Source organism: Apium graveolens, chromosome 7 (genome assembly GCF_009905375.1).
Source record: "Apium graveolens cultivar Ventura chromosome 7, ASM990537v1, whole genome shotgun sequence".
Taxonomy (NCBI): domain Eukaryota; kingdom Viridiplantae; phylum Streptophyta; class Magnoliopsida; order Apiales; family Apiaceae; genus Apium; species Apium graveolens.
Genome location: NC_133653.1, coordinates 255990935 through 256135113, shown reverse-complemented (window position 1 = coordinate 256135113; position 144179 = coordinate 255990935). Strand labels below are relative to the sequence as shown.

Genomic DNA, 144179 nt, shown 5'->3' with positions numbered 1-144179 from the left:
ATGGTTAGATTAAGACAAAACAAATGAGTATAAAACTCAGCAAGTAACCATATAGCAGTTCTGCAATATCAAATCACAATATGCTTTAACAAACTAGGGCATTCTACTTTATTCAATCTAGGTGGCAGATTTCCATCTATTTGGGTTAAGGAAAGGTTTCTGAAGAATAGTATGGGGCTTTCAAGGAACAAGGCTCAATGCAGGACGAAAGCCGACATTCATCACAAATCATTAAAGGATCAGAATAGATCTTTCGATAGAGGAAAGCAACAGTATTTCAAGATATAGAATCAATCATATGATCAACAATTTCAAGAATCAGGGTTCTCGAGCTTTAAGCTCCACAATAACATAATCAACTCTTTTCAAGGCAATATAAACCATTTTCATTTTCAAAATCAATTTACTGAACAAAAGTTCCAGTTCCCTTTTAAATAATCAATTAGAACCCTTTATTGGATCACTTTATCTTTCCATTTTATTATATACGGGTGATCAGCCCGTATCGACCTCCATTCCGGTCTTTAAGGTACCATTCGGCATAATTTCAGCCTTAAGTTGGACTAGCCCCGCTAGCCTCTTACCATGACTGGACTAGTCCCACTAGCCTCTTACGTCCCAATCCAATCCATCAGGAATTCATTTGGAAAACCTTGAGTTGGAAAAATAAGTAGGTTTTCAAAAAAATCCATTTTTATCATTACCAAGCATTTGAAATCATTCGGACTCTTTCAAGTCGAAACTCATTTTTAGTTCAGATTTCAAGGAAACAAAGTTCAGGGAGTGATCCAAAGATACGCAAGGAACAATTCAAAAGAATTCTGTATGAGGGATAACAAAGCACTAAATTAGAAGGATTAACATTGGTTTAAGGATCAATAGGGTGATCAAGAGAAATAGGATATCATTAAACAGGGTTAACAAAGATAATTAAAAGGTTCAATATAATTCATGGCTTAATAGGTAACTTGAACAGAAAAGACAGATTATCAAAGGGTGAAATAAATAGGCTTATCAATAACAGGTTATCAAGAATAAGGGTACTTCAAATCAATATCAGGGTTTCATAAAACGAGGGTTTCATACTTAAAAAGTTCAATACTCTACATGGTATGAACAACATTCTCTTTATAACCATTTACATAAGTAATCAGAGTTACTTGCCTGAATTTGCTTTCCTGAAGGTTGAACTACTGCCACCTAGTAAATCCTTTCCTTTCCTAGCCTGAATGCCCTCACGCTCCGAATCTACAATAAAACCAAAATCTTAATCAGATTCTCAACTCTCGTTCCCGGAATGATCACTCTAAAGAATAACTCGATTATATCTTTGACTCGAGTATACGAATATAGCTTATACATATAAGCACATAGCACATAGCATATAGCATATCCCTTTCTCATAGCTTTTATACCCTTATATACTTAACAATCAAAGCGTACTCGCTTAACCTTGGCTATTTCTCAAATCACACTAATATAACTCGTACGAGTACAAGATTTATTCACAACCAAACATTTACGTCCATAACTATCACTTATATCTTTTAAAATCATTCAACTTAGTTCCCTTTTTCCTTTGTTCCTTAATTCGAACCACATACTACAATTAAGCAAACAGATTCATAGATATTCATTTATACACTTTCAATCATCCTTGTGATCATCAAGATCAAGTTTTTTTGACTCTTAATCCCTATGGCCTATTCGGCCTTATCACACAAAATCAATCAAATACATACTTTAAATCATATAACCACATTACTCATTCAAAAACCATTAAAGAATCATTCCCCTTTCTTTTAATCATAAAAATTCGAACCATAATTATATATATATACAATCAAATTTCTCAAAATTACACCATGCATCCTTAATCATAGCATAATCCAACAATTAAACTAACATCTCATTTTATCAACAATAGTTCGAACCAAATCATACATACATGCTTGCATGCAATTCAATTTCAACTCATCATTATATCAAACACTTCATTTCATCAAGTACACCAACTAAATTCCTTAACACAATCGAATTTCACCTAAATCACAACATGCTTCCACTTATTCATCAAATTAACCCCTTTTTAACTCAATTCCCATTCGGCAAAAACTCAAATTTAAATCTCAAGGACAAATCAATGACATGCATATCTTGATCTTCTTTAAAACTAACATGCAGTCACTTTTATGCCATATAAACTTAGTATTTACCAAGATTATCTTACAAAAATCAAATTCCTCTTCTTAATTAGCAAAAAGCCGAAATAAAAATCCACATGCAAACCCTAATTTTTTATTTTCTAAGCAACAATCATTTGCACACATTCATTTACTTCCTAACACAATCAATAGAATCATTTTATCAAGCACACACTCGATTTTCATCAAAGAAACAAAACCCTTTTTCAAATCTTCAAGAAATCATAACATGCAAAGCTAAAATCAAATGATCACACCATGGAAAATCCACCAGCTCTCCTTTGGATCATGGCCGGTGGTGGTCGAACTTGAGAGAGCCCACAACGGGTCTCTTCTCGAGTTTATGACCTCCAAATATGCTTGAATTCACTCTCATGGTTATGCATCAAGAAATGGTTTTTCTTGAACACTACCATAGTGATTAACCAACAAAACTTTTATAATTACTTACATGCAAATAGGAATCGAAGTGTATATCGAAAATAACAACTAAAGGTAGCAATATCTTTGTGTTTGAGTATGTTTTGATGGTTGCATGCAAGTGAGAGAGGTGAGAGATGAGAGAGCCGAGAGAGAGTGAGAGAGAGTGTTCGAAAGAGAGAGGAAAGAAAAGAGAAGAGAGGAAAGAGTGAGTGCACGGGAAAGAAAAAGAGAATAGGGGAGGGAGGGGTGATTTTATACTCCACCAAAGCAAGGGCAAAATGGTAATCTATTAATTCCTTTTTGGCTCACACATTCTTTCTCTTTTTACTCAAATGCAACAAAATTCAAATATAAAATATATCTCTCTCGGAAAGTCGAGAATTATCGAAAATGACAATTTTAACACGTAGGTCTCAAAATTAGCTTTTTATCCATTACTCATAATAAGAATTTGAGCGAACGGTTGATTTTATATGAATTTCGCAAACTTGCTTTAATAAATACATTTTTCACATAAAATCAATTTAAAAAAAATGCAAAGATCAACTATCAAATTCATTCATCATTTTTAAAAAGTCTCTAGGACCACTACGAAGATAACAAAACAAATCCCATGTTTTTATCTTACTCGAATGATTTTATAAAAATGCACGAAGGTTAATTAAACCTTTATTTAAATCACGTAATTCCTTTAAAATTCACAAAATTGACACAAAACACATAGTGATGTACTCAGTCAAGCAATCACACATATACAGTCACATAACGACTCAACTCTGATCATAGAATCTATCCCTTTTTAATCTTTATCCTCTTTTACGCGTACCGGGTCACGTTCAGCCTGACGGCCCGATCCTCAGCGTTTCGATTACGCTTCTCATCGTCTTTACCAATCAACACGTCACTTAGGACGAAATACTTTATATACTCATTCATTTTATTCAATCACACATAATTCACATTTTATATTCTTTAACTCCATATTAGGGCGGATTCCGTTCTACCTGACGGCCCGACACCACAGCTTATCTTTTAAGCTGACTCTTTAAATTGGAACGTTTTTTATCCACGCTCCTAAACTCTAGTATACAGATAAGACAAATAATCATCACTTAGTCACATAATTATAATCACATCACATAACACATACTTTATGTTGGGTTCCGAAGGCATAAAACGCAGCGGATAAACGTAAATAAAACAAAAAATTCGAAACCCAAAAACAGGATCCATGTATAATTATGGGCAGATTATGGAGATAACGAATCATACCTTTCAAGAGATTAACTTTTACGAACTCAACGGAGATCCTAGCTATCACGCTTTGTGTCTACCTCTCGGAGAAACACCTCTATGGTATCCACACGAGCACCTTCAAGAACGTCTCACGAACTTGACTACGGAATGGATGTACTAGCCTCCTTCTTGACGATCTGAATTGCCTCTGCCTCTCTTTGCTGCTAGGGTTTTCTTAAAAAACGTTCAAGCCTCTTTAACCTCTCATTATCTATTTATAATGACTGATTAAAAAGGCCCATAATAGCAAAGCCCAACCCTAGTAGGTATTGGATTAAATAATAAAAACGAATTTCTATTATTTAATTAATAACTAAGTCATACTTAATTATTATGGGCAAAAACATTCCTTTTAATTCGAATTTATATTATCTCAATTAAGTCTTACTTAATTATAATAAAATTCAAATAATCATCAATTAATTTAAATCCATAATTTAAATTAACTATTCCATTAAGTGCTCTATTTGTGCGACCCTATAGGCTATTATTTAATTGGCAATAATTTTATTCTCTAATAAAATTATAAACAATGAGCGGTATCTAGTAATACATCATTGTTACCCAATTAAATAATAATTAAATCGTGATTAGATAAAACCTTTCGTGATTAATGTTTTTTCGTGTAATATAATCCCTTTAACCATACATATTATAGATTAAACTCGAGGCATGTATTTAGTCATCCTCTTCAACATTTAATCTGGGTTTACTTGATGCATGAGTAGATTATTGAAACAAATCATTATTTGAGCATGGCCATGCTTTTATAATCTCACTCAATCAAGAGGCCAATAATATCTCTCCTAATTATAGGAGGGTTAAATCCTTTATCTATCATTCATATTTCTCATACGACTCATGATATACCCGATGTCCACTTTTATCATCACCCGATCAAAAGTAACTTTTAATGTAGTCAAAGTATATTAATCCTCGTATAGAAATATAATGATTTCAAGTCAAAGGATCGTTACACCATTATCACTGTGAGTCTTTCTTATGACTTTATTAAACATGAAGAATCTCACTGTGGGTCTGTCCAGTACCATGTACTCTCACATGTACCTATGTATTGACTTCAGTATCCCCATACTTATAACCAATGAGATGTGGTTATCTTGTCAAACAACATACTAGTCTATCTATGTATTATTATTGTCCTATATAATAATACTCGACTAGGGACCTTTAAGAATATGATATATTATATAATCTCAAGTTCAAGTCATGTACTTAAACTATACAATTTGTATCATGATTCTAAGGACATTTATTATGCTAACAAAATATCGCAGTAATTAAGGTCATAATAAATAAATTTATTGAATGATCAACTGACATAAAGATAAAAGAATAATGTATTGCCTCTAGGGCACCTACACTAACAATCTCCCACTTGCACTAGAGCCAATCACCCATATATCTAATACCCATGGAACTAGTGTGACCATCGTGCTTCTGCTGCGACAAGCCTTTGGTCAGTGGGTCTGCAATGTTATCATTTGTGTGCACTTTACATATGTGTATATCACCCCTTTCATTAATCTCTCGAATAAGGTGAAATCTCCTGAGTATATGTTTAGCCCGGGAGTGTGATCTAGGTTCTTTAGCCTGTGCAATGGCTCCATTATTATCGCAGTATAGATCAATGGGATCTGCGATCGATGGAACCACTCCCAAAACAGAAATGAACTTTCGAATCCAAACGGCCTCCTTAGCTGCTTCACAAGCTGCAATGTACTCAGCCTCCATTGTAGAATCAGCTACTGTTTCTTGCTTTGAACTCTTCCAGCTTACAGCACCTCCGTTTAGACAAAACACAAAACCAGACTGTGATACAGTATCATCTCTGTCTGTTTGGAAACTTGCATCGGTGTAACCTTTTACAACGAGTTTCTCTTCTCCTCCATACACCAAGAATGAATCTTTAGTTCTTTTCAGGTACTTAAGAATATTCTTAACTGCCGTCCAGTGACCTTCACCCGGATTAGACTGGTATCTGCTCGTCATGCTCAAAGCATACGAGACATCTGGGCGAGTACATACCATTGCATACATGATAGATCCAATTGCTGAAGCATATGGAACTTTATTCATGTGGTCCTTCTCATCCAATGATTTCGGACATTGGTCCTTAGAGATCGTTATCCCTTGAGACACAGGGACATATCCCCTTTTTGCATTTTGCATTCCAAAACGATGCAAAACCTTATCAATGTATGTGCTCTGACTTAGACCGATCATCCTTCTAGATCTTTCTCTATAGATCCTCATTCCTAGAATGTAGGATGCCTCTCCTAAGTCTTTAATGGAGAAATTGCTCCCTAACCACGTCTTAACAGCCTTTAGAGAAGGTATGTCATTCCCCATTAGTAGTATATCATCAACATATAGTACTATGAATGCCACATAGCTCCCATTAACCTTCTTGTAAACACACGGTTCATCTTCGTTTTGAACAAAGCCATACTCTATGACTATTTCATCAAAACGGATATTCCATCTCCTAGAGGATTGCTTCAATCCATAAATGGATCGACGCAATTTACATACCTTGCCAGCATTCCTTGGATCGACAAAACCCTCAGGTTGTGTCATGTACACATCCTCTTCAAGGCTTCCATTAAGGAAGGCTGTTTTGACATCCATTTGCCAGATTTCATAATCATGGAATGCTGCAATGGCAAGTAAAATCCTTATAGACTTGACCATAGCCACTGGTGAGAAAGTTTCATCATAGTCAATACCATGAATTTGTTTGAAACCTTTTGCAACCAGCCTAGCTTTATAGGTCTGAACATTTCCATCCATGCCCTTTTTCTTCTTAAAAACCCATTTGCACCCTATGGGTTTTACCCCTTCAGGTGGATCAACCAAAGTCCATACTTGGTTTTCGTACATGGAATCTATCTCGGATTTCATGGCTTCAAGCCATCTCTTAGAGTCTGGACTGTTCATAGCATCTTGGTATGTGAGAGGCTCATCTTCATCTATGAGCATCAAATCACCACACTGAGTCATGAGAAATCCATATCTCTCTGGCTCATGGCGAAATCTACCAGATCTACGAACAACCTGTGTTTGTTGAGCATTATCATTATTCTGCTCTTGTTCCACTTCAGGTTCAATGCTATTTTGCGGTTCTCGATCTTCATCGAGATCTATAGTTCTCCCACTGTTTCTTTTGGAAACAAAATCTCTTTCCATGAAGACAGCATCTCGAGCAATAAACACTTTCTGCTCAGAAGGACTATAAAAATAATACGCCTTTGTTTCATTAGGGTATCCTACAAAAATGCACTCTTCGGATTTAGGTCCAAGCTTGTCAGATTCTTGACGTTTCACAAATGCCTTACATCCCCAAACTTTCATAAAGTTCATGCCTGACCGTTTCTCTTTCCATATCTCATATGGAGTCTTTTGAACCTTCTTAGTAGGAACACGGTTAAGTGTGAAAGCCGCTGTTTCTAGAGCGTAACCCCAGAAACTAATTGGAAGATCTGCATGACTCATCATCGATCGCACCATGTCCAACAAGGTGCGATTTCTCCTCTCTGAAACTCCATTCCATTGAGGTGTTCCTGGCGGAGTGAGTTGCGATACAATACCACACTCTTTCAAATACTCTCTAAATTCGGTGCTTAAGTATTCACCCCCACGATCGGATCGTAAGATCTTAATACTTGCATCTCCGCCAATTTGCTTCTCTACTTCAACCTTGTATTCTTTAAATTTTTCAAAAGAATCGGATTTGTTCTTCATAAGATATACATATCCATATCTACTGAAATCATCAGTAAATGTTATGAAGTAGTAGTAGCCTCCTCTAGCCATTACACGCATTGGGCCACATACATCACTATGTATTAGCTCCAGACGTTTAGTGGCCCTGCTGAGAGTACCAGTCACGCGGCACTATCTTGCATGGATCAACACCCACAAAATGAGCAATCCTCAGCTTACTATGGGTCCTATACCAGTACATATACTGGTCAATGCTCACGTATTGCCCCTCTCCAACGGGCTCTATCTGACCATCAAGATAAGCATACCACTCATCCCGATACTGTCTCAGAGTAGTCATATGCTGGTCCCTCTACCAACGAGATAACATGTCCCTCCGCAGAGCAGACATATCAATAGGATCATCATGAATATACTGCAGCATACCGAACTATCTCAAGACTTTGTCCGGTATGACATACTCGACAATCTCGAAGCAAATAAGTGGAATACGTCCGAGACTCATATACGAAGCATCCATCAGCTCGACATCATACTGCTCCTCAGAATAGTCCACCGCATCAAAGAATAACCGATAAGGCTCCCATGTCAGCCAACTCATCTCAAATCGGTCAAAATCCCCTCGGTACTGACCTATAAGCAAAACAATAAGGGAACATATGAAACTGGATAGTTCAAAAGCATGCAAATGTTTGGTCGAAGGAGAGTTCAAATAGTAAATATGCAAAAATGAACAGTACCTGTATGGTGGTGAGGGTTCTCCCTCCGATCAGGGTTCGGCTCAGCCCATGCCAAAGCCCTCGGCCAAACAAGCTCCACCCCAGGTGCAATCTTAGGAGCACCAGGAAATAACCTCTCGTGTGCCCACAACATTAGTAGCATTGTGCATCCATTAAGTGTTGTTGCACTCTTATGAGCAGCCTTGGTCAAACCTCTAAATAAATAGCTCAATACAGCAGCTCCCCATGCATACGATTTAATCTGAGGTGAATCCTGGATGAGCTGTAAGTACCTGCGATAAAGGAAATATAGAGCAAGTAAGAATACAGGGCAAAATATGGGCATGATATGCAAAAACAATGCGACATTAATGTCAAATTAGAACTAAGATGCTATAAACTATAATTTAAGAACTAAAATGCACCAATTACAAGAATTATAGTGTCAAATTGAAAATAAATGAGAATACAGGGCTTCATATGCAAAATCAACAAAAAAGGACAAGTGAAGGACTAAGATGATATAAACTACAATTTAAAAACTGAAACAATACAAGTAAATACCTCGGATGCATGGTATATCGACTCGATGAAGGAAACAATATGCCCCCAATGATTTATAAAAGATAAGCTCGTGTGTAAACCACAAGATCCTGTTCTAGCCCCCCCCCCTCTGGTAGCTCCGCATATCGTTCCCTTAATTTGTAAAGCTTGAACCCGTCCCTATACATATCTTTGCGCCCCACCTCATCCAATCTTGCATCCTGCCATACCCTCATCTAATACGCCTTCGGAGCGTCAAGCTCCCTATGAGTAACTGGACGACCCTTAACAGGGAGGCCCATAATCATGTATACATCCTCGAGGGTGATGGTCAACTCACCAAATGGAAAGTGAAAGGTGTTAGTCTCTCGCCTCCACCTGCAATTGCATTCATACACAAACATCACAAACATTGCCAATGACGATTCAAATAAATGAGAAAATTGATTACAAATTAGTACCTTTCTACTAAGGCCGTTATCAAACGAATATCATTCTGAGGAACTGAACGATTGTTCGTGAAAGTCGAGAAACCCCATTGGCTCAGCAACTCACGCTGGGGATCTGAAACTATCCACTGCTGATGATTAGTTGTGTACTGCCGTACATCCAGCTTATCCCGCACACCTGCCGCCCATATGGCAGTACTAATATGATCATCCTGCATCGTCAGGAGTTATCTAACAATAGGCCCACACTCATTCTCCATAGTAACTGCAAAGTGCACAATAAAAAATACTATATAATCCCAACTTAAACACGAAACATTTATAGAACCGTTATTTTCTATTTTAAGTCCTATCGAAAATTCGGCATGACTCATTCGTTTATAAGCTAGCCACAACCAATCAATCAATCAACAAGCATTCCATCCACTGTCTAATCACAACAACATATCTCAACTTACTATGCCAAACTATTACTAGTACATTTCGAACCATTAGTTAGCACAAACGAGTCAAATTACTACTAACCATTAAAACTTTAAAAAACTAAAACAAAGAATACCATCTCCGAACCATTAATTAGCACAATATACCAATTAGTATATAATTTAATGAATTATCAAAACAGCTGATTTTAATTGATATATAAACAGCTGATTTTTTGGGAAAAATTAAAAAATAAGGCTGGACCTAATCATCGAGTAATCATTTAACTAGTTATATGTCTTTCAAATTTTCCACCATATTAAATATGTGTTTATAAGATAACATAACTATTACAATATTTCAACAAAATTTTCCATTTTATTTTTAGATGAATGACAGGGAAGATTCTATATATCTATTATATATATATATAATGGCACCATGGTCTTTTCATGCCATTCAGAGAATCAGATGGTTTTAAATGTCTTTTCATGTCATTTAAAAATTACCCATTTATCCCTAAAATAATGAAATATATTAAAGATGTTAATCGTGAGTGAAATCGAACCCATTTTATTATCATTTTAATTTTAAACCTCATTCACTACATTCTCAATTGACTATCACACCATAAAACTCTTTTTGGAAAAAAACTAGAATTAATAAAATCCGAAAAAATTGAAAATTCTCTCTTTTGAATAATTGTAATTGTATGTTTATTTAAATGATTAGGATACAAAATAAGTTATTTATGATATTTAGATTGAGTCTTTAACTAAATAAAAAATGTGTCCATGTATTTACGTTGTTAAAATATTAAAATTTAAAGGGGTCGAGCTTATGATCTTTATGAGTTCACATTTATAAATACTAACAAAATACTATTTTTCTTATATTTCTTAAAATCGTTAACTCACTTGCTATATTTATATCACGGTTTAGTTAATATAAAGATTTTTACAGTATGTTTGTATATATTAGTAATCAAATAATTTATAATATATCTAAGTACGATATTTACCGATTACGATTCGATTTGTACGAAAAAATGATAGCATATATTTAGTTAACATTTAAATTATGCATAAATAATTTTAATCGACTATTTAAATTGGTATGTTAAAATATATAACTTGAATATAAAAATCAATTTAAAAGGACTCCAGAATAAATGTTATAAAACTCTATATTATTTTTGAATTATATATTAATATAAAAAGCCATTTGTATTGTCAACATATCCACCATCACCATTATAACCACTAACATTTTACGAATATCATTAATTATGAAGAGTTTTAGAAATACAAATCGATGAGGGATTGATAGAGATAAAATCAGATTTGGTCGAATAGAGAAAAGATGAGCATATCAGTTGTTGAAAATAAAAAATAAGTAATCAGAAAATGATTATAATGCATGTTTGATGTGAACTAAGACAGGAGAATTGGTCGAATAGAGGTCATGAGAAGATCAAAAAGTGGTCGCAAGCGGCCTTAAACTCAGGTGACCAGTTATAAGTAGGGCTGTGCATCCGGCTCAGTTAACCGAAAACCGAACCGAATAACCGATATTTAATCAGTTCAGTTAACCAAAATATTAAATTCGGTTCGGTTTTCGATAATAATTTTTTAAAAGTTCGATTTTTTGGTTTTTAACCGCGGTTAACCGAAAATCGTTTAAATTTACCGAACTTATTTATATGGTATAAAATATTGATTATTAATATTATTACATTTGTACTACTATACTTAATCTTACATTTCTACTATACTTTCTAGTTTCTTTACAGACCGACTGGCGACTGCCGACCTCCTCCACAGTTCACAGCCTACATTGTCGGCGTCGACCTCCACAGACCGACTTTAACTCTTCGATTCTCTGACTCTCTGAGCAATTTATTCAATTTGTAACTCTGAAGTAAGTTACTCTGATTATCAATTTATTCAATTTGTTGTTCGATTTGGGGTTTAGGGGTTTCAATTCAATTGCTTTGTTTTCATGGTTTAGCCTTCAATATCCTTTTCCCCATTTTTATACACGACGACTGCTTTGTTTACGATTTTTATTCGGTCTCGGATTCACGGTCGAATCATATTAGCTTTTAATTTGTATTAGTATTTTAAACAACAGAACCATATTTGCTTTTTATTTTTACTGGTGCTGATTTTAGTGTTAATTGGTTACTCATGTAATCTATTTTAGATGGAAGACGAGCATGATTATCAAGAAGAATTAGAAACTCGGACCGAAATTGTTGCTTCGAATCTGAGAAAGAGAAAGGCAATGGAATCTCGAAGTTATGTTTGGGAACATTACGAGAAAATTAAAGATGCAAATGGAGTAATTGTTAAAGGTAAGTGTAAGTATTGTGCTAAAGATTTAAGTGCAAATACTTAAAGAAATGGTACTAGTAGTTTGCGTAATCATTTAAAGTCTTGCAAGTCATACAATGTTGAAGGTCGTCAAACGAAATTAGCTTTTCAAACTAATAAAGATGGGGGAAACACTACATTGGGTAGTTGGATTTTTGACAAAGATTTGGCTAGAGAGAAATATATAAAGATGATTATTGTTGATGAGTTACCATTTAGGTTCGGGGAGGGTTTGGGCTTTAAAAAATTTATGGCTACCGTGCAACCAATGTTTCAAATTCCATCTAGATGGACGGTTGCACGTAATTTTTATGGGATGTATTCTCTTAGAAGAAATGAGTTAAAAAAATCATTGCTTGAATCAACCCAACGCCTTTGCCGAACTACGGACACATGGACTTCTAATCAAAGGATTAATTATATGTGTTTAACCGCATATTTTATTGACAAAGATTGGAAGTTGCATGAGAGAATACTAAACTTTTGTCCAATTGTTAGTCATAAAGGTAAGGCAATTTCAATGGCAATTGAGGAGTATTTGGTGGAGTGGGAAATTACTAGGGTGTTATCCATCACGGTAGATAATGCAAGTTCTAATGATGTAGCTTTGATAAAATTAAAAGAGAGAATTGATAATTGGGATACTAGTGTCTTGAATGGGGAAAATTTGCATTTAAGGTGTGTTGCTCACATTTTAAATCTATTTGTTAAAGATGGATTGGGTTTATTTGACGGATCAATTAGTAAGGTGAGAAATGCCGTTAAGTATGTTAGACAATCACCCGCGAGAGAATATGAGAGAGCATTTAGTAGGTATGATACTCAAGATCCTAGGTATAAAAAACATCTCAAGGTGGGTAATGTTGATGGAAGGCCTACTTGTGAAGATTGGGTAACCGTGAGAAAATTTGCATCATTCTTGAGAATTTTTTATGATCTAACTTTGAAGATTTCGGGCACTTCTTATGTCACTTCTAACATTTTCTTGCATGAGATATATGTCGTTCATTCTACCTTGAATGATTGGACATATGGTGCTAATGTTGAAATGCATGCTATTGGAAAGGAGATGTTGGAAAAGTTTGAAAAGTATTGGGAAAGTCCGGCTAAAATGAACAATCTTTTATTTATTACGGTGGTGCTTGATCCAAGGCACAAGTTGCAATTTATGGTGTATATGTTAAGGCACATATACGGGGAAGATGTTGGGGGTTGATGGGAAAGTCTTTAGAAGAAACATTGTATAAAATGTTCAATGAATACAAATCTAAAATTGTAAAGAACAAATAAAGAGATGATGTTAGAGAGAAAAATAGAGAAGAAAATGTTGGTCAAGTGCATCCATCTCAGATATTGAGGATGCAATTTGAGAAAGATATTGGAAAGATTTCAAGTGATGGTAGTGCATCGGATTTGGAAGAGTATTTGAGTGAGAAAGCAAAAACATTAGGACTTCCGAGAGGGTTGACATATTAGAGTGGTGGAAAATTAATTCGATGAGATTTCCCGTTTTATCTCAAATGGCACGGGATATTTTAACTTTTCCAATATCCACTGTAGCTTCGGAAATAGCACGGGAGGTAGAGTTCTCAATAATTTTAGGAGTTCTTTAACACCTAAAACGGTTGAAGCACTTATATGTGCTCGAGATTGGATGAGACGAACCACAAAAGCTATAAGTGTTGAAGAGGATCCGGATGATATGAAACAACTTGATGAAGGTATGCTACCCTTTACAATAATTTCTAGGTTTTTAAATTTAATTTGTGAGAAATATATTTATGAAGATTACTTAATTGCTTAATTGTTAGGTCTGGAGGGCGTATTGTACAAGGGTCAAACAATATGGAAAATTTTAATTTAAAAATCACACGAGCACCGCAAAGTTTTAAATTTTTAGATATTAAATTGTCTATTTGTCTGTAGCCTGTAGGCTGTAGGTACTAGTATTCTGGTTTTTTAGTTTTGAGCTTGTACATTTCCATCTTCTTGGTTACTTCCTCGGCAGCACAACTAGAGTGAAAATATCACTTATTATTTTCATTTGTTTGATTTATTTCATTTTTTCTTAGGTTGTGTTTTTACTTACTTCATTTATATCATGGCTTTAATGATCGTAGCAATGTTTTGGATGATTTTGTTGCATAGCATTCTGCATACTATACTCTGACCAGTGACCAGTGACCAGGCCCAAAACCTAAGAGGTGGTCCATTAAATCTTTAGCTTGTGCATAACAAGTATTTTGGTTGAGTTACAATGAGCTGAAAACTGTATTTTTGACTTCAAATGAAAGATAGAGGCATTTCTTGTTCTGAGATCCAAGTTAATGCGTGGTCGTGGTGTTAGTCTGACTGAATAAAGGTTTTTATTTTTTGATTAAGAAAGTGACGTGATATGAATATCTAGCTATTGGTTATTCAGAGTTTATTTGTAGCAAGTTACTTAAATCAATATGGGTATTATAGAGAAAGTGCTTATAGACGATTTACAAATGACCATGGTATTTTTTATAAACAATGCCATTATGATCTTTTAAACTACAGAGTGATGGGATCCAATATTGTCTCTGCTGGATTAAAAAATTAGTGTAAGTTGTAATGGTATTAACTTGTTTTTTATGTGACAAATAACATGCAGACTTTGTAAACATAGGTCCTTCAGCCTTTAGGTACACCTTGTTGTAGAAGCGATAGACATAACTGACCACTGACCAAAGAGGTAAAGACCAGTAGACCCTCTTGTTATCTTCTCTCTTTAAGTTGAAATACTTCTGTATAAATGAAAGTAATTAAGTGTTAATATGGAACTCAAAGTATTGCTAATAATTTTGTCATTTCCATAAATAATTAAAATATACAACATGAATAATATTCATGCACTGCACCTCTAATTGTATTCATGGGTAATGCGTTTAACAAAAAAAAGGTAAGTGAACAGCTCGGCTCGCCCCGGCACGGCACGGGCTCGCCAGCTGTCACCCTGAACCGTCAAACTCACGTAATTTGTGGGTTGTTCACGAGTTGCCGTTTTCTCTAATCAGCACGATTCGACACGGTTCGTCAGCTTTCACGGGCCGTTCACGATTTTAATGGTGATCAAACCGGCCCGCCAAAAATTCGGCCCGGCACGCTCGGCCCGTTCGTTTGGCCACCTCTAGTCACAGGACATGCGCACATTTTTATTAATTTGCATCTTGCTAGATTGATATTAGTTTAGACTATTAGCAATTAACATTAATATGGTACCTACAACAATTATGTTAGTGAAAACAATCTCTATTGCTCTCTCCATGTTTGTCTTATCCTGAGGTTGTTCTTGTTTTCCTTGTCCCAAGTGAGGACAAGCTCATTGCGTCATCTTGAGCGAGGATAAGCCTTTTTGCCTTATCCCGAGCGAAGACAAGCCCGTTGCACTGTCCTAAGCGAGGACATGCCCGGAGCGAGGATAAGCCCTTTGCCTTGTCTTGAGGGAGGATAAAACCGGAGCAAGGACAAGCCCGAAGCGAGGACAAGCCCGGAGCGAGGACAAGCACAGAGCGAGGACAAGCACTTTATCTTGTCCTAAGCGAGGACAAATCCGTTCATCCAAACAAGACATGTAGTGTATTCCACTTGACTAGGGCGCGCCTTACCCCTAGGACGCGTCCACTGCGGTTCTGTTGTAGCTTAAACCCAAACATAGTCCATATATTGTATTTCATGCGTTGCGGCCTAAAACCTAATCCTTCATCCTTTTGCCCCAATTTGATTCCAATTGACCCGTTCTTTACCCGAAATAATCCATTACCGAATTTTGGCTATAACAACTACCCCCGAATTCCATATGAAGTTGAAAACAAAATTGGAATTCTAATATCTAAATCCAAACAAAAAATTATGTCATCCTTCAATTCCATGAGTGTACGTCTTCCGCATCTTCCTCTATGAAGGCGCGTTCTCAACCAAAAGAGGTTTACCACTTATGCACCACATCTCTCAGCTTATATGAGTTAACTCAGCATAAGAAACAAGAGATATTATACAAAAGTGTTCACCTTCCATAAGGCATTTCGTACTTCAAAGTGTAATCTTACGAAAATATTATGGGGATTATCCTCAGGTATTTCATCCCATAATAGCCTTTTTTTAGCACACCTAAAATCAATGACGGGACCTCAATCAAAAATTCCATTAATGGAATAAGAACAATAATAAGCATATTAGGCATTCCTGAGAACAACATTATATATAGAAGAGTGCACTTTGAGGGAGAGGCGTGACCAGAACTTAAGGCTACCATTTTGATCTTATAAGGAAGTATCTTCTCGAAGGGATTTTCTTGAAGTTGATTGTATCCTCGAATTTGGTCATTTCCCTAATTTTGAGGAAAATGCGTCCATCTTACGCCTGGGGCACTATGTGATGCCATAAAAACAATCATAGGCATCTTACCCCCTAGTGTGCATCCTCTATAAGAGAAACATCTACTTGGATAAGGTATTCATCCTTGAGAACGCGTCCTTTATAAGAGGAGTGACTTACCTCGACAAGGAAAATAATCCTTGGAGGGCACATCCTCCTTATGAGAAGTGAGTTACCTTGACAAGGGTTTTTATTCTTGGAGGACGCGTCCTTATAATGAGGAGCGTCCACCTCGACAAGGTCTCCATCTTGGAGGGCGCGTCCTCTCTAAAAGGAGCTTCTACCTCGACAAGGATCTTCATCCTTGCGGGGCACATCCTCTATAAGAGGAGTGAGTTACCTCGATAAGGGTTTTCATCCTTGGAGGGCGCGTCCTCTCTAAGAGAAGCGACTTATCTCAACAAGGGTTTTCATCCTTGGAGGGCGCGTCCTCACAAAGAAGAGCGTCTTACCTCGACAAAGGGTTTTCATCATTGGAGGGAGCGTTCTCACAACGAGGAACGTCTACCTCGACAAGGATCTTCATCCTTACAGGGTGCATCCCCTCTAAGAGGAGCGAGTTACCTTGACAAGGGTTTTCATCCTTAGAGGGTGCATCTCTCTAAGAGGAGTGTCTGCCTCGACAAGGTCTCCATCCTTGGAGGGCGCATCCTCTATAAGAGGATCTTCTACCTCGACAAGGATCTTCATCCTTGCAGGGCGTGTCCTCTCTAAGAGGAGCGTCTGCCTGGACAAGGTCTCTATTCTTGGAGGACGCGTCCTCTCTAAGAGGAGTTTCTACCTCGACAAGGATCTTCATCCTTACAGGGCGCGTCCTCTCTAAAAAGCGTCTACCTCGACAGGGTCTCCATCCTTGGAGGGTGCCTCCTCTCTAAGAGGAGCTTCTAACTCGACAATGATCTTCATCCTTATAGGGAGTGTCCTCTCTAAGAGGAGCGAGTTACCTGGACAAGGATTTTCATCCTTGGAGGGAGCGTCTCTCTAAGAGGAGCGTCTGCCTCGACAAGGTCTCTATCCTCGAAGGGTGCGTCCTCTCTAAGAGGAGCTTCTACCTCGACAAGGATCTTCATCCTTGTCAGGCGCGTCCTCTCTAAGAGGAGCGAGTTATCTCGATAAGGGTTTTCTACAAAAGCTTCAAGTATCATAATGAATTACAAGACCAATATTTTTGGAAGGTTTCTAGAGCCTCTTCAATAAAACTTCATAAAATATCTTCAAGGTCAATATTTTGGAGGAATTCTTGAATCTAGATCAAACTCAAAATCCCAAGGATCTTCTATCATCATCTTTTCACTTGAGGGCACGTCCTCATTAATGCGAGCATCTACCTCAGGATAAGGAAAAACTTCAGCCATTGTAGAGCTTGAAGGCGCGTCCTCCCTTGGAGGAGCATCAACCTCAGGACAAGGCAAAGCTTCAACCATTGTAGAGTCTGGAGGCGCGTCCTCCCTTGAAGGAGCATCAACCTCATGACAAGGCAATGCTTCCAACATTGCACATCATGAGGGCGCGTCCTCCTTTGGAGGAGCATCAACCTCCCATGAATTTTTCAGCATTTCATTCCTTGAGGGAGCATCCTTCTTTAGAGGAGCATCAACCTCAAGAGGATTATTCAAAATTTGAAAGGATTCACTCCTTCCTTCCAACCTTTCTCCATTAACTTCTCGTTGTACCACATCTCCTTCACGCTCCACCATAGCCTCCTCAATAACTTTGATCCCTAAACCATTTTCCAATATTAAAAGTTCAACTGTGGGCTTCATTCTCTTCGTGAGCTGGTAGCATTGGCCCTATTAGGACTGCGAGTGTTACGTTGATATTTTGGACTTACCGACCTATCCCTTCTCTTAGCTCGCCCCTTGGGATTGCTCACACCATCATTCATTTTAGTTTCATCCAACGATTGTTCAATTTCCTTGAAGGATTCATCTTGCGCGAGTACGTCAGCTAACGACACATGGTCTTTCCCTTGCAAGTGTTTCCAAAAATCTGTTCCCACGTGCATACCGGCTATAAGAAGTATTTTCAGTGTCTCGTCCGTTGCACCCCTCACCAAGGTAGACTCTGCATTGAGCCTCTTGAAGTATGAAGTCAAGCTTTCTCCTCTTTCTGTTTCACATTTGCCAAGGTGGTAACATGTGTAGTATACTTCATGACAGCTTGAAACTGAGTAAGAAACAATGTTTTTATTTATTCCCACGTCGTGATAATTCTTGGACCAAGTTTCTAAAACTACTGTTGAGCGCCTTCTCTAAAAGTGGCTGCCAAAAGATGGCACTGTGCTAATTCAGGTACTTGATATACATTTATTTCAATGTTGAAACGTCCCAGGAATTCCACAAGGTCAGAGTTTCCATGAAAATGTAAGTTATTGGTCGTGTTCCTGTATCCAGCGGGTAACTGCTCTTTTCTTGCAATAACAGAGAAGGGGATGGAGCTTGCACAGTTATTGTAACCCTTCCTCCTTCAAGATAATTGAGCAACCTCCTAAGATCATCCACATTGAATGTCCCAACTCCAGGGACAGTTTGAACATTGGGTTCTTGGGGTTGCTGTTGTTCCCCCTGGTTACCCCCCGGGTGTACCGGTGGATCTTGCCGCCCCTCGCCCTGAGGCTGCGGCTGCGGTACATTATCATCTTGATTTGAACCTCCCCTTGTACATGAGGTATCTCTTGGTCGCGTCTTTGAGCCTCACCGTTGTTTTGCAACCTCTCTTGAATTCGGACGCCATCTCCATCATGAGGATGCCTCCTCGATCCCTTGCTCGTAGCACTGTGGGAAGCTATAGGGACAATGACGGGAGCTTCTCTAGATGAGGGCGCGCCCTCACGTCTTTCGTAAAATGGCGCCCTTCTCTACTAATATCCAATCCTTCCCCGTCCATTCCCTTGATAGCTCCGACCATTATTTCCAAGTCTTCCGCGTGGAGGGGCACGCTCATGTTCGTGGTGCCACACCCTATCATCCCTTGAGTATGTAGAGGGCAAACGCATTGTATCACGGGGCCTCGCTTCTCCATTGCTACCTTCCTTTTACCATTCCAATAGCAACACTCTCAAATCATCATCTTCCAACCTTATGCCAAGTCTTCTCTTTAGAGTTGAAAAATCTATTCTTTCCTCATCTTGATTCTAGATATTCTTGGCAACCTGATTGTTGATACGAGACCTCTCTCTCCCATCAGTGTCCTCGTCAACAAGTTCCACAATAGGCTCGACATCGTCAGAATACTGCAAGCACCGTGGAATGAGTCGAGGATTTACTCCATTAGCTTGGCCACGAACATCGTGGATGTTTTCTTCAACCATGGGGGCTTTCTCCGCAACATGACCATGGCAGGGGAAATGACAGCCTCTCCTTGTCTTGCGACACTCCACCGTGTTCAACCTTGAATTAAACTTGTCCAGAGTATCTCCCATGTGATACAGTTGATCCAAGATATCAGCGTTGCTAATGAGAACTGGTGGTGTTCCTCCCACATCCGGAGCTCGTGGAGGATCCACTACGTTTCTGGGCACATAGGGTTTATGCTGAGTGTAGCCTCCCTCACCATCTCCTTCAGATCTGCTATCACTTACATCATAAGAACTTTCATCACGATTGTAAGACATTTTTTACTCCTAAGATTATGATCTTGATTAGCCCCCTCCTTCTAGCGCCAATTTGTTGACGGAGGAATTTGGTATCAACAAAGTTTGAGGTTCTTCGTCGGAATCAAGATCTACGATGGTGGTTCTTTATAGAAAAAGTGAGCGGAATGTGGTGGTTGTGATAAATTGGGGGCTGAGTTTGATTAGGGTTAGTGGTGGCTCCTTTTTAGCTCTCAACTTCCCACCCCTCTCAATGTGCCTACGTACCCTTTATATAGGGATCAAGCCTGACGTAGTTCTTGGGGAACAAAGAAATCTAATGGACTTAGACTTCTCATTCTGAGGCCCGGTAAAAATCCCTCCTGAATCCATCTTCCGCTAGCTTTAGGAATGTCCAACTATGAGGCCCAACCGCGAAGGCCCAAGGCTCGTCTGTAATCGTAGGACTACACAGATAGTGCATCTCCCTGTGCAAGGATAATACTCCGCTATAGCTATCTCCCTTGATTTACGAATGCAGGTATAGCCACGATTCACCTCAGATGCCAGACGCGTCCATGTCCCCCGAATGAGGATGATACGCCGGATAGCAGGACAGGTGATCCCAAGCTCTTGGGTGCAAAGTGCAGGATGACTCCAAAGTTCTCCAACGAGGACACCCATTGAATACAAGAATAGAGATCCCAAAATACACACCAATGGTAACCCCGCATCCCCAACGAGAACACCTGTTGAATACAGGAGGAGGCCTTCAATCATCAGGCATACCCCTGGAGGCCTTCAAGCTTTTCACGGACATCCCCCTCCTTGACCGACTCAGGGAGGGAATTCTTCAAAGACTACCTACAACAAATATGTTAGTGAAAACAATCTCCATTTCTCTTTCCATGTTTGCCTTATCCTGTGGTTGTTCTTATTTTCCTTGTACCAGGTGAGGACAAGCTCATTGCATCGTCTTGAGCGAGGACATGCCCTTTTGCCTTGTCCCGAGCGAGAACAAGCCCGTTGCGCCATCCTGAGCGAGGACAAGCCCGGAGCGAGGACAAGCCCTTTGCCTTGTCCTAAGCGAAAACAAGCCCGGAGCGAGGACAAACCCGGAGCGAGGACAAGCCCTTTACCTTGTCTTGAGTGAGGATACGTCCGGAGCGAGGACAAGCCCGGAGCGAGGACAAGCACTTTACCTTGTCCTGAGCGAGGAAAAATCCGTTCATCCAAATAAGCCATGTAGTGTATTCCACTTGACTAGGGCGCGCCCAACCCGTAGGACACGTTCACTTCTGTTGTGTTGTAGCTTAAACCCAAACATAGTCCATATCTTACATTTCATTAAACGTGGGCGCGTCCTAGCCCTAGGGCGCGTCCTCCCCTCATGCATTGCGGCCTAAAACCTAATCCTTCATCCTTTTGCCCCAATTTGATTCCAATTGACCCGTTCTTGACCCGAAATGATCTATTACCGAATTTTGGCTATAACAACTACCCCCGAATTCCATATGAAGTTGAAAACAAAATTGGAATTCTAATATCTAATCCAAGAAAAAAATTATGTCATCCTTCAATCTCATGAGTGTACGTCCTCCGCATCTTCCTTTATGAAGGCGCGTTCTCAACCAAGAGAGGTTTACCACTTATGCACCACATCTCTAAACTTACATGAGTTAACTTGGCATAAGAAACACCAGATATTATAAAAAAGTGTGCATCTCTCACGAGGCATTCTGTACTTCAAAGATTACAATAATATTATGAAGATTATCCTCAGGTACTTCATCTCATATATCCTTTTTTTGCGAACACTTTTAATAGTGGTGGAACTCCCTGCATTCACAACAATTAAATCAATTAAAACACTCCAAATTTATAAAATTTAGTGCTTAGTATATGCCCAATCTTATTTAATTAGTTTTCTCTTTGTATCGAAATTGTGAATTTGAATTTGTGATTAGCTTTTGTTTGAATATTTCTCAATTTTACGGAACTATAACCACGTCGATTACTCGTTTTTGTGTGTTTTTGGATAGTTCTCGATAATGTAATTAGTTTGTAAGTTTTTGCTTTATGTTAGCACATTTTATTAATTAGTCTGTAAAAAATAAGAGTAGCAAAGTTATCTATAATGTAATCGTTGCTTTATGTTAGCACAATTTTATTATTTAGTCCGTAAATATGTTATTTCATTAAAATAAAATTAGAGATGATTCATCACTTTATATAATAGTGTCGTAAAATAAATAATTCAATATATGTTGTTAATCAAGGCTAAAATAATTTACACATATAATCTAAGATAAAACAAAATTAAAATCATAAAATGTTTAGACCAACTAAAATAAAATATTATATACTTTTATCGTAACTAAAATATAATTATATTATATATTCTGAGTTAAGAAATTAAATTAAAGTTGAATATAGTCAGTTTAATTGGGTCGATATAATGGATTGTAGATTTATACTAACTTATAAGATATTATAATAATAATAAAATAACTATTTAAATTAACCATACATCGCCCGAGTTTTAGGATAGTATCCTTTATAATTGTATAAATAGAGATTTTAACTCAATCCTGATTAATTTTTACCAACCGAATCCATTTCGTGAATGGATAATAGAAATATATAAATATAATTAACTTTAGTAACAATCATTGACGGCTTGTTTTTACTAGCCTAAAACCCGTGCGATGTACGGACTGGACAGATTTTTTTTTAATATTATATAATTTTAAAAAAATACTCGAATTCAATTCTTAATTTTGTTTATTTAAAATTTTAAATAATATGATTTCATGATAATTATATATGTAAACGTATATGTTCATAACTTTTTAGAACATTTAAATTTATTTAAAGTGATAGCATTGGTAAGGGAGGAAATATTATTATAATAAAATTATTATTTTATTGAGGGTAAAATTATAATGTCTCCATTATGTTGGTACCTTAAAAAATATTATTTTAGCATTATGATTACTTAATCAGTTAACTATAACTTTATAAAAGATATTTTAAAAAAGACAATATTATTGATCGAACGATATAGTTTTATTGATAATTCTATGTGTATTTTTGAAAAAAATAATATTTATGTCATAATTAAATTTGATTTTGTAGTTCACATCAATAGGATACGAAATATATATACTTAGTCTAATATTAATTTGATTTACCTCGGATCAGTGGTTCACATTATTTTATTTTATTCCGATGCCCAATACACCGACCAAATCAAACTAATTATTTTTAATTTATTTTAAATTTTTTTAAAGTCTGGATCAATAAGTTAATTTTGTTTTAGACTGAATAATTAATATATATAATTTTATTTTTGTTGGTCGAATTGTATTTTTATTTTAGTTTTGTATTAGTTTGAATCAATTGTATAATGTATTTTTTTATCCTGAATAAATAAAATATATTATTTTGTTTATCCTAGTTCATTAGTATAATTTTTTTAGGAGAATTGATAGCATTATTATTTTATCTTAGCCCGAGTCACTTTATATCAACAAAATCTTAATAATTATATTAGTTTGTTTAAATTTAATTTAGCCCAAAGTAGCAAATTAAAATAATATAGAATTCGATATGAATTAAAATTTAAATAGGTAGAAGAAGTTGAATTTAATATAAATTATAATGATATAGAATTCGATATAAAATAGAATTGAAATTGGTAAGGCAGCGGAAGAAGTTGACTTCAATATCAATTAGAATTATAATTGCTCGACCCAATAATTAGAATTAAAATAATTAGATAAGGGTAATTAAGTAATTTTAGCAAGTACCGACCGACCGACTACCAAACTTTTAATATTTCGTCTATATAAATATATATCCAGGAGTTTAGTAGCCCCGCTGAAGAAGTGAAAATGCTTGCCTAATCGGTCGCTGCACATGAATTAATCAAATTGCAAATTTATTAAAATTCAACGATTATATAAGTAGCAGACTATCTATTAGCAAGGGTGTACGTGATTAAATTTGGTATTGTTAAAAGGTGAAAATGGCACCAAATCATTGATAGCGGTTTTATGAAATCTCCAAACTCAATCGCGTATGCGGTTGTCATTAATCATGATTTTTTTAACCGTAAATTTGCGGTTGATGCAGGTAACTTTGCCGTTCAACGACCTATTAAACTTGTATAAAAAATTATAGCAAAAAAACTCAAACTTGAAACAACATAAAAAATTATTAATACACAAATTAATTTGAACAAACCTTTTTGCAACAAAAGTAAAAAAGTTCTCCTAGATAACTTAGATAACGGTCTTTATATATCATAATTGTTTATAAACAAATTAGGCTAAACCAATTGAGCTAGAATAAAAGTTTAAAGTATAAAATCCCAATACTTTGTACATGTCATATATTATTTATTCATTTGTGTTTATAAAGTATATAATTTTAATTATTATATTTTTAATATATATTATATTGCGATTTGCGGTTGTGTTTGGATTTCTTCTTATTAAAATCTAAATTCGCATCCAATCCACGAATATGTGATTTTTGTAATTTCAATTCACAATCAATTCGCATATTGCGATTATCCGTTAAATGTGATTCAATTGTGAGCGATACGGGCGATTGGTGCGATTGAATGGATTATATATACGCCCCGGGCATAATAATAGAACGAAGAATATATCCGAAGAAAGTAAAAAAATGTAATGAAACTCTTTGATAAATTATCCTTTGATTCTCTTAATTTGTACCTCAACCATGGTCCCTAGATTTATTTTTTTATTAATTGAATTAAATTTTATAATAATTATCGTTCTCCAAATTTTTTAGAAAAAAATACTAATTTATGAGATATTTATCTATTACTTTACTATTATATAAAAGGCGAAACATTAAAAATTTTGGTATGCTATCTATTTTTTGGTACACCTTGAATTTACCTATTTACCCTTATAAATTTATATAAATTATTTTATAAAAGTTCCATTATAATGGAAAATAAATCATATGCTGTACACTCCTACTACCAGCATATATGTCTCTAATTTCAATTGCATGACCTGATTAAAAAAATCGATCAAACTTACAAACTCCTCCTATAAATCAAGTCATGTAAATCAAGTCGCATGGAGCTCCCTGAGCTCCTGCCACGAAATAAAAACTTTGTGTACCTCCTCCTCGTGTACATTGACAACCCATGAATTCTGATAATGATAATTATTAAAATCACAACATCCTTTCAGAGGCACAATCTAGAGATATTTGGGGTTTTTTTGGTAGAGAGTACAACATAAAGCCTAAAGGACATAATACTACCAAAAAAAAGGGATAAAAATGGAAGTAGATATGGTTTCATACAGATCCATAGTAAAGCACAAGCCATACACCTCACTAAAGATTTTAATGGGAAAATCTTCTTGAACAAGAGACTCCTCCTCAAACTAACCCCCGGAAAATCTTTAACCCACCAAAAACCACCATTATATTTTCCTCGCCCTCAACAAACCCGCACATATAGTGGCGATAAGGACCCCATTCAACCCCAGCCTTCTTTCAGAACTGTTAAGCTGCTTAATGATCCGTGTTATGTCCAAAATTTGGCACTGGATTGACTTGGGTCAAACGTGGGCTGGTTACAAGTCAAAATCGGTGTCACATTGAAGAGGACTAGGATGCGTCCAGCTAAATAGGACGCGCCTGTTTTGGGAAGGATATGTTAACAGGCAAGATGAGTGCATGGACAAGAAAGGACGCGCCCGGGAAATATGGACGCGTCGATATCTTTGAAAGTGCTTAGCAGATAAAGTCTTATGGCGATGGAAGCTTTAGGACACGTCTACTTTAACTATGACGCGTCATAGGGAGTGAGATGTTGTGCATGATGGTTTAGAGGAGACGGTGCAAATCTAATAAGGTTGAGGACGCGCCCTAATTTCTAGGACGTGTCCTGTGGTTTTGAATAATGTAAGGAACGATGAGTGAGGAAACAAGGTTGGATTTATGAAGGTGAGGACGCGCCCAATTGGTTAGGACGCGTCCTGTGTTTGGTCTATATACTTTTGATGTTGAGTTCAGGACAGAGCTTGCATGGGGAGGAGCAGTGGAAGTTATTTTTCACTAATGTATTTGTTGCAGGTACTCTTTGAAGAATTCCCTTCTTGAGACGGTCAAGGAGGGGGATGTCCGTGAAAAGCTAAAAGGCCTCCAGGGGTATGCCTGATGATTGAAGGCCTCCTCCTGTATTCAACGGGTGTCCTCGTTGGGGATGTGGGGTTAACTTTGGTGTGTGCTTTGGGAGCTCTGTTCTTGTATTCAACGGGTTGGAGTCATCCTGCACTTTGCACCCAAGAGCTTGGGATCACCTGTCCTGCTATCTGGTGGGTTATCCTCATTCGGGGGACAGGGATGCGTCTGGTACTTGGGGTGAACCGTGGCTATACCTGCGTTCATAAATTAAGGGAGATAGCTGTAGCGGAGTGTTATCCTTGCGCAGGGATATGCACTATCCGTGAAGTCCTGCGATTACGGACGAGCCTTGGGCCTTCGCGGTTGGGCCTCATAGTTGGACATTCCTAAAGCTAGCGGAAGACGGATATTGGATGGGCTTCTACTGGACTTAGGAATAAGAAGTCTAAACCCATCAGACTTCTTGTTCTGCGAGAACTACGTCAGGCTTGATCCATATATAAAGGGTACGTAGGCACATTGAGAGGGTAAGAAGTTGAGAGCTGATAAGAGAGCCACCACTTACTCTGATCAATCTCAGCCTAAAACAACCACAATCAACCACACACCGCTCAAGTTTCCGGCAAAGAACCACCGTCACAGATCTTAGTTCCGGCGAGAAACCTCAATCTTTGTTGTTACCAGATTCCTCCGTCAACAAATTGGCGCTAGAAGGAGGGGTGCTAATTAAGGTCGCAATCTTAGGAGGAAATGATGTCTTACAATCGTGATGGAAGTTCTTATGATGGAAGTGACAGCAGGTCTGAAGGAGAAGGCGGGGGGCGCTATACTCGCCATGAACCTTACGTTCCCAGAAATATAGCGGATCCACCAAGAGCTCCGGATGTGGGGGGGGGACACCTCCAGTTCTCATCAGCAACGCTGATATCTTGGAGCAATTGTATCGCATGGGGGATACCCTTAACAGTTTTAACTCAAGACTGAATACGGTGGAGCGTCGAAGGACGAGGAGAGGTCGTCGTTTTCCCCGTCACGGTCATGCCTTAGGAAAAGCCCCTGTAGTTGAAGGGGATACCCAGGGGAGTGGGGAAAACCCGCGAATCACTCCATGGCGCTTGGAGTACTCTGAAGATGTAGAGCCCATTGTGGAGCTTGCGGATGAGGACACTGATGGCAGAGAAAGGCCTCGCCTGGGTAACCAGGTAGTGCCACACCCACATAGGTCTGGGCGTACGATGGACGAGCGTCGTCATGCGGAGAACACTCAAAGCCAAGACGAAGAAGGAAGGGATCTCTCAGCCTTGAAAAGGAGGCTTGGCATAAGGTTGGAGGACGACGATTTGAGGATGTTGCTGGTAGGATGGCAAAAGGAAGGAAATGCCGAAGAAGCGAGGCCCCGTGACACGACGCGTGTGCCCCCTGCATTCCAAAGGGATGACGGGGCGCGGCACCGCGAGCACGAGCGTGCCCCTCCGCGAGGAAGGCCCGGGAATTGCTACCGGGGATATCAGAGGAATGGACGAGGAAGAATGGGATATCAATACGGAAGAGCCCCTTACAATGGTAGGAGAGGTGGAGCACACTCCGCTGGTGAAGCCCCCGCTGTTATTCCCGTAGCTTCCCACAGCGTTACTGGTAATGGGTCTGGAACGCGTCCTCATGACCAGGACGGCGGGTGAATTCAAGTACAGGAGAATATTCATAACCAAAATGGTAACATACCACCGCCGCAGCCTCAGGGCGAGGGGCGGCGAGATCCTCCGCCACACCCGGAGGGTAATCAAGGGGAATTTCAGCAAGTCACAGAGCAACCCCAACAGCCTAATGTTCAAACCATTCCTGGGGTAGGGACGTTTAATGTGAACGACCTCAAGAGGTTGCTCAACCATCTTGAGGGAGGAAGAGTAACGGCGACTGCGCAAGCTCCTTCTCCTTTTGCTGCAGTCGTGAGGGAGGCGCAATTGCCCGCAGGATACAGGAACACAACCAATGACTTGCGTTTCCACGGGAACTCTGATCCTGTGGAATTCCTGGGGTGTTTTAACATTGAAATGGACATATATCAAGTACCTGATTTGGCTCGATGCCGTCTCCTGGCAGCCACTTTCAGAGAGGGCGCTCAGCAATGGTTCCAAAAACTTGGTCCATGTGTGATTACATCCTGGGAATAGATGAAAACTTTGTTTTTGACACAAATCCAGGCCGCGGTAAAGTACACACCACCTGTTACCACGCTGGCTAATGTGAAGCAAAAAGAAGGGGAAAGTTTGACTTCGTATTTCAAAAGGTTTAATGCAGAATCCACTTTGGTGAGGGGTGCAACTGATGAAATACTGAAAATACTGCTTATAGCTGGGTTGCGTGTGGGGATGGATTTTTGGAAGCACTTGCAAGGGAAGGACCCAGTATCACTAGCTGATGTACTTACGCAGGCGGAGTCGTTCAAAGCAATCGAGCAGTCGCTTGCAGAAACAAAAAAGAATGACAATACCCATAACTCCAAGGGGCGATCCAAGAGAAGGGACAGATCCTTGAGCCCAGATTATCGGCGAAATGCCAGAAGCCCTAACAGGGTGAACACTGTGAGCTCGCGGAGAGAATGGAGCCCACCGTCGAACTACGAGAGAAGGGTAAGCAATTATACACCACTGGCGGCGTCCATTGATCATATCTTCAAGGTAAATAAGGATAGAGGGATCTTCAAGAAGCCCGACCGTCTAACTTCATGGCAGAACAGAGACAAAAAGAAGTATTGTGACTACCATGAGTCTACTGGCCATGACACCCATGAGTGTCGTCACCTGCGGGATGAGATTGAGGAATTGATCAAGGCTGGATACCTAGGAGAATGGATTGACAAGGTGAAGCGACGCAGGGGACTTGATGACAAGGGTAAGGATGAAAGACCGCCCCCGCGGGCGGAGGATGCAGAAAAAATAGCAGAGGTCAAGTTTCAGAGGGCTGGCAGTATCAGGGCAATTTTTGGAGGACACCCTTTAGTTGGTGATAGTAATCGAGCACTGGAGAGAAATGCGAGAGAAGCGCGACATCCACCGCTCACCAACATCCACAGCTTGGAAGATAGACCCCCGAAGGTCTTTAAGGGGGAGTCCGCTGATATTACGTTCATGGAAAAAGAATCTAGGTGGGTGCATCATCCTCACAACGATGCGCTGGTGATTACCATGCTTATTGGGGCAATGAACATACATTGAGTCTTCTTAGATAATGGGAGTTCTACAAACATCTTGTACTACAGCACCTACAAAAAGCTGGGTTTCCCAGATAGTGACATGTATTTCGAAGATGCGCACGTCTATGGCTTTACTGGGGAAGCAGTGAGAGTTATGGGTTCAGTCAGGCTTCCCGTCACGCTCGGGGAAGGGGCTTTGTCGGTTACTCAAATGATAGATTTCAAGGTGCTAGATCAGGATTCCGCGCATAACGTGCTGGTCGGCAGACCTTGGTTGCGAGCGTTCAGGGTGATAACCTCGATACACCACTTGATGATAAAATTCCCAACGCCAAACGGAGTTGGCAGTCTGAGAGGGTCACAGTATGAGTCACGCGACTGCTATCACAAGGCTATCAAGGAATTTCGTAGAAGAAGGTATGAAGGGAAAGGTCTCCCATTTGTAAATGTAGAAGATATTCATACAAAACCAAGTGGAGAGGTCCATGCCCACTATTTTGTTGAAAGTCCCGGAAAGGAAGAAACCAATGCCTCTGGGAACTCTTTTTTGACGCGAGGACGTGTTTCAAAGATCCGTAGCGTAGAAGAAGTGGTGGTGAGTCATACAGAGGAAATCATACAGAAAGAGGTTAACGGGGAAAAGTTGGAAGGGAGAAGTGAGATTTTGCAAGGTCTCGGGAATAACTTCAAGGTTGATGCTCCTCGAAAGAAGGACGCGCCCTTGAATGAAATTGAGGTTGATGCTCCTCCAAACAAGGACGCGCCCTCAGATGCAAAAGTGGAAGTCGAAGACCCCCGAGACTTTGATTTCGATTTGGATCCCAGGATCCCTATGCCCGCCGAAAAGACGGGACCGGCCGAAGACACAATATGTATTCCAGTTGATAAAAATGACCCGAGCAAGGTTTTGACAGTGGGATCCCAGTTGGATGATGAGATGAGAGGAAGTCTTACCCGCTTTCTAATTGCAAATCTTGATGTCTTCCCATGGAGTCATTCAGATATGATAGGAATCGACCCAGAAGTAACGTGTCACCGTTTGAATATCCTCCCGAATTGCAAGGGCATATGTCAGAAACGCCGCCCAGTAAGTGGAGAAAGGGTGATAGCATTAAAAGAAGAAGTAGACCGGTTGTTGGAGGTGGGGTTGATCAAAGAATCGTTCTACCCCGAATGGCTTGCAAATCCAGTACTGGTGAAGAAACCGAATGGGAAGTGGAGGACATGTGTGAATTTCACAGATCTCAATAAGGTATGTCCAAAGGACAGCTTCCCGCTGCCAAGAATCGATCAGTTGGTTGACGCAACGGCGGGGCATGCGTTGTTGAGTTTTATGGATGCATACTCCGGATACAATCAAATTCCGATGTATGGCCCCGATCAAGAACATACATCCTTCATTACTGACAGGGGGTTATATTGTTGTATAGGAATGCCGTTTGGTTTGATCAATGCTGGTGCAACATACCAGCGGTTGGTAAACATGATGTTCAAGGATCAAATCGGGAGAACTATGGTAGTGTATGTGGATGATATGCTGGTAAAGTCCGAGGTGGCAAGTGACCACATCAAGCACCTGATGGAGATGTTTAACATTCTAAGGAGGTTTCGTATGAAATTAAATCCGCAAAAGTGTGTGTTCGGTGTGGAGTCGGGCAAGTTTCTCGGGTTCATTGTCAACCACAGGGGAATTGAGGCCAACCCCGCAAAGATCAAGGCATTAATGGATATGAAGTCACCCCCCAATGTGAAATAGGTGCAGAGTTTGACTGGGAGGATTGCCGCGCTGAATCGATTTGTTTCCAAGTCGTCCGATAGATGCAAGGAATTTTTCAAGGCGATCAAATTAGCGGGGAAAGACTTTATATGGATGTCAGAATGTGAAGAGGCTTTCAAAAGAATCAAGGAGCAACTGGGAAACCCTCCCATGTTGTCAAAGCCGTTGGATGGGGAATCTCTAATATTGTACCTCGCAGTGTCTGAATATTCGATCAGTGCAGTTCTGGTAAGAGAGGAAAATGGGCAGCAATCACCAGTGTACTACGTGAGCAAGCGGTTACACGACGCTGAGACTCGCTACACAAGCATGGAGAAACTGGTCTACGCCTTGATTCTTGCATCAAGAAAATTACGGCCGTATTTTCAGGCCCATAGAATTAAAGTTCGTACAGCGTACCCGCTGCGACAGGTCTTGCATAAACCAGAGTCATCAGGCAGAATGCTGAAATGGGCTGTGGAGTTTGGACAGTTTGATTTGGAATATGTGCCCCGAACAGCGATAAAAGGGCAAGCCTTAGCCGATTGCTTGTTGGAATTTGATTCTGAAATTGATGATAAAGCTTTGGTAATGCTATATCCACCTCATGCCGAGGAGTCTTTGGAGGAGTTTCCGCATCCTTGGTGGATCTTGCATGTGGATGGGGCGGTTAACAATGGAGGAGCAGGTGCAGGTATAGTACTTGTGTCTCCGGAAGGCCACCATCTGATGAGTGTCATTCATTTTAAGTTTTATGCAACCAATAATGATGCGGAGTATGAGGCGCTGATTAATGGCCTGAAAATCGCTTTGGAAATGGGGGTGCGAAACTTAATTGCAAGAAGTGATTCAGAGTTGGTAGTGAATCAGGTGAACGGGGGATTTCAAGCGCGAGGCCCGCGAACAGAATTATACTTGAGATGTACACAGCGCCTGATTGGAATGTTCAAAGAAGTTAGATTGGAATGTGTTCCGTGGGAGAAGAACAGTAATGCGGATGCTCTGGCAAAAATAGGGTCGCAACAAGAGGCTGTGTTGTTAGGATCCATCCCTCTTCAAATCCACAAGATTCTTAGTATCCCAGAGATAGAAACTATGCAAGTGGATGAGGCTCCCAAGGAAATATGGATGATGCCCATTCTAGCTTACATTCGCAAGGGAATACTCCCCGAGGATAAGTTTAAGGCTCGTCGACTCCGCTATCAGGCTGCAAGATATGTGATATACGACGAAGTCCTATACAAGAGAGGGTTCAACCAACCTCTGCTTAGGTGTGTTGAAGAAGAAGAAGGAAATTACATCCTAAGAGAAGTACATGAAGGAATCTGTGGTAATCACTTGGGGGGTAGCTCGTTGGCAATGAAAGTTTTGCGCCAGGGATATTATTGGCCACGATGAAAGAAGATGCTACGAATTTTGTCAAGGCATGTGATCGCTGCCAGCGCTTTGCAAACTACTCATCTATGCCGGCAACACTCTTGACGCCTATGGCAAGCCCGTGGCCCTTCGCCATGTGGGGAATTGATCTTATCGGAGAATTGCCAAAAGCTAAAGGAGACGTCAAGTATGCAGTGGTTGCGGTCGATTACTTTACTAAATGGGCGGAAGCTATGCCATTGGCTACTATCACCGCAAAGAAAATCAGGGATTTTGTTTTCAACTCCATCGTATGTAGGTTCGGAATCCCTTACAAGCTTGTCTCCGACAATGGAAAGCAGTTTGATAGCAAGGAGTTGCGATAACTATATGAGGAGTTGAAAATCAAGAAGGAGTTTGCAGCGGTCTATCATCCTCAAAGCAATGGACAGACAGAAGTTGTTAACAAAATAATAAAGCATATCCTCAAAACCAAACTGGAGGAACGCAAAGGGAATTGGCCTGAAGAACTCCCGAAGGTCATGTGGTCATACAACACTACGCCACGATCTACTACGGGAGAAATGCCGTTTATGCTGACTTACGGCTACGAAGCTATGGTCTCCGTGGAAGTTGGATCAGGATCACTTCGCAGAGATTGTTACAGGAAAGAAGATGCCGAGGTTAATTAAAGGCTTCATCTAGATCTCTTAGAGGAGACGAGGGAAAATTCTCAGCTAAGGCTAGCGGCGTATCAGCAACGTGCCGCAAGGTATTATAACAAGAAGGTAAGAGGACAATTGCTGAAGGTGGGAGATTTGGTACTTAGGAAAGTGATGCCCAATACAAAGAACTCTCAACATGGAGTGTTTGGAGCTAATTGGGAAGGACCGTACAGAATAAAGTCCATCATGTGGAAGGGGACTTATCACCTTGAAGATATGGAAGGGAAGCTGGTTCCGCGAGCTTGGAATGCGGAACATCTCCGAAAGTATTACCAGTAAGGCGCGGCTTTTGGCCCCTTACGTACCTCTTTTATTATTTTGGGTTATGCCCGGATTATAGGCTAGAATTAAATAAATTCCTCCTAGCCTAGGGGGGGTAGTGCATGTACTACTTACCTTGGAACTAGTTGAAGGATCATTGTTTCGAATTTATTTCCCCACAGAGCATAGTAGTCGTGGGACTGGTGCATTTTTGACACCAGAGCGCATTATAAATAAAATCTTTGAAATTTTCAAAAAAGTTATTTGCTTTGTTTGCTTGGTTGTATGACGCGTCCTAGCTATAGGGCGCGCCCTGATTGATAGTTCTATGTGAATGTTAACTGAAGTAGTGGCTGCTAAAAGGAACAATAAAACTTGAGTAAAAATGGAACTAGGAAGTGTACTATTTCCAAGGACGCGCCCAAGGTATATTGGTTGATGCTCTTTCAGTTGAATGTTTCCTTAATTAAAAAAAAAAGCAAGTCCCTACCGAGGACGCGTCCTCCCTAAGAGAAAATATTTCTGAGAGATAACGTTAAGGCGTGTCAAACAGTTAGGACGCGCCCCATTGTGCCTTGTGCCTTGGTTAAACACATAAGTACAGCATAGTGCCGTGCTCATGCACTTTCCAAAACAAACAAAGACGCGTCCAACTAGAGAGGACGCGCCCATAATGGATATTTGCTTGACGGGAGTGAAAAATAATAACAATTAGTCAAAGGTGACGCGCCCTAAACACAAGGCGCGCCCATATAAATGACTACTTCAGGCAAGTTACATTTGCTGTGGAACCAGTCTCGCATTGCACGGAACCCACTACAACATTCGGGTGCATCAGTGTTTTAAGGGCATGGGAGTTGTTGAGAGTAAAAAAAAAATTGTAAGTGAATGAAGTTCAAAAATAGTCTTTACAACTTGCAAGGCTTCAAGGGGCCCGCGCCTTTAAAGATAGTTTAGGAAAAATACATGAAAAATATAAGACGCGTCCTAGGCAGGAGGCGCGTCCTGGGGCTTGTCTTGGTCATCTGCAGGGGGAGGTTGAGTTTGGAGCGGAGCAGGCTCAGGAGACGCGTCCTCTTCCTCTAAGCCCAAAAAAATCCTTTTGTTCTTGATGGACTCTGCGGCCCTGACCCTGAAATCATTTACCCACATCTGGGTATCTGCATCAAACTTTGAAAATGTATACTCTGGGTCGTTGACAATGAACCCAGAGCACCATTCTTCAAACCCAGCCTGAAAGCCGTGTTGGTAAACTAGCTTCTTCTCTCCTGTCCATCCATGCAGCCTATCATCATTTAGGGTGTCAAGCTCCAGCTGCATAGTGGAATTCAGCGCAATGACACTGTCCATTTGCTTTTCTATTGAGGAGACATTGCCTTCCAACACAGCTTTTTCTGTTTCTAGACGCGTCCTCTCCCCCTCCAGACGTTTGATCTCAGCATCTTTTTCTTGGACAAGCAGGGTAAGGTATTTCTCCAGAGATTTAACTTTATCTTCGGCTTGGCTCTTTGCAGTGTCTGTAGCAGCAAGACGCGCCCTAAGCCTGGCGGCCATATTAGCACTATGTCTGGCATGCAGGTGAAGCTCAGCTGCAGCCCTCACCATGGCCTCCTCTGTTTGCTGCTCTGTTCTAAAAGTCCAACCTCTGACTTCATCCTCTGTGAAATCCCCAACAGAGGACGCGCCCAGGTATCTGAGAACGAAAGACTGGTCATCAGGAACTACCTTTTGACGCTTCGAGGGCGCGTCCTCCACCTTCTCGGGAATGTCAAACACGGTTGTGTCGATTATCTTTGATGGAGGAGGAGGAGTTGCAACAGGAGGTGGGGTTTTTGCCTTTGGATCAACCTTTGTAGGAGCCTGTTTCCTTGTCCTTAGTTTTTTGGAGGCCCCAATTGCGAATCCTTTGGGGAGAGAGGCCATATCTGCGATATAAACATAAAAAGGGATTAGTTATGTACAAGAAGACGCGTCCTGAAAGTAAGACGCGCCCATATCATGATATAAAATTCTACGTGCATGACAGATATAGACGAATGTAAAGATGTATAAATGAGTGTGAGAATGACACGTCCTAAAGAAGTGACGCGTTTTACCTAAGACGTTTTTTGTAATAAAGAGACGCGCCCGGGGGAAGGGCGCGCCCAAGGTGATAGCGCATATGTAAAGTAACGTTTATAAATCAGGCTAAAATTAAAGGAAAAAGGTGAGCATAAATATGACGCGTCCTAAAGCCATGACGCGTCTTACGTATAATAATTTCTTACCTTGCTCTAAATCCACCTTTTTGTTAACGTCTGGCTGAATAATTTCTGTGGCTTGGAGCCCTTTGGATTTTTCGGAAGCGGTGAGGATGGGTTTCCCATTATGGAAATCTCGAAATTTGCAGAGAGAACCCACCCGTGGGGACAAAGCTCCTATTTTCTTTAAATTCTCTTCGGTAATCATGTCCTTGAGGTTGAAATGTTTTTCAGCATACTGTAAAACCTTCTCTGCTCTCTTCTTCTTCTTTCCTGCTAGCTCTTTCTGGGTCCTTTTGTCTAAGAGAAGGGAGAATAGGTTATAACAAGGAAAAAAAAAGAGAAAAGGTTATAAAAGAAAAGGCGCGCCCTAATAGAGAGGACGCGTCCAAAATGTTGAACTCACTTGGTTCCAAGTTGAAGCGAACGCGCGTCCTTTTGACGTCATAAATGTAGAAAAATGGCTCCTTCCAGTCTCTCTCGTGGTTGATTTTACCTTCATTAAATCCCTTGTTCAACCATTTGTTGACAACCAGAAAATGGTACCCGGGAATTGATTTCTTGATGCTGTAAAAGAAGCTGAATTCTTTCATTGAGGGCGCGCCCAGCCTCAAGTTATGGTACATAATGTACAAAGCCCAGGCTAGCTTGTATGAATTTGGTGATAGTTGGACTGGAGCCACGTCGTACCATTTCAAAATTCTCTTAATGTATGGTTGCAAAGGCGCGCCCACACCCAAGGAAATTAACTTTGGAGTAAGCACCATTCTTGGGATCCTTTGGTTCCCAACGTTGAAGATGTGCGGCCTCATGGTTCGAAGAGGGCGCGCCCAGATGCCCTCCATGTCATAGTATTTCATATGCCATTGGATTTCCCAGTCGGTTGCAGTCGAGTAAAGGGCTACGCAGGCTAGCTTACCTTCTTTCTTCCTTCTGGCATTTTTCTCTGTTTCAGTTAAGGTACCAAGCCTGGTCCAGTCACAATCTATTTCAACGTCTGAAGGTTCCCAATGTTCCAGGGGGAATCAGATTTTTGGGGAGACACAGGATATGTCTCGGGGTCGGGTGCCCTCTTTTCAAATTCGCTTACACTAAGAGGGGACGCGTCCTGAGAAGGAGCCGCGCCTTGGGAATCTGACGCGTCCTGGGAGAGGGACGCGTCCTCGTCTGAAACAGCTGCTCCTCGGGGCTTTTGGCTTGTGGTAGGAACAATTTCATCGTCTGTCCAATCTTCGATGGCGGCCCTGGTGTGGAGAACTGGGGTTCTTTGCCTTTTAACTCCCTTCTTTTGCATTCTTGAGCTTATGGGAACATGGTCCATGGAATCGGAGCTGGAGTCAGACATTATTGAGTTTTTTGATTTAAGGGAACCAAAGACGCGTCTTTCTGCTCTAAGGAAGAAATTCGTTCTGTGGATTTCGGGAAAGTCGGGTTTAAAAGAGATCAGGTGTGGGGAATACAATACGTTTGTTGAGAGCCTTAAACGGGTGAAATGGTGAGGAAGAAGACGCGTCCTCCAGCTGCAAAATAAGGAATAAATATTTGAGGACGCGTCCAAGAAAAAAAAAGAAGAAAAAAGAAGATGGTGGATGAAAGAACCATAAGAAAGATGCTAGTGATATTTGAGGACGCGTCCTAAGAACCTATCGTATGAAATTCACTATCAACACGTGTCCTAGTAAGGTGTTGCCCTTATATGACCTTTAGTTAAAACGGCTTAAACATATGCCTTTAACAAAGGAAAATAAGACGCGCCTTGACGGGAAGACGCGTCCTACGTGGTTATGATGCGGAGGAATATTAATCGACTGATAGCAATTTGGGGGAAATATGATGAAATCCTAGAAACATGTAGTTGGGAGATCAGGGAAGCTAAACATGTTATATTTGCCTATACATACATATATACATACAAACAAACATGAAAAGAGCGGTTGATATGAACATAAAGCATACGAACGGTTTTTTGCTCATGAAAACCAATATATGTAGCCAAATAAAGAAATAAGAGGAGATTTGTGTACCTTTTGAGTTGAGGAGTGGATTGAGCTAAAGAAATCAGGAAATGACCGGCTAAATCGTCGGGGTTTCGAGCTCAAAAGCTTTAGAGCGGCGGTTATGGTGGTTTCCGGAGAGAAAAATAATAAGGTGCAATTGTGGGTTTGAAGAAGGTATGCCCAAAATTTGGCACTGGATTGACTTAGGTCAAACGTGGGCTGGTTACAAGTCAAAATCGGTGTCACATTGAAGAGGACTAGGACGCGTCCAGCTAAATAGGACGCGCCTGTTTTGGGAAGGATATGTTACGAGGCAAGATGAGTGCATGGACAAGAAAGGACGCGCCCGGGAAATATGGACGCGTCGATGTCTTTGAAAGTGCTTAGCAGATAAAGTCTTATGGCGATGGAAGCTTTAGGACGCGTCTACTTTAACTACGACGTGTCATAGGGAGTGAGATGCTGTGTATGATGGTTTAGAGGAGACGGTGCAAATCTAATAAGGTTGAGGACGCGCCCTAATTTCTAGGACGTGTCCTGTGGTTTTGAATGCTGTAAGGAACGATGAGTGAGGAAACAGGGTTGGATTTATGAAGGTGAGGACGCGCCCAATTGGTTAGGACGCGTCCTGTGTTTGGTCTATATACTTTTGATGTTGAGTTCATGACAGAGCTTGCATGGGGAGGAGCAGTGGAAGTTATTTTTCACTAATGTATTTGTTGCAGGTACTCTTTGAAGAATTCCTTTCTTGAGACGGTCAAGGAGGGGGATGTCCGTGAAAAGCTAGAAGGCCTCCAGGGGTATGCCTGATGATTGAAGGCCTCCTCCTGTATTCAACGGGTGTCCTCGTTGGGGATGTGGGGTTAACTTTGGTGTGTGCTTTGGGAGCTCTGTTCTTGTATTCAACGGGTATCCTCGTTGGAGAACTTTGGAGTCATCCTGTACTTTGCACCCAAGAGCTTGGGATCACCTGTCCTGCTATCTGGTGGGTTATCCTCATTCGGGGGACAAGGAATCGTCTGGCACTTGGGGTGAACCGTGGCTATACCTGCGTTCATAAATTAAGGGAGATAGCTGTAGCAGAGTGTTATCCTTGCGTAGGGAGATGCACTATCCGTGAAGTCCTGCGATTACGGACGAGCCTTGGGCCTTCGCAGTTGGGCCTCATAGTTGGACATTCCTAAAACTAGCGTAAGACGGATATTGGATGGGCTTCTACTGGACTTAGGAATAAGAAGTCTAAACCCAGCAGACTTCTTGTTCTGTGAGAACTACGTCAGGCTTGATCCCTATATAAAGGGTACGTAGGCACATCGAGAGGGTAAGAAGTTGAGAGCTGATAAGAGAGCCACCACTTACTCTGATCAATCTCAGCCTAAAACAACCACAATCAACCACACACCGCTCAAGTTTTCGGCAAAGAACCACCGTCACAGATCTTAGTTCCGGCGAGAAACTTCAATCTTTGTTGTTACCAGATTCCTCCGTCAACAATCCGCAACAAGATTTAGATTTGGATGCCAGCTTAATCGGAATAACATAAAAAATGAATGGGCTGACATAATAGAGAATATGTATTCAAACATACTAAGTTAGGGACATTGAAGAAACACTAAAGGTGGAAATACAAGGAAAAATTTTCTGGGTGAAAATAACAAAGAGCAAGGTATGTTTTAATTATGATGATATGCTGCACACATCTTCCAGAGAACAGGCCTTGGATCAAAAAATTTCATATGCTAGCACAGACACAACATCAATTGACAACGACGACATAATTTCCACACCAAATAAGGCCCACAAAAATGATGCATCAGGGAAGCAGATGGAGGGGGTAATCCAAAAAGAGCCTCAGGAAATTGTTAGGAATGAGGTCAAAAAATTACCAGGCTCTTCTCCTAACCAAGATTGGAAGACAAACTCGTTGGAAATTATAGAAGGAGACCTAAGAATTGCTCATCCAGAGGCATTGACTACACTCAACATCTGGAACCTTAGAAAAGATCAAGATTGCCCCTCAGACAACAGAATCCAAAATAATTCGGAACAGGACTTGCAAGCCTCGGACTTGATTTCACTTGACACTATCGATGAAGCGTATGAAGAAGCGGATCTACAAGAAGGTCTCTCCATGTAGCAGGGAAACAAAGAAGGGATCAACGGGGCCATACAAAAGTTAAATTTGGGCAAGAAACTAGGCAGGCCTCGTAACAGACCACTCAGAAATCTCTTTTTCGATTACTCATGCAAGGCAAATAGAAAACAGAAAAAAGCCAAAAGGCACAATACAACAGCTAAACACAGCAAAATACCCAAGAAAATTCCACTCAAGTCTAAAGCAACCCAACCAGAAGGAGACTCATGCATCTCCACAAATTGATCCGGTGAATAGAGATTTGGCTACTGAAATCCTGGAAGCAGCAGAACTCATGGGTTTTTCCATAAACTTTGATAGAGACAGGGCCTTACAAATAATCATGGAAAATTTGGGTTTACAACAAGCTACTTGAAATGAACTCACCCATATATGCACAAGCTTCTCAACAAGGCAACTTCTCAATCATGTTTTGGAATATTAGAGGTATCAATAACACCATTGCAAGGCGCAATCTGAGAAAACTTATATATACAGCCAAACTTTCAATGGTTCTCATCCAAGAATCTAAATGCGCCATACTCACAGAGGCCATTAAAGAACAATTGGGAGAGTAATAACCATGAATGGGTGATATCTTCGGCAAGTGGACTATCAGGGGCATGTTGGATCAAGAGAATACAGCCCAAAGGAATTATAATTAGGACAATTAGGGAATATAATATAAAGCCCAAGAATGCCCATTTTGTAAGAAATAGCCCATTTGAGATTTGGTATAAATATAAGACAACCACCTCATTTGAAGGGGTTGAAAAATTAAGTAAAGAAAACACGTCCTCAAATTTAGTCTTAGTTATTAATAATAAACAGAGTTTTACTTTACAGATCCAACCGGAATATGATTGTTGAAGAGATTGATCCAGGAACGGCCGTACCAACTCAGGTAAAGGAGTTGACGGCAGAAATTGCCACCGGCCCCTCGACCCACGGTGGTCATGAACTGCCCAAGCAACCGGCATTAAAGCCGAAATATTTATTTCCTCCACCTAAGGGTCCTTCTGATGACCAACCGGGGAACTTAAAAGATACACATCAAAGAGACAAGAAGAGAAAGTCCACATCAGATCAACGTTTCAGAGTACAAACATCCAAAGGCAAGATGGTTCTCTCAAGCGACATACGACTCCATCTGGAAAAGAAAGAAAGGCTAAAGGCTCAAAACAAAGAAAACCTATAGAGCCACTTGACTCAGATGAAGAACTTGAGCTACTAGAACGTGAGACTCGAATGCTTCTGACCAAACTCGAGCGAAAATGTGAAATTTATCGTTTCCGTCGAGAGCTCCAACAAACATCAATACAGAACCAGGAACAAGATGATGAGCTTTATGATGAAGACGACGAAGCCAAATACGAATATGAACCATCGGCAGAGTCGGCATATTCCCAACAGCGCGAGCGTCGACAGCGAACAATATCATCTGTCGATGTTTCTCATCGAACCGAATCAACAGAGTCCATTTCCCACGAAGAATTTTATTCTATTGATTCTTCATTTTATTTGCTATGAAATTGTAAATTTCACTAATATCCAGAATCATTTCAAGGATTGGATTCTTCTTGCAGGTTCATGTTTGACATACAGTCTTGTTCCATTTTCCATTTCAAAGATTAATTTGTAATCCAATCTATGTATTCTATAATGCACACTTATTTTGAAGAAGTTTTGTGCTGGTGGAATCAAATTTTCTACCATGGATGAGAGAATAGAAGAAGAGGAGAAGAGTAAAAATTGTGATTAGCAGCTCTGGAGTGAGAGAGATTATAAAGGGAGTCAAATATAATTATAAAATTTCACTGTATAATTATTTTTTACTAACATGACTTATAAATCTAGTTATAGTTCTAGTTATGCACCTAATTATTTTACTTATTATATTAATCTAACATTTTTTCTTTTACTAATACGATTATTTAAAATAAATTTACGATTGGATGAATACTAACAAATAGAAATTAATGTGAAAACAACATACACAGATAGTAGTTGTCAATTCGTGTTAGTGGAGATTTAATTATATAGAATTCTAAAATAGTTATATAATTTTTCTAGTGATTACCACGATTTGGTAATTTTATGTTCTTATATAATATAACATGATTTCGCATATTACTACAAATAATTGACAACCCGTGCGAAGCGGATCAAAACATCAAATTAGTATTTGTAGTGCGAAACCCGAATCAAAATTAATATATTAATATAAAATATTAAATTGGCACTTGCAAAGAATAATTATATAGTTAAAAGGAATTGAATCACATTTGAAAATTTTCATAATAATTCTAGTTCTCCATTGTTTTACTTGTTATAGAAATCTAACATATTAGTTTTATTTTTGTGAAACGAATTGTATAATTCTCTTATGAATGAAATATTTGTTATTTTAGATAATTTAATATTAATTAATATTATTTGATAATTATCTTATATTTAGCTTTTTCAATAAAGTTTATTTAATATTGTTTAATTATTGATAAAAAAAAATATTTTTCAAATTAAAAGTAAATAGATGCTTGAATGAACACTAACTAATAGAAAATAAAGTTTAGACATAATAGAAGTCAATTTGTGTTAAGGTGGGTACCAATCTTTGATACTTTTGTACTTCTACGTGATTTCGCTTATTAGTAAACAATATAGATTATAATTATTTTATAAACTAAATATTTGTAATTTTAGATAATTTAATATTAATTAATATTATTTATAATTAGCTTTTTCAATATAATTTGTTTATTATTACTTAATTATTGATAAAAAAATAATTTTCAAATTAAAAGTAAATAAACGCTTGGATGAACACTAACTAATAAAAATAGAGTTTAAATTGAATAAAAGTCAATTTGCGTCGGGTAACTACCAAAATTTGGTAATTTAGTACTTCAGTACTACTGTGCACCAATAAAATATGGTTTCGCTTATTAAATAATACTAACTAATAAAAATAAAGTTTAGATAGAATAGAAGTAAATTTGTGTTTGGTAATTACCAAAATTTGATATTTCAGTACTTTTGTGTACCAATAAAATATAGTTTCGCTTATTAATAAAGAGTATAGATATTATGTTATTTTATAGTTAGCTTTTTAAATATAATTTATTAAATATTATTTAATTATTGTAAAAATTCTTCAAATTAAAAGTAAGTAGACATTTGGATAAATACTAACTAATAGAAATAAAATTTAGATAGAATAAAAGTCAATTTACGTTACCTAAATATTGAAATTTAAAATTTTGATACTTCGATACTTTTGTGCATAAATAAAATATATTTTTGATTATCAATAAAATATAATTTTGATTATCAATAAAGAGTATAAATTGTACAACAAATTAAAGGTGAGTCACTTTCTATAGTTGATAAGATGCACTAAATAATAAAATGAACATGTACTAACAATTCTATGCCTTCCCTTTTACCACGTATTCTTATATAAACAGTCTTGGTGGAGTCGCCTTGCATTCTCCTCCTCTTCCTAATTCTTCCATAATCCCATGTACAAAAGAAATCGTAAAACTTGCACTTGCACACACAATATGATCAGTCATTATTTCGACATTAGAATAGATATCTGCTAGAATATGCATTGGATCAGTATTTAGAGCCTATTTTCATTACTTTTCTGTAATCATCTAAAAATATTATATAAACTCTCTTGGTTAAAATCTAAACTTATGTTGTACTTCATATTCTCAAAATTATCTATTTATATTTTTTCTTTACGTTTATTATAATATTTCTTAATTCCGTTATTACAAATTGGTATGAAGAGCCAAGGCTAGTTCGCTAGGGTTTTAAAATCCTGCAAATCTAATCGACAAAAAGAAGTCTTCTTTTAACGTCAAGATTGATAAATTCGCTGGGAGAATTAGTTTCGGTCTATTGCAAATTAAGATGTGAGCCTGCTAAAGTAACGAGGACTGTGGACACTGCTGTCAGAAAAGTCTAAGCAACATGTAGATGATTGGTAATCGAATAGTCTCGAATAGTCTGGATGAGAAGGCTTATTCGATAAATATGCTATGGATGGCTGATGATGACATCACTGAGGATGTTGATGAAGAAACTGTCGTCCGTCTGTGGTTAAAACTCAAAAGTCTGTATATGACAAAGTCCTTAACCAATAAATTATTTCTCATGCAACGTATGTTCATTCTACGTATGCAGGAAGGTATGTCTCTTAGGGATCATCTTGACAGGTTAAATACTATTTTGTTAGATCTTTGAAATATTGATGTTAAAATAGAAGATGAGGATGCTGGCCTAATTCTCTCGGTATCATTGCCCTTGTCGTACGAGAATTTTGTTGATTCTTACATTGTTGGGAAAGATATCCTGTCTCTAGAAGAAGTAAGATATGCCCTTCATAATGGAGAGAGTTGTCATAAGGCAGTAGGTTCAAGTACCAAAAATAAGGAGTCTTGGTAGTTACAAGCAATAAGGGACAGAGAAATTCTGGTAAAAAAAGTTGAATTTTAATAATTCAAGTTTTAAAGCTCCTAGGTCTAATGATATATGTTTGTAATTACTGTAAGGAGTAATATGGGGCATTGAAAAAATGAATGCCCCAAAAAAAGTTCAAGAAAAGGGGTTGCCGATGTGACATAAACTGACACATATTCAGAAGAGGATATTGCCTTAGTAGTGACCAGGTAAAACATGATGATGCGTGAGTTCTTGATTCTGGGGACATCTTACAATATTTGTTCAAGCAGAGAGTGTTTTTTGACTTATGAGCAGATAGATGGAGGTAATGTTTAAATAGGCCAAATCAGGAACTGGAACAAACACCAAATCATTAATCGCAATGTCAATTAGTTTAACATCATTAATATTATTATTTACCTAAGAAAGGGTTAATGTAGTAGTTGAACTCTTGTTCCCTTGCGGAGGTCAAAAGGTCGACTCTTATGTGTGTGTAATTAATTAGCAAAAAAACATTATTCTCATTTAGTCTTCATCTTATAACATTAAACTATTGTAAGTTTTACTATATTTTAGTGTCAAAACTACACCATTCATAAAATCAACTATAACCCATTTACACTATACTTTACAATAAATATCTAAATAAGGATATGATAATCTTATTTTTTGTTATAGGAAAAATTTGGTATAACAATATTTTTGGAGGTTACTAGAATCACTGAACAAAATACGAATATTTTGCTAAGCACACGAAAAATACGGAATGATAATTGGGACTGATCTTGTTGATTGATTACTCAAATACTAGAGTAAACTGTTTCTCTACTTAAAACAAGAGGCCTATGTACCCTATTTATAGGGTTTCAAGCCATATGTAGTTTTTCGAGAACAAGCTACCTCTAAATGAGTTAGGGTTCTTTTAGCCCATCAAGATCCAAGCCCAGCAACCAAAGCTTGTTCCCAGTTGGCATCATAACCGTCAGGAACGTGGGATAGATTTGTTTTAGCTTTGTATATGCGATCCACAGGGACCTTGGCACGTGTAGTGACTCGATAGGCATGCACATGTGACCCCTCTTAGAGGAGTTTATGCTTATGAGCTTTCATTTCAATGCGCCCCCTTAAGAGCTTGGCTCGTTGATTTTCCATATTTGCGAGGCACCCTAATAATAGCTTTTCCTGCGAATCTCTACATTACTGGCACAGGAACAGTACGTCTGTGAAATAGGTTTGCTAATAGCGATAGTTGCGACCCACAATCTATGTTAGGGTTTAATGGCGTTAGGCCCTAAACCCTGGAAACCAAACTCTACTTTTACAACGGGTAAAAAGATATTATGGACATTTAGTACAACGGGTAAAAGATATTAGGAGAATCTGTTCAAAAACAATTGTATACGTGAAGAAGAAGAAGAAGAGGCCTTATATCCACAACTTTAATCGTGTACCCTAAATTTAACAATATTTATCCTTTAAGGTTCAATAGTTTCCTTTAGGTTTCAGAAATATTCAAATTTTTTTAATAAAAAGATGTATAAAAGGTACATAATTACATCAATTTAGGTTTTAAGATATAAGGTTTAGGGTCTTAGAGCCTAAACCCTAATTTATGCTAGGGTTTAGGACCCAAAACCCTAATTTATGCTAGGGTTTAGGACCCTAAACCCTAAAAACCAAACTCTACTTTAATCTTCGACCTTTAATGTTTATTTGTCAATATTATACTTACGATGTGTGTAATGATTTATGTAAAATCTATTATAATACGAATTATTGTGTTATATAGGTTGTGCGGTCCCAAGTCATTCGCTGATGTGAGTTCACATGTGGCGTGTGTACATCGACTATCTTTAAATTTTCTTGTACCCCCACACTTCAACTGGATACCATATACAGATGATGTACTTGACACCCTTGATGAGCATTGTAGGGATGACAGTGATGTATGGTGTTATAAGGGTCTCCTTATATGATTTTATATTGTGAAGTAACACCAGCCGGATAGATGTGTTCGTCAATTTGGTATGGTTCAAGATATCCCGTCACCTGCTGTTGTTTATTCTAAAGAGCTCCATAACATGAACTTAAAAGGAAATATGATGTTGATTGGGGGGAAAACACATGGAGCATATATCATATTGGGACAGCCGGTTAGACCATGTGCTTTTTGTTAATAATATTGGTGAAGGGGTCTCTGATGGCTATGATATCTAGTACAATGGTATTACCCATCCATATCATACTCGCATGGTTGTTGCGGGTTCATACATGGTAAAGTTAACTTGAGTATCATGTTTCAATTTCATAATCATTTGACTGTTAGGTACTTACTGTTTTCTTGTTTCTTATTTTACCGTAGATTGGTATTCTTGATCACATATCTTCTATAACCAGGGGTGATGTGTTAGGCGGGGGTTACAACCTCATAGTTTCACTTGCTACTCGTGGATGACGTGTATTAGATGTCGCGGCCTTTTTCAAGATTCCTCTATAGATGATCATCATGTTAGAAAAGAGAATTTAAGAGTAAAGCCAAAAAAGGTCGATCATAAAAGAGGCCGTGGAGGGAAAAATGCTCCAAAGAAATGCAAATTGGATATTGGAAATAAAGGTGGCAATCACGTGTATGAAGATGTTCATTTGGGTGATGAGGATCATATGGTGTTAGGAGGACTTCAACTATTTGTTGATTTCTTTGCCGGTGACACGTTGACATATTTTGTTAATGAGGCTGGGCAACATGATGATAAAAAAATTATAAATGTTGATCTCTCATCTACTGGCTTCGACTTGCAACCACCACATATACAACCACCAGTGGAAGAAGTTTTACAAATCACTAATATCCAATTTGTGAACAAATAAAATCACTAATACTTTTACATTTGGACCAATAATGCCAAACCCAAATAAAATCACTATGTGAAGCCATTCTTACCCAATAAAAATGTAGTTAGGGCTGTAGAAGTAAGATGAGTACCTTCATTTAGCCAACCAAATATGCAATCTTAATCTTCAAGATTAGAGCTTCACGTAAGAGAGCATCAACAATACATGTGTGTGTTTACATTATTTGGGAGAGATAAAGAAAATATAAAGACCTAGCTAAACCTTTTGTTAAATTTAGAATGGAGGCCGGTGTATATCCTTTGGCTATTACGCATTCCTGAGATACGTATTAGTTATTACCCAATACCAAAATGTATAATTGGGCCTACATACCCAGAACCAGAATGTGTATTAGTCATTACCCAAAAGAGGAATATGTAACAAAGTCATATATCCCTTTAGGAAATGCATAATTTGGCTGCCTACATTGAGAATTAATTTACTTAGTACGGAAATTTGTAACACAAAAACGAAAACAAAGAATACCCTTTTCAGCAATGCGTAATAATTTTTTAAAAAAAAATTAAAAATGGATCAGAATACCTAAAATGTGAATGCATATTAGAATATTTCAAAAAAAATATCTGAGTTGTTAAGAATCCATATTTTACCATAACACCCGAGTTTCATATACGTAATACGATCTACCTATTCCCTTAGTGATGGAATTTATCTTCAGTCATCCAAATTTGGTTGATGCTGATGTATTGAAGGCAGTAGTATACAATTAGGATAGTATGATTATGGAAGCGCTCCATCAAATCCATAGGGAAACTCTACTGAATAATGGTAAAAAGGAAGTTTTCAGAAGTAACAACGTGGTTTTTAATGTAGGCACAAAGGTGCCACCTAGTCTCAACAAATCTATTATGGATGTAGTTCTAACTAATAATAATGTGAAAGGAGTTCTAAAAGCACGAAAGTAGAGCTCAACAGTTGATAGTCAGAGTCACTCATCCCAAAGGAAACCATAATTTTTTTCCACTCAATTGGATGAGGGAACTACCAAAACAGAGGTTTGGAAATGCTTGAAACAAATTTGTCCCATTAAAGATATTAGTTTTTCAAGAAAAAAAGAAAAAAGAATTTGGTAATAGGTTTGGTTTCTTCAGAGTATGGAGGGGGCATATTTTGAGGTCACACCTCCATGATCACCTCTCGCATCAAGATAGCAAGGTGAAATTTATATTTGACTTCACCTTCACAATTAACCGCTTTCAAGAACATAGGACCATTCTCTGTAACGTCCATAAAATTAATTAATGGCCTTATTTGAATATCACTCAATCCATCGAAAACTATACTCACCCATTTCTCCTTCCAAGTAGTCTTGATTGGAACCAACAACCTGTCAATATTAGCTCTTTCTTTTTGCACAATGTGGTGCGTAAAATATTGTAAGTGGGAGGAACATAGCTTGAAAGGTTGAACTCGGAAGTCATTGTATATGACTTATTATAATGAGGATTACTAACAAAGTGAAATGGCAAGCCCCCGGAGTAGAATGCTCTTGCAATCTCGCTATGCAATTGTGCTCTCAAGTCCATATTATATGATTTTTGAATTGGATTATTGTTGTCACTTGTCTTCCATTTTAATCCTTCCATTTGCAACTTATTAGCTCCCCCTCCCGAAGCACTACTACATGATTGAGTTTGAGATGAAGTAGGTAGTGGAATGTCAATTGGTTTCATCCTCTCTTCCTCCTCCGCCAACTCCCTTTGTAACTCACAAAAGATTTGTGGAGTGATGTTGGCACAAATTTGAATTCCTTGACCTTTTATTCTCATCAAATGTGCTTTTACTCTTGAATATGAGCCCGTGAGTTCAAAATTACAAAAGTTGCATTTGCGCTCCTTCCACCCGATTTTGCAATTTTAGTCATGTGTTTCCATAAAAGATCAACACCTCCCGTCGTTGGTTAGCTTAGAGAAAACCCGATAGTCGCTGCTGAACTAGTTGATGATTGTTGTTCCTTGAAAGCGGTAGACTAATCTAAAAAACTTCATAATAAATAAATAATCTTAGAACTTATGCCAACAGAACAGATTTAAAATTCATTTCTTACTGGCCAAGTTAGTTCACAAGATTTTGTTCAAAAAGGAAAATCGTTCCAGGGATAAAAACCCATGTGATTCTTCTTGGTTACAGTGGAAAATTATATTTCACAGATATTTTTGTTTCAGTGATTCATACTTGCCCATTAACCCTCTTAATGCTTTAGAGCATGTCCAATGGTGTGCTAAATGGTGTGCTATATCTATAATATAGCACAAAACATGAATTTTGACAATCCAATGGTGGTGTAAACATTATCCTAAAATAGTCCTAAAATAGCACGGTTCTATAGTTTGTGCTCACTACACCATAGATGGCCTATTGCAATGGTTTAATCATGTGTGTTACAAAATTATGTTACCTTAGGTATGCTCATCTTAGCCTACCGCAACGTAGTATTTTTTATGTTACCATAATCTTTATAACATGTTACCATAGCTTCAAAGTGTTACATATCGGTAACATGTGGAAACTTATATTACAATAGGGTGGATAAAAATAATGTTTTACAAATAATTAAATATATATAATTATTTGACTTAAAAATTAATTAATTTTGATAATATAATTAAGCAATAATATTAATAATAGCTAAGATTAATAGAATAAGTTTTTTTAAAAACATTTTGTAAATTGTACTAATTAGTAACATATAATTTTTTATTAATAAAAAATTTAAACACTATGTTAAACTTAAAATTTTATTAAAAACTAATAAAAAAGGTGAAATTAGCTGGCAGATTTTTGGGCTCTCGATCAAACGGGCTAAAGTATGATCAAAATTTTTGGAGAAAGCGGCAGTTTTTTGTCAAAATTTTACTCTAAACATCTCTCTCCCTCTCTCAGTTTCTCTCTCACACTCTAAACATCTCTCTCTCTCTCTCGCAATCACTCCTCTCACACTCTCTCTCAACTTTCAATTGAACCGAATCATCCTACCTCACAGATCGTTGAATAGAATAGCTAGGGTTTTTAATTGGAGTCGGGGGTTTTTAATTGGAATTGGGGTCAAATCGGCCTGCAGTTCTACTTTAAGGTACTACCCCACATCTCTGTCTGATTTTGTGTGTAAATGTATATACTACCTCTCTCCCTCTCTCCCTCCCCCCTTTCTTTCTCGCTATCTCTCTCTCTCCCTCTAATTCTGTTAGTTTCTTCTCTAATTTAGTAAATCTAGAAGAAAGAATAATGAGAGTGTGTGTGTTTTTACAGGTTCCCATTACAAACGAATTGCAGTGAATTTTCAGGACGAGCAGTGGCATTTCGGTTTCGCAGAAGGTCGATATCAGACACGTACGAGAAGACAAGCGGGGAAGGATCTTCTCATCACCTCCTTGAGAGTTTTGTTACTTTAAATTTTCAGCACTTTGTTTCTGTTTGAGAGTTTGGGGTGTGCTAGGTACAATTTGCGTTTTGTTTTGTATGTAGATTTATGTATATAATGTGTAGTTCCCCTCTAGCATGGTTTAACAACAAGTATCTCCGTCATTTCCGATTACTAAGTGTAACTACAAGACTACTGCTTTATTATCCTCCTGTAAGATAACTTGTTTGCGTACATAGGTTCACTGTTTAAACATCTCTACACCTGTATAAGCTTATTTTCTATCCCAGTAGTCCACAAAGAAATTTATTCCATGATAATAGCATCATACCACAAATATAATGTGATTCAACATATGAAATTAGCATAAATAGTACAGTACAAATTAATAATGAATTATTCACTCACTATAGCATCATTATGGGTTTTCTCCATACTGGTTTCATGTTTTGTGTCTTTATGTTTAGGTTATAACCCTTTTTATGGGTCTTTTTGTTGCTGGAAGAAAATATCGTAGAGAATTTTAAGAGAGGCCAAAGGAGCTTATGTTCAGGTTATATAGATGTAGAGTTGTTCTTTGAGATGCACCTGGGTCTAATAAATGTGAAATTGGTTGTAGCTCAGTTGGTATGCAGCTTTGACTGAGAGCTACCTTTTGGCATGTCACCTACTGAGTTAGATATGGATGAAAAGTTCGGTGCAACCGTGCCAAGAGAAAAACATCTGCTTGTTGTACCAAGTCTTCGGTTCCCTTAAATTCCATTGTATTTTCAAATAAGTTTTCTTTAATTATCTGATAATTAGACTGTCAAACTATTTCAGAAACAAATTTAATTAAGAGAACATCTGGATTGAGTAAAGTATATGTGTACAACAGCTACATACTCCAGCTTCTCGTTATTATGAATTTATGACTAATACCTGGGAGAAGTGAGCTGAAGCTCTTTGAATGAAAAAGTACGAGAGGTTGTAGCCTCGTGTAAAATGAAAACAAAGTTGTAATATTATTATCAAATTCTATTGTTCGGTACTATATTTTAAAAATAAGTAATAGGTGTTACTGTGTTAAACTGTTAATAATTAAGCTTGTATATAGTATGGTGTAAACTCCATTAGGTTCCAACATAAACTCCTCTCCCTTATCCAAGTGTCCGTCTTTTTTAGCTCATGGCTTCACAGCGGATGCCTGTACCACCTCCATGGTATTGGACTTGCTCAAATCAAAAGGGAAGGACCCTGCTCTCCCTGCTCAAAGCACGAAGTTTCTTAATGTACATTATAGTTTTAAATTTCCAACTCTTTGTACAACTCTTTATAGTTTTAAAACAGTGACGAAATTGAGCTTGAGCCTCAGTCGAATTCATGCTCAAAATATGTAATATCCCGTAATTTTTAGAATTAGATTAATAATTGAATAATAGAATAAAGAGTATTAAAATTAGAAAAGGACTAGGATTTAAAATTTAATTAGACTAATGGGCCTAAAATTTGGATCAGATTCTAATATGGATAACTTGTAGGTTAAGATATAGGGTTTTGTATCGTTATAAATACACCATATTCGTATTCCTTGTTTTTATTAATAAAATTAGTAGGGCTTTTATATGTAATATCCCGTAATTTTTAAAATTAGATTGATAATAGAATTTTTGATTAATAATTGGATTTTGTATCAGTTGGTATCAAAAGTGGGCTGTTCTTCGGAGTGTATTAGGTATATGACTAGTACATTCTCTAGGATGCGTTCTTGTGGACCATAGTTTAAGTTTATCCGATAGGAGATTAGCGAGAGTAGAAGTATAGGTATGTTGTGAATTTGGGGACCAAATTCTTTTTAAGGAGGGTAGTATGTAATATCCCGTAATTTTTAGAATTAGATTAATAATTGAATAATAGAATAAAGAGTATTAAAATTAGAAAAGGACTAGGATTTAAAATTTAATTAGACTAATGGGCCTAAAATTTGGATCAGATTCTAATATGAATAACTTGTAGGTTAAAATATAGGGTTTTGTATCGTTATAAATACACCATATTCGTATTCCTTGTTTTTATTAATAAAATTCGTAGGGCTTTTAGCCATAAAAATCAGCAGTCTTGTAAAATTCGTAAAAAATTCATCGTAAATCGGAATTCAGTGATTTTGAACTTTTCGGAGAGGTCTTTTTGTTATCTTCAACTTTCGTGTTTTGTGTTTTTCAAGATAACATCGTTCAGATGGTCAACAAGGCTATATTCAGATCTTGTCAGGTTTTGAAATAAGTTTTCGATCGATCTTACTAGTATTTTCAAAAATTATATGTTACGTGTTTATATTTGATTATCAAAATTTGGGCTAAGTGATTATATATTTGAAAGTATGATGTGTTACGGTATATGTATTGTTGTGTATATGTGTGATGTCTGGACGATAATTTTGGATTTGTGATTTGTGCCATGATTTGTGAAAATATTGAATAAGAACTTAGGACCGTAGTCACCGGATTGTAGTGACAGTTTTCTGAAAATTTAGGACCGTTATCACCGGGTTGTAGTGGTCGTGGCATGAATTGTGGATTTTGAATTATTGTTGTTTATGTGATATGTGTATTGTGTGTATCGAATAAGAATAAGAATATGTATCGAAAGTGTTTGTTTCGTATATCGTATTTTGTTATATGTGTTCATGTTACTTGGCCTGCTAGTTGGATCGATTGTTTTCTTGCTGGGCTTCGTAGCTCATTCTTACAATTTCAGGTTTCGTCTAAAAGACTCGAGTTGGTTAGTATTGGAGTTCGAGGACCTTAGATTTGGAGTTGATTGCTTTTGGACTCCGCTTTTAGCTGCGCGTTTGTAATAGTGACCTTTGTAATAGATTTTCGTATTTGTAAATTGTATTTTATTTTAGTTTTGGTTTAGATTTAATGGTCCGGAAGTACGGGCTGTTACAGTTGGTAGTATGTAATATCCCGTAATTTTTAGAGTTAGATTAATAATTGAATAATAGAATAAAGAGTATTAAAATTAGAAAAGGACTAGGATTTAAAATTTAATTAGACTAATGGGCCTAAAATTTGGATCAGATTCTAATATGGATAACTTGTAGGTTAAGATATAGGGTTTTGTATCATTATAAATACACCATATTCGTATTCCTTGTTTTTATTTATAAAATTCGTAGGGCTTTTATATGTAATATCCCGTAATTTTTAAAATTAGATTGATAATAGAATTTTTGATTAATAATTGGATTTTGTATCAGTTGGTATCAAGAGCGGGCTGTTCTTCGGAGTGTATTAGGTATATGACTAGTACATTCTCTAGGATGCGTTCTTGTGGACCATAGTTTAAGTTTGTCCTATAGGAGATTAGCGAGAGTAGAAGTATAGGTTTGTTGTGAATTTGGGGACCAAATTCTTTTTAAGGAGGGTAGTATGTAATATCCCGTAATTTTTAGAATTAGAATAATAATTGAATAATAGAATAAAGAGTATTAAAATTAGAAAAGGACTAGGATTTAAAATTTAATTAGACTAATGGGCCTAAAATTTGGATCAGATTCTAATATGGATAACTTGTAGGTTAAAATATAGGGTTTTGTATCGTTATAAATACACCATATTCGTATTCCTTGTTTTTATTAATAAAATTCGTAGGGCTTTTAGCCATAAAAATCAGCAGTCTTGTAAAATTCGTAAAAAATTCATCGTAAATTGAAATTCAGTGATTCTGGACTTTTCGGAGAGGTCTTTTCGTTATCTTCAACTTTCGTGTTTTGTGTTTTTCAAGATAACATCGTTCAGATGGTCAACAAGGCTATATTCAGATCTGGTCAGGTTTTGAAGTAAGTTTTCGATCGATCTTACTAGTATTTTCAAAAATTATATGTTACGCGTTTATGTTTGATTATCAAAATTTGGGCTAAGTGATTATATATTTGAAAGTATGATGTGTTACGGTATATGTATTGTTGTGTATATGTGTGATGTCTAGACGATAATTTTGGATTTGTGATTTGTGCCATGATTTGTGAAAATATTGAATAAGAACTTAGGACCGTAATCACCGGATTGTAGTGACAGTTTTCTGAAAATTTAGGACCGTTATCACCGGGTTGTAATGGTCGTGGTATGAATTGTGAATTTTGAATTATTGTTGTTTATGTGATATGTGTATTGTGTGTATCGAATAAGAATAAGAATATGTATCGAAAGTGTTTCTTTCGTATATCGTATTTTGTTATATGTGTTCATGTTACTTGGCCTGCTAGTTGGATCGATTGTTTTCTTGCTGGACTTCGTAGCTCATTCTTACAATTTCAGGTTTCGTCTAAAAGACTCGAGTTGGTTAGTATTGGAGTTCGAGGACCTTAGATTTGGAGTTGATTGCTTTTGGACTCCGCTTTTAACTGCGCGTTTGTAATAGTGACCTTTGTAATAGATTTTCGTATTTGTAAATTGTATTTTATTTTAGTTTTAAACTAATCCACGTCATTTTCCTGCTTAAAAATTTCTTGTAAAGCTAACCTATTTTTTAAAAATATAACATACTACTTCAAATCATTTTTAAATATTATTTAATAGGTAACAAAAATTTTAAAATTCTGATATAATAAACTATGTTTTAATTATATATTTTAGAATTTATATAGATAATGTTTGTTAATTTTATTTTTTCCATTTTTAAGTATGTTATATATTTATAATTGAAATATTTTTTATTTATAATATTAACTTATAATATTTACATAAATATAAAAATATAAAAATATTATCATTGAATATCTTTTTATTAAATACATGTTTAATTTTCAATTGTATTGATTAAAACTAACTTAAATTTATTTTAATTGTATGTTTAAAATTAATAAAAAATAATATTTTGAATATAGTATAGTTAACACCAACAAATCCTACAAAATTTTAGATAATGATTTTTTAGCTAAAAAATTTACATGTTATCCTTGGACATGCTCCAAAGTATTAGTACGGTTTAGGTGGTTTAAGTTAGGCCTCGCTTCCGAGTTTTTTAAAAGGAAGGATGTAATTGATAATAAGGTAAAGTACTTTTATTCCACTTTTAGAGTGAAAATTTTGAAATGAAAGTTTGTTAAATTTATGTTCATTATCACTTGTTTTTCCTCCTTTTAAAAACTCGGGAGCACAAATATGAATGCAAGTGAAACTACTTTACTCATAACTCACCCACCACTTGTTTTCCTTCCTAATTAAAACTCGGGAGGAAGGGGTTAGTCTTTGCTGTTGCATATGATATGATTCTTAGAAGGTTTACCGACCCAATTAAGCTCTTAGGGTATATTGACCGACTTTGTAACACTACAAGAAAACAAGGTTAAATACAACTGATTTAAATTCGACCGGGGTTAAATTCAACCGCAAACGGTCGAATCATTTGGACACGGCTAAATTCGATCGGGCTCAATCGAATTCAAACGGTTGTCACTTAATGTAGTTGCATAATAGAAGCGTTTGCATCTGCAATATGGTATGCTTGCACCGGGATTCTGCAACTGCAGTAGGCGGTAGCTAACTTTGTTTGGTTAGAATTCTTACTCTTTGTGAGCCGAAAATTTCCCGTGAATGATTGATCTAACATGTAAATTTTATAATCATGATCCATCCATAGGGCCTGTTTGGCAGCACACAAATAAGTTATTTATTGGCCTATAAATCAGTAAATACTTATGGACGAGTGTTTGTCGACCCATCTTATAACTTATAAAAAGATGATAAGTTGAATGTTAGTAGTGACGTAATGTTTCTCTACTTATTTTGTTTTTTTGCTTTATATTAATTTTTGTTTTAAAATTTATGTTTTTACATGTCTTTCTAATTTAAAATTTATGAATTAAGATAATTATATTTAAAATTTATTTTTTTTAGCTCAGTTAAGTTAAAAAAATTCTGATATTTAACCAAACACATTTTTAATTTATAAGTCTCTTTCTACTTATCATTTATAAGTCCCTTATTCATTTTAAGTGAAAAATTACTTATTTTAAAATTTTCCAAATGGACACTTAATCTTAATGCAAGAGAACGTTGTGAAATTATGGGCGGAGTGCAATTTTTCAACATAAAGCGAGTAAAAAATAACAAAATTGAGAAAGATTAATTTATTTTAGTTTAATGAATATTTACACTCCCCTAGTTTTATCAACGAATATGAGAATAATAGTTATTAAAATGCATAGATTTGATTCTATAATATAGTTGTTTTCACTTAATTTATTGTATGTGTTCATAAATGTAGAAGTAGATTTAATTAAAAAAATGGAAATTGTTACTTAATGTCTGCAATTAAAAATATTGTAGCAGACCAAGCTAGTTGAACATAGATCTATATCCACAAAGAATGCATTGATCTCAATTCTAATGTAGGATTCAATTCACACCTATGTAAAATTAATTTTATAAAAATTGCCAAATTCAGGGAAGTTAATATTTTTAGTTAGTTTTCTCCGACATCATAGTATTGAAACATTCTAAGATAAGTCGTTAGTAACATTTATCAATTTTTGTTTGAGCCATGAAAGTTTTTGATTTGGTATGAAAAGATAATCTACACAATTTTCTTATATAAAAAATCCAAATTATATGAATTCATTTAGCATGTAAGTGGGATAATAAGAAATGTATGTACCAGGCGCATAAAAAAAGCATGTACTAGTATTGTTTAGACATAGATATCAATGCAATTTTCCATATATTCAATTATATTTTGTCCATCAGCTAGGAAAAATAGCCATAAATTTGAAGGCAAGCCTCCCATATTTTGAAGAGGATTCTACCCTGTGTTCAATCAGTTTTTGTGTGCGAGTGAACTTCATTTTAGAAAAACACATAAGCTCAAATTACCTCTTAAAGTCAGTTTTATGTTGTACTACTGAGATAAAGAATGTGGACGCACACATATATCGCAGAAAAAGCAGTCAAACACCACATTATTAAGCTGTTCGGCATTAGGAAAAAGTAGTCTCAAATCTCCATCAATATTGTATACTACTACCTAGTAACTGTTGGACCAAGACAAGACGGCCCAAAGAAATCATAGTTAGAATAATTATGTAAAGCCCAAGAAGGCCCAATTTGTAAGATAAAGCTCATTTGGGACTTGATATAAATAAAGGACAACAACCTCATTAACAGAGGTTGGCAAATTAAGCAAAGAGATCATCTCCTAAAATTATAGTCTAATAATAATAATATTGTTGGCACATCATTTGGCGCTAGAAGGAACTTTGCTTTAACAGATCCAGCCAGAAAATGATTGTAGAAGAGATTGATCCGGGAACAGCCGGACCAACACAAGTGAAAGAATTGACGGCAGAACCTGCCGCCGATGCCTCGGCCTTCGATGGCTGTGAGCTTCCGAAGCAGTCGGCATTAAAGTCAAATGTTTGTTTCCTCCACCTGAAAGCCTTCTTGAGGATCAACCGGAGAGCTGGAAAAATACACATCAAAAAGACAAAAAGAGAAAATCCGTGTCAGATCAGCGTTTTAGAATACAAACCTCCAGAGGCAAAAAAGTTGTTTCAAGCGACATGCGACTGCATTGAGAAAAGAAAGAAAAGCTAAGAGTTCAAAACCAAGAAAATCTGGAAGAACCAGAAGAACCATGTGATTCAGATGAAGAGCTAGAGCTACTAGAGCGTGAGACTCGGAGGCTGCAGGCTAAACTCGAGCGAAAACGCGAAATTCACCGTCTTAGGCGAGAGCTCCAACAAACAACGATACAGAGCAAGGAGCAAGATGAAGAATTTTATGATGATGACGATGATGCAGAGTATGAATACGAGCCATCGGTAGAGTCGATCTACTCACAACCTCGTGAGCGTCGACAGCGGACAGTGTCATCCGCCGAGGTTTCACGCCAAACTGAGTCCACGGAGTCTATATCACATGAAGAATTTGCTAAAATGCAAGAAGAAATCGCTCAAATGCGTAATATCATGAGGAATCAATCGGGATTCGAAACTGTCTCTGAAAGCCCCTTATCCCTCCTCCTCGAGAAAGCACGTATCGACAGATCATTAAAAACCCCATCCCTCGATCACTTTGACGGATCCTCAGACCCGTTGGCATTTCTCAACACATTCGACGGACAAATGGCTTTCTTTGGCCACTCCGAAATCGCCCGTTGTCAGTTTTTCTCTACATGCCTTCAAGGCACAGCACTCCGATGGTATAGCAATCTGCCACCTCGATCCATTGATTCATGGGCAACTTTAAAAAGCAAATTCCAAGCCCGGTTCTCCAGTAATTACAAAGGCATTAAGGTCACAGCATCTTTGATGACAATGCATCAGCGCTCAGGTGAGAGCCTTCGTAGCTTTTTAACCCGATTTAGGGAAGAGATCGCCGAGATTCCAGATTTAATTGAGCAAATGGCCGTCAACTTCTTAACGGCAGGCATCGATAAGTCACGACATGGATTACTCCTAGAAGAAATTTTTGAAAAAAGGCCAAAAACTCTCCAAGCAGCATTCCAAATTATTGAACATCGTATGATGCTACAAGAAGCAGTAAGTTGCATTCAGTCACCACGATGCTCTTCAAGGCATGAACGCCGTTGTAGTTATAGCCCGCGATCCCCCGTGCGAGAAAGACGCTGTGAGCGTCGTCGATCACCTCCACCGCGTATGGATGATCGATTTCCGAGGGACAGAAGGGAAAGGGACTGGCAGCCCCACACTCGACCAGAAAAAGAATTCACTAAATTGAACACAGAGAAAATAATAATTCTGGCAGTTCTAAAAACAGAACCGGATTACAGACCACCGAGGCCCATGAAAGTCGGGAGACCCCCCAGTTTCAGATATTGTGAGTATCATGAAGATACCGGTCACACCACAGAACAATGCTTTCAACTTAGCAACCTCATAGAAGGAAAGATACGTCGAGGACAGTTGGTACATTACGTACAACAATAGGACAATCTTAGACATCACCATCGAGATCAAGACGATCGGGTCATCGACGTCATATTCGGGGGAGCAGCTTCTGGAGGATTCTCTCACAACTCCAGGAAAGCAAACGCTCGAGAAGTCTTCAATGTCAATCCTCCGACAGTTAAACGCCCTCGCGCGAGCCCGACCCCAGTCATTTCCTTCTCCGATGATGATTATCATCCGGGTCTCATCGAGGGTCATCAAGATGCTCTTGTCATCACAACCTGAGTAGGAAATAATACTGTGAAAAAGATGCTCGTCGACAACGGAAAATCTGTCGATGTCCTCTACCACCACGCCTTTTCGCGAATGGACATCGGGGATCGACGGCTCGAGAACTCTCGAACGCCGTTGTACGGATTTACTGGAAATGAGGTCCATGTGGTAGGAACCATTGATATGCCAGTTCTCTTTGGCTCACCACCTTGTCAGGTTTGGAAAGTCGTTAAGTTTCATGTGATCAGTGCTTCTTCCAGCTTTAATGCCATTTTGGGTCGCACTACTATCACAGCCCTAAAGGCAATAACTTCAATCTCCCATTTGAAGATGAAATTTCCCACGGACTTCGGGGTCGGAGAAATGATTGGAGATCAAACGACCGCGAGACAACGTTACCTGACAACAGTTTCCCCAAGGAAAAAGGGGGAAGAAGATCTAAAAGTCAACCAGGTACTCGAGATTGACCCCCACAACTCAATTGAATCTACAAACCAGAATTCATGTTTCCCTGCAGAAGAAACAGAAGAGATCGAAGTGGTCGTTGGAAACCCATCAAAGACAACCAAGGTGGGAAGAGGACTCCCTGAACATTTGAAACGAGATATCATTGCCCTTGTTAGAGAATTCGCTGATATTTTTGCCTGGGACTCGAATGATATGCCAGGAATCCCCGAGGTTGTCGCACGTCACTCTCTCCACATCAACAAAAACGTCGTTCCAATATGACAGAAGCGTCGAATATTCTCCGATAAAAAAAGGGCAGCTATCGAGCAAGAAATTGACCGACTCCTCGAAGCTAAATTCATCGAGCCCGTTCAGTTCCCCACATGGATCTCCAATGTCATTTTAGTCAAGAAGCACAATGGAATGCCCTTTAACAGTTCATCTTCATTCATAAAATCAAAAGATCCACATTGCTCTAAATCGGGAATCTCCAAATTATTCAAATTCCAGAAGGATTCATGATCACCCTCCTCGAGGGGCCGTTTACCAGGGTCTCGACCAGAAGCAGTACGGATAGACGACGAACTAGATTGATCCATTAAATTATTGTAATCGAACAAACTAAATCAAGAGAAGCAAGATGTAATTTAGAAAGTGGAAGATGACTTACAGGTGGTTACTGCAGATGCCGAGAATTTGAGATGAAATAGGAAATAATCCGGCCAGCCGCCTCCCTTCCTTTTAACTGAATCAGAAGCCGAACAGTCCTGAGGTTCCAATGTCCAATCAATAGTCCCCAGAAAATAAAAACTAAAATATTTATACGTTTCAAAAAAAAGAGAAAGAAGAAGAAGAAAAGAAATAAAGTTCAAATATAACAATATACACAACACATGCGCTCCTATCTCAATACCCTTGTCTTTTTATTTTTATTTTTTATTTCACTAACATTTAATCATCCCACTGTTTTATTTTGTTTTATTTTCTTTTTATCGTGTTTTCCTCATTTCACTAATTCTCAGGTCCCGAAATAAAAGCGCAAATCTAAAGATAGTTGCTTGAACCAGGAGGGGGACAAATGTTGGACCAAGACAAGACGGCTCAAAGGAATCATAGTTAGAATAATTATGTAAAGCCCAAGAAGGCCCAATTTGTAAGATAAAGCCCATATGGGACTTGATATAAATAAAGGACAACAACCTCATTAACAGAGGTTGGCAAATTAAGCAAAGAGATCATCTCCTAATCTAATAATAATAATATTGTTGGCACATCAGTAACAACGGCCAATTTTCACAAGAGCAAAGTACCCGGAGAGGCTTGACAGGCATGGTGCTTGTAGGTAGTTACAACTGAACTTATTGAAGAAGATATGAGTTTAAATTCCCTTTCGACTATATGGATTGGAGACAAATTATAAGAACCAACTATGTCTTGGTTATCATTTTATAGTTATCATTTTGATATCAGATGCTACGTATACTTTATAAAAGGAAAATTGAATTCTTGAGAAAAAACAAATTCTGCATATAATCTCTAGGATGCATCCAAGTTATATAAAATTGGCCAAATTCTATGAAAAGACACATAATGCGCATTTCTTTTTCAACCTCTCCAAATTTGCTAATAACCCAAAACCCCGTCAAAACATAATGCGCATTTCTCTACTATAAACCTTCCCACATCCATTCTTTGTTTCTCATTTCAGTCCTTTCATTATTTTATAAACCATCTTTTATCATCATTTATTCATTTACATACAAGTATTAATTATAGAAATGGATCTTAGTCTTGATTATGACGTATCAAGTGTGTTGTGTGACGAAGAAAATGAAAGTATTTATTTTGATGATGATGTTGTTTAAGAGTATCAACGTACTTTACGACATTGGTAGTAATCAAAATTTTAAGGTCGAAGTAGTCTTTATGATTGGTTTATTACCATTACAGAGTGATGAATGTGTAGATTCAATGTTTGCGAAAGGATGTGTGCATTTGGCTGCTCATGATTATTTACAAAGATTGCGAAACAGGGATTTGGATTTGAAGGCTAGACAAGAGGCTGTTAATTTGATTAAAAAGGCTCGTTCACATTTCAGTTTTGGACCTATTTGTGTATATTTATCGGTTAACTACTTAGACAGATTCCTCTCTCCCTATGAGTCATCGACCGGCAAAGAAAGGATAATGCAATTGTTGGTTGTCGCTTGTTCATCTCTCCCAGCCAAAGTGGAGGAGATTGAAGTGGCACTATCCTTAAATTTATAGGATGAATGCAGTCAATCACCCCATTCTCGTTTATCGATCATTTTATTGCGAAAATGATGGTTCAGGATTTTCTTCAAGATTTGTCATCTCGTTCTTCCTCTTTTCCATGAGCCACCAGTCATAAGCACTTCCTTGCAATTGATACACAACTAAAGGTCACCTTCTGCTGCTCATTGCTCCCAAGAAGTCCGAAGGCCTTTTCCATCTCCTGGATCCACATCTCAACAATAGCCGGGTCTGTAGCTCCATCAAAAGTTGGCGGGTTCAAACGCTTGAACTGAGAGACGATGTTAGGCTTCGGTTGCTGATTCACAAGTACAGCTAGAGTTTCAGCCAGCTGGTCAAAGACGTTTCCTTCTTCACCATTGTTGCCCTGATTGCCATTGTTGTTCTGATTCTCGTTGTTGTTCTGATTTTCATTATTGTTCTGGTTATTACCGTCCTCCCCGTCCATCTTTTCTAAAACCCACAAAAAAAAATTCTAAACTTATAGTCAATAATCAAAAAGCACAAAAGTCAAACATATCAAATAATAACACAAATAAATATCTAAATCAAATATAATTTCTTAAGACCTATACGATAGTCTACAGGATCGCATCCTAGGGAATGTACTAGTCTCATACCTAATACACTCCGAAGAACAACCTGCTCTTGATACCAACTGTAACAGCCCGCCTTCTCGGACTATTAATTCTAATTAAAAACTTAATAAAATACAATTTTATTTGATAAAATATCCACTAAAGTCAAGCAGCGGTCAAACTTATTAAATCAAAATCATAAAATCGGAGACGCAGCTCCACAAATCTGATAAATAATTGTCTAACAGATAACTCAAATTTATTCGATAAATACGAGAAGTCTTTTCCAATAAATTGCATCTAAATCAAATAGCATCAAAATCCACGTAGTTCACAACTTTAGCTTCCAAAGCCCAAACCTGAAATATATTAAAACAATGAGCTGCAAAGCCCAGCAAGTAACCATCGTTTAACGGCTCCAAAATATCTTTTTCAATAAGTTCAAAAATTCTGAATTTCTAAATCGATCAAATAATCTTTTACAGAACAAAAATATTTTATTCCCACAGTTCTAAATTACGGTCACACTATGCCAGCGACACGGCTTTATAATTCGATGGAGGCTAGTTTACGCTCTCGTTAAGACAAACTCAACAAGGCATTTATATGTTCCGGAACGTGCGCAAAACTAGTTCTATATTCTATGTATCACACTAACCAGTGATCAGGTTCTATAATTCGATGCGCAATCTAAAACTGGGGGAATTCTATAAAAATAATCTTTTCTAAATTCTATTTTCGATATCACGATGTTCAGAAATCATATAATCAAAATATTTCAAAAACAGAACAATTTAATAATTTAATTGAGCAACGAAAAGTTACCTCGAAGTCGACACCTAAAGTCCGAAAGTAATAACACGAATAAATCCTAAAATTTAATAAGCAGAAAATAATTAATTGTTTATTCTATATAAAATAAACTCTATACAACCCAAGTAACCATCCATGCAGATCACAGAAAGACTAGACATATCTCGAAATCAAAATCAAATTACATGCATCATATATCCAACAAAGATAATTTAATAATATTAAATTAAATTAACCAGTCACGACTCTGCACAAACAAATATTAAAAACAAAGATAAATGGGCCTTAAAAGCCCATCTCATGCAAACTGGTCTGAATTCAAGTACACTCTCCCTGTGATTACCTCTGCTTTCAATTACAGCATGCATATTAATTAAATCAATTATACAAAATACTAACATGTCATATATTTACTTTATCTATCGATTTCTAATAAATAATTAATCAACTAATATGAAGCGTGCGCGCATTTATATAACTTAAACAAAAAAAATCAACTAAATTTAACCTCCGACCAAAACATAATCTATTATATCACGATCTTGTTTCTAAAAAAAAATCTTTTTTTATAAATAATTAACAAATGTAACACAAAAAAAATAATAACTTCAATTTTACTAATTTATTAATATAAATATGACTTACCAGGAAGCACACATTAATCCTTGCAACAAAGATCATGACAGGAACAAGTTCATTCTTATAACCCACAATTAATCACAATCCCCCTTTTAAGATTTCACATGCAAGGCTAGCTAAAGAGGTTAATAATCATTTATTTATACATGCATAATCAGATTGGTTGGCAGGCACACAATCTAAACAAAAAAATTGGATGTGCACACATATAGATATAAACAATATAACTCATATTCATTGGCATGGCACATACATATTAAAACTAACATGAAAAAGCATGCACAACAAAGCTATCAAACAGCGGACTAAATCGTACCTCCCTGCAACGCGACGAGCCCATGTACGAGTCATATTATTGTCTAAAGGGGTCTTTATATAGATACACAAAACCCTAATTCTAATTAGGATATAATATAATCTCTCCAAATAAATTCCTAAAATAAAATATTTGACACACACAATTACCTAAACTAAAAAGATTTTGATTTTCTAAATTATTCTTACACTAATTTCCACAAATAACAAATCTTTTCCCAACTAAATAACTTACACAAAAAGTTTTCGAGATATTCTAATTTAAAATATTTATCTAAACGAATTAATATCATAATATCTAATAAATAAATTAAATATAAAATTACGGATTTTACATTCTTCCCTCCTTAAAAGAATTTGGTCCCCAAATTCACATAAAAAATAAATAAATTGAATTGAATAAGTCACCAAAGAAAAGATAGCATACCTTAATTGCGATAGTTGTCATTTCCCGTGAGTTGAAACACACGTCATTTTTCCATCTTGTTATCTGCTTCCTTTCTTGGTGGTGGATTATGAGGACATTGAGCAATTTTGTGTCCGACTTCCCCGCAATAAAAACACGCGCCTTTGTTCCAACGACATTCTGTATGTGCGCGGTTCCCTCCACACCTGGTGCAATTTTCTTGATTTCCTTGACCACTACCTTGATCATACACGTGTTGTTTCTTGAATGGTCCCCCTTGAAATGATTGACCACCAGCTTGAGTGAATCGTCTCTTATTCCAGCTTCCTGTTGCCTTTTCAGATTCTGACAACCCTCTCTCGATCACTAAAGCCTTGTTGAGCACAACCTCATATGTCTGAAGTTCAAACGACGCCACTGAATTCCTGATGTCACTTCGAAGTCCCTCTTCCAATCTTCGTGCTCGGCTGCTCTCATCTGCTACTAAGGTTGACGCATACTTCGCAAGTTTTGCAAATTCTGCTTCGTATTCAATGACGTTTCTTCCACCTTGCTGAAGACGAATGAAGTCTCTCTCCTTCTGCAGACGAACTATTCTCGGAAATTACTTGTCCTCCAAAGCCTTCTTGAACTTTGCCCAAGTGTACGGTTCAGGATTTTCTTCAAGATTTGTCGTCTCGTTCTTCCTCTTTTCCATGAGCCACCAGTCATAAGCACTTCCTTGCAATTGATACACAGCTAAGGTCACCTTCTGCTGCTCATTGCTCCCAAGAAGTCCGAAGGCCTTTTCCATCTCTTGGATCCAAATCTCAACAATAGCCGGGTCTATAGCTCCATCAAAAGTTGGCGGGTTCAAACGCTTGAACTGAGAGACGATGTTAGGCTTCGGTTGCTGATTCACAAGTACAGCTAGAGTTTCAGCCAGCTGGTCAAAGACGTTTCCTTCTTCACCATTGTTGCCCTGATTGCCATTGTTGTTCTGATTCTCGTTGTTGTTCTGATTTTCATTATTATTCTGGTTATTACCGTCCTCCCCGTCCATCTTTTCTAAAACCCACAAAAAAAAATTCTAAAGTTATAGTCAATAATCAAAAAGCACAAAAGTCAAACATATCAAATAATAACACAAATAAATATCTAAATCAAATATAATTTCTTAAGACCTATACGATAGTCTACAGGATCGCATCCTAGGGAATGTACTGGTCCCATACCTAATACACTCCGAAGAACAGCCTGCTCTTGATACCAACTGTAACAGCCCGCCTTCTCGGACTATTAATTCTAATTAAAAACTTAATAAAATACAATTTTATTTGATAAAATATCCACTAAAGTCAAGCAGCGGTCAAACTTATTAAATCAAAATCATAAAATCGGAGACGCAGCTCCATAAATCTGATAAATAATTGTCTAACAGATAACTCAAATTTATTCGATAAATACGAGAAGTCTTTTCCAATAAATTGCATCTAAATCAAATAGCATCAAAATCCACGTAGTTCACAACTTTAGCTTCCAAAGCCCAAACCTGAAATATATTAAAACAATGAGCTGCAAAGCCCAGCAAGTAACCATCGTTTAACGGCTCCAAAATATCTTTTTCAATAAGTTCAAAAATTCTGAATTTCTAAATCGATCAAATAATCTTTTACAGAACAAAAATATTTTATTCCCACAGTTCTAAATTACGGTCACACTATGCCAGCGACACGGCTTTATAATTCGATGGAGGCTAGTTTACGCTCTCGTTAAGACAAACTCAACAAGACATCTATGTGTTCCGGAACGTGCGCAAAACTAGTTTTATATTCTATGTATCACACTAACCAGTGACCAGGTTCTATAATTCGATGCGCAATCTAAAACTGGGGGAATTCTATAAAAATAATCTTTTCTAAATTCTATTTTCGATATCACGATGTTCAGAAATCATATAATCAAAATATTTCAAAAACAAAATAATTTAATAATTTAAGTGAGCAACGAAAAGTCACTTACCTCGAAGTCGACACCTAAAGTCCGAAAGTAATAACACGAATAAATCCTAAAATTTAATAGAAAATAATTAATTGTTTATTCTATATAAAATAAACTCTATACAGCCCAAGTAACCATCCATGCAGATCACATGCAGATCACAGAAAGACTAGACATATCTCGAAATTAAAATCAAATTACATGCATCATATATCCAACAAGGATAATTTAATAATATTAAATTAAATTAACCAGTCACGACTCTGCACAAACAAATATTAAAAACAAAGATAAATGGGCCTTAAAAGCCCATCTCATGCAAACTGGTCCGAATTCAAGTACACTCTCCATGTGATTACGTCAGCATGCATATTAATTAAATCAATTATACAAAATACTAACATGTCATATATTTACTTTATTTATCGATTTCTAATAAATAATTAATCAACTAATATGAAGCATGCACGCATTTATATAACTTAAACAAAAAAAATCAACTAAATTTAACCTCCGACCAAAACATAATCTATTATATCACGATCTTGTTTCTAATAAAAAAAATTCTTTTTTTTATAAATAATTAACAAATGTAACACAAAAAAAATAATAACTTGATTTTACTAATTTATTAATATAAATATGACTTACCAGGCACACATTAATCCTTGCAACAAAGATCATGACAGGAACAAGTTCATTCTTATAACCCACAATTAATCACAATCCCCCTTTTAAGATTTCACATGCAAGGCTAGCTAAAGAGGTTAATAATCATTTATTTATACATGCATAATCAGGTTGGTTGGCAGGCACACAATCTAAAAAAAAAATTGGATGTGCACGCATATAGATATAAACAATATAACTCATATTCATTGGCATGGCACATAAATATTAAAACTAACATGAAAAAGCATGCACAACAAAACTATCAAACAGACGTACCTCCCTGCAACCCGACGAGTCCCTGAGTCATATTATTGTCTAAAGGGGTCTTTATATAGATACACAAAACCCTAATTCTAATTAGGATATAATATAATCTCTCCAAATAAATTTCTAAAATAAAATATTTGACAAACACAATTACCTAAACTAAAAAAATTTTGATTTTCTAAATTATTCTTACACTAATTTCCACAAATAACAAATCTTTTCCCAACTCAATAACTTACACAAAAAGTTTTCGGGATATTCTAATGAATTAATATCATAATATCTAATAAATAAATTAAATATAAAATTACGGATTTTACAGATATCATATTGGATCAAGATTGCCAATTTTGAGATCAACACAGCTTTTATTAAGCATGATCAAAGGGAGTTTCAAGAAAGTGATGATTGACTGGAGGACATGCCATTGCCAAATGAACTCTAGAAGTTGTATCATTCTCTTAGCATGAAAGTTGCAACAGTCATTAGACCTTATATATTAGCTAATATTTGGTAAGAAGAGTTCACAAGAGCAAATAAAGTAGATAGAAATATATATTTTTTAAAAGTAATAAGAAATTTACATTTGATTTTAAAGTACAAAATGTGCTAGGCTAGTACGCTTAATGTATTTCTGTTAAAGTGATGAAGAATTGAAATTTTGTAGTGATGAAGTGATAAAAAATTACACATATGAATCAGCAAAGAAAAACGAGTTGATTTTCACGTGAACGAAGAAAGAATCGAAACTGCAACTGAAATGACAGATACCAACAAAAATGGTGAGCGGCAACAAAGTTCAGAACTGCAGGGATCTACTAGTAGGAAAAAAAAATCTCAGCATCTAGTGCTCACTTGCATCGGCATGTTGCAGAAAGTAGAATTCAACAAGCATAGAGTAAAAACTAAACTGAAATAAATAGTAGTGCTGACAAGCATTCTGAAAAGGAGTAATTAACAATAGACATGTAATACTATTGATAGTTGATAGGACTTTTGAACTCAGAGCAACGAACTAGCTTAGGGACTCAATTGAAGGCATGATACTTTTTTATTTGAACATGAAAGCAATAAAAGGCTCTGCTACAACAATCAAGTTAGCGCTCAATGCAGTAAAACAAAAATTAAATTCTGAATGAACATAACATTGTTAGTACATAGAAATTCAACTAGATAATTGCCTTGGTTGGATGGAATTTGTCTGCCTTCATTTTGTAATTAGGATATACAATTTATAAAGACTAAAACAGAGTTGATGACACCTTGATGATTATTATCGTCTCATTGAATTCAAGACAGTTTATTAAAGGCTGTTCATAAGTCTTTAATCTTTGTTACTCTGATTCAGAAATGGCTTCTAGATCATTTCTGAATGACTTCACATCTGATGATGTGAGAGGATTAGGTGGCATTGCCGGACATAAATTGCCATTTATGTAGAAACTGAGTAGATTTTAATGGAAAATGAAAATATTCAATCTGCATAAATTTCTTTCTTAGATAGCATTTTGAACAAAAATTAAATTAAAATGACCAAATATTTTGAAGAGACACATCTTCTCATTTTTCCCTTTCAACCCCTCCAAATTTGCTAATAACCCAAAACCCCATCAAAACATAACGCGCATTTCTCTACTATAAACCTTCCCACATCCATTCTTGTATCACCACAATCTTGATTGTGATGTATCAAGCCTATTGTGTGGCGAAGAAAATGAAAGTATTTATTTTGATGTCGTTGAAGAGTATCAAAGTACTAATTTTTACGACATTAGTGGTGATCAAAATCAAAACTTTAAGGTTGAAGAGAGCTTTATGAGTGGTTTATTACCACTGCAAAGTGATGAGTTTGTAGATTCGATGTTTGCGAAAGAATGTGAGCATTTGCCTGCTCATGATTATTTGCAAAGATTGCGAGACGGTGATTTGAATTTGAGTGCTAGACAAGAGGCTGTTCATAGGATTGAAAAGGCTCATTCACATTTCGGTTTCGGGCATCTGTGTGCATATTTATCGGTTAATTACTTGGATAGATTCCTCTCCGCCCATGAGTTACCGGCTGGCAAAGAATGGATGATGCAACTGTTGGCTGTCGCTTGTTTATCTCTCGCAGCCAAAATGGAGGAGACTGAAGTGCCACTAAATTTACAGGTTGGTGAAGTTTCTCTTTGAAGCAAAATCCATACAGAGGATGGAACTTCTTGTTTTAAGCACATTGAAATGGAGAATGCAATCAATCACCCCATTCTCGTTTATCGACCATTTCCTGAAGAAAATAATGGGTGATCATATTGGATCACGATTACCAATTTTCAGATCGACTCGGCTTATATTAAGCATGATGAAAGGGATTGACTTGTTGGAATTCAGGCCTTCTGAAATTGCAGCAGCAGCGGCTGTGTCTGTTGCAGGAGAAAATCAAACAGTTGATACTGAGAAAGCATTATATCAACTTGATCACCATTTAAGAAAGGATAGAGTGGCAAAGTGTGTTGAACTGATGAAGAAATCGGATGGATTAATCGAATTATCTTTGCCCCGAAGCCCAATTGGTGTGAAAGATGCTGCTTGCATAAGCTATAAAAGTGATGAAACAACCGTTGGAAGTTGTGTGAGCTCTTCTTATTATGGCGAAAACAGTAAAAGGAGAAAGCTAAATTAGACGCATTGCATTGAGTTTTAAGAAACAATATGTGCTAGGCTAGCAGGCTTAATGTATATCTGTTAAGGCGATGAAAGGAAATTTTGTAGTGTTATTGTCTAAATTTAATTATTTATTAGCTTCTGTACTTAATAGTATATGAAATTATGTTTAATTTACATAAAGAAACTCCAAACATCTTCAAATATTATAAGCATGAAAACACAGAGACAGTGAAGAAGATGAAGATTTTCAGATATAGTAAAGGTCAAGTTGTTTTAACTATTTGAACGACATGCACACTGATCAACAACGTCTGGTTCCATAAGGAGTAGATTTAGACGTGAAAGGAAGAGTCGAAACTGCAATTGAAACCATATAAAGAAATACTAATGCAAATTAAAAATAATGAAGAATAGTGAACATGAAAGTAATAAAAGGCTCTGCTACAACTATCAAGTTAAGCGCCCCTTGCGCTAACACAAAAATTGATGAACATAACATGTGTAATTAGATTAAAACAGAGTCGAACGACACCTTGATTTTGTAGTTGGACGGAAGTTGTCTGTCTGCCTTAATTTTGTAATTAGGAATATACAATTTAAACAGAGTGGACGACACCTTGATTATTTTTATCATCTATTCGTAAGCAATAACATCATTGAACTATAAGACAGTTAATTACACGCTGTTCACAAGTCTTTAATCTTTGTTACTCTGATTCAGAAATGGCTTCTAAATCATTTCTGAATGACTTCACATTCGATGATGTGAAAGGATTAGGTGGCATTTTCGGACATTCTTCTCTTTCTAGCATATTGATAACATGTTTCATTGAAGGTCGGTCCACTGGATGCCACCCTATGCACCATAATCCAATAATTGTCAACTTCTTTGCTATGTTTGAATCTTCTTCTTTCTCTATTTGGATTGCTACTTCTCCCCCTTCCTCCAAACGATGAAATATCCATTCAGGAAAGTACGATTCACTGGTGTTTTCCCCTGCATTATTGTCCCTTGCTCCCACCATTTCCAGCAATAACATTCCAAAACTATAAACATCTGATTTAACAGACACCTTCCCGAAATTCCGAGAAAATACTTCTGGTGCGATATAGCCAATGGTTCCCCTGGCCATAGTCATGGACACAATGCTGTGGTCTTTCGAACACAACTTGGCCAAACCAAAATCAGAAATTTTGGGACTGAAATTTTGGTCCAACAGGATATTATGAGGTTTGATATCAAAATGCAGGATCTGCTGAGCACAACCTTGGTGAAGATATTCAATTCCTTTAGCTATGCCTAGAGCGATTTCTTGCATCTTCTCCCATCCCAGGAAATTGCTCTGGTGATTTTTACCACTGTATGTGAACTTTTCGAGAGAATGATTAGGTTGGAACTCATAAACAAGAGCTCGATTGCAGCCATCAGCACAATACCCCACCAAGCGAACCACATTAACATGATAAATTCGCCCAATAGTTCCCACTTCATTGATAAAATCTTCTCCATTAGCTTTCGGATCACTATTGAGGACCTTAATTGCAACAATAATGTCCTTGCTGATTTCACCTTTGTACACCGATCCATAACCTCCCTGTCCTAATTTATTGCTGAAGTGACCAGTAATTTTTTTGATATCAGAATAGGAGTATCTTGTCGGTTTCATGGCTTTGTAATCCGCAAGAAACATTTCAATTTTCATTTCATCATATTTCTTTCGCCTATATGATCTGATAATATAGTACAGTAACATAATGAGGACAACCGCAATTAGAGTACCACCTGGAATTATACCTGCAATAGGTTTAATTGAAACATCGCGATGACCTGAAATATGTCATTGTGCGAAAGTAGCTCAGTATATTGTAAGTTATGCTCACAAAAAGTTGTAGTATTATGCATAATGATGTACATAGTTGAATTTAAGTATTTGTGATTACTGGACTTACCTCTAGATGAACATATGGTAGTTTGATTAGCTGTTTTGATGTTACTAGTAATAGTATCATTCTTCAGCTTACAGTACTCCCCCTTGGCTTCACATTTCCAGCAATTTGGAGTTGACCACTGGAGGTAAAACCAGAATCCAGACAGATAATGATATGGGATAGAAGAATCAAAAACCCTACTACATGAGGTTAAGGATTCATAACTAGTGTCTTCATAATCACCAAAATAATATACTGGGAAAACTTCTCCGCTAAGAGTAGTGAGCATTGCAGGGGAAATGCTCCCAGAACTCACGTCTGACTCGCCTTTAACTCTCAAGGCACAACGGACAAATGTAGTACTTGCAGTGTCAGGATAATATTCGAAATTTCTTTCTTGAAAAGAAAGAGGACTTACTGCAGATGGGGATAAATTCGACATGGAAACAAATTTTAGGTTGTTGGTTGAGTAGTATGAAGTATCAAGGTCAATAATTTGAGATGCATACTGTATCGAACGCACAGGTACCTCTTTAGAAAGGAAGAGCTGGATGCCTTGAAGGGATGTATTTGCAAGGTATCGAAAGTGAAGTAAAGTTTTCCCTCTGTAACACGAAACTTGGAAACCAGGGTAGCCACAGTGCTCAGGCTGCTTGTCTTTGAGCCAAAACGGGAACCGAATTTCTGGGCCATGATGGGAGCATCTCGTGATCCTGCACTCCTCACCTGCAGCTGCTACAACTTCTCTTAATGCAAACACTAGTATCATCCCCGAAAGATAAACGACCTCTTGGAAAGCCATGGATTCGCTAGTCCAAGATACTTCTAACGTACAGAACGATAACAGAACTTTGATCAGACTAGGGAAGAAATATATCATAAACTTGACTTGAACTCTTCTTTTTCTTTCTTTTCTTTTTTGGCAGATGACTTTGAAGTCTTCTATTTAGTCAATATTTTCAATTTTCTTTGAGGTGGACTTCTAGAATGTTTAACACGGCAACGAAGAACTTTCTGACTTGGAATGCCTTGTTGAATTTTCCACTTGAAATTACAATATTTCATCTGCACCCAAGTGAATAATAATTTCAGAAAGAAGATGGACATCAAGAGCTTGCTTTCTTTCTTGTTGATCTCTACGGTATTATCTCTTTTAAGCTCGTTTAACTGCAAAGCTGACTCTCCTTCTTCTTGTGGTAATATTAAAAACATAAGTTGTCCTTTTACACTAAAAGGAGATCATCAGAAATGTGATGCTTCTTCCTTCTGTTGGAAAATATGGGTATAAGTCCCATATTGGTAAGTCATATTTTTGAGCATTATGACTAAAAGATGTGTGAGATATGATGATATTCTCTTAATAATGGAAATTATTATTTTCCATTAGAATTTGGCTCAAATATTATGGCATAAATTAATTTGATTTTGTTTCAGATTAATTGATATGGTGTATGTCTTGATATATTTAATCTGATTCTGTTTCAGATTATTTATGGAATAGAGTAACTTGCAAGTATTACACCGATTCCATAATTAATGATATTTAATTATGGAAAAGAGTAGCGCACAAGTCTATCTACACCTATATAAACACCTCTAAGGCGTTAGGGTTAGACACACCAAAACATATTTGCCTCTAAACACAAATCTCTCTCTCTCGGTGATAGTTTCGTGCCCGTTCAAACTCGCTGAAGGTGCTCGTTATCCGTAACGCCGCCGCTACCTCGTTTTATCCTGGGAGGCTATCGACTCGCACATACGGTGAGAGGCGAAATAGCTTTAAGGAGACAGTTTCAACTGGACTCGAGGATCTCTCTTCTGTTTATATCTTTTCTTCCTCCGTTTGATCTCGTTTACTCACGCACACACTTGTTTGATTATTTGTATTAATCGCAGATTGTTTTAACAATCTTAAAGCTATTTTTTTTATATACATCTGTGACTGATACATCTGTATCTGCTTGTTTTGTTGAGTAACAGATCGATGGAGAACCAAACTGTGAACGATTCGATGAACATGACGGCTGATCCCAACGCACAGATCACTGGATCTGATGGGGTTCACCAGCAGCCGATTAACCCTAACGCACGGATCGTACGGTCTGATGGGGGTCAAACGCCTGTTGGACATGTGTCTTCGGAACATGTGCCTGTGGGACACACTGTCATTGGACAGTTTAGTGTTCCTCTTGGACAGATATCGGCAGGATTCACTCCTCCGATCATACCTGCGGTGCCTACTGGTGTGCATACACCTGTAGTACAGACGCACGTACCATCTGTTCCACCCGTGGTGCCTGCTGCACCTGTTATGCCAACTGTGCCTGCTGTACATGCTGAAAAACCTGAGAAGTTCAACGGAACGAACTTCAAACGTTGGCAACAAAAGATGCACTTTTATCTGACCACGTTGCATATGGATCGCTTCCTTAAGGAAGAACCACTGTTGCTCACTGCTGAGAGTAACATGCAGACTGTGTATGCTGCTGATGCTTGGAAGCACTCCGACTACATCTGTCGGAACTATGTGTTAAATTGTTTGTCTGACTCGTTGTATAACGTATACAGCGCAAAGCCAACAGCTAAGGTCTTATGGGAGTCACTTGACCATAAGTATAAAACCGAGGACGCTGGGGCAAAGAAGTGGATTGTTGGCCGCTTTCTTGATTATAAGATGGCAGACTCTAAGACTGTGGTCAGTCAGGTGCAGGAACTGCAGGTGATCATTCATGACATTCATGCTGAGGGAATGGTCATAAGTGAGTCTTTCCAAGTTGCTGCTGTTATTGAAAAGCTTCCACCTGGATGGAAAGATTTCAAGAACTACCTTAAGCACAAGCGAAAGGAGATGTCTATGGAGGATCTTATTGTTAGACTTCGTATTGAAGAAGACAACAGAGGGTCCGAGAAGAAAGTTAACGTTGCCACTGAGAAGGCAAACATGGTGGAGCATGCTCAAAGCTCCAAGCCCAAGAAGGCTAATTCTGGTAAAGGGGCAAAGCTGGCACCCAAGGGAGGGATTTCGAAGTCGAAATTTCAAGGAAAGTGCTACAACTGTGATAAAGTTGGTCATAGGTCTTCTGACTGCAAGAAGCCCAAGAAGCCCAACAAGAAGAAAGAAGCAAACATGGTAGAGAATATCTCCAAGGAGATGGGTGACATAGACCTCTGTGCTACGGTCTCTGAAGTGAACCTGGTCGGTTCTAATCCACGTGAATGGTGGATTGATACTGGTGCTACTAGGCATGTTTGCTCAGACAAGGCGGTTTTCTCTAGCCTCAAAGCTTCCGATGCTAGTGAGAAGCTCTACATGGGGAATTCAGCAACTTCTACCATTGAGGGTGAAGGCACGGTGATCCTGAAGATGACCTCTGGGAAGAATCTGACTTTGAAGAATGTACTTTATGTGCCTGATATTCGCAAGAACCTTGTGTCTGGTTCTCTGTTGAATAAGCATGGCTTTCGCATTGTAATAGAGTCAGATAAAGTTATTTTGTCTAAGAGTGGTATGTTTGTAGGCAAGGGTTATTTAACTGATGGGCTTTTTAAGCTCAATGTAATGTCCGTTAAGGACGATAATGAAATGAAGAATTATTCTGCTTACTTGCTTGAGTCTCCTAATTTATGGCATGCTAGATTAGGACATGTAAATTATGACACTTTACGACGTTTAAGTGCAAAAGGATACATACCTAAAATTACTATCGATTCAAAACATAAGTGTGAGACTTGTGTTGAGGCAAAATTAACGAGATCATCATTTAAACGTGTGGAAAGGAACACCAAAGTGCTAGACCTAATACATAGCGACATATGTGATTTAAAATTTGCTCCAACAAGAGGAGGAAACAAGTATTTTATTACATTCATTGATGATTGTACAAAATACTGCTATGTATATTTGTTGAAAAGCAAAGACGAAGCTATAGATAAATTTAAAATCTATAAGGAAGAAGTTGAGACACAACAAACTGAGAAAATCAAAACGATACGAAGTGATCGTGGAGGTGAATATGTTGAACCGTTTGGGGAATTCTGTTCACAACATGGTATAATCTATGAGGTCACTGCACCATACTCCCCTCAGTCAAATGGTGTGGCTGAAAGGAAGAATCGCACTCTGAAAGAGATGATGAATGCGATGTTGTTAAGCTCTGGGCTCCCACAATCGATGTGGGGAGAAGCCATCTTAAGCGCAAATAATATTTTAAATATTACGATGCGCAAGAATAAGGATGTAAGTCCTTATGAAATGTGGAAGAAAAAGAAACCAAGTTATCAACACCTGAAAGTGTGGGGGTGCCTTGCAAAGGTACTGATCCCTACACCGAAGAAGGTGAAGATAGGTCCTAAGACTGTGGATTGTGTCTTCATTGGATATCCTCCACACAGCACTGCATATCGGTTTCTTGTTCATGAATCCAAGATTCCTGATATTCAAAAGAATACCATTATGGAATCAAGGAATGCCTCATTTTTTGAGACGATGTTTCCCTGTAATCCAGGAAACCAACAACCTACGACGTCTAAACGATCTCATGAGTCTGTAGATGACGATAATGGGAGTGACGAAAGTGAAGACGAAAATGTGGGGGTAGTGAGAAGGAGCAAAAGACAACGAACGGAGAAATCCTATGGGTCTGATTTTATGACCTATTTGCTCGAAGAAGGTGACCCAAAAACTTATAAGGAGGCGGTTACCTCACCTGATGGGCCTATGTGGAAAGAGGCCATCAAGAATGAAGTTGATTCAATTATGCAAAATCATACTTGGGAATTAGTGGACTTGCCAACTGGTTGCAAACCATTAGGTAGCAAGTGGGTTTTCAAGAAGAAGATGAAAACTGATGGCACTATTGATAAGTATAAGGCCAGACTTGTAATTAAAGGATACAAGCAACAAAAAGGCCTTGATTACTTTGATACATATTCTCCTGTAACGAGAATAACGTCCATAAGGATGATGTTTGCTATTGCTGCAATGCGTAATCTAACTGTACATCAAATGGATGTGAAAACAGCTTTCCTAAATGGAGACATAGATGAAGAAATCTATATGGAACAACCTGAAGGGTTTGTTGTCCCAGGACAAGAAAGGAAAGTGTGTAGATTGGTGAAATCATTGTATGGTTTGAAACAAGCGCCTATGAAATGGCATGAAAAATTTGATGAGGTCGTGCTGGCCAATGGTTTCAAAATCAATGAATGTGATAGCTGTGCCTATTACAAGGATAACGAGAACAGCTATGTCAAGGAGAATGACAATGGCTATGTCATGATGACACTATATGTAGATGATCTACTTATTGCTGGAAGCAATGATAAAGTTATCAAATCTACAAAGGACATGTTGAAATCAAGGTTCGACATGAAAGATATGGGACTAGCAAATGTAATTCTGGGAATTCAAATTTCTAGAACATCTGAGGGTCTCGCATTAAGTCAACCACATTATGTTGACAAGATCCTTGAGAAGTTTCTTAAGGATGACTTTGAGAAAGCTAGGACACCTGTGGATATGACTTTGCACCTATCCAAGAACAAAGGTGTAGCTGTTTCCCAATTGGAATACTCGAGGATAATTGGTAGTCTGATGTACCTCATGAGTTGTACAAGACCAGACATTGCATACTCAATTAGCAAGTTAAGTAGGTTTACGAGTAATCCGGGAGCTGATCACTGGAAATCGATTATAAGGGTACTAAGGTACTTGAGGGGAACTCGAGACTATGGACTGCACTATGGCAGATACCCAGCAGTATTAGAAGGATATACTGACGCAAATTGGATATCTAGCAAGAAAGCACTTAAGTCTACGAGCGGCTATGTGTTTACATTAGCTGGAGCGGCAATATCATGGAAATCCTCAAAACAAACGGTGATAACTCATTCCACGATGGAAGCTGAGTTTGTGGCACTAGATAAATGCGCCGAAGAGGCTGAATATCTACGTCAGTTTCTGGAGGATATTCCAAGATGGCCAAAGCCTGTAACTGCGATAGGGATTCATTGTGATAGTCAATCCGCTATTGGCAGAGCGCAGAGCACGATGTATAATGGAAAGTCTCGTCATATACGACGACGACACAGTTCCATTAGACAATTGATCTCAACCGGAATTATCACTATTGACTATATACCGTCAAAAGATAATATCGCGGATCCACTAACCAAAGGGTTATCAAAAGAAGTGGTTGAGAAATCATCGAGAGGGATGGGCCTTAAGCCTATTGCTTAACGGCATCATGGTGGACACCCAACCATTGCTGACTGGAGATCCCAAGAACTTAGTTCAATGGGACAACTAAATCATGATGACCAAATCACTGTGGGGGTAACCCCTGGCCTGTTCCTATGATGAGGAAACAGTGAGACCCGTAAGGTACGAGGTTAAGCTTTGAGCTTTTAATGATCTTTGATGAATACATGAAGCTCAGGAGTGAACGCATGGAATTCAGTTGAGTAAACGCGGGTTACTCTATAAGATAAAGATCACCTATGTGGGAGAGAAGTGGGGCCGCTTCAAAGGAGAATTGCGAGGCACAATTCTTTAGAAACTTCTGCAGAACCAGGACGATGTTCCATGGCCAAAATGGACATACTCATGAGAGCTGAACGAGTCAGAAACGATATAGTGATAAGTATATCATCGTTTACATAAACGGTCGAACAGTTCAAGGACAAGCACGTCTACTGTCTACCAGTAAAGTCGGTATGCTTACTCGAGCGAAGGTTCAAGGAGCATTCTCTACCTATCGTATGCTATATCTGATCGAAGAAACTATCACCAAGTCAAACTCCGTGTCTGTCTGTCTGTCTGTCTAGTGTGTGCTACTAAGATCACCAATCTCACCCATGTGGGGGATTGTTGGAAAATATGGGTATAAGTCCCATATTGGTAAGTCATATTTTTGAGCATTATGACTAAAAGATGTGTGAGATATGATGATATTCTCTTAATAATGGAAATTATTATTTTCCATTAGAATTTGGCTCAAATATTATGGCATAAATTAATTTGATTTTGTTTCAGATTAATTGATATGGTGTATGTCTTGATATATTTAATCTGATTCTGTTTCAGATTATTTATGGAATAGAGTAGCTTGCAAGTATTACACCGATTCCATAATTAATGATATTTAATTATGGAAAAGAGTAGCGCACAAGTCTATCTACACCTATATAAACACCTCTAAGGCGTTAGGGTTAGACACACCAAAACATATTTGCCTCTAAACACAAATCTCTCTCTCTCGGTGATAGTTTCGTGCCCGTTCAAGCTCGCTGAAGGTGCTCGTTATCCGTAACGCCGCCGCTACCTCGTTTTATCCTGGGAGGCTATCGACTCGCACATACGGTGAGAGGCGAAATAGCTTTAAGGAGACAGTTTCAACTGGACTCGAGGATCTCTCTTCTGTTTATATCTTTTCTTCCTCCGTTTGATCTCGTTTACTCACGCACACACTTGTTTGATTATTTGTATTAATCGCAGATTGTTTTAACACCTTCATCCATGAGCTGTCTTGTATCAATAATCGTACCATCTTATATTTGCAGCCAGATAAGCTCTTATACTATGTTGAGAGGATCGATTATAAAAATCTTACCATGAGGATTATTGATCCAGGCCTTCAAAAGAATAATTACTCTTCTATTCCATCACATTCTATCTCAAGGAGAGAAGGAGGGAATTTATATCATTTTAATCAGCCTATTACAGTGATACAATGCCCGTCACCTGTGATATCTGCCCGATACATCAATATTACCTCACCTGGTTCAACTTCATTCTCTGCTTCAGTATTGGGAAAGTATTATGTTTATTCTTATGCTTATATAGTGGCTGGAGTTTTAAAAATATCAAATATAGAGTACAATTGCAGGATTAGCAAACAGACTTGGATCTCACGCCAGTCGGCTCTTGGTGATTATCTCCCTATTGATAGCTCAAAGTACGATAACATTGTGTATAATTTATCTGAAATTCATGATGCAATGGTATCTGGATTTGATCTCCATTGGGCTTATTTCTACTGCTTTAAGTGCGACGTAGCTACCAATGGAACAGGCAAGTGTGATTTTTTTTCTTATACCAATACTAAAATGTGGGCTTGCAGAAGCCATCACTCGTGCATCCTCAGTCGTCCAGGCTCGTACCATCTTTCAATTTCGTGTGAGTAAAATACTTACCCTTTTAAATACATGATACGATAATCAAACAGGGTTCTAGTCGGTTTCTTACCAAGATCCAAGTGAGTAATGCCTCCTGAAAGTTCTGGATTCAGAACAGAAGTATATTACAATGAGAATAGTAGACCAACAATCATGTGATAAAAAAAATTAAATAGCACGCCAAACTTGAGGATTGGCCTTTTTAGAAAAATACATGTTTAAGATAAATTAAGCAACAACTACAAGTTTTAGGTAATCATAATTGAAGAGGCCAAATTCTAATAGAGTGCTATTAATAGAGTGCCAAATTCTCGACATGTTTGATGAATGCTTGACAGAGAAGTTTCCTATTCTGCACAAAAGAAGGCCTTTACTAACTGAGGTTGCATGAACCTTGTAGGCTTTTTCCAAAACTGGCATGGACTTATGGACCAAATCAAACGTGGGTATTGCAGTTTCTGTTCTTACTCAACATCGTAAAGAAATATTGGTAATTTTATTGACATTGTTCTTCTGTTGCACTGTTGTCTTACAGGCGGAAAGATCCGAGAAGACATTGGTAAGATACTTCTGTCGTTTTTGGCTCAGAGTAGTAGGAATTACATTCAATATATACACCTGAGAACGTGAAACAAGAAATGGTTTTTGAAGGCATTAAAAGGCCAATTTTGTATGCTTTATTGCTAACTTATCTCTGGATTGTGTGTTTCCTTTCTTTCAAAATACTAGGTAAAGTTATAGGCATTATTCTTGGTGCAAGATTTTCTTTGGGAATACCATTTTTGCTTGCCTTGTTGGTTTATAGAGCTAGGAGAAGGCATTTATCAATGTACGACACTATTGAGGATTTTCTTCAGGCTCAAAACAACTTGATGCCTATCAGGTATGCATACTCGGATATCAAGAAGATTACCAATAATTTTAAAGATAAATTGGGTGAAGGAGGTTTTGGGACTGTATATAAAGGAAAGCTTCGTAGTGGTCTGTTTGTAGCGGTAAAGATATTGGACAACTCCAAGGCTACCGGGAAAGAATTCATTAATGAAGTTGCTACAAGTGGAAGGATTCATCATATCAATGTGGTGCAACTCCTTGGCTTCTGTTTCCAAGGTCCAAAACGTGCTCTAATATATGAGTTCATGCCCAATGGATCTTTAGAGAAATACATATTTCGTAATGAAGGAAAAGAAGAAGAAATTGGTATCTTGAGTTGGGAAAAAATGTATGAAATTTCCTGCAAAGTAGCAAGTGGAATTGACCATTTCGACATCAAGCCTCACAACATTCTTCTTGATAAGAATTTCAATCCAACCATTTCTGATTTTGGGCTTGCAAAATTATATGCCACCGATGATAGCATTGTAACTCTCACTGCAGCAAGAGGAACAATGGGCTACATGGCTCCAGAAATGTTTTACAAAAATATTGGTGGAATTTCATACAAAGCGGATATATATAGTTTCGGAATGTTGCTCATGGAAATGGCTGGCCGGAGGAAAAATTTGAATCCCTTTGTGGATGATTTGAGTCAAATTCACTTTTCGTCATGGGTATACGACCAATTCAGTGAAGGAAAAGAGCTTGAGATGGAAAATGCTACCCAGGGGGAAAGAAAGTTGGTGAAAAAGATGATAATAGTAGCGTTATGGTGTATACAAATGAAACCAAGTGAGCGACCTTCAATGAACAAAGTCATTGAAATGCTAGAAGGAGATATTGAACACTTGATAATGCCTCCTAAGCCTTTTCTTTATCCGCATGAAGAAATATCCGAGACTAACAATTTACTACAAGCTGATGAAAAATAGTGAATTCAATATCCTTTAGAAAAGTCAAGACCTCGACCTCCTCTTAGAATCCACTTCGAACACTACATTGTGCACGTAACTCAGATAACATGGCTAACAATAGTGAATTCATGTGGTAGCCTACTAAATTGAATTTATATATCTCCTTAATAATATGCATAACTTGTGTGATTTATCATTTGAAAATAAAATTCAACTTTGAACTAGGTTTAGAAGAATTAAATTTATGTATAAATGACCGAGATTTATATATTTTATGTGTTTTACATGTTCATTTGACACAAAGAAAAACTATATTAAAAATGTATATTCTATACATCTAACTTTATCAATATCACAACCCACTACCCAGTTTCTCAAAATTGTACTACCTTACTAAAATTCATTGCTTAAATTGAAATTGAGTTGCCAATTGCCCCCTACTGAAATTAAATTATCCTCAAATTTAGAGTTTATTATTTTACATAATTTTATTCATAACTAAAGTAATTCTTAGTCTACTCCGATATCTTAACTTTAGTCTAAGAATTGTAATTATATATAAATAAAATCTTTAGTATACAAATACATATGTAAAAACGTAGACATGTATAGAATGCACTTGCGTGGTAGGAAAGGCTAAATATGATTTGTGTCTATATATGATTTGTGTCCTAACCTTCATACACAAATTACATGAATCTTGAAATCATGCAAAGCCTCATTTCAGTTACTCTCTCTTGGACTTAAATCATGAATCCTTCAACATACATTTCAAGGCTAGGTGATCACTCTAGCTACTAGGTAGCCATGACTCATCTCATGGCTTAACAAACTTGAACATTACTTGAACATGACATTATTACACATTTCATTCTTCACAATTTAAACGAAACATCAGAGCCATGTAAACCTCTGATTTCTTAAAATAATCTTAGGATGCTTTGTTCGTGGTAGAAGAAGTTATTTGGATCAATCTTACTCTTTATGCCTGCTAATCTTTCGAAATTGTTTTTGAAATACTTGGTACCCCAAGAGCTTGCCTCTAAAAAATCTGTTGACTGATCATTGTTCATTCCCAAATCAAGATCTCTGTAGTTGATATATGCAGCTCTTCGAGATCTTAAAGCATATCTTCCCATGTAGCTGTAAAGATTGCGAATCCAGTCAATTGTTTTGCTGTCACATTCTTATCATCTGTCGTCCAGGCTGTTGAGTAGTGAATCATAAACCAGCTGTTTCCTTTCCTATGAGGCAATGCAATCTCAGATTCTGTAATTTTACTCATCTTTCCACCATATGGAGTCCATATGATGGACGGAATATCCTCCTCGAGTAACCTTTTTAATAGCCCTTCAAGTCCAGTTTTCGAGATTGGTTTTTGCACAAAATCAGACTTTGCTTTGAAAGAACGCCTGAATCGCGATCTACCTTCTATTAGAGCTTCTAAACTTGTATTGTATCCTGCTGATCCAGATATGAAAAGAACAGATTCAAGCCAGCTCATCTCAGTACAGTTTTCTTGCTTTAGTCCTAATTCAGGAAAGCTCTTGTTCATGATTTTAAGTAGTCTCTCTGTCCTGCCAAGAAACAATACATTATAAGATGTCTGCACGGTTTTTTTGCCTCCTACAGCTGTATCCACAAGTCGAAAAATGACTCTCAGAAAGAGATCTTCATCAACTTCATGTGCAATTTGCTGATATTTATACAGTAGCTTCGTCGTGTCCTTGTCCATGGTCTTGGCAAAGTTGAAAACTGTAACGTTGATGGAACAGTGACTAAATTTATCTTCCACGAAATGATGATTCCAGAACTCCCCCCTGCACCTCCTCTAATGGCCCAAAATAGATCTTCACCCATGAATTTTCGATCAAGAATTGTTCCATTCGCGTTAACTAGCTGAGCGTCAACAACGTTGTATGCTGCAAGGCCATACTTTCTTATCAGAGGACCATAACCGCCTCCTGTAATGTGCCCTCCAACGCCTACACTCGTGCAAAGGCCAGCTGGAAAGCCGTGGATGTTACTCTTCTCGGCTATTCTACAAAAGAGTTGATCAACGATTGCACCAGCTTCAACCCAAGCAGAGTTATCAGTAATATTGACAACAATTGATTTAAATTTTATTAGACAAGCACAATAAATTTTTGCGTCATATCTGAGCCTTCATAATCATGGCCACCACTTCGTACTCGTAACTGACGCCAAGTTGTTTCGAGCAAATAACAGCAAATCCTATCAACGATTTTTCGATTCTCGTAATTATCCCAACTGTACGAAATCATACCTTTTGACCCTAACCCTTTTTTTACTAAAAGCCGATTTTACCCTCCGATATTCACTGATATGTCGTTTTGGAGCGAAAAAGGGTTAAAAAGCATGAAGACGGATACTATAGGGATAAAAAGGTACGTCTTCATACATTTGGGGCTGATGGATATAACTGCCCATACTTAAAGGGCAAAAAGGTCATTAAGCATTAAAGTAATTCTTAGTCTACTCTGATATCCTAACTTTAGTCCAACAGTTGGATATGTATAGAATGCACTTACACGGTAGGAGAGGCTATATATGATTTGTGTTTTTGTTATAGCCAAAATTTGGTAATGGATTATTTCGGGTCAAGAACGGGTCAATTGGAATCAAATTGGGACAAAAGGATGAAGGATTAGGTTTTATGCCGCAACGCGTGTGGGGAGGATGCGCCCTAGAGTTAGGGCGCGCCCTCATTTAATGAAATGCAAGATATGGACTATGTGTGGGTTCAAGCAACAACACAATAGAAGTGGACGCACCCTAGGGGTAGGGCGCACCCTAGTCAAGTGGAATGCACTACATGGCTTATTTGGATGAAAAGGCTTGTCCTTGCTCCGGGCTTGTCCTCGCTCCGGACTTGTCCTCGCTCCAGACTTGTCCTCGCTCAAGACAAGGCAAAAGGCTTGTTCTCGCTCCGAGCTTGTCCTCGCTCCGGGCTTTTCCTCGCACAGGACAAGGCAAAGGCTTGTCCTTGCTCCGGGCTTGTCCTCGCTCCGGACTTGTCCTCGCTCCGGGCTTGTCCTCGCTCAGGACAAGGCAAAACGGCTTGTCCTCGCTCAGGACGACACAACGGGCTTGTCCTCGCTCAGGACAAGGCAAAAGGGCTTGTCCTCGCTCAGGACGACGCAATGAGCTTGTTCTCACCGGGGACAAGGAAAACAAGAACAACCTCGGGACAAGGCAAACATGGAGAGAGCAATGGAGATTGTTTTCACTAACATATTTGTTGTAGGTACTCTTTGAAAAATTCCCTCCTTGAGTCGGTCAAGGAGGGGGATGTCCGTGAAAAGCTTGAAGGTCTCCAGGGGTATGCCTGATGATTGAAGGCCTCCTCCTGTATTCAACGGGTGTCCTCGTTGGGGATGCAGGGTTTAATATTGGTGTGTGCTTTGGGAGCTCTGTTCTAGCATTTAACGGGTGTCCTCGTTGGAGAACTTTGGAGTTGTCCTGCACTTTGCACCCAAGAGCTTGGGATCACCTGTCCTGTTATCTGGTGGGTTATCCTCATTCGGGGGACAGGAACGCGTCCGGCATTTGGGGTGAATCGTGGTTATACCTGCATTCGTAAATCAAGGGAGATAGATGTAGCGGAGTGTTATCCTTGTGCAAGGAGATGCACTATCCGTGAAGTCCTACGATTACGGACGAGCCTTGGGCCTTCGCGGTTGGGCCTCATAGTTGGACATTCCTAAATCTAGCGGAAGATGGATCCCGGAAGGACTTCTACCGGGCCTAGGAATGAGAAGTCTAAGCCCATTAGATTTCTTGTTTCCAAAGAATTACGTCAGGCTTGATCCCTATATAAAGGGTACGTAGGCACATTGAGAGCGGTTGGAAGTTGAGAGCTGAAAAGGAGCCACCACTAACCCTAATCAATCTCAGCCTCCAATTTATCATAACCACCACACTCCGCTCACGTTTCCGGCGAAGAACCACCATAGTAGATCTTGATTCCGGCGATAAACCTCAAACTTTGTTGATACCAAATTCCTCCGTCAACAGTTTTAACCTTTATCCATAAATTACATGAATCTTGACTGCTATGTCCGTGTCTCCATACATGTTTTGTATATATGGATTAGCAGAGTTGCACAAAAAGCCTATTGGGTCGGGATTTATTCGGCCTTTATAAAACACATTTTTTTGGAAACGGATCGGGCCGGGTTTTTTTAAAAATCAGGTCGGGTCGGGCCCCCTAAGAAAAAAAAAAGGCCCATTTAAGGCCCGCGTGTAATATCCAGGATATATCGTGTAATTAAGTTTATCAATAAATAAATATTTTGTGTTTATTATATGAATTTTGGTGAATTATCTGTTAAATTGTATTTGTGTTTGGATGTTTAAATGTTATAAAATTTGAGTATTCTAATTTTTATATGTCCAAAATAAAGTATAGATAATTGTGATATTTTTCTATTAATTTTTATATTGTTATATGATTTTATAAATGATTTATGGATTTGATAATTGATTTTCCGAGTAATTATAAATTATTTTTGTATAATCGGGAACCAACCGACTTCAATCATTTGTACGTTTTTATATACCGGAAGTCTCGGGAAAACTCCTTTCTAACCTAATTGGAATATTCCGAGCATTTTCGATATTTTGACTTTTTCGATCCGGGGTACGGTTTTACTCCTGCGGGTCCCGGAGCAAAATTTTTGATATAATATTCGTTACGGTAAATCGATAAAACCCATATCTTCGAGAAACGGGATATTTTGATTAAACTATTATATTATCTTCTCGTAATTAACCAAAGCGCTGAGACCAAGACCGTATTTACAAAAAACTTAGTTTTGATAATTATCCCAAAACCGGTACCGAATTGGATCTGTTTATTCAATTAAGTATTCTATTTTATATCCGATATGATCCAACGGGGTGCCAATATTTCGTAAATATAAATAGCCTTTACCGTATTTTATTTTATACAGATAATCATTTGCAAACAGTAAAAATAAATATTTTTCAGAGAAAATCATAATATTCATAAGTGTTCTTGAGAATCAAACCTATATTTGAAGGTGTTATCGATATACGATTCTGGAGTTCAAGTAACCAAAATAATGGTATTGAAGAGTACTATCAAGATCTATGAGCCATACCACTGCAGAATCTATAGGTATTTTTCTATAATTTTATTTAATTTCGAATTATTTTGGGTTTAATTATGAATTTTTGATTTTGACGTTGTTTGTATGATTTGATGATTGTATCTTGTAGATAATTTTGTCCTGATAATTTGGGTATATCATATGTTGAATTTGGAGTTCAATAACATATAGAAAAAGGGGTTTGATTTCGAATTTCAGAAATTAGGGTTTTTATAGTACGAATGTTTTTAATTGATTTTTAGGCGTTTTTGTGTTTGGGGTTATTAGGTTGAATTGATTACATCAGATTATAGATCATTGAGAAACAAATCGATTGGTATATATGTGATTAACGGAGGATTCCTCGAACGAAATGACCGGAAAAAGGTAACACGGCAGCATCGGAGTTTTTTATCGAGTTTTCCAGGAGATTCAGTGATTGATTGCTTGATTTGATTACAGATAATTGTTCCTGGAAGCTTAGGGACCATTCCATATTTATTTAGTGTGATTCTAGACTTTTTTCAGGCCTGTCGGGAAAGCTCCATGGCGGCGGCCATGGAGTCCGGCCGGCGAAGTCGTCGAGGACGACGACAGTGGTGACAAACTTCAGTTTGGCCCCTGAAGTTGTCCCTGATTTTCAAATGTATTATTCAGATTTTAAAAACTTATAAAAATTATATTCTTGTTTTAAAATATTACAAAAAATAGGATTTATGTTTTATATATTATCAAAAATAGTATTTTCTTTTTATATTATTTTCAAAAATTGTTTTTAATTATTTAAAATTTCCAAAAATTCATTATTTTTTAATTCTAAAAATTATTTTTAATTCGAAAATAAATCTAAATTATTTAATTAATTAATTTTAGTTGATAATTAATTATTTAATTATTCAAATAATTCAAATATTAATTGATTAATTAATTTAATTAGTTATTAATTAATTTTAATTGATTATTTAGTTAGATTTAATTATTTCTTTTAATTTAAAAATTCCAAAAAATAGTTTAAAGTTTTAAAATATTATTTTAAATTGTTTTCAAGACTCGAGAATTATTATAAAATGATTTTAAAGTCAGATTCGGGTATTCGAACCCTGTTAATTGCTTATAAATGATTCATAGACCCGTTTTAATTCCGAAAAAAATGTTTAAAAATTCATATTATATACCCGAAAAATTATTTTAACCTCAAATCTTCTTTGAAAAATTATTTTTATCGAATATCTTACGTGTTATATGCTATATGTGATCCGATTGATGTACGATATGCTTATGTGTGTATTGTTTAACTATTTTTATCGTAAATTTCAATCTATAAGTCAGATTTGGGTGAAACGAAGGGTAGATAGAGGCTTGTAACGAATATAATAAAGTAAGAATGAGTATTGATAGATACGTGTGATGTCTAACAGATGAGGCGAGGCGTAGAAAGGGGAAGCAGATAGTCAGTGATTAGGAGTCGGTGAACGAGAGCAAGTGAAGCGTAAGCAAAGTAAGAAAAGGCAAGTGATTCCTTAACTATCTTGATATGTGTTTGGAATAGCTCGATTTTATATTGCAAGTGCTTTGAAGTATTTAACCTTAAACCCTGATTCCAATTATTGATTTTGAACCGTTAGCCTTATTCTTTGTAAACCATTGATTGTTGAATACCAGATTCAAACCACAGATATACGATACTACTCTAAAAATACAAACAGACTATACACTAATCACTGAACCGGAATTGTTTAACATACAAACCTTCGTCCCTTATATCTCAGAAGATCAATCCTTATAACCACAATACCTTGATTCTTCTATTATCTGATTCTTTTACCGGCAGATAGCCAATCTTTGTACTCACCTCGTTATGTCCTGTTAGTGATTGTAAATCACCTTATACTTGAAGACAAATGTTGTTTATGATTCTGTTTACTGATTTACATTATTTATTTTGTTATTGTTATAGAATTGGATTGTTTAATAAATATGGACCAGATTCGTGGTCAGACCAGATTCGTGGTCAGACCAGATTCGTGGTCGTATTAGGCCAATGTGTGCCTCGGATCCAGTATATAGAGCAGAGTTGTGTGCCTTGCTCGGGGTTAGTGCATGACTGATTAGCAGGCTAACCTTGGTTTTTTTTTTGTTTTATAATAAATTTTGAATATCCAATTCTAATCATTGCTTAACAAGAAACTTGATACCCTAAATCATTTCATGATCATTGTTTAATCTCAGTATTGTCACTGTGACTTACTGAGCTAGTTAGTTCACTCTTGCGAATCTGTTTATATTTTTTTCTAGTTAAGAAGGAGCCCGTCAGTAGAGAGGATCATCAATCAAGTGTTGCGAGTTAGGATTCCAGGTTGAGACAGAATAAGCTAGCTGAAGATTTTTATTATAGTTTAAGTTTGAAAGTTTGTAAGAATGTTTTGTTTTCAGATGTAAGTTAAACTAGATGGGTTTTGGAATGTTTGTAATATAAGTAAGGTTGTGGCTTATGTGCATACTTTAACCTGTAGTGATCGGTAGAATATAGTAAGTAGGGTCATTGCATATATTTTATTGTCATAAGCAGGTATATATATTGTGTGTGTGTGTTGTGAACCCCAAACTTCTGACCCGGGTTTGGAGGGCGTCACACCACGGGGCGGGCCGAACCGGACCGGGGTTTTTTCCGGATCGGGCTTTTCGGGCTTTTTTATGAACGCGTATAGAGTTTTTCATTTTGTTTTATTAGAAATGTTTTTTAATCAATTTTTTTTCTTTTTTTGTTTCTTTTATCTAATTCATTACTTGTTTACACAAAAAAAATTCTATTATTTAAAAATCGATTTTTTATTATTTTTACACGAAAAATGAGTTTTCATTCAATTTTAAATTCTAAATTAATTTTATCAGTTTTAAATTTATTCAATTAAATATATATTCATAACTTTGAATACCATGATGCATACTTATTCCTTCATTTTCTTTTGTGTTACTCAAGGAAGAGATAGAGAGGGAGTAGAGATGTTCAAAAAATTCGAAACCCGGAATCTGATCTGATCTGGAAAAAACCCGAAAAGCCCAATCCGGAAAAAACCCGGCCCAATTTGGCCCAGCCCACGGGCATTATAGGGGCCTCCTTTTTTCTCCAAAATCCGTCCGGATAAAAGACCGGATTTAACAAAGCCCAGATAAAATTCCGCTTCGGCCCGGATAAAAACCCGGGATATTTTGAAAAGCCCGATTAAAAAATTAATTTTTTTATATAAAATTTGAAAATATAAAATATTTTTTAGAATATTTAAAAAGTTATATTATAATATTTGAAGCAATTAAGATATATATGATTATTTTGTCGATTTATTTTGTTAAAATTTTCTGGTTTTTTCATCAAATTAAAAGGTATTAAAGATAATTACTAAATTAGTTGTAAATGTAACAATATTTTATTATTATAAATTATAAATGATGTCATATGTAAATTTATAATTTTAGATTATATAGTCTGTGACTATACAGAATGTGTGAGTTAGGCAGTCTAATGCATCAAGAATGCCTATAGAGTGATAACAACTAACAAGCTTGTGTTTGATACTAATAATTAGCTGACCATACCAGATTTTGGATTTAAAATACTCATAGTTCAAGTTATAAAATATAAAAATAAAATTTAATATATAAATACAAAGTCCAGATAAAGCCTGATTCGGCTCGATCCGGCCCGGCCCGCGGGCCTAAAACGGGCCTCATATTTCTTCAGAAGCCCGACCCTACCCGAGTTTTAAGAAAGCCCGATCCCATTATTCCAAAAACAACCGGGCTTTTTAAATCCCGGCCCTATGGGCTTGTTGTGCATCTCTAAGAGGGAGTATGAGATTTTAAGATGGATGACTTGGATGCATGATTGTGCTTGTTTAGTTGATTTCACTCTTTAATTATATTCCATTTGAACTATAAAATTAATTAACTTTGTGTTTACATATATTACATATAAGTATTATTCTATACACACACACGCATATATATATATAATACTTGTCGACTTTTTTCGACTAGTCGGGCGACTTGTCGACTAGTCGATTTCAAGGTACCCGGGCGTCGAGGCTCGGCTTGGCGACTTAATAAGCTTGAATGGGACTGTTGATTTTATTAATAACTGTAATGTAGACTTAATTAGTTTGATTGAAATAGATTCAATTATGAAGGAAGTAAGTGAATTTGGAGGTTTTAATAGCTATTGGTATAGATTACCTGGGAAAACTATGGAAATGGGCTGTTCTGAAAAAGTAAAAGATGATGATTTGTTGGTCATTTGTGAATTACTAGCAAATAGGGAGCCTAATTGTGAAAGTTATTTAGGGATTTTTGCATATAATATTGCACCCATGTCTTCTTCACAAAATGAGATGAATACTCAAGCAACTGCAAATGTTGAGTTTTGTGAGGCAACCCCCAAAGAGGCCACAATGGAGAAGGATACAGTTCACCAGTTTTTTTTTCACAAGATGAACATCCAATGCATGATGATATATTCTTCTTTTTTACCCAAGATGAAATCAGAATAGAAGATGAGTGTTTGGAGGCATTTGGAATGATCGGGGGGGATGTAGAGCCTAATGAGGATGACAATGATGTGGATGAGGGGGATAATGATGATAATAATGATGTGAATGAGGGGGGTATGAGGATGACATCAGTGATAAAAGTTTACATTCTAATCAGTCTAACAAGGATGAAGATGATGATGAACTTCTATTTAATAAGAATGTAGATGGACTTGGTGTTAGTGTTTGTGCCCTAGAGACAAGCTATGATGTTTTAGTTTAAGACATTAGGATTATAAATATTTATGTTCTATCGATTATTCCCTTTATAATTTATTAATTCTTAATTTACTGCGATATAAATGTTAGATTAATAAATATCCTTGGAATATGATATGCAATTTTATATCTCTAAGTACGTGACTTAGAAATGAGATTATGAGATTAGTATCAATATTCCTACAGGTCCCTAGTCGAGTATTATTATTAAAGGACAATAATAATACATTAAGACTGGTATGTTTGTTGACTGATGATCACATCTCATTGATCATAGGTATGATGATACTAAAGTCAAAAATACAGGAAGATGTATATGTACATGGTGCTGCACAGACCCAATGTGAGATTCTACATGTCTGTTGTGTCATAAGTAATTCTCACAGTGATAATGATGTAATGGTCCTTAGACCTGAAGTCATTATATTTCTATACGAGAATTAATATACATTGATTCCATTAAAAGTTGTCCTTGACCGGGTAATGATAAAAGTGCACATTGGGTATATTATGAATCGTATGAGAAATATGAATGATCTAGATGGGATTTAACCCTCCTATTTTAGGAGTGATATTATTGGCCTCTTGTGTGAGCTAGACTATGAAATGCGTGGTCACGCTCAAATATTGATTTGATATGATAGTCTACTCATTGATCAAGGAAACTTGGATTAAACTATGATGAGGATGACACGTTACATGCCTCTAGTTTAATCTATAATATTTGGTTAAAGAGATTATATTACATTGTACATTATTCACAAAAGGTTTAATCGATCACCGAATCAATTATTTTTACTTGGGTAGCAATGATGTATTACTATATACCACTCATTATTTATGATTTTAAATTAGATTTAAAATTCGTTGCCAATGTAATAATAACCTATTGGGTCACACACTAAGAATTCTTGAAGGATTATTTAATTTAAATTGGACTTAAATTATATTAAAGTAATTCAAATTATTTATAATATTAATTAAGTATGACTTAATTAATTAGATAAATATTGATATTCGAATTTGCTAATATTAATTATGAAATTCATTTATTGATTAATTAAGTGTGACTTAATTATTATACAAATAGGAATTTTGAATTAATAATAATTCCTAATTAGTTAAGAGTTATAATTCTTATTATACTCTCTATATAATATCTCTTGTGTGGCTGATTTTGGATGTAATAATTTTACTAAAATCCTAGCCACCAAGGGAGAAGATGGAGAGAGCAAGAAGAAACGAGTTTGTGCTAGTACACATTCAATCCTTGCGTTCAAGCATTCGTGTGGATACCAATAGAGCGTAGATCGTGAGAGTGGGATGCGTGGTGATTGAACAAGTTTTGGATCTCCATTAGTCAACCAATTTGTAAAACTTCTTAAGGTAAACAATCTGATCTACGAATTAAATATCTAATTTTCGCATGGATCCTGCGGTGGGTTTCAAAAATTCTGATTTTTCACGTTTTTAATTACTGTTTCCGTTGCGTTTATGTGCTCGAAACCCTTCACTTGGAGGCTCCAGAGCTGCAGATGATGATGGTGATAGAGAGAGTGATCACAACAGTAAGTATGCAGGAGTGATGAGGAAAGAATAGCTCCAAACTTAACTGAGGAGGATGGGGTTAATTTTCATGTGTTCAATGAAGATGCAGACATGGTGAACCCTATCGTTCAGTTGACAGCGTATTTCAAGGACTCAAAGACTTTCAGGGCTGCATTCAAAAAGCATGCAATTATGGAGAGGAGACCCATTGTGAACTGCGGAAACTTTGGGAGAAAGGTCCAGTATGTGTGTACACCTCCTTGTCCTTGGAAGGTTTATGATTCCCTAATGGGTAGTCTTTCACATACCAAATCAAGACACTTATCATGTATGTCAACATTCAATCAAAACCAGATAAACTCGAAGTGGATAGCAGACTACTATGAAAAGGACATAAGGAAGAATCCTAGTTGGCCTATAAATACTTTTCACAAAAAGATAGTCAACGATTTGACGTGTAATGTCAATAGGACAACAGTTTATAGAGCCAAGTCTAGAGCATTGAAGAAGGTCAATAGGACACATCAGGAGAAATATCAAGTCCTTTAGATTTATGGTCATCAATTGTAGAAGGATATTCTAGACAACATCGTTAAGATTCTGACAGATGACTCTAAACCAGGTGAAATAAGGGGAAAATTCCTGAGATTCTATTTATGTTTGGGGCCCCTGAAGAAGGTCTTTACTTAGCATTGCAGGAAGATTATTGGACTAGATGGCTGTCACCTAAGAGGGCCCTGTGGTGTATTCTTTTAGCAGTAGTGGGTATGGATGCAAATGATGGAATATATCTAGTTGCATATGCAGTGATGGAGTCTAAAACTACTAAGTCATGGACTTGGTTTATACAATTGTTATGTCAGGATTTGAAGATCCTGATTGATAAGGAGTGGACATTTATCCCAGATAAAGAAAAAGTGATTAAAACATTTCATCATATCATGTGTATTACATTTGTTATTAATTTTCTATATAACTAGTTCATGTGTATTTTCAGGGATTAATACATGCACTACAAACAATCGTTTCTCATGCAGAGCATCGCTTTTGTGTCATGCATTTATTTCAAAATATGCATAAAGAGTATAAGGGGTTGGCATTAAGGCATCAGCTTTGGAAGGCTGCAAGGGCAACTACATTGTGGGAATTTAACAAACACATGAAAGAGATGGAAAAGGTAATAATGCAATGTTTTGCACTTATTTCGATAAAGTAGATTTTTGGCACTTATTGACAATTAATTTCCATGTTTAGTTGTCACCAAAATGCCATGATTGGCTTATGAAAAAGCCCAAAATAGTGGATTAGATCTGCTTTCAGGACCATTTCAAGCAGTAATATGTTTGTTAACAATCATTGCGAAGTATGTAATAGTAGTATTAGTAGATTGAGAGACCTACCAATTATCATTATGTTTAGAGAGCTTCATAAAAATGTTATGAAAAGGATACAGATTAGAAGAGACAAAATGGTGAACAAGGACATTCTCATATGTCCAGTGCACAGGAAATGCAAGTAGTTGAGTGTGTTTGTTTATTAAAATTGCAGTTGTATAGTCATATTCTGGACCCAATTTTGGGAGGATGTCACATAACCAATTTCATTGCCACCTAATGTCAGAGTACCAGTTAGTAGGCCCAAGAGGAAAAGGAACAACAAAAAAGATGTTCCCACATATTCTACCAAGATGAAAAAGACCGGAACTATAGTTCACTACACTTATTGTAAGGCTGCAGGATATAACTATAGAAGTTGTGATGTTAGGGTAATTTTTCCCTTATTTACATCAATCATAAATGTACAACTACCTCATATACAAATTAATGATAACATATTTCTCTATTTACTTGTACAAATCTGATGAGGTGAAAAAGGCTGCAGAAGTGGGAGTTCAGTTGAAAACTAGGATGGCAAAAATATTTGCAAGAACTGCAAAAAAAGGGCATATTCAAGAACCTGTAAAGTTAAAGTGCAATATCTTATAACTTGTGAAGTCTAGCATATTAGTTTCGTAGCTATTTGTGCACTATTTTTATGGATGTTTAATATTATGCGAAGAAATCAACACCAAGTTGGTCTAGGCCAGAAATAGAAGATACATCCAACAGCCGGCAAGAAAAAAGGAAAGAATAAAGGGCAGAGTGTAAGTGGGACAAAAAAAAGGAAGTATTTAACGACAAATGCTGAGTATGGGACGGCAGGTAAAGCATCTTAAGAAAATCAATTGAAGGTTTCAAAGAGGGCACCTATCAAAAATTAGGCTCTCATTCCTCCAACAAACAAATGGCAGCAGTTTAGACTAAGTTTAATATCATGATATTTGTATGGTATGTGAACCTATTTTGATTTCTAAACCTTGGTCTTTCATGTTGCTTTTGAGAACTTATGGTCAATTTTGGTCTCTGTCAGTTTTTGGTATGTATGAGAACCTATTTTGGTCCACTTTTGTGTTGGTGGCATCTACTTTGTGGTCATGGATAAGAATTTAGAAATCAGGGGAAATATTGTGAGCTTTAATGTTTTTGTTTTCTTAAATATATGTTTTTGTTGCAATTTCATTAATGAGAACTACATATTTTGTCCTCACTTAGAAAAGTTCATCAAATACATTACTTGAAACATAACATGAACATACAGACACAAAATCAAATATAAACTCTTCAATTTTTTAGCTTCTTCACTTCTTTATATATTCTTCTTTCTCAAGTTCGATTCTTCGAATTTTGCCGAAATATTCTGCTTCATTGTTTCGTATCCTCTTCAAAAGTCCAGCAATCACACATCGACTTCGATGGCAAAAAGGACCATCAACCCACCGAAAGTAACCACACCCATTAGCTGCACGAAAACATTTTAAAAAATTTCGACCTCCATTCATCTCCGTCCACGTTGTCCTCTCTACAACCCATTCGCCATAATTACAAAAGTTAGCCATTAAAGATGATTTTAGGTCAAGAAACAAGAGGTATTCAATTTTGTAAGGTTGAGCTTTAAATTGAGGAATAACTTAGTTATATACACAATAAACACAGAATATAGTCATTAGGAGTGTATAATTTCCCAGAGGTGGCGAAACGGGCGGGTCAACTTGCACCGGCTTGTCATTTTATTCATCTAAAATCGGTTTATCTCGTGTTGGTTTAAACTTGGCACAAACCGTGACATTATATGGGGAGTTTACGAGTTTGGATATCTGGAACTGCGAATCAACACGGACCGGCCCGTTAGGTCACCAAACCAGGAGTTCGCATGGAACCGACATGCACCGGCCCGCACAAGAGGCGTAACTCGCCTAAATTCACTTTAATCTTGTTACTTTTTTGGTTTGTTTGCATAACTTTATATTTTTTAATATTATATTGTATATTTTTCTTTTCCCCGTTGGATGGCTATATATTGTTATTGTCTTCTATACTAATATAATAATATGTGTTGTCTTGTATTGGTTAGATTTTTACATGTTTGTTTTTCTTCTTTTGGTCAATATTTGTAACATGACTAATTAAATATTTTTTAATAAAATAGTATAATTATTAAAATTTTATTGTAACAGTACCAAGTTGCACACATAACATAATTTTATTAACGTATTAATTTTACATTCTTTAGTTTGATTTTTCAAATTTACAATGATGTTGTAACTGTTGAATTATGTTGTAATAAATAAAATTGAATATACTGATTCGTATATGAATCGTGAACCCGCCAAACCCGCTTGTCGTATACGAGTCGAATAAATTTCGAATTGACACAACCTAGCACGGCTCGGCTAACTTCCCGTGTCGGTTACAAGTTACACCCCGGCCAAAACGGCCTGCCGGCAAACCAGTAAGACTCGCTCGGCCCGCTCGTTTGGCCAGGTCTATAATTACTTCATGCCCTTGCAATCGTTAAGTTCCGTCAACCGGCTCACCGGTAGTCGGCGTATATGTGGAGCCCCAAAACTTAAAGAAAATTGGGCAATTAGCCATGCATTTGTCTACTTTTTTTATTTCGGCCATCAAAGTAAAAACGTATAATAGTTTCATTACCCAAAATGCAATTTGTCTTTCAATAAAAATATTTTCCAATAAATATCTTATCGTCGTAAAACACTAATTTTTATAATTTATCATAGATTTTTGTTACATTTATAGAAGGACATCATGTACAAAACAAACTAGAGATTTTTAAAAATAAGAATTATATTATATTTAGTGAATTAATTCGAGCTTTCGAGCCGAACTCGAGCTTATCGAACATTTTACGAGTCGAGTTTCGAACTTAAAAGTAAAGGCTCAGTTGAGCTCGAGCTCGACCTCGAGTTCGAACTATTTTAATCGAGTTCGAGCCGTCTGGCAGTATTCGACTCGGATCGGCTCGATTACACCTCTACTCTACACCTCACGAACAATCACAGTAGAGGTAAAAGAAGCAATATGCACAATTATACAATTTAAGCAATATGCACGATTATACAATTTATGTCTTACTTGAACCTTTAAAAATAAAAAAACATCAAACTAAACCCAGATTATCTATTATACCAACTAAACATAGAACATTAAAAATTTTAAAATGTAACCTCAAGCAATAGCAGATGTTCCATAATCCATAATAATAAATAAAGTAATAAACTCGTAAACAAAACAATCTATAACGGATTCATAGTAGCTCTATAAACAGTAAATATGAAGATGCATCGGCAAATAAATGAAGAAGAAGATGCAAATTGTAGTTCATTTGTGAAGAATTACATATAATATTGTACCACGTTAAGTCGAACCCAAATTATATATCCGAAAGTCAGAGGCCATGATTAACAAGAAGGTCAATTCAACCAAAGCAATTACAAGTATTATTAATCGACACACTCGCAAAGTCAGCATAACAAACATATAAATCCATGCGATGTATAAAAAATACACATAAGAGGATAAAAACACAAACTGAATACGATAATACAATTAGTAATTTAACATAATTGTATTAACCAGATCAAGTAGATTTAAGTTAAAAAAATACAACAAACAAAATATAAAAAAACAAGAGGGTTTAATAAACAATTAATACCGTACTGAGTGGGAGAGAACAAATGAAGAAATCTAGTTCACTAAGGTACTTCAACAAAATTCACATTTTAAAATGTAATTTTCAATTCAAAAATAAAATAAAATCGTCGAAGAAGGTACTCTTGATGCAGGAGAAAACTAGACCCATCCCATAACATAAACGAGGATCCTTATTTTACTTGATTTAAATCGTAATTAATCATGAATCTTGGTTTACTTCAATATCCTAATTTTAGTCTAAGAATTTGAATGTGATACAGAATTATATAGAATTATATGTGTATATAAGATGCATGGTGGAAGAGGCTGTATATATGACTTGCGTTTTTAACTTAATATACAAATGACATGAATGTTTGTAAAAAAAATTACATGAAACTTGAATCATGCAAGGTCTCATTTCATTTATTTTCTTGGACACAAATGTCATGAAACAGGGATCAAACCAGTAAGGCGACCATACATTTACGACAGAATCTCATGAAACATGAACCAATATTACATGATTCAGTTTTGTGTGCTAAGGAATCACAAGTACTAAAACCTGACAGGGAATAGAGGAAGGCTCATTTATATTAGTATTCTAATAACACTTTACCTATTCGAAAGAGTCTTTTATGGGTTGGATAATAAATAACGTATGCTCATTTTTTGGGATTAATTTATTTTTCGTTTTTATAATACATCGTAAAAAATGTTGGGATAACAGGGAGTGAACCTGGATTATTCCGTCAGATTAAGTTCTAATACAATGTTAAATTATTCGTATATTAAAATATTTTAAAATTTTAAAATATTAGAAGGAGATCCTTTTGAAAATATAGCAGTCTAACATTGTGGTCCTTGAGCAACTTCGAACAAAGCCAAACTACTTGAACAACATATTATACAAGTCTTAATGAGCTATATATTCTGAAAAAATGCTAAAAATAACGTTTTTTCATGCCAATATACCCTAAATATCATTGGGCGGGGTGAATAGCGGAATTTACCGTTTTTATTCCGTCATCTTCGAATGCGTATTGCTAACATGTCTGATACACTACCAGATCTACGTTTTCTACTTTAATTTAATCAATTTTCTCTCACTCGATTCTCATAGGACCTTGAAATCCGTCACCATCCTCTTCCCGTAATCTTTCTCTCCAATTTTCTCTCAGATTTCATCCCCGGGTTGAATCTTGGAGAAGATTATTGAAGGCCTAATAACAATTACGGAGGATGGTGGCTCATGATTGAGATCATCGGCCGGGTAAAAAAAGGTAGAAGGAGGTGCCTGTGAAAGTGTATGATGAAGAAAGCGGAGGAATATAACGGAGCAGATGTGTATATATTACATGTATATATCATCCGGTGATACCCTGTTATGTTATGCGTAATTGGAATACGCATTTCATACTTGTGTATCTTATTTTAAAAAAAAATGGATTACCCAGTTGTCTAAAATACTCATGTAGCTTTTGCGTATCTTGTATATAATCAATACCCATTTGTCATATACGTATTCCAATCGTTATTTTTCGCCCGCATCTCACCAGATTGGTATTTTTGGTATAAGATGCTAAAAAATTGATATTTTTATCCTTTACCCATATATTCTCATATCCATAATTAATGGAGTAAGAAATATAATCAAAAATTCGTGATACTTGATGAAAGAGTAGCGAGTAAGTTCTGTGGCTAACCTGGATTCTATCAAGCATTTGTTAAGAGTTTTTTTCAAAAATAAGTTTTTTGATCATTTTTTTGGTAAAAATACTATTTTTTAATTTAATTTGCAAAATTACAAATTTTTAATTTTTTTTACAAAAATACGAACTTGCAATCCGGTACAACTTCATTTATAATAAAAAAAATCAATATTTTTTATATGTGGTTGATTTTAATTGCAATCAGCATTTTTGCAAAAATTTAAAAGATCGAAAATTATAAAAAGAATTAGAAAAATTAATATTTTTGGTAATTCTTTTTCTTTTTAACTCATAAGTTCTGATCTATGAACAAAAATGACGGTCAATTAAGAATTTCTATCACAAAATTTGGAAAAAAATAACTATACTATACAATTTAAATTTTAGATTCACTAATACACTAAAATTAATTTCGCTGATTTGATTGAATGCAGACAAACAAACTAATTTCATAGAATTTAAATTTAATTCACTAATACACTAAAATTAATTTCATCGAAATGATCGAAGATAAATAAACCAATTTTTATTTTAACCAAGCCAGAAACAAGTTTGACATCTAAAAATAATCAAATAACTCGTAAAAAATATCTATGGCATCCCCTAGAAAAGTTCACTTGGCTGGCCAAGGTAAATAACTTTATAATACATATATAACCTGGATAAACATTCAAATTTTTCGTGATAACCTAATAATTTGACATATTATTATCCATATAGTCTCCTCCAATTTCATATGCTCCATATGGTTAAGAAATTTTACATGACAACCAAAGCTTTAGTAACATTAAACATGGTAATATTATATTGGTCTATATAACATGTACTAATCTGGTAGGAGAAACTATGATTTTCCTTTTTATTTATAAATTTCATGAATATTTGAGTCATGCAAGGCTGATTGTATTTTTAATATCTTGGACATGAATCATGAATTCTGGGGCATAAATTTCAAGGGCAGGTTCCCCTAACTATAGGATTCTATTCATTTTTCATGAACAACAATTTTATAAAGTAATTGACTTTATAATTTAGTCATTGAAACTTTATTTGTAACTAAGATGAAACACTTTTGCAGAACTTTTGTCATCTACTTGTTGTCATTGCATGTATAGTTCTACTTTCTATCCTTTTCTTGGTCTTGGTTCAAGTGATCTCTTTTCTTAGTCATGTTATGTTATTATCTGGCTGTCTTCTTTGTATAGTAATAGCTTGGACCTCTTGCTTTTGTTCATTTGTTTTTGCAGTTCACTCTTCACAACATCCCAGATTTTCACTTTATTTCAAAGGCTAAAGGATACTTTGTTTTTAGACCAACACAAAACAGAGACATGTGATGATACATTCATAATCCTTACCTTTATATATATATGATTGTTTTTACTAATTTCATTCATTATCTGAGATCAATGTACCTTGATATGAATATGAGAAAAATACCTGATTATATGTCCATTATAGTATGCTTACCCCAAATTAACAAGTGAATCATACGAAAGTATTATCTTTGATCGTTGATAATAAACACGATAAGACATGTAGCACAGCATTCATATGTCTAATCTGAACCCTTCATCATGTGTGTTTTATGACGGTAAAGATAGTGTAAATTTCTCTTAGATCTTTTATTCCTCTTAGAACAGCTATCTAATACTTTATTAATTACTTTTATAAGTATGGATGGGCAACTCATTTAGCTAATTTCTACTATAAAGTAAAAAAGCCAAAGATTCTAATTGCACAAGTATATACACTCTCTGGAATACATCAAACTAAATTAACTAGGATTCCTGAAATGTAAAGCTGATTATTTACATATTTTGATAAAACACTAATACTAATCATTTAAGAATAATATCTCCCATCATCACTCATTACAGCAACAAGCAGGCTTTCTCTGGTTTAGCAAACCAGAATCAGCAATAGTAATATTCTTATAGAGGAGCAAAATCATTTCACCTTTTACTGTGTGAAATAATGTAAAAAGAATTATTAAATAAATACAAGAATTCTGTAATGAAACAAAAGCAAAAGGCCCATTTACTCTGTCACACATTCAAAGTCTTCTCGTGAAAAACAAAACATGCCTGACTCTCTTTAACACACTCTCTCTCTCTCTCTCTCTGCTCTCTCTCTCTCATTTGGGAGACAAACTACAAGATAAAAGCTGCATATATAGCTCTAAAGCCACACCCTTTCATTCTTTATCTCTGTTCTGTTTTCTTGATTCAAATTCATGGAGTTTTCGCATGTATTCTTCTTCTTTTGCACTTGTTTGGCTCTACTTATTAGCATTACTTATTCTGCAACAGTTGTTGTAGATGGTGTTTCAAAATGGAATGACCCCACTGTTCAAGTTGGAGATTCAGTCAGTAAGTCATCCACTTCACATAATCTGTGATTTTTTTTACAAATGTTGTTGTAATATTTATGTAGTAACTAAATGTTGTTGTTGTTGTCAGTATTTGAGCACAAGTATGAGTACAAGCTCTACATTTTCCAGAACAGAAGAGCCTTCAATCTCTGCAACTTCACTCAAGCTACTCTTCTCACCAGCCCCAACTCCACTTCCTACACAGTATCTCTCTCTCTCTCTCTCAATTTGGTCTCTGTCTCTTTCTGTCTCTATCTTTCTCTCTCTGCAATGTTTTTGTTAATTGTCAAATAATGCTTGTTTAACATGTAGTCTATGTATAATGTTTTCGATAGAGTGCATCGATAGGAAATATTTCATTAAATTTACATCGTTTACCGTCACATCTTGGTAGAATAACTGATAAATATTTTAAAAATTCAAAGATTTTTTCGTAAGTTTCATCAATATTAATTTGGCCACTATAAAAATCATTGCTAGTGTACTACTCCTATGTTCAATTAAGTCATATTTTTCTAACTTCAAAATTGTTACAAAATGAAGTGGCATCCATCGAGACTCGGATACTTTTACTTCTCATTCAACAATGGTACCACAAAACCCTGTGAACAAGGACAAAAACTAGCAATAAAAGTATCCATTTTCCAACCTGAAACTGCACAACCTACTGCATCTCCTCCCCTAAGTTCCGGTGGCGCGGTATCGTCATCCCCATCATACCCCTGGCCTTTTCGTCCCCGGGATTCGACGTCTCCGAGTCCTGCACCTAGTACTGCAATACTTCCGGCTACAAGTCCTGGTGGTGGCATACCGTTTATAAACAGCAACCCTGCAGTACCATTGCCTACTGGTGAAGTGGACTCTGCTACAATTGGTCCCCTGCCCATTACCTCTGGTGCTCACCATACAATTTTGCAGGTAACTTTTTCACCTTTTAACATGCCTCTGCTTTTTTAAATCAAGATTTACAGTATTGCTGATTGTTTAAAATGTGCTTAGAATAAGTTTTTTCTTTTATTTGAACTGGTTTGCATGAACAATTAAAAATGCTAGTGGATGCATGTGTTCCAACGGTAGTAAATTGGCAGCAGAGTACAGACATGAACAAATGTTAGTAACATGTCCAATCACTAAGAACTGGACAACTTTAGAAAAACTTTCAGAAGTCTCTTGTTTCAATGCTATGTTGCCAACCTGAAATTTTGTCATACCTGCAGAGTTCGGGTTCAAATACAAATTATTTTATCCGTAAAATACTACACGATGGAACTAATCGCATATATAGTAACTTTTATTTCGTATTTGTTTCTGTAAAATCTCGTAGAGTTTGTGTTCAAATACAAATTATTTAATATGACGAATTCTACAAACGGAATCGAACTCTTGATCTTAACCACCGCACCAACTCTTTGTTGGCTATTGTATATGCAGTTACTTATGAAGCAATAATGAAATTTTTGATTAGATTTAATTTTCGGTGGGAATGCAGGTTGTTGTGGGGTTTCATCCTCAGTTTGAGACAGCTCTTCTGTGTTTAGTGCTTTTCCTTGCACTGCTATGAAGACAGAGAGAAGGAAACAGAGATGTTTGCTTTTTTGTATGTAAAATTATATTAGTGATTAGGGCGTAATATGGGGGCTTTGGGACCATGGTTTTGAATCTAAAGTAGCTTTAGAGGATGATTAAATTAGAAGATGATTATGTATCATCCATTCATTATAGTACTCTTCTAGTAGTGTACTATGTCTAATATCCTTGACCCTACTTTTGAATCACTACCACCTTTTTTCTCTATTCTTGCAGTCAATCACTCTGCTTTTTATTTGTTTGTTTACACTCTTCTAGTATTGTCCTTGGTCATTGCCTTCCTTTATATCCATGTGCAATGCTTCATGTTCCCTATTTGTGTGTTTTTATATTCTTCTCTTGTGAACCCATGATTTCTGTCTAACTCTTAACATGCTTGCAAATAGTACCTTCTTCTTTTCTTTTTTTAAAAGTTGCACCTAATCGGTTTCACACCGAGTAATATCATATTTATGGTTTCCGCAAAATGCCAAGTATTTAAATTTCTGCAATCGATTACTAAAGACATAAGTAATGTCTTTTAACATGACAAGCACATCATGCCATGAAATTTGTCAAGGCTTCAGGCTGCAATAGGGTTGTAATTATTCAAAATTCATTATGTTTCTGCAATAATATTGTATACAAACAAGGAAATCTTTATTATACATCTCAAATAAGGGATCTTTGCTCAAAGAAACAAAGGGAATTCATAAATCTAGTTCTCTTGGGACTAAACTCTGCAATCTGTACACCAATTTCACCACATGGAGGACACAAATATACAGTAAATTTGTTGCTTAATGCACGTTAATATCAAAGTAGGAAATCAATTGACACCATTTTGTCCTCAATTCAGATAATTAGTTCAGTCCTGGTCTACTATTTCTTCTTTTCCTGTTTGTCTTTAGTTCTGATTAAGTGGATTACAAAGACTATAAGAGAAACTAACAGAGATGATCCCGCTATAACTGGCGTGCATAATAACTTCTTAGGCCTTTTCGGAGCATCTGTTTGTGGAGAACGATCAAGTAGTGAGTCCTCTAACTCCGCCAATGCTGCTTCATCAAATCCGCTTTCTTCAGAAGCTACATTTCCTTGAATAGTTGGAGAACTAGTATCTGATGGCTGAGCCAACTTATCTTTTTCTTCTAATACTAATGTTTCTTTTTTAGCACCAATCTTATCAGCTACTTCGGTAGATGCTTGTTTTCCTGATGATTCCTTATCCTCCTCAACTTGCAGTGATTCTGAATTCTCCCTGATCATTGTCTCTTCTTTAACTTCCTCAACCGTAACTCCTTTTATTCCCTTGGTCGCCTTCTTCATTGTAATGGTAAGCATAGATTCATCTTGATTAAACCCTGCCTTGATTTCATCCAAAATCACACCATCGGGAATTTTAAAAGCCTTTCTGAATCCCCTCATCTCGACGTCTTTCTGGTATACTTGCCATCCCACCATAGTCGTCTCCTGAACTGGTCTTTCTCCACATATAGCAATCCTATTACCATCCTCATTTATGTCAATCTTTACTTGCTCTCTCCTGTAACCTGTATTCATTGTTTGGAATCAAACTTTAATGAAATATAAAAAATGCGCAAACTACTATACTTCACCAAAAAAATGAATATAACCTCTCAGATTAGCAGTGAGGATGAACATGGTTTCAGTTTCTCTGGAAATGAAAACAGGGCTACCTCCATCTTTCGAGATAACAAGATCTGCTGATTCAAACTCATCTAAGCACTTCGTGAGTTTAAGTCCCAACTCAAATTCCATAATTTTTTACGTCTAGTTTGGATTAGATGTATTAGAGGATTAAAGAATTACAGAAATAGTTGAAGGGATGCATGGGAATATAAGGTTAATATACATCAAGTTAGGAATATAGACTTTGCTTTCTGATAAGGTATTGCGGTAACTTTGAAATTTCTGCTTCCATTAATAAATTGTGTATCACAAGCACAAGTTCAAGCCAACAATTTGCATATGTATGATATCAGAACAAGAATCTTGGCCTCTGGTCAAGGGTAACTAACTAACTATGTCTCATGAAGGTCGTAACCAGTACACAACATTACCACATCTCGAAGGTCAAGATGTACGCAGGCTTTAGTTTTACAAATTCGAGATTCAAATTCTTAGATTTATAGTTACTGAATTAGAATCCTTCAGAAGCTATATTACCTAGATTATAATGCATATCTAATATCTATAATCTACGCCGAAAGTGAGGATAACACCGGAAATTAGAAAGATCTATTAAATTTCTAGATAAATATAGACATGAACAATGTGGTGGCAAAGTCATACGTTGAGCTCCTAAAGCATCTAGAAACTGAGCTAGAAGGGTAAACAAGAAAAAGAAGTTAGAAAGAAAGGAACCTAACACATGGAAGAAACTTATCATACTACAAAGCAAATATGAACACTGCAACTATATTATTATCTATTTTCGTAACTTCATGTATTTCTATCATATTCATTAAAGTATGCTTCACAATGCAGTTCCATCACATTCACGAGGGCCACCACTATTATATAAACAACCAACAGCTCCCAATTCCCAACAAATTTAAAATTCAGTCAAGGACCTACAGAAGTCTTCTATATTAAGTTTGATAAAATCAAGTACTCTTAATATTTATCAAGACAACTCGACATTCCCCCATAATTTGTTTACTAGTACAGTTATGAAGTTGTGAAACATAAACTCTGAAAAACCACTAAATTTATCTAGAAGAGCAGGATCCATGTGTCTTGTCTATAACTGTGAACATGCACTACATTTTACTCTTTACAAGTAAATATTGGTAGTCTAATTAAGATTACATGACAAAAAATAAGGACATGGATCTAATAGATGTATGTTGTAACATACTTATTGCAGTTATCAAACGATTGTAATGTAATATAGTAATTTTTTTGTGAAATAAGGGGTGCCGTGAAAACCTCAATAAATATTATACAACATAAGTCCGAGTCCGCTGTGGACCTAAGCCCAATAAATAATGTCCAGGGGCATTATGTAAGATGCAAAGAAAAAAATTGCACTACAATTATTTAATTCAGATTGCAGTCGGAGGACAATTTTATTCTAGAAAGGTGTATCTATCTGATTTAGTTTCAACTTTCAAAACAACTCCATAGTATATACTCACTCCATCCCATTAGATAGTATGCATAGGATTTTGGCACGGATATTAAGAAAATGTGTAATTTAGTGGGAAAAAGTAAGAAAAGTGGATAAAATGATTGACCAATTAATATTTAATATATAAAGTGGATGTAGTTGATAAAAATAGTGGATGCAAGTGAATGTAGTTAAATTTCATATTATAGAACTTTACTATTTTTGGAATGTATACAATTAAATGGGACATCTCAAAAAAGAAACTGTATACAAACTAACAGGACTGAGGGAGTAGTTCCTAAGTTGCTAGTTTGTACATAAAACAATGGAATATTTAGAAGAAAGTAAAAGCTTGACCAAACACAAGAGACAAATACCTTATTAATTTTATTATTAATGGGGAAATTTCAAATCTTTGCCTATATACTTTAATCATTTTTGCAGGTCAAAACACTTCAAGCTGAATAAGCAATGATGTTGATATGAACCAGTGTCAAAGATACCCCTGGCAATAATTAGGCATTGAATCAACCATTTAGGAAAAACTGGCAACAACACACAAGGACACATATTTTCAATGGCCTGGAAATCATGATTCACGAATATCAGGTGGGGGTTATCACATTTCCGCCCATTTTTACTCACAAAGGATGATGGATATAAGAATTAAAGAAGAGGGGACAAGTGGTCTCTGCTCAGGGATGTAGAAAAGAATAGACTTAAATTAGGTGGCCATCGACAATCGAAAAGATTTAAAAGGGAAAAAAATTATAAAAAAATTCCTTAAAGACTTCTCTGTTCTGCAATTGCGAGGGTATTGACCTAATAAGTGTAACATACTTTATATCCTAATAGCAGCATGACAAGTAATCAGTGAACAAATCAATGAATCACACTGCAAAGAGCTCAACTAACAAAACATTTCTAAAGAGATCAGCCGACAGATTACCATTTCATCATGAAGCTGAAAAGTTATACAAAATCAAGAATTAGATTTACGAACTAATGAAAACAATATGTACCATGGAATCAGATGTTAACGAAGAACCAAGACATTTATAAAATGGAGTATTTATATTTATACTAACAAACACAAGCCACAACTTCGTGGAACAACAAAGACTAATCCGTAACCTGAACCCTTCAGACAGTATAAACAAAACTGCATGAACTTTTACCTCCTAAATCTTTTTAATTTATTGTTGCAGGACCACGAGCACTTCAATTATTCGGGAAAACATCATATTTCAGATTCCAAAACACATATCTTTAATTTCCCAAACAATTACATGTTGAATCCACTCCTTAAGATGCTCCTGCTCTCCCCATCGAATCAAGACATTCTGTTCTACTCCGAACAATCCTGTGGAACACTTCCCTCACCTGTCTTTCCATGGGATTCAAGCTTTCCTTTAATGCTTCATAAACCATTTTAACCTCGTTCACCCTCTGTCTCACCTCGTCCTCTTTCTCCTCATTCAAGGGTAAGTTAACTGAATCAACAAGAGCATTCATATGACGCGCACATTTCTCAATCTCCTGGATTTCCCTCAACAGTCCAGTAGAATTTCTTCTATCCCTCTTCTTTGATTCTTCCAAAATCTTCTCATGAAGAGCGAGAATCGGACTAGCCCAGACAAAATGTCTAGCGACATGAAAATGAGTCTGTAAACCTCGGTCCTGACAAGGTATTGCCGCTACAAGAGCCCACATTACAAAATATAACACATAATTCATTGTATAAACAGCAACCCCAAGTCCATTAGTAGCCAAAATCTCATTAGGCCTCGGAGCAATTATATTATTACCAATTGCTTGCAACTGCCTAGCAGCTGACCAAGACCTCGAAACACTCCAAGACAACGATCGATGATTCTCCATAGATCTATTCTCCCTATTAACACCACTACGCCCAAATGACCTATTCCTCTGAGAAACAACCGAATTAGACTCTTTCTCATCAAGCATTCCAATTGCCAAATCAATCAAAGCCTTCTTAGCACGACGAAACTGACCTTCACCAAGACTTTTCTGACCATCTAAAGCACACAACAAAATCTCCAACTGCATTTGCCATTTCCTAATCTGCTCAATACCTTCACGAATAGCATTACATACATCTAATGCCTTCACACTCCTATCAAAATATTCATTAATCATTCGATTCATAGGCTGTCTATTTAATTCATCTTTATGACCAAACAACAATGCTCTAAATTCTTCTTGGAAAACAAGAAAAACATCTAAAAGCTTCTGAACCCAGGAAAGTGACAAAATATCACCTGAACTAGCAGATGACAAATCTGCTAGAAAATCAGCTACATGTCTCTGGAAGGTCTCAAGCTCTTGTGATTGAGGTGTAGACTCATTTGAATCCATTGAATGAACTTGATCACGGCGTAAACTCAGAAAAGAACGGCTAGTATGAGATGCTGATGAGCCTTGAAAATCTGCTGCTGGCATTTTTAACATCAAAATCAAAACCCCAACAAGAGTACTCAAATTTAAACCTCAAACACTAGCACAAAACCCCAACTGGACTAAACACTCAAACTTTAAATGCAAAAACAACAAAAACACAAAAGGGTTCAAGAATCAACAATATATACATACATAAGTGTGTGTATGTATGTAATTTAAAGCTCAAACACTAGCACAAAACCCCAATTGGACTAAAGACTCGAACTTTGAAAGTAAAAACAAGAAAACACAAATGGGTTCAAGAATCAAGAATCAAAAACTGACATATACATACATAAGTGTGTGTATGTATATAATCTGATAAACCCAGAAGCTAAAAAGCATAAAAGATGTAAAAAGATTCAAACTTGGATTCAAGAACACAAGTATTGACTTCACTACAAGATTGTGATGAGAAAGATGCAATCTTTATCAAAAATAAAACAACCCAATTGAAAAAAGAACAAGTTAAGATTGATCAAGTGAAAGAAAGCTCAAGAGTTGTAGTATATGTGGAGATTAAAAACCCAGAAAACAAGAAAATGAAAGGAGGGCAAGACAAAGATACAGAGCAAGTGTGTGTAATAATATAGTACTATGGGTAATAAAATACTATGATATCTGTGGAGAGAGAGGAGAGAATGTAGGTAGGAAAAGGGTATGTCTGAAACCCTACGAGGAGGAGAGGGGGATTAAATGGAAGTGATTTGGACCGCGTAATAGCGGTTTGTTTGGTAAACCCATATCCCAAAAGCCTTCTTTTTTATTCATTATCAATAGTTTTCTCGTTTAATTAGTGAAATAAATATTTTATAATTTTGACAATGACTATTGAAAATGAAATCGATTTTTCCAACCGATATTTCTTTAGGAGTTTTGATAGGGGCGGGTGACCATAGGACATAGGTTCCAAAACCCGATCAAACTTATTTGACCCGGATCAACTTTAACCTAATTTTAAAAAATGGAAATGAATTTTAATCGGATTCAAAATTATTCAAATCAAGTTAAATGGGCTAGATTAGAATGTTGCTTGTAACTTGCACATTTTAATCTAACGCACCCCTCCTGGTAATAACTAGCATAATAACATGTGTCTCGCACATGTCATTTTCTAGAGTTTTTTATGTATCATTTAATTATAATGTTTATTGAGCAATTCTAATAATTATAAGGCTTTTGAGTCAAATTTTGAAGAAACGGAGATAAAAATTTTCTCCAACAAACACCATGTCCCCCTATATAATATTAGGAGTTTCGAATGATTCTTCACTTTTAGGAGTGAATATCCCTTTAACTATTATTAAATTATATTTTTCTTACCCGAGTAATTTTATAATGAATGAATATAAACAGGGTAGTAAGTGTACATTTAAAACGAAACGATTAAACTTAATATGTAGAATACCGTTAGTATGTTTACAAATGAAAAGCTACAAATCAACAGAGTTGACCAAAATCTTCAATTTTATTTAAATAAACTATATATATTATTTTATATTATTATTGAGTTCACTACTAACTTACAATTAACTTACTCAATTTTAAAAAAAAAAATGTATAACTGAAGTCAGAATAACTTGCAATCATAATATATAATAATGTAAAATTTACATTATTGTTAATATTAAAATTGATTTTAATTAAAAATATTAGTTTTTGAAATTTAACGTATGTATGTATGGGAAAATGTTAGTTTTAACGAAGTAAGATTAAGTTATATGTATGCGTGTGTTACCATGTAAATTATTATATGTTACATCTCTTAGTAAATTATGATGGTTTCAATTATTTATATGCTAAATATCTTATTTATGTACATGTATAATCATTATTAACATCTAGTGAGATAATTGATTACTTAAATAACATGTATTTATAATTATTCAAAAATTAAAATTATGTAACAAATAAATTGTTATAATTTATATATGGTATTCACATTATCACCGACAAACAATCCATATCTATTGTTTGCGCAACCAGGTATCGATCATGGTTGTAACATAAAAATGAATTATATATTTTTAAGACTTTTTATTGATATTCATGATTTTTTTAAAAAAATTCGAAAGAAAAATTGTATTTATATCGTTATTTAAACCATTTTTAAGTGTTTTTCATTACGACCTTAATATTTCTTCATATAATAATTTGATAACATTTTATACTATTCTTCTAAAATAAAAAAAAAATCAGTTTGATAAAGTTTTATAAATATCAGTTGAACTGGTTGATTCCTTCAAATTATTGAACAATATATGTTTTTTCCTTAAATAATATAAAATACATTGAATCAAATGCTACAATATAGTATATATATAACTTTTATTTGAATAATTCAAAATATTAAAATAATTCAAAATATTTGTACAATATTATCTTGATCAATAAATATTGCTGATCTAAAAGAATTTTTTTTAAAAAGTTATTTTTTTAAAGTGAAAAATAAAAAATAAATCGATTTAATATATCATTGTAGTTTTAACAAATCTAATGAGATCTCATTTTAAATTTTAAATATTCTTAAAATTGGGACAAATCCCAAAAATAATAATGCGTTACCAGTGAAGTTACTAATTTTAATATAAATAAACATTTGACTTGATTCTATAAAAACCTCAAACATATTAATTTATATTAACATAAGATATTAACAAATTTCACATTATTGGTAAGATATTCTCGCCGAACTTTTAATTTAAATTTACTAAATGTATAATGTAACGATGTTTTTTGGCCAAGTCATATAGTTAAATTTCGAGTATTTTTTGAATAATATGGTCAAGTTCCAAAATACCTTGACTCATTATAATTCGAAATTATCCAAATATGAAATACCAATATAGATTATTTATATATAAGCGATTCTATTTTCAATATTTTTTTAAAAATAAATTATATATGTACATTTTAATTACTTTTTATAATTAAAAATATGTTAAAAATATATGAGATATATTTTCAAACTTAAAAATGATTAATAAATAAGATAATAATCCATTTATGTATTATGCCTAATTTTATATCTGGAATTCAATTTTTTAAAATTAACTGTACAAATATTCAACTAACTATTTTTTTTTGCGGAATTCAAGTAAGTATCTTTAAAGTTAAATAAAATATTCATTTAGAACACTTACATATTATTTGTATGATAAAAAAACACATGTGACATTATGGTGTAGTGGTAAAAGGTTGTATAGTTGAATGAAATAACCTGAATTCGATTTCTACAAACCACATATTTTATATAAATATTAAAAATAGGGGTAATTTAGTCTTTTTAATGAGACTTTTTAATCTCGTGAAATTATACCCTTATTCTCCTATTATATATAAAAGAGATATGCTTGAGTTGAATTTTTGTATTTAATCTCTTATTAATGTTTGACACGTCGTAATAAATGAACGTAATTATTTGAAAGCTGCACCTAATCGAACGAAATTTTGTTTTTATCGTAGATAACCCGCAGCCGCTAACCTTTCGGTATGCACTAGAATGCTCTGACTCAGGAGACAAAATCATAAATTCTTCTCTCGTGGGATTCGAACCCGTGATCAAGAGGATAATTTTTCCCCTCTTTAAACAATTGAGCCAACCCTTACGGGCCGAATTTTTATGTAGTTAAGTTGGCATTAAAACTTAAATTATATACGCTCGACAATATTTAGATTGAGACTTGATAAAAAAACTTTAGGCAAGTATAATAAGCTTCGCTGACTATTTACGATTATATTTACGGATTGAAATAATTTTGACTCTTGATTGTAATTCAATTAAATATTAATAGTACGTATTAAAAAATTGAAAAATGCTTATTATTTGTATTTTTAATTTTCCGTGATGTGTTTCGTTTTATGCGATTTGGTAGTTGTGTTGAAAATAAATTTTGTGATATATTAGAAGATCCAGATCTCTTGAATCAAAAACACTTTCAACGAGTTTATAACTGGTTTCCGGCAATAAGATATCTGGGTACGTTTAGACAAATGGTGGTGAAAATTGCATATGCTCGCCCTCTCACAAATAATATGTGTTCATTACATGAGGCCCCCAACCGAGTCCTCTGAACATTGGATTATTCATGAAATTAATATGAGAGTCAATTGTAAATTTACTACTCCCTCCGTCCCAATTTATCTGTCTTGTTTGACTTTTCACGGTCAAATTGACCTAACTTTGACCGAAAATTTCACATAAGATAATATCGAAAATACTTATAAAATATATATCATTAGAAAGTATGTTTAATCTACTTTTATATGTATATTTTAATTTTTCAAAATAATGAAAGAATGAGTTTTTATTTACGGTCAAAGTTGAGTCAATTTGACGATCAAAAGTTAAACAAAACAGATAAATTGAGACGGAGGAAGTATTTTTTAGGGAGATAGGGTTGGATTGCTATCAGAAATCATTATTTTCATTTTTAATCTTCAGAAGACTTGTATTCATTAGTTAAACATTTCAGAAACAAAACAGTTAATTACTTAGTCCGTTTATTTATTTTTTAACTTGACTGCATGATCAATTGGAGATTTATACCGATTAAATTTCTTTCAAATAATTATTAAAATTTGTTCTAAATTTAACAAAAAAAATAGTTATAAAATTGGATATATGGGATCAATTTTAATATAATAGATTAACATAACAGTGATATCAATAAATAAAAAATATTTAATCATATTATATTACTCGTTATAAAATTTTATAAAAAATTTGTGTAGCAATTTTGTATTAGTATCACTAAAAAATTATAAACCCGAATCCGGTGTAAAGTTATTTTCTTTTAATGGTAGGATCAGAAGTGGGTTTGGTGAAAGCTTTATCAGCCGCGGATGACAGACCCACTCTACGTGTACACGCCTTTCATTCATAACCGTCAGATTATAATTACCATGATTATTATTACGTCCAGGGAGAGACTACCATAAGCTGAAAAGCATAGGATCATAACTGTCCACGCATACTGATGACATGGCGGTAGATAGAGAAGAATCAGACAAAGTCATCTAGAGCCTAGAGGAGGGGATGGTGGGACACACGTGGGTCGCGTACAATACAAACACCAAAACACATGTGCATGCATCCAGCTAAGTCTCCGTTGGCGCGTGGTGTAAGAAGCCTTTTGCATAGTCAAGTCTCGTCTCTAGAGCAAGTGCAATGCACGAGCCCAAGTCCCCTGTCAAAATCTGAAACTTTTGTGCCACCTATTTAATAGCGATTTTATCAAATAAGCTGGACATACATTTTCAATGCAAAGCCCAGGTCCTGGTTTTGTGTGGGCCATGCTTATTCACACACATCTCGTTTATACACAGCAAAGTTTATCAAGTAAAGAAAATGAAAAAGCAAACATGGCCGGCCCGAGTAGCCAGGTCTGACCAACTTTTCTTCTTCTCTCCAACGTATAAAAGAAGTCCAACTCTTTCTCTCTCTCTGCCACGTCACTCACTTAGGTTCCCATTGGACTTTCTCTTATGAACCCTGCATTCACGTAAAATTAACTAATTAAATATTTTGAACACACTTGGATAAGGTGTCCTGTTCGAAGGGGAATGATAAATTTAGCTTATTTTTATATAAAATTAATAAAAATGATTATTTTTTGAAAAATTTGTCAACTTTAATTGATGAGATATTCAATTGTCAGGGGAATATATATTTTATATAAGATATCAACTGTCAATATAGTATCTCATATATGAAATACCCAATTAGCAGTGGAGTAATTTGGAGTATTTTATACAGGGATACCCAATTGACCACTTATTTTAAAATGTCTGTTTTGGTTAAAAAATTTTAAAAATTGGTTATTTTTGTCAATTTTTCTATGTTCGATCCTCGCTTTTAAATATTTATTTAAATAAAATTATAAATGACCGGCATATATATTTCTATATCTGTAAATAAAATAATCATTGTTCTGATTATCGGCCATTTATCTCTATAAGTATTCACGAATAAATCTAATACAGTTAAACCTCGATTAAGTAATATCCGATAAAGTAATAACCTCGCTTAAGTAATAATTTTCATCGGTCCCAACTTGGGCCAATGTTGTAAAGTAATATTCTCGCTAAAAGCATAAGATAATAAAAAATTCGAAAGTCATTAAGGGCCCAAGTAATATGTAAAGTAATAATTCCATAATTATATATATATATATACTGTATAATGTATATGATTACAAAATTTAATTCTTATTAAAATATGAATCTATTGTAGCTTGTTTCTTCTTTCCACCAAAGCCAAAATTAATCTCGTCCTTAACTTTATGTAAAGCAAAAATAACTCCTGGTATGTTTTGCTCGTGTTGTAACAAGTAATTGTTCAAAGTGGTGAGTGCTTGAAATGCTTCCTTTGATGACACGCTTGGGATGACATTGCTATCGTCGGGTTCAGGATCAGTCCCTTCATCAGTGCTCATTACCGACTCAATGATTTCTTCATTCGTAGGTGATTCCATAACCGCATCATTCTCGTTTGGATAGTTTAAGAGATGCTCGACATCCATCACATTCCTATATCGTAAATTAGAGATAACTTCATTTAATCCTTCGACACCTTCATTTATTTCTCCAAGTTCTTGTTCATCATTTTCTTCTGAACGAATCTTGCAATGCCGAAAACAATTTGCAATTGTGGTTGTTTTCACATCAATATTCCAAGCCATGTTAGCAAAACTAATAGCATTCAAGATATTAACTTTTTCAGGATTTGTTGCATTAACTTCAAGACTTTGCAACATGCTAGAATATAGACGACGCCGATAGTGAACTTTAAATGCTCGAATAATTCCAGCATCGCATGGTTGAATCTTAGATGTTGTGTTAGGAGGTAGAAAGAACAACTCTGTATTTCTCAAGCCTTCAACTATTTTTGGATGAGCAGGACAATTGTCAACAATCAAAAGTACCTTCCTGCCATTCATTTTACTATCAAACCAAGTAACAAATTCTTGAAAAAGCAAGCCAGTCATCCAAGCCTTCTTGTTAAAACGATACACACAATTAAGATTGTTTATATTCACATTTTTAAAGCACCTAGGATTGACGTACTTACCAATGATCCAAAGTGGAACTTTGTCAGACCCATCACCGTTGCAACACACAACTACAGTGATTCTCTCTTTATCTTTTTTGCGGCCCTCTAGCTGTTTGGTAGCTAGTGAATGGTCAGCTTCAAGTCGATAGAATAATCCCGTTTCATCCATGTTATAAATATCTTTCAACTGAAATTGATCCAATTTTGATCGGATGCCTGGCAATGCATTTTCAATGTTCTCCATCATCACTGAACCACTTTCACCAAAACGCCGATAAGATTTGATTCCATATCTTGCCTTGAAACGTTCTAACCATCCACTGGAAAAGCTAAAATCGGAATTACTTTCCCCATACATTTTCTTCATTAGCTCCTTTCCTTTTTCTTGAATGATTTCTCCAGACATATTAACTTTATCTTGCCTTTGAAGAAACCACTCAAACAAAACTTTCTCTAACTCTGGATATTTTGCTGATTTGTGTTTTTTGACATCACTTTGTTTCCTCTCGTCGGACAAGTATTCCGAGGCTCTCTTGAGTGTGTTTGATATAGTTGATTGACTGATATCTAAGTCATATTTTTGATGTACCCATGCTTGTAAATCTTTCTGGCTTACACCTGGATTCTCCTTTTTATATTCACAAATAGCACTCCTTATCTTATCTGTGATTGCTGATTTTTTCACTCCTTTTAGATGATGCGAAGACATTGGTGTATACTGTAAAACAAAGTTGATATTGTATGTGTCTGTAGTGTACCATTCTATCATTTTATATAGTTAATCACAAAGTCTTATCATTAATATTATGGTGTCTCTTCATGTATTTTTATTTAAGAATTACAATAAATATTAGATGGTTGAGTTTCAATACAACGTACACAACACATGTTACCTTTATGTACTGATCTGGTGCAATTTTAATATGCATGCATCTAGTTTTTGGATATAAGTAATCATAATAAAAGTAATTTTAGATCAAATACATTGCATGTGATTAATTCTAGTTTTTATACGTACATTATATATTATACTGTACCACGTAAACATAAAAATTCGGTAAAGTAATAAAATATTACTTTATCGATAAAGTAATAAAATATTATTATATCGATAAAGTAATAAATTCGGTAAAGTAATATTTTTTCCCGGTCCCAAGGGTATTACTTTAAAGAGGTTTAACTGTACTGTAAAACTTGATGAATACAGGCGATACGAACATCTATCCGAATTTAATACAATACTACTCTATAACCCGTGCGATGCACAGATTGCTTTTAACATTCGATAATTTTTAATAATATATTTTATAATATAATTTCAATAGTTGAAATATAAATTGAAGAATGAGTATAATTTGTAGTTTGGTTAACCCTATTTTTAGTTATCCCTTTCGATCACGACCGTCAGATCCTTAACCAAATGATCATAACCGTTAGATCCGAATACTAAAAAAAATATACCAGCCAAGCTTACAGGTTCGAATCCCGCCAACAACAAACATTTCTATTATTATTTATAAAATTACAAGTAAATTCTAGGTTCGAATTCTCCCAACAACAAATATTTATATTAATATTTATAAATAAATACACTAACCAAGTTCACATATTCGAACCTCGCCAACATCAAACAATTAATTCTTATATACTATTTGATTTAACTTAAAATTATACACAATCAAATTATAATTATATTGTTATTAATTAACGTATTTATTTATTTATATTAGAATTTCAATAAAATCATATAAAATATAAATATTAACGGAATCCGTGCATTGCACGGGTTTTAAACTAGTAAGTTATAATAATATATGTTTTATAATAATTTGAGACTTAACTGAAAATAAATAATATAATATTATATGTTGTTCACAGGACTCGAGCCCTGAACTTGTAGAAATTATTAAAATAAAGAATATAAAAATTTAAATATAATAAACTCTTGGCGGGGTTTGAACCCTGAATCCCTGAGAGCAGTTTAAATATTGATATAATAATATTTTATTATTGCATCCAACGGTTCTCATCTTTCTAACTTTGAATCCGACGGTTGTTATTTGTCGTACCAAATAACTGTACCGAGCCACCGACTACCAAATAGAGGGTGTTTTGCATCCAACGGTTCTCATCTTTTTGACTTTAGATCTAACGGTTTTATTTGTCGTACCAAATAACTGTACCGAGCAACCGGCTGTCAAATATAGGGTGTTCTGTTTATAATAGTATAGTATAGACTTGCATAATTTTTGCCCTCCAAAAAATTATACTAGGGATGTAATTCGAGTTGTACCGCTCGCAAACTCGCCCATCTCGAAATAATTTAGATGGATTTGACTCGACTTGTTTACTTAAATCACTTAAGTTTGGGTAAATATTTCAGCTCGTTTAATTAAATGAGGTCGCTTGAATCGACTCGACTCGTGAAATTAAAATTTTACGAGCCGAGTTCGATTACGTGTAAAATTAAACGAGCTGACTCGGCCGCAATGAGCCGACTCGGCTCAACTCGTGATATTAAACGAGTCGAGTTTAGGCTTAGATTTAAACTCGATTAGTTTAAAGAGCCGGTTCGGCTCAACTCGATTAATTCAGGACGACTCGATTAACCTCAACTCAAATTACGGCAGAATCAAAACTCCACCGACTCGGACGAATTACACCCCTAAATTATACAATGGCTTGCAGTTGCATAAAAAAATATTCTATATCACAATTAAATTTTAGAATAAAGTTCCTTCGTTGGTGAAATCATTTTAGCATCATATAACAAATTTTGCTTTACTTGTCAATTAAATTTTGTGCAAAACTAAACAAAAAAAGAATGTGGAAACAAATATAAAGCCGAGTATGCTAAATAGGTAGGTCACACGTCTCCTGTCTATTTTAGTCTTTTTGGATAAAAATAATGTATAGTTGGCCCTATAAGCAAGACATTTCTTTTCCTCTTTTAAAATTATAAGGAGGAGAAAATATTTTTTACTTAAATATTATTACCGGTGCGGGTAAACAGCTTCGATCTAAAATGTGCAAAGATAGTGGTTAAAGAATGTAAGCCTAAATTTTTGGTGACGATAAATAGTTTTAATCTTATATAAGTTATGCGCTAGCGCTTATACTAATAGAATATTAATATTTTTCCCTTATTAATAAAGTTGCTCGAGGTTTTAAAAATCGATTTAAAGACGATCGTGTACACGGAATGTAAGCCTATATTATTGATGATGGTAAATAGTTTGAATCTAAACACTGTTCTAAAGATCGGTTTAGATGCTTAGATGTTAGGCTGCAACAAAATGCCTCGAGTCGGGGTTGGGCGGTTAATTAGGTGTTTTCATAAAATCGGCAAAAAACAGGTTAGATAGTCAAAGTCGGGATTAATCGGTAAGTAATTAGACGAAATTAATCAGTCAAAAAAATAAAAAAAAATACCAAATTAAGGGTAAAATTATAAAAAAAATAATAAAAAAAATAAAGCAATATATGAAATGCGAACATTTACCTACTAAATATGATATTAAAATATGGATATTTATATTTTACTTATATAAAAATACATTTAAAAGAATATATTACACACCAATATAATTGTTGATGTTGATCCACCGATATCTATATTATATTGACATGATACTAGAATAATTAAGTTGGGGCAGGTCCGATATGTCCTCTAAAATATTCAACTCGCAAGATAAATAGAATTGTTTGCAGGATTAAAATAATGTTCACGTACAAACCCGATAAAATAAATACTAGTATTTAATATACATGCTATAGCCTTGAAAATTGTACCGGTTGGTATATCATTTTCACTAAAGTTAATCTCATTGCATACAAATAATATACTACTAGTGCTATGTGCTCATAATTATGTATAAAAAAATTGTATAGAATAAATGACAATTGACCTATGATGGTTTAATTGAACTTATTAATGTAAATATATAAGACTTATTTTAATTAAAACTCACCCCATATTATTTGTACAAAATTTTGTACATCAAATATTTTTCATAATATACGGTCTAGAGAGACGTCACTAGACTCTTCATTATTATGCCCAAATATGGACGAGCTCTACACAGATTCATTACAAAATTCTTAGTAATTGATAGGATATAAAACCCTACTGAACTTGGGTCTAACCTACTTAGTCCGGGACCGGGTAGGTCCGGCTCCAGTATGTCAACCCAGGTTCTGGACCACTTAGTTCAAAATCGAACTAAAACACAGCATGTTAGGCACGAGCCCAAATACGAGACAATGACGGTTATTAATGATTTATCATTGAAATAATCAGGGCACGTGTCAAAGGATTTTGAGAACATTCATCAGCAATCCCCACCTAGACACGTGTAAGACATCTATTCTAGTCCGATGTCCTCCCTTACCAGCAACGATTGACCTTGATTGAAAGTTACCAATCCCTAAATCCGCTGCAAATGCTAACAAACTTAAAAAGGCCAAAGGATCCAAGCAAGTCTGGGTCCTTAAAACTAACCATTAGTGGTCTTTGTGATTGCAGGGCAACAGGAAACATATCCTAGTGCTGGACAGTTGATGTTCAGGACATATGACTGGAAATAAAGCCATGTTATCAGACTTTGTGGAGAAAGTTGGCCCAGGAGTTTCTTATGGAGATGACAACATGGGAAAAACTCTGGGATATGGCAATATCAATCTTGGGAATGTCATAATTAAAACAGTAGCTCTTGTCTCAGGACTTAAACTTAATCTGCTAAGTGTGAGTCAAATCTGTGACAGAGGTTATCATGTGGATTTCTTTGAAGAACACTGTGAAGTTGTAAGCAATTCTACAGGCAAAGTGGTTCTAAAAGGTTACAGGCATGGTAACATTTATGAAACCAGACTTTCAACAAGTTCTGATGATTCTGCAATCTGTCTGTTAAGTAGAGCATCAATTGAAGAAAGCTGGAATTGGCATAAAAAACTCTCTCATTTAAATTTCAACAACATAAATGAGCTTGTAAAGAAAGATCTTGTGAGAGGATTGCCAAAATCAGTATTTGCTCCTGATGGCCTTTGTGATTCATGTCAAAAGGCAAAACAAAGAAAATCTTCTTTCAAGAGCAAAACTGAATCCTCAATTCTTGAGCCTTATCACCTACTTCATGTTGATCTATTTGGTCCAGTCAATGTCATGTCTATTTCAAAGAAGAAATATGCTATCGTTATAGTGGATGAGTTCACAAGATACACTTGAGTGTATTTCTTGCACAAGAAGAATGAAACTGCATCTACTCTAACTAATCATGTCAGACAGCTGGATAAGTTGGTCAAAGATTCTGTTAAAATTATAAGAAGTGATAATGACACTGAGTTCAAGAATTCAATCATGGAAGAGTTCTGCAAAAAGCAAGGAATCAAACATGAATTTTCTGCACCTGGAACTCCACAACAAAATGGAGTTGTAGAAAGAAAGAACATGACTCTCATTGAAGCTGCACGAACTATGCTTGATGAAGCAAAGTTACCAACCTACTTTTGGGCTGAAGCTGTGCAGACTGCTTGTTTTACACAGAATGCTACACTCATAAATAAGCATTGAAAAACACCATATGAGATGGTGAAGAAAAAGAAGCCAAATCTGAAATACTTTCATGTATTTGGATGTAAGTGTTTTGTTATTAAGACTCATCATGAACATCTGTCAAAATTTGATCTAAAAGCTGATGAAGGATTTTTTGTTGGATATCCACTTTCCACAAAAGCCTTTAGAGTCTACAATTTAAGAAGAAGGGTTGTCATGGAATTTATCAATGTATCTTTTGATGATAAGAAGATTACTGGACTTGAAGATTTCAATGATCACGATCAGCTGAGATTTGAAAATGAAGACTTAAATGCTGATTGTGTAAAGATGACTTAAACTCTGATCCTGTAAGTTCTGACGGGTTAAGTTCCGATGCCATTGAAACTGTGGTAACAGCTCCAAAGGAAAATGCATCTGTCTAGGGGGAGCAAGATGAAGATCCTACCACAACTCAAGACTCTCGAGAAGCATCAGAATCTGTCTCTGGCTCTTCAAGTTCTGATTTATCAAGTTCTGATGAGCCAAATTCTGATAATTCTGGAAACTCTGATACTTCAAGTCCTGAACGATCCAACTCAAATTCTGAAGTCTCAGAGAGCATAACTACAGGGGGAGCATCAGAAAATGCTGATGGAGATAGCATGGATCATGGGGGAGGATCCAGTTCTAGAAATCAACTTCCATCTGCAAGGAAATGGACCAAATCATATACACCTGAATTAATCATTGGAGATCCTGAAGCAGGTGTCAGAACTAGAACTGCAACATCAAATGAATGTCTCTATTATTCTTTTCTATCTCAGACTGAACCAAAGAAAGTGGAAGAAGCTCTTCAAGATGCTGATTGGGTGCAAGCAATGCAGGAAAAGTTAAATGAATTTGAAAGAAACAAAGTCTGGACCCTAGTGCCAAGACCAAAGAACAGATAAGTTGTTGGCACAAAATGGGTGTTCAGAAACAAAACAGACAGTGATGACATAATTACAAGGAACAAAGCTAGGCCGGTTGCTAAGAGTTACTCTCAAAAGGATGATATTGATTATGATAAAATATTTGCACCAGTTGCTAGATTGGAAGCCATAAGAATCTTTTTGGCTTATGCTGCTTACAAAAAGTTTTAAGTCTTTCAAATGGATGTAAAAAGTGTTTTTCTCAATGGAGAATTGGAAGAAGAGGTATATGTTGAACAACCTCCAGGCTTTGTAGATTCAAAATTTCCAAATCATGTCTACAGGCTTGACAAAGCACTTTATGGCCTTAAGCAAGCTCCAAGTGCATGGTATGAGACTTTAGCTCAATTCCTTCTGGAAAGTGGATTTCACAGACGTACAATTAATAAAAAACTGTTCTACCTCAATCATGGAAATGACTTACTTTTGGTACATATATATGTTGATGATATCATATTTGGTTCTACAAATGCCAAACTCTGTGAAAGGTTTGCAAAGCTAATGCAGTCAAGATATCAAATGAGTATGATGGGAGAACTTAGTTATTTTCTGGGTCTTCAAGTCAAACAAAATGAAGAAGGTACTTTTATCTGTCAATCCCAGTACACCAGAAATTTACTCAAGAAATTTGGAATGTAAGACAGTTCAACTGCATCCACTCTCATGGCCACTGCAACCAAGTTAAATAGATACTGGTTCATTAGTAGATATTACTAACTACCGAGGTATGATTGGCTCTTTACTCTATTTAACTGCAAGTATACCTGATATCATGTATGCTACCTATCTTTGTGCAAGATTTCAGGCTGATCCAAGAGAACCTCATCTAATAGCTGTGAAAAGAATTTTCAAGTACCTCAAGGGTACAGCTGATATAGGATTGTGGTATCCTAGAGAATCAGATTTTAAGCTAATAGGTTACTCAGATGCAGATTTTGCAGGATGCAAAATAGACAGGAAAAGTAAAAGTGGAAGCTGCCAATTTCTTGGAGGCAGATTAGTTTCTTGGTTTAGCAAGAAACAGAAATCAATTTCCCCATCAACCGCAGAAGCAGAATATATTACTGCAGGAAGCTGTTGTGCACAGATTCTTTAGATGAAGAATCAGTTACTGGATTATGGGGTAAAATTTTCTAAAATACCTATTTACTGTGATAATCAAAGTGCTATTGCTATGACAGGTAATCCGGTTAAACACTCAATGACAAAGCACATCAGCATTAGGTACCATTTCATAAGGGAACATGTGATGGAAGGTACAGTGGAATTGTATTTTGTTCCAACAGATCAACAACTAGCAGATATCTTCATAAAACCACTATGTGAAGCTACTTTTACAAGAATGGTAAATACACTTGGAATGGTTTCAGGTTCTTTCTCTAAATCTGCTTAGTTTTTGTTCTCATGCATCAGACTTTATGATCAGTGTTTACATATTGTCTTATCTTCATGTAATCTGTGCTTAAATGGAAATATATTAAATACTGATTGTTATCTGATGTGGATCTTAATACTCTGATAGTGATTTGAATGTTCTATGACTATTCAATCCAATGAGGATACATGTGCTAGATGCTGACCTAAGTAGTCTTTAACATACTAGAAATCCCATGTTTGAATTAGTTGTTTATGTGGAAACTCATTAACACAAGCAAATTCTGATTTTGAGCTTAGTCAAATTTACTTTGTGTATCTTATTACTAAGTCACAAACTAGATTCTTACTTCTTATCTGTCAAATTCTGATGTCAGTAAACCTTAAGGATGAACCACATGCTTGATAAGCCTCACTTATCAAAAGAAAAGCAAAGAAAAAAAAAATTAAAGTCAGGCACTCCTTTGAGATCTAGAGAAAATAATGTGGAAGGGAAGACCCAAGTGTATTGCTGGTATTAAGTAATATGCATTAGAAAAGCAAATAATTTTTTCTTGGTGACTTTTCACATTCTCTGATTACTGGAGAAATACTTTGATAATAGCATAAATTTTGATAAGCAGTTGTGACTCACTTACACTGAGAAGCCATTGTAAAAAGGAATTTCAAAAGATGCATAAAATGAGCACAAACAGTTGAGGTGGACTCTTGCATAAATTTGTTCTATAGTGGACTTCATGATTACTGACAGATTTTAAGCACTTTTCTTAGTTATGCCTTATTTCTAAGATGCACTGAAGTTTATCAGACTTTAATCTTTATCTGATATTCTGCTAAATGCACACACTCTCACTCCATATGAATGATGAAAATTACTGTGGTGATTAAGTTGTTTTTGACAAACAGTTAAGTATCATTTGCATATATTTTGAGGACAAGTTCTGATGGAAGTTCTTATGATTAAACTCTGAAGAATCAAGTCAGTATTTGTATGAAGAATCACAGAAAAAGATATTCACTTTTTGAGTTGATAAGCCATATTCTGATGACTGTTAAAATATGATAATAATCAAGTTCTGCTATTAAATCCCGATAGAAACTCTGATGCTTACGTGGCATTATTCTTTACTCGACTTATTTGTGGTAAATACTGAAATGGTCATATTTAATCAGAATATATTTAGGTGAGATAAAAACAGTCATAATCATTTGGGTTAGTGGTAAATGTGTTTGTCTTGAAAAACTGTATGTGCACAGTAATTATTACTTATTTCTTGTGCCCATTAACTCCTGCTTTCATTTTTTACTGACTTTATTATTACACTTCGGTCTAGGGAGACGAGGCATCGTTAATTTTACACATAACTATTAATCAGTCATCTAGTCCCTTGATATTCCTTTGGTTATTTAACCAACATCTCATCTCAGACAAATCATCTTCTATTCTCACACAAAATCATTCTCCCTCTCTTTTAATTTTCACCATTTTCTTCCTTCATAAAAATGGTTCTTGCAAACATGTTCATGAACTATGAAACCTTCAACGTAGAGTTCAATTGTGGTGACTGGGAACAGTAATGGCACATCACTGCCATTCCTGCTGAGATATGGAACATGGTTCCACAAGTGGTTCAGACGAATCTCTTGTTCTTCCAGATGGACTATCAACTCCATCTTAATCGCTTGGAAGAAGAACGGAGAGAGGCTCTTCTTCAGCAAGAACGGATCATCCGTCTTGCAGTGCTTTTTGTCAGCAGCAGGAGGAACTAATAGATAGCTTTCCTTCTGAGACCTAGGCTATTAATGTTCACTATCTTAGACTAGGATTATCTTGTAATCTTTTGCATGTAATCAATAAATTTCATGAATGTACTCTTTGGATATTTTAATGAAATTTCTTTTGATTGCAAGATTTAGTCTTTGTTTATCTCGTATTATGTGAATGTGAATGTTATCATTGAAACATATTAATATTTACTTCATCCACTTGAACTGTAATTCTTGATGAATTTTTGATTAAAATTGTGGTTACTAATAATTTGTGCTGATTTGACAAACAAATGTTGAATTTGAATCGACATATCCTAAGTTATATTTGGAGATGAAGCACAGGTTCATACTTCAGAACCTGTGACAGTTGAAGTTGAGAATGTTATTTCTCAGAAAGAAACTGCAGCTCAAAGTTCTGATACTTTGAATAGGAAATTTGTAAGTTTTGATGCTGCAACAACAACTCCTTCATTGGCAAGGAGATTGAAGAAAATGAGGGCAAAGAGGTATAATGCTAAGCCTCCATATGAAGATACTGCAGAAGCTGAGGAAGAGGATCAGGAATCTCTGATCTCAAAAGAGCCAATTATAATTGAATCTCTGCCACCTTCAGCTAAAGACCAAGACACTGTTTCTGATACATTGGTTTCACCTCATGTCTCTCCTCTTCATGAAAATTTTACAGTTGAAGATTCAGGCTTCAGTCCCGAAATTGACATCCATAGGCTGCACATTCCTTCTATTCTGTATTTGGAAGCTCCTACAGAAGCTCAGCAATCTCCAGTTCAGTCTCCAATCTTAAAAGTTGAGATACCAACTCTACCTGTTTCTCTAAAGCATGCTGAAATTCCTACAATAGATGAGGTAATTCCTGAATCTCCAGTTGCCTCACACTCTGTTGTTCTGTCAGAACATAATGAATCTTCTTCAAGTTCTAAAGACAGTGTTTCTGTTGAGACTCTTGCTCCCATTCTGGGAAAGGAAGCACCAGTAAAGAAGTTTATTGAGCAGGATGCCCCTATACCTTGGGAGGATACTCGCAGGGGAGTTGAGTGGACCAAGAAGTGAAATGATTCTGATTTCATTCCAAGCTCTAACATGCTGACAGAGCATGTGTCAAAAGCTGATGAGTTATTGTCAAATTCTGATTTCAAGACACAGCTCAAGATCACTGCTCTCTCTACCAAGCATCTTCAAGGTCTACACTGAGCTACTCAAGAAAAGGTTGACAAACTTCTGGAAAAGGCTGAAAAGCTAGATATGGAAGCCAAGCTTAATAAAAAGAGGTTTATCAGACCTATTTCTGAGAAAGTAGAAGCAATTTAGAAAACTCAAGAGAAGTAACATGCCCAAATTACTGAAGTTCTCGAAAATCAAGCTTCTCAACAGGCTCAATTGAATGAAATTTAAAACTTCAGTAAAACTTCTTCTCACACTTCTACTATCTGATGATGCCAAAAAGGGGGAGAAGATAGTTAAGTCCAAATGCTCAGATGATCAAATACTGAAGAAGACAGATGATGAAACTGATGATCAGAGAAACCTAGTCGGGGTAGAGGTCAAGCTCAGAGTAAACAAAGCAGCAAAGTGAAACTAAACTCTGAAGCAAGCAAATCTTCTACTCAAAAGAAGACAAGTTCTGAAGCTGCTCTAAATGAAAATCTGATAGCAAGTACTGATATTCAAAATCTGAGATCAAGTTCTGATGAGATAACTCTGACAAAGCCTGATGTTCTGATACAAGGTGGGAGTCAAGATTCTCGAAAGTTCATGCAAACTCTGAAGCTCAAGGGAAACCAGACTAATGTCTACTACAAGGATCCCAAGATTCAGACACTTGATGAAGAAATTGCTAGAAGATTGTTTCTGAAACATAATTCATGAATGGATTTAGATAATCTCAAGGAGGAAGAAGCTAGATTTAAAGTTGAAAAGACAAATCTAAAGCCAAAAGCTTCTGTTGCAAAGAAACCTCCAAGGCCTAAGGAGAAAGACATTGTGATTAAAGAGAAGATAATTTCTGAGGCATCAAAGCCCAAAACAAGATCACAATCTGAGATTGATCTTAAATGGAAAGGAAAGGAAAAGGTTGATGAACCTACAAAGTTTCAAAAGAGGAAAATACCTTCAGTTGTGATAGATCATGCCTATCAAACTATAATTCATGATGATGATACTCTGACTGAAGGAGATGTTCAAACTCTGAAAAGAAAGAAGATTTCTGAAGAATCAAAGACAACCTCTGACAAAGCTTAAGTTGTTCATAGTGAAGAACAACAAGCAAAAGCAAATACAACAAGTTCTGATAAAGTCAAGAAGTTAACCTCTGACATTGCTAAAGTTGATTTAGACAAGATGGAAGTAGCTGACAAAAAGAAACTTCTGTGAAAAAATGTCAAACCATCAGATCCAAAGAAAAGCCAATTGCTGTCTGATTTCATGTCTTTTGGGTTAAATGCTAGAGAACCAAGAGACAGGGCGGGACTAGGTTCTGATGAAGCTAAAATCAAAACAGGACTTGAAGTTGCTACAAGAGATCCATTTTTACTAACTGACAAACCTCTTGAAGATGTTACTCAGTAACACTTTAACAAGGTTATCTCTGTTCAAGTGGTACTGGATGCTCATGATAAGCACAATATCAAAGAAAATCTGATTCTATTTCTTGAAAATAGAAGGACATATCAGATGTCAGAATCAGATGTACTGAACAAAACTATGAAATAACTTCAATTCTTTCATTACCTTTTGGAGGTAAAGTCTAATATTACCAGGAGATGGTCAAACTTCATATTAAAGACCATCAGAGATAAAGTAAGAATTTCTGGTTCAAGATTTATAGAATTCATTCCATATATTGTTGAAGATGATGGAAGTAAAATTTCTATGAAGAAGGATTCTGCTAAGCTTGAGGTAATACTGAAAGAGAAATGTCTATACAACAATGAAGATTCTTCTCATCCTAGGGTAATAGGACTGGACAATGGTTTCGAAAGAAACCATATCTCTGTGATAAGGACTGCAATATATCAGATTGGGAGTCAGAATGAAGAGATGAAGCAAGTCAAGACTACACTCTCTCAGGTTCTGAGGATTAAAGAAGAAAAGCTGATATCACACTTTTTTAAGAATTGTTAGGTATGAATACAACACAGAGGGGGGGTGAATGTGTTTTGGCTTAAATGTTTGATTTTCGATCGACTTAGGCTTTAACAGTTGGTTGTTGTTAATGATTTAGTAGAATGGATGTTAAATATAAATAGCTGTGCAAATATGTAAAACAAAGATCTTCAAAACTCACTTAATTTTATATTAAAAATCAAGCAGTGTTTTGCTACAAAATCTCTAAGTTCTTATTTTAGAACTTAGCTTCTTTCTTGAGAGAGAACACACAATTTTTCTAATCTGATTGTTCTTCTTAACTTAACTAGATGACTAGTGTTAACTTTATAACTCAGTTAACTGCTGGTTTACACAGTGGATAATAAAAATGCTATTAGCTTTTCTAAACTGTCACTTGTCATTTCTATTTATAGAAAAGCAAATCTTCCAATCTGGCTTAGCATATCTTTAGCATCCCGTGATTACTTTAATCTTCTCTGTTAGTTAATCTTTGTCATTCATCTTGCACATCTCTCAAGCTGCTTTTTGTAGACTTGTCAATCCAGCTGTGTGAATTGTTTGTTGATTTGCAACCTTGGATATTGAACTGTTCTGCAATTCTGTACTTAGAGAAATTTCTTCACTTCGAGATCTCCAGTTAAGCTGTAGAGAACTCGACATCTCGATAGGCATGTTGGCTTGTCGATATCTCTGAAACTTCATTGTTGCCTAGACTTATCGACAACTCTGAGTTCTCTAGTGAATTTTGGTTTATCGATAACTCAGAGTTCTCTAATGGACTTTGGCTTATCGATAACTCAGAGTTCTCTAATGAATGTATACTTGTCGATATCTCTGAGTTCTCGACAGACAATTCCTGAGTTCTCTAACCCGGTGGATGTTGCTTATCCGTCGAGTAGTGATGATTTATCCGTCGAGTAGACATTCCTCATCCGTCGAGTAGATATTGCTCATCCGTCGTGTAGATGTTACTCATCTGTCGGTACTCTCTAGAGTTTAAATGACTTCTCGATAAGTCATTCTGGAGTTCTCGAATGATTTCTCTATAACACTAATACTGTGACTTGTAGAGATCTTGACTTAGAATGTTTTACACCAAACAAATTTATTCAACTCCAAGCTTCTTCATAATTCTTCTGAGGCATGATCTTCTTGATCTTCTTCCAGATAGAATTCTTAGGCTTGACACTATTTAGAGAAAAATGCTCCAGTCTGCTCCATTTACATTTTACAGAAATTAAGTGTTACAAGTATAAATTACAGATTAAGGTTACAATACAACTAATCTTAGGGTTGTCAGTATGACTTAGTCTTGTTATGATACAGGCATATCTTGCACAACAATCTCCCCCAATTTGTGAGAAGATTGCTTATCACAAATTCATGCATGTTAACAAGACTAACCCCAAGTTAAAGAATGAAAATAAAATGATACAAAAGCTGATACAATACTTGTACATTGGACAGTTTACAATAATTAAGTAAAGACTGAGCTGTCTGATTCTTTCTCAATTATGTTCTTAATTTGCCCAAGTATTTCCAATTCTTCTAGGATGGGGGTGTCAGCTAGAGCCTCTATTAGTTTCATCAAATATGGCTTAGAATATCTAGCTAACATCCCTATCCTGTAACTTGACAAAGAACCATCTTTTTATATTCAGAAATCTTCCATCCTTTTATATTCAGCTCTTGTCTGATGCCTTCAACTCTTCTGATCTTCTAATATACTCATCAATTTCATGCTCATACTTTCTCCTCTTTTCTGCTAACAAGGCTCTCTGCTCATTTCTCATCTCCTCTCTGTTAACCACAAACACTGCCAATATTGTTCTCCATGCCTTGGTGGCTGAATCTTTACCATTCATCAAACTTAGCACCCTTTTCAGCTCAACAATTGAGAGAGAATCCAATAGTCTATTTCCAAGCTGTTCAAAGGACCCATCATTGTAGTAGGTTCTAACTTCTTTGATGTGAACGACCCAAACTCTGACTATTCTTTCAGCTAGCTGTTGGAAGTAGTCTTCATCTGAATCAACAACATTTAGAGGTTTGAAATCATCTTGATTATATCTGTTCCAGATGGCCTTTTCACCAAATTCATGATCATTGGAAGATTCAGCTATCAGTTGTTCTCTTCTTTGTTTTCTTAATCTCCTTTTGACCTTGGCTTCTTTTGGACCTATTTCAACTGTTTTGAAGTGTGTTTTAAGGGGTGGCTGAAATGAAGGTAAGGTTTTGAGTCTTTTCAGAGAAGTATGGCTGTGAGTGATTTGAGTTTTGAGGAGAGAGTTGGATGTGAGCTTGTAGAAATATTTAGGCTTAGAGGTTTGAGGTTGAGCATTTTCTGTTGAGATTGAATGTGAAGGTTTAGCAATTGGTATTTGGATATTTAGGGTTTGGAGAGGTTGTGAGGTATCATTCTTTTGTCTTTGTCTCCTTCCATCCCTCCTTTGAGTCTCAGATCAACTTTTCTTCTCCTTCTCTTTCTCACTATCACCTTTTTCACCAATTTCCTTACCAGGTTGACTTGAGTTTGAGCCAGAAGGATTTTGACCATCTTTCTTCTGCTCATCATCACCCAAGTCATCTGTGTTAATTTTAGTTTTAGGCAAATTGGCTTCAGAGTTATCAATGTATCTCCTCAGAATCTTGATCATAGCTTCATCTTCACTAGTCTTCAATCTCTTCTTTTTCAGCTCAGACTCAAGCACCATTATCAATCTTCTGTAGGCCATGACATAGTTCTTGGGTACTTGGAAATGTTTCAGTTGCTTAGTTGTAGAGCAGATGTAGTGCACCCCTTTGCTTGGATTTAGGTAGGCTTCTGGGAATGGCAGCTTCTTGAGCCTTCTTCAACTCTGCTAGTAGCATTTTCTCTTCATTGTTGATCATTTTGACCTTGTTAATCAAAATGTCTATCTTAGATGCTCTTCTAGAAACTAGATAATTGAAGTTGACTTGCATACATCTATCTACACCAGAATCATTAAGATTGATCACTATCATTTTCTCCAAAAACTGGTCCTTGACTGAGATATGCAGCACCCTGATATAATTGATAATCTTTTCCAATGTCTTTCTGTAAGTGAAGAAGTTGTTGTTGAGAGAGTTCCTTAATCCAGTGAGCAAGTTGTCAAACTCTTGTGTCATTCATGGACCTTGAGCAGCCATAAGGAGCCTCTCTTGTTCGAGACCTTGTTCTTGACTTTTGAGTGTTGATTGTGCTAGCCTTGCATCTATCTCCCCCTTAGTCTTGGTGACAGGCATGAGTAGGGGAGTAGGAATCTCAGGTCTTACAGCTTCAGGCAATGCTGGCAGTGGTATGTTGAGTTTTCCCATAATGGCTCCCAAAGCAACTGTATTCTGCATTTGTAAATGCTTATGGGACTCCACTAGGGCCTGCATATCATGCTGTTGACTTTTAACCAGTGTAGTTAGATCCCGGACTTGTGAAGATAAATCTGAGTTGGAATTTTGAAGTGAAGAAAATTGATCTTGAAGTTCTTGTATCTGAGGAGTAGAGGTTTTGGCTGAGAAGGACCCAAAGTGTTCATCAACAGCTTTTCTGACACCCTCCATGAGAAGAAATTAAGGCTCATACCTAGCAGTATACATTTGATGTAGCTTGACCCTGGTATCATTTGAATTTTTAATGTGAGTTTGAACTTGATCAAACAGGGCCTTGAAAGAACTCTTCATTGTTGATACTTCCTTCTCAATGGAGGCCAGATCCATTCTTGACATTTGCTTAGTGAAAGACTGGAATTGATTTTTGATGTCCTTTTGAGAAGGCACAATGTCATCCATCTTTTCCTTGATCAACCTCCTGATTTTATCTTCATGTCTAGTCAATTTTACTTCAAGGGCCTTTCCAAAGAGATGGAAAGCCGTGAGTTGAGCTTTATGCACATCCATAATGGCATCATAGACTTCAGGAGGAGTGAGAGTTTTAGCATTGCTTCCCAAGATAGTTATGTATTCTCTCCTGAATCTAGCCAAAACTTCATCCATTTCTGCCACATGGTCACCAGACAACCAGGCATCTACATTTCCATCCTCTTCAGCCTCATCTACTATCTTCTCATTCTGTTGTTCAATCTCTTCATTGAAGCATAGAAGTATAGCTTGATAGTCCTGGTTCCCCATGTCTGAAGTGAGCAATTGCTGAGAAAGATTGGCCAAGCCTGAGATTTGATCTACCAACATGTCATCAACTGTAGAAGGCTGAGCTTCCATATCTTGTAGCCATTGTGCCATGACATGTGGTTGGTTGGGTTGAGATGTGGATGACTGTTGAGAAATATTCACAGTATCACCTGTGACTGAAGTCATAGTTTGACTCACAGATAGATCTGTGGTTTTGACAGTTTGTTGTTCACCACATGTAGTAGGAACCTCCATTGGAATTGGAGAGGATTTGACTGGGTCACTGTCATGTACACCAGCCTCAAACCTTTGTGCACCTTGCAGAGCACTGTCACATAAATGTGATGAACTTGCCTCTCCCATAACAGGGTCATTGGCAATTGTACTCCTAGCTTCAACTGTGAAGGCAATTTCAGCTAGGGTTATGAGGGGAGTTGTTCCTTCTAGAGGAACCTCCAATTGAATTGGAGAAGATTTAGATAGCTCCCCCTCAGGAGTACTACCCTCAAACCTATTCATCTGTGAAGATGATTGTGCACATGAAGGTACAAAAGTGATCATGGGGTCTTCAGTAAAAACTAATGAAACCCCCATATTTATGATGGTGTCATCAAGATCTACCCCAGCTAGTAGTCTCTCACCACCTAGATGTTGATTCTGGGTGGTGAGCACAATTTCATGAACCATGTCACTTGAGTGTTGGTGCACTTGGGAATCAGATTCAAGTGCTCTATATGATGAAGAAATTTGGGAGATTAGAGAAGTTTGCTCAGTTGTGAGTGTTGGCAGCTCCCCCAGAATGGATGAGGGAGATTCAAGTGATGTGCCCTCACTGTGTGTGCCATCCTTATTTCTTCTACCATACACTCTAGGTGCAGGTTGTGCTGACTCAGTACAGGATGCATTAGGGTCAATGCTCTTTTCAATAGATACACCCTGTTGAGAGGATGCATCTAGTAACTGTTTACTCCTTATTTGTTCAACTATGCCCTTTTGGGAGGACACAGAGGTGATTTGAGTGGTCAGCTCAGGTATTTTACTCTTCTTTGGTCTCTTGACCAAGGGTGACTCTAGTTCAGTAAGTATCATTTCACTCTCATTTACAACAGCAAGGGTTGGTTCCTTTCTCTTCTTTTTACTCACTTAGTCTTTTGAGAGACTAAAGTGGTTGGTTTGCTAACATCTAGTGGTTTAGAAGAAGGGGTTGCAGCCTTGGAAGGTCCCTGTTGGTGTGCCTGTGTTTGTGCTTCCACAGGCTCAGGAACTATGGCTGAACTAGCAAATTTAGGAGCCCTCATGTCTGGCATGGGTAAGGATAAGTCCTGAATCTCTCCAACATAAATGGAGTGATTCTGAGACTTACACTCACCTTATTCTTTGAAGTAAGTGAGCCAAATATAATTTTGGACACTTGCTTATAATTGCCAATTCTACTACTATCAATACCAGCTAACAAATGTATGTCATTGACTTTATGAGCTAAAGTAGACATAATAAACCTTGGCAAAAAGATTTCTTTACCTCTATTCTTCAAAGGCATAGTAAGCCTGGTAGCCAGCTCCTCCAGAATTAGACCTCCAACATTCAGATGCCTATTGTGAGCTATTGAGAACACCAACTTCTGCTTCACACTTAAGATGTTGTCAAAGCCAGTTTTTCTGCAAGTGAAAGCCCTCACTACAAAGTCAAACACAAAGGACCATTCCTTCCTAAGGTTTGTTCTGTTCAGGCTTGCCAAGTTGATCGAGCCACTGTAGTTGATGAAGTCCATGAATTCACTCAGCTCATCTGCAGTTGGCATCTCTCCATAATTCTCAGTTGGCAATCCTAGGGCTATATTCACATCAGCAGCTGAAAACTCAATTTCCTGGCCTCCAATTGTGCATGTGACCACCATAGAAGTGACATTCTCTAGAACAACTGTCCTAGTTATAGCTGATGTCCAAAATTCATGAAGAACGTCCAAATACAGCACATGACTTGCAGTTAAAGCACCTGCAATGTAGGATTCATAAAGAAACTTCACAAACCCCTTGAAACTATCAGGGGCTTGGTTAGCATCAAGAAAAGCAATAAAGTTAGTTTCCTTCTCTGGAATGATAGCTCTAACAATGTTTTATGCCATTGTAGTGTTTAGAAGTAGTGGGTAAGAAAAAGTTTTGAGAAAGGAGTAAAAACGAGAGAGAAATCGCCTTTTGTCTGAAAGCTAGGTCACTTGAGATCTCGAGAAGGTGTAAGTACAGTGTGTTTATCGAGAAGTCTGGGTATTTATAGAAAAAGTAAAATACTTATCGAGAAGTCAAAGATGACTTATCGAGAACTCTGATAAATACCCAGTTTGTCCGAAAATGGACTAAAAATAATTCTAATTTATTTGAATTGAATCAAATTAAAATCAGAATAACTTTTCCAAAAGTATTTATCTAAAATAATTCATTGAATCAAATTATTTTAGTTCTGAGTTATTGATAAGTCTCAAAATATTCTTGTCGAGAACCCTGTGAGTTAACACTATTAGAGAACTCTACATGGTCTTATCGATAAGTCATAATAGAGCTTATCGAGAAGTCATTCGAGAAGTCTGTAAATAGACTATGAAATAACATCAAAGAAAATCTGATTCTATTTCTTGAAAATAGGACATATCAGATGTCAGAATCAGATGTACTGAACAAAACTATGAAATAACTTCAATTCTTTCATTACCTTTTGGAGGTAAAGTCTAATATTACCAGGAGATGGTCAAACTTCATATTAAAGACCATCAGAGATAAAGTAAGAATTTCTGGTTCAAGATTTACAGAATTCATTCCATATATTGTTGAAGATGATGGAAGTAAAATTTTTATGAAGAAGGATTCTGCTAAGCTTGAGGTAATACTGAAAGAGAAATGTCTATACAACAATGAAGATTCTTCTCATCCTAGGGTAATAGGACTGGACAATGGTTTCGAAAGAAACCATATCTCTGCGATAAGGACTGCAATATATCAGATTGGGAGTCAGAATGAAGAGATGAAGCAAGTCAAGACTACACTCTCTCAGGTTCTGAGGATTAAAGAAGAAAAGCTGATATCACACTTTTTTAAGAATTGTTAGGTATGAATACAACACAGAGGGGGGGGGGGGGTGAATGTGTTTTGGCTTAAATGTTTGATTTTTGATCGACTTAGGCTTTAGCAGTTTGTAGTTGTTAATGATTTAGTAGAATGGATGTTAAACATAAATAGCTGTGCAAATATGTAAAACAAAGATCTTCAAAACTCACTTAATTTTATATTAAAAATCAAGCAGTATTTTGCTACAAAATCTCTAAGTTCTTGTTTTAGAACTTAGCTTCTTTCTTGAGAGAGAACACAATTTTTCTAATCTGATTGTTCTTCTTAACTTAACTTAACTAGAGGACCAGTGTTAACTTTATAACTCAGTTAACTGCTGGTTTACACAGTGGATAATAAACATGCTATTAGCTTTTCTAAACTGTCACTTGTCATTTCTATTTATAGAAAAGCAAATCTTCCATTTCTAACTTAGCATATCTTTAGCATCCCATGATTACTTTAATCTTCTCTGTCAGTTAATCTTTGTCGTTGATCTTGTACATCTCTCAAGCTACTTTTTGTAGACTTGTCAATCCAGCTGTGTGAATTATTTGTTGATTTGCAATATTGGATATTGAACTGTTCTGCAATTCTGTACTTAGAAAAATTTCTTCACTCCGAGATCTCCAGTTAAGCTGTAGAGAACTCGACATCTCGATAGACATGTTGGCTTGTCGATATCTCTGAAACTTCATTGTTGCCTAGACTTATCGACAACTCTGAGTTCTCTAGTGAATTTTGGTTTATCGATAACTCAGAGTTCTCTAATGGACTTTGGCTTATCGATAACTCAGAGTTCTCTAACGAATGTATACTTGTCGATATCTCTGAGTTATCGACAGACAATTCCTGAGTTCTCTACACCCGGTGGATGTTGCTTATCCGTCGAGTAGTGATGGTTTATCCGTCGAGTAGACATTCCTCATCCGTCGAGTAGATATTGCTCATCCGTCGGGTAGATGTTACTCATCCGTCGGTACTCTCTGGAGTTCAAATGACTTCTCGATAAGTCATTCTGGAGTTCTCGAATGATTTCTCTATAACACTAATTCTGTGACTTGTAGAGATCTTGACTTAGAATGTTTTACACCAAACAGATTTATTCAACTCCAAGCTTCTTCATAATTCTTCTGAGGCATGATCTTCTTGATCTTCTTCCAGATAGAATTCTTAGGCTTGACACTGTTTAGAGAAAAATGCTACAGTCTGCTCCATTTACATTTTACAGACATTAAATGTTACAAGTATGAATTACAAATTAAGGTTACAATACAACTAATCTTAGGGTTGTCAGTATGACTTAGTCTTGTTATGATACAGGCATGTCTTGCACAACAAGAATCATTATGGATTCAGATTGACTCAGTGAGATTGGTAAAAGCTACAAGGACTGTAAGTTGTAGTTAGTTACTCAGTTAAATTCTCTATGCATTTGAACTTAAATGTTTTTGACATCATCAAATCTATTACTTGTATATTTTGCATAATTTACAAGTTGGGGGAGATTGTTAGATATATTTGAGATTTCATGTCTAATATATTTCATATTTAGTTTTCAGATCTTAACAAACAGGAAATATCAAGACTTACTAGAATCAGTACTTACTAGAATCAGTACTTACTGGAAGTCGGAACATAATATCAGGACTTAAGGTCATGTCAGAACTTAAGTACGGGAGGACTTACAGTTAAGGAAGGAAGCTGATTAACAGTAGAAGATCGAGACTAGAACAAAAGAAGATATGCATGGAAAGAATTAGAAGACTGAAAGACTTGTATAAGATATCTGATTGATATATTTTAGGAGACAGAATTATATTCCATGTCAATTAGAATTTATCTTGTAACTGTGTAGTATATAAACACAGACATAGGTTTACACTATATGTGTTATCATTATCGAGATACATTATTCATTGTAACCTAGAAGCTCTTAGTGATATTTGTTCATCACTGAGAGAGAACAGTTCCATTGTAACAGAATTTATTATATTGAATATATATGTATACTGTTACTTGTGTTCAAGATCGATTTGATTGTAATAACACTGTATTCAACCCCCTTCTACAGTGTTGTGTGACCTAACATTAATACTTTCATAATATAAAATATTATTTAGATATTAACATGAGTTTCAGATCAGGTTCGGGTGATAATGGAATGGGTTTCGGATTTTTGGGACGGGTTCGAAACAGTATGCCTTAAACCCAAACCCGCACTGAAAATGGTTCGTGTTTAAAAATCAAACCCAAACCCGAATCCAAACCTAAAATATTCGAGTTCGGTAAAAATCGATCGAATTGGTATGAATCGGTACAAGTTGTCATCCCTACTTTTCTGAATGTACTTAATTTATTATTATATTTTAAGAGAGCATGTCATTTTTCATTAGTTTTAATATGTCTTGCACTCTTAATAATTTACCTAATATTTTCCCAATTTATTTCATTCAAATCACGTATACAAAATTCACTTAGTCAACCTAAGTGTTAACAATTGAGGTGTGAGACGAATTAGTAATTAATATACTCGCTTTTTTTTCACTCCTCATTTGTTAGTCACAACCAAACAAATAGGGATGAGTATCAATCTCATCCCGCCTTACCCCGATACGATCCCCCGCGCTATTCAGATTGGGGATTTAGGGAATTCTTAGGGGCGAGGAACGAATTTTTTTTTATAAAAGTTTTGGGCATCGGGGCATAGTCTAAGATTAGTGTCTCCCCGACCCCGATTGTGTGTGTGTATATATGAATATAATAGGATTTAAATTATTATTATATTTTTAAAATAATCTATACTTTTCTTAATCAATTTTTTACAATCTAATATTATATATATTTTCTAATTTTTAATTTGTCATTTTTTATATTATAAATTAATTTTAATATGATTTGATGTTAAAAAATTAAGATATTATTAATGTTTTTATATAAAACGAATTAGTGGGTTGTCATAAAAACTTATTAAAAATATAAAATTATTATTTTTATTTATTTCTCGAATCCTGCGGGAATTCCCGTTCGGGCGGGGAGCGTAGAGGAAAAGAATCATCGTTCAGGGTTCGGGGGCGGTGATAATACTTCTCGACCCCGAAATGACCTGATGCATATCCCTACAAACAAATTTCAAATATTTATTTTATAATAATATAGTTTTGCTTCTTTTTTTAGTAATAAGGCTTATATACTTTATAATAAGTATTTAATCTCAAAATTCACGGGGTGAGCGATAATCAATCTCTACAACAAAAAATAAACTCTCACCACCTAAATTACCTTATCCAACTTTAACAGATGTATGAAAAGAAAAAAAATAAGTCAATTTAGCGTTAAACTTTATGTCATCACATTTTTATATATTTAAATTTACGATATGTAATCATATTTATAAAAATATATTATTTATTATTAAGTAATTGCTATGTGAATATAAAATAAAGTTAAAATAATTATTTATAGTATTCAATTTTTTTTCTTTATTGATGAAAATTTGTTCGAGATAATATTTAAATATATATACACATGTCCGTGCCTAACACGAGTTTTTATGCTAGTTATTATAAAAATAATATGTGAGTCATGTTTTGCACAGACATTCATGCTAGTTACGTCATAAACTTTGAAGAACTAATTCTTTAAAGTCAATTAATTATTATTTTAAATTGTGTTTGAATAATTTGTTGTCAAATTTTTCTTATTTCTGAAATACTACGTGGAAGAGGAGCAAGGAACACTGTCATGTTACGGCATTAATTGCGGATATGCGGGGTGCAGACAAATCCAGATGATTTTGGAAGTATTCAACCACCACTATCTAACTGCCGAAAGTAGTTACAAACATTTATGGAAAAGTTTGTGACCTTGTCCTTTATGTTTGACCAAAGGGCCCACCGGAGTAGTTTTCACTTTTAAATGGAGTAATTAGGGGTGAAAAGAGAATACTCCCACAGTCAAGTAGAATTCAGAGGGAGAGAGAGAGGTTTGGGCTAAAAAAATGGGGGAAGGGAACGAGGCACCCTGATGACTATTTATAAAAAATGGAGATGCGGGGGATCGAACCCCGTGCCTCTCGCATGCAAAGCGAGCGCTCTACCATTTGAGCTACATCCCCATTGTGTCTATAACGACAATACAGCAATTTAATATTTTACTTAATTCACTGAATGCGAATAAACATATCAGAGCAAGGTTTCGATCCTGGGACCTGTGGGTTATGGGCCCACCACGCTTCCGCTGCGCCACTCTGATTTGTTGTCTTATATTTAGATAAAATACATATAACATGAAACAGAATCACAACATGTACTAACCGGATCGAAACAGGAGTTTTACTGTTTTACTGAGTCAGGATGCATCTTCATGTCCAGGACTTCGAAAATGCACTTTCGGAACACCGATAAGCTTGTTTACTGGGTTGATAAATTAAACATAGGTAGGCCAGTTTATTTCTTATTAGACTGAATTCAAATGAGTAGCAAGCCCAGATATATTTTTCTTTTCGTAATATTCAAAGAAACATGCATTACTCGTCAAGAGATTATCCTCTGTTATCCTGAGTTCGACTATGACACATCTCGAGAATTTCTTTGAAACGTATACTTGTAAGGCTATAAGCTATATTAGTCAAAAAAAAGAAAAGAAACAAAAGCAGCCCCGTAAGTTGGGTTAGAAAGTGGAAGTTTAAACTTTGAATAATTTGCTCATAAAAATCCTTATCAAATAAAAGAGATTCCGGGAAACAAATGTGATATTCATACAAGCTTATATTCACTTATATGAATGATCTTCAATTTGTAGTGAAGTACATGCTTGTAACTTGTAAGAATCTTACAGTTAGGTGATGCTTTCCCTAACGTGAGTGACTGGTCTTAGCCGCGTATATGCTTCAGTGAAGATGCCAAAAACTTAAACTTAAACTTAAATCCCATTTCAACCAATTGCAGATGCAAAGTATGAGCAATGTAAAAAACATAGACGAAAAGATCAATAGATAGGAAGCAGTTGCTATCCTTCAACGGACAATCTCTAATGTTCCTTTCAGCAAATAAAAGACAAGTTAAATTTCCAACAACACATTGGTCGGTGACTCAACCACAAAGTAAAATTTAGTCATCGCAAAATAACAAAAGAAAGAGCCCTATAACAGCAAGGACAATGTTTCCTATACCTGCCAGTACTGGCTGACTGCATACCAACTGTCAACAATCTACAAAGGAAGAAGAAAAAGGACCACATTGTGATTGATATACCTACGGTATCTTTACTATTCACAAGCCAGTTTTGTGTCGAAGCTACTCAGGCATATAGCAAAGGCCTGAAACACAGAAAGAGGGTAGCGATAATCCATGGTAAACATGTCTTTTCCAATCTTGCCAAACTGCAGTATAACCTTGTCATGATCAGGTTGAGCTGGTTGTGCGGGTTGTGATGGTGTTGGTGCCCCAGCAGCGGCAGGCTGTGTAGCAGCAATCAGTTGAAAGTTCTTCACCGATGCAACAGTTACTCTTCCACGGAAATTAAGGCACCAGCACTGTAACTGTTCATGCCATCGAGGTGGTTTGTTCCTAAGAACTAAAGGTCTTTCTTTGCCCTCTTCACCTTCTGCGCATGGGCCAACAATGTCAGAGAACCGAGAGCTACTGAACTCAGTCGAGTTGTAGATTGATTTTGAAAAGGATATGCTCCTGAAAGAGTTCTCGAGGGAACTCGGGAAGAGCTCTGGCTGGCAGAGCTGGCCTGTTACAGAACCACCTGGCTCAAGAGCTGAGTTTGGGATAGAGTGCATGACGCAGTGCATCCTGCGTGGGCCTCTTGAGCCTAGAACATTAAGTTCATAGGTAACTTGGGCAATATTATAATTCCCAGAAGGGACTTTTGGTGAAACCTTTTTCGAGTAAAATCGACGGCTTGAATGACCAGGTGGGGATACACGAGCACCATCATGTGGAGGTTGTGTGTCATAGATTATGAATTTTGTGCCAAGGAAATTAGACCTGAAAAGAACAAAATGACATGCAAATGATTATTGTAAGCATCAAGCATGTAGAAAGAAAGTACTAAACTTAATTCTGCAACTTCAACAATACAATTCGGGATTGAGGAATAATAAGCACGATAAGTAAGTGGTAGGGCTAGAATTTAAGATAGGTTACTTAACTTTTGAACGTTCGGACAGCTAGGATAACAAGACATTAATCAAATCAATGTTGTATTAATGTTATATTATAAGATTGGGATGGGGACATTGTAAAGTAAATGAAACTAAGAACTCTGATGAAACGAGACAAATGCACACATATCATAGCAAAACCAAGTAGAAAAGGCTCAGAGTAATGTTCAATAGAAAAGGTTAAGCAACATTTTAATTATCCAAGTAATGCCTCATCTCTTACAGTCAATACTATTTTTGCTAAGTCCAGCTTACAATGACCTTTATACAAGGAGCGTTATACTATTATATGATATTTTCAACTGTTTGTTATATCTGATCGTTTACAGCATCGAGAAAACAGAAACGGATAAAGG

The 144179-nt window shown here is 36.1% G+C and overlaps 9 protein-coding genes, 1 non-coding gene and 2 pseudogenes across 14 annotated transcripts in view; 5 read left to right on the top strand and 7 right to left on the bottom strand.

Moving 5' to 3' along the window:
• Nucleotides 1-12009: 12009 nt before the first annotated feature.
• On the top strand, nt 12010-13395 carry LOC141674705 (zinc finger BED domain-containing protein RICESLEEPER 2-like). Its single transcript, XM_074481408.1, has 2 exons — nt 12010-12160; nt 12266-13395. The coding sequence occupies exons 1-2, from the start codon at nt 12010-12012 to the stop codon at nt 13393-13395; spliced, it is 1281 nt and encodes a 426-aa protein (XP_074337509.1).
• Nucleotides 13396-62110: 48715 nt separating this feature from the next.
• On the top strand, nt 62111-62600 carry LOC141674704 (cyclin-D4-1-like). The gene is made up of 2 exons (XM_074481407.1): nt 62111-62188; nt 62283-62600. Exons 1-2 carry the CDS (start codon nt 62111-62113, stop codon nt 62598-62600), a joined length of 396 nt encoding a protein of 131 aa, XP_074337508.1.
• A 7339-nt stretch (nt 62601-69939) lies between these two features.
• LOC141672649 (cyclin-D2-1-like) lies at nt 69940-71014 on the top strand (annotated as a pseudogene).
• Nucleotides 71015-71240: 226 nt separating this feature from the next.
• On the bottom strand, nt 71241-73778 carry LOC141671761 (rust resistance kinase Lr10-like). Its single transcript, XM_074478095.1, has 2 exons — nt 72873-73778; nt 71241-72750 (listed from the first exon to the last, which is right to left on the bottom strand). Exons 1-2 carry the CDS (start codon nt 73729-73731, stop codon nt 71630-71632), a joined length of 1980 nt encoding a protein of 659 aa, XP_074334196.1. The 5' UTR covers nt 73732-73778; the 3' UTR covers nt 71241-71629.
• Nucleotides 73779-73876: 98 nt separating this feature from the next.
• Nucleotides 73877-82973, top strand: LOC141671762 (rust resistance kinase Lr10-like). Of its 3 annotated transcripts, none has more exons than XM_074478098.1 (5): nt 73877-74047; nt 80412-81027; nt 81427-81468; nt 81562-81585; nt 81756-82973. In XM_074478098.1, the coding sequence occupies exons 2-5, from the start codon at nt 80463-80465 to the stop codon at nt 82832-82834; spliced, it is 1710 nt and encodes a 569-aa protein (XP_074334199.1). In that variant the 5' UTR covers nt 73877-74047; nt 80412-80462; the 3' UTR covers nt 82835-82973. The 3 variants fall into 3 exon arrangements, with proteins under 3 accessions (XP_074334199.1, XP_074334198.1, XP_074334197.1); XM_074478097.1 differs by having other exon boundaries at nt 73877-74114; nt 80360-80922; XM_074478096.1 differs by having other exon boundaries at nt 73878-74114; nt 80360-81027.
• A 473-nt stretch (nt 82974-83446) lies between these two features.
• On the bottom strand, nt 83447-85267 carry LOC141674703 (berberine bridge enzyme-like 26; annotated as a pseudogene).
• A 17828-nt stretch (nt 85268-103095) lies between these two features.
• On the top strand, nt 103096-105241 carry LOC141670371 (uncharacterized). 2 transcript variants are annotated; one of them, XM_074476166.1, is made up of 4 exons: nt 103096-103415; nt 103506-103648; nt 103961-104335; nt 104907-105241. In XM_074476166.1, the coding sequence occupies exons 1-4, from the start codon at nt 103280-103282 to the stop codon at nt 104976-104978; spliced, it is 726 nt and encodes a 241-aa protein (XP_074332267.1). In that variant the 5' UTR covers nt 103096-103279; the 3' UTR covers nt 104979-105241. The 2 variants fall into 2 exon arrangements, with proteins under 2 accessions (XP_074332267.1, XP_074332268.1); XM_074476167.1 differs by having other exon boundaries at nt 103098-103415; nt 103506-103621.
• A 149-nt stretch (nt 105242-105390) lies between these two features.
• Nucleotides 105391-109010, bottom strand: LOC141670370 (uncharacterized). Its single transcript, XM_074476164.1, has 2 exons — nt 106621-109010; nt 105391-106536 (listed from the first exon to the last, which is right to left on the bottom strand). Exons 1-2 carry the CDS (start codon nt 106763-106765, stop codon nt 105866-105868), a joined length of 816 nt encoding a protein of 271 aa, XP_074332265.1. The 5' UTR covers nt 106766-109010; the 3' UTR covers nt 105391-105865.
• Nucleotides 109011-109155: 145 nt separating this feature from the next.
• On the bottom strand, nt 109156-111298 carry LOC141670369 (protein BYPASS1-LIKE-like). Its single transcript, XM_074476163.1, has one exon. The coding sequence runs from the start codon at nt 110589-110591 to the stop codon at nt 109425-109427; it is 1167 nt and encodes a 388-aa protein (XP_074332264.1). The 5' UTR covers nt 110592-111298; the 3' UTR covers nt 109156-109424.
• Nucleotides 111299-116782: 5484 nt separating this feature from the next.
• LOC141674702 (CENP-B homolog protein 2-like) lies at nt 116783-118402 on the bottom strand. Its single transcript, XM_074481405.1, has one exon. It carries the CDS (start codon nt 118400-118402, stop codon nt 116783-116785), a length of 1620 nt encoding a protein of 539 aa, XP_074337506.1.
• Nucleotides 118403-141692: 23290 nt separating this feature from the next.
• TRNAA-UGC (transfer RNA alanine (anticodon UGC)) lies at nt 141693-141765 on the bottom strand. Its single transcript has one exon. It is a non-coding gene; the product is annotated as a tRNA-Ala (tRNA).
• Nucleotides 141766-142625: 860 nt separating this feature from the next.
• The window catches only part of LOC141671275 (tubby-like F-box protein 14), a 6179-nt gene continuing 4625 nt past the window's right edge, over nt 142626-144179 (bottom strand). For both annotated transcript variants that reach the window (XM_074477462.1, XM_074477463.1), the window contains exon 5: nt 142626-143647. In XM_074477462.1, the coding sequence (XP_074333563.1) occupies nt 142918-143647 (730 nt within the window). In that variant the 3' untranslated portion in view covers nt 142626-142917. The remainder of the gene's footprint in view (nt 143648-144179) is intronic.

Excerpts from the sequence above, each read along its gene's own strand:
- LOC141671762 (XM_074478096.1), top strand. The coding sequence starts at position 73,951 with ATGGACATCAAGAGCTTGCTTTCTTTCTTGTTGATCTCTACGGTATTA. Across the intron at positions 81,028-81,426 it reads GTACCATCTTTCAATTTCGT|GCTTTTTCCAAAACTGGCAT; the intron begins GTGAGTAAAATA and ends TGAACCTTGTAG. Across the intron at positions 81,469-81,561 it reads ACTTATGGACCAAATCAAAC|GCGGAAAGATCCGAGAAGAC; the intron begins GTGGGTATTGCA and ends GTTGTCTTACAG.
- LOC141674704 (XM_074481407.1), top strand. The coding sequence starts at position 62,111 with ATGGATCTTAGTCTTGATTATGACGTATCAAGTGTGTTGTGTGACGAA. Across the intron at positions 62,189-62,282 it reads GTATTTATTTTGATGATGAT|AGTGATGAATGTGTAGATTC; the intron begins GTTGTTTAAGAG and ends TTACCATTACAG.
- LOC141670369 (XM_074476163.1), bottom strand. The coding sequence starts at position 110,591 with ATGTTAAAAATGCCAGCAGCAGATTTTCAAGGCTCATCAGCATCTCAT.
- LOC141671761 (XM_074478095.1), bottom strand. The coding sequence starts at position 73,731 with ATGATATATTTCTTCCCTAGTCTGATCAAAGTTCTGTTATCGTTCTGT. Across the intron at positions 72,751-72,872 it reads TACCATATGTTCATCTAGAG|GTCATCGCGATGTTTCAATT; the intron begins GTAAGTCCAGTA and ends GACATATTTCAG.
- LOC141670371 (XM_074476166.1), top strand. The coding sequence starts at position 103,280 with ATGGAGTTTTCGCATGTATTCTTCTTCTTTTGCACTTGTTTGGCTCTA. Across the intron at positions 103,416-103,505 it reads TCAAGTTGGAGATTCAGTCA|TATTTGAGCACAAGTATGAG; the intron begins GTAAGTCATCCA and ends TGTTGTTGTCAG. Across the intron at positions 103,649-103,960 it reads TCTCTCTCTCTCTCAATTTG|TGGCATCCATCGAGACTCGG; the intron begins GTCTCTGTCTCT and ends TACAAAATGAAG.
- LOC141674702 (XM_074481405.1), bottom strand. The coding sequence starts at position 118,402 with ATGATAGAATGGTACACTACAGACACATACAATATCAACTTTGTTTTA.
- LOC141670370 (XM_074476164.1), bottom strand. The coding sequence starts at position 106,765 with ATGGAATTTGAGTTGGGACTTAAACTCACGAAGTGCTTAGATGAGTTT. Across the intron at positions 106,537-106,620 it reads CCTCACTGCTAATCTGAGAG|GTTACAGGAGAGAGCAAGTA; the intron begins GTTATATTCATT and ends CAATGAATACAG.
- LOC141674705 (XM_074481408.1), top strand. The coding sequence starts at position 12,010 with ATGGAAGACGAGCATGATTATCAAGAAGAATTAGAAACTCGGACCGAA. Across the intron at positions 12,161-12,265 it reads AAATGGAGTAATTGTTAAAG|GTCGTCAAACGAAATTAGCT; the intron begins GTAAGTGTAAGT and ends ACAATGTTGAAG.